Source organism: Corvus moneduloides, chromosome 10 (genome assembly GCF_009650955.1).
Source record: "Corvus moneduloides isolate bCorMon1 chromosome 10, bCorMon1.pri, whole genome shotgun sequence".
NCBI classification, from domain to species: domain Eukaryota; kingdom Metazoa; phylum Chordata; class Aves; order Passeriformes; family Corvidae; genus Corvus; species Corvus moneduloides.
In genome coordinates, this window is record NC_045485.1 from 13,557,734 (window position 1) to 13,701,912 (window position 144,179).

At 38.0% G+C, this 144,179-nt stretch overlaps 3 long non-coding RNA genes across 6 annotated transcripts; 1 reads left to right on the forward strand and 2 right to left on the reverse strand.

Moving 5' to 3' along the window:
* Positions 1-19,626: 19,626 nt before the first annotated feature.
* Positions 19,627-105,919, reverse strand: LOC116448977. Of its 3 annotated transcripts, XR_004242179.1 has the most exons (6): positions 96,898-105,919; positions 95,481-96,597; positions 92,045-92,128; positions 40,606-40,686; positions 31,293-31,322; positions 19,627-22,875 (listed from the first exon to the last, which is right to left on the reverse strand). It is a non-coding gene; the product is annotated as an uncharacterized LOC116448977 (long non-coding RNA). The 3 variants fall into 3 exon arrangements; XR_004242178.1 differs by lacking the exons at positions 19,627-22,875; positions 31,293-31,322 and adding an exon at positions 31,414-34,535 and having other exon boundaries at positions 95,481-105,919; XR_004242180.1 differs by lacking the exons at positions 19,627-22,875; positions 31,293-31,322; positions 40,606-40,686 and adding an exon at positions 80,537-86,162 and having other exon boundaries at positions 95,481-105,919.
* On the forward strand, positions 93,222-97,827 carry LOC116448978. Of its 2 annotated transcripts, none has more exons than XR_004242181.1 (2): positions 93,222-93,330; positions 94,251-97,827. It is a non-coding gene; the product is annotated as an uncharacterized LOC116448978 (long non-coding RNA). The 2 variants fall into 2 exon arrangements; XR_004242182.1 differs by lacking the exon at positions 93,222-93,330 and adding an exon at positions 93,852-93,982.
* Positions 105,920-125,766: 19,847 nt separating the features above from the next.
* Positions 125,767-135,042, reverse strand: LOC116449111. Its single transcript, XR_004242238.1, has 3 exons — positions 134,876-135,042; positions 127,833-127,991; positions 125,767-125,852 (listed from the first exon to the last, which is right to left on the reverse strand). It is a non-coding gene; the product is annotated as an uncharacterized LOC116449111 (long non-coding RNA).
* Positions 135,043-144,179: the final 9,137 nt, after the last annotated feature.

The following is a 144,179-nucleotide window of genomic DNA, read 5'->3' on the forward strand; positions in this document are numbered from 1 at the left end:
TAACATGAGGTTTCTTTTTAAAGAAAATGCTGAAAGTTTTGGACAGGTCAAAACCAATCTAGGATGTATGCCAGCAAAGAAATACAGATATGAAGTTGCCAGCAATACAAACATACCATTTTATTGCATTTTGACTTGACAATCAAACAGAGAGAAAAACAATGGCTTTATTATGGAAAAATATTAGAGCATAGAGAACTTCTAAAGAAGGGGATAAAAGGATGCAGATGTGCATCCTGAACACGGAGGAACACTTGGTCACTCTTCCTACCTATAGGGATTGCTAACATCATGTTCATCAAGAAAAAGCAGATCCTTCTCAGAGAACCTGAAACTTCTGGGAAGCAGACTGCCCTGCCAGGGGTGCAGGCAGTGTCCTTGCATAAGCCTTTCTAGAAATGAGTTCTTCTGAATGGCAAAACTTAACCAGATGATCAGGGTGAGGAGAGACTTTTCAGAAGCATCTTTTTTTGTGTTCTGGGCTGCCATTTAGCTCAGGTTTGGATTTATGACTTTCTTCTGACACCCTATTCTGTCTGACCTCTAAGATTATCCCAAAGCATGATGTGCCCTGTATGTAGGTGTTCCTCTGGCTGTTTAGAACAGCTCTTTTGGACAGGGCCCTGAAAAGATTGTGCAGAAAAGAGGACACTTAAAATGACTGGCTTACTTTTGGCTTTCTTGCAGAAAGGGGATAGTAGGAAGCCAAGGTCTTCAATTACCAGGTGTTTATCGTCTGTGAAGCCATTGAGTCAGTTCTGCTTTTCGATTGTGACTTAATTTTATCAAACAGTAAGGGCAGGAGCAACCCATTCAAAAGAAGGAAAAAATGTGCTGGGATAGAAATGCTGACAGTAAAACTCTAGGAGCATTAAAGATGTTAACCTGGAGTTTATATTTAGCTTTTAATATTATATTTAGCTGTTAGTTTTCAACTGTTGCTGAAGACTCTCTTCCGCACCCTGTTCAGCCCTCTGGAAAAGGATATGAGTTAGAAGTACAGGCTGTGCATTTGCCATTCAGACCAGGGTGGGAACTCCACCTGCTCACAGCCTTGCTCTGTTAAAAGCTACTAATCCTCATAAAACTAACCTTTCTGCTTTTTTCCACCTCCCTCCCCCATCTCTAATTTCCTGCATTCCTCACACTCTATTCTCTCTTTGTGTAGAAACTCATCTTGTTCTCTTTTGAACATACTGATTCATAAACATATGTTCTAAGTTACCTCTCTTGTCTTTGGTAATGTATTCCACATGTTTACATGCCATTTTATGAAATAGTTTTCTTTAACCTTTTTATTTGCCTCAATTTCCTAATGTTCAAAATATATTCTTTTCTTTCATGTTTTTTCTTCATAAATATATTGTACAGCTAAACAATGATGATTTTAATCAAAACCAAAACCACAGAAGACCTAATCCTTCTTTGACACATGAGGCTAAATTCTGTCCTTAGTTACATTTGCACAACACCAAAGTAGAAAAAGCTCTCCATTTTCACAGGATTTTAATGTTGGCAAATCACCTTTATGGCTAAATTTTGATTTATAAAGTATCCAGGGGAAGCTCAGAGATATATTAAAAGCAATTTAGAAATTTATTGCTAAAATGGCAAATTTGAAAATTATGTTCTGGTATAGTCCAGTGGGTATTGTGTCTGTGTGTGAAAGTGTGCATGTGGATGTGAACGTGTTGTTATATCTAAGTATAACCATGCAAGTTGAATATCCCAAACACAAAGTACCCTGCAGCTGAATTCTTGTCTTTTTTCATTAGTAAGTTTTTCAACTTTAATAATAAATGTACTTGAAATTGCAATAGGCAGAAAAATGTACAATATAGAATTTCATAAAAGCTTCATTAAAAAATAAATAAAAAGCAGCAGCAAACAACCCAAATGAAATAGATGCAGTTTTTAAAATCCCTGAGCAGATATGCTGCAGAGGGAGGGACACGCAAAGGGAAAACAGAAAAAGGTCACTCCACATCCCAGTTACTAACAGGAGATGGTAGAGTTCTATGAATGTCATTGAAGGTGGCATCTGGTGTTTTTATTTTCTGGTAAAACAGGAGTTAAATTGATCTTGCAAAGAGAGACACTCTCTAACTCCAAGGGCTAAACACCTTTGACTTAGAAGATTCAAGGACTACCAGATGATTAAATAAGATTGTTAAGGTTCAGTTAGCCTGTTTTGCTCAACTTTGCTGAGGGTGGTAGTCCAGTGCCTTTATAGCCTATGGTCTGCATACTCCAGTAACAGGGACGCTAATAATCTAAACTGGTCCTGTTGTCAAAGGCAACACTCACGCAGATAAATTGCACAGCAGTAATTGTGTATTAAATGTCAACTGAAGTAACTTACATGAGTTTCTGCTAAGGAACACATAGGTTGCAACCTATGCTTCCATTTATCCAAATCCTATGTGAAACCAGTCTGAAATCCAATTAAATGAACATCTGATAAGAGAATGAAGTTATTAGATGCATAAAAAACTGCCAATGTGCAATGATTGCATTACCAGTGAAATAAAATGCACTGAAAGGATAAACTTGTGGTAAACCAATTCATGGCATGTACAGAACATGTTGCGGAACCCTCACAAATGAATATGTGACAAAGGAATAAACATGAAAGAAATACACTGATTGTACACTGAGGCTGTGCATTTCAGAGAGATTCGCCGTATTATCTTCCTTATTCATGTGGATAACAGGCTTACTTATGTCTTCAAAAATAATTCTTTCTATCACGCTGCAACAATTCTAAGCATAGTGATAAATAGGAAGTATGAAAATGCTAATATATAAGAGGCAGTGGAATTTTAAAGGATCAGGACTGAGCCAAATTTTTAGATGAGATTTCTTGACACAGGAAAACCTCACTGAAGAAAAAAAATGAGCACAATAATATGTGTATTGCATATTTATAGTTCAGTAATTTGACTCTGAGATTAACAAAAATCCATTTCAGAGGTTTTATTCCTGTAGTACAGCTTACATGGTTTTGGCATTCTTATGAGCAACGATATCTAACAGATTTATGTTTTGCAGGTGTTTTTTTTACAATTTAATGTAACTTAAATTTAAAAATGAAAGCTGAAAATTCAGCTAGAACAACCTGTGTTCTGTCAGTCAAGTGCAATGTATGAAGAAAATAGTACTCTAAATTTTTATTTTTAAAAGGGACACTGTTTTTCTTAAAATTAAGATGAAAAGGATCAGGTGACTAATATTCTCAAATTCTGGGTAGCACAAAATGAGACTATGCAAAAATCGTTTGCAGAAATATCTGTATAGCCACTTCCCCCTTCTGGCACCCTCCAGCTCATACTTCTAATGCCTCACTCTTCCACGATGAACATGAAATCTGTGGGACTCCACAAGACTTAAGGGGTAAATCTGCTGGTTTCGACTGTGTGGAGCTGGACTCCAGCAGGATACTGATGGGCAAAAGCCTCATTGACAGACTCTCAGCCTTCATTCTTCATGTTTTGGTGTCATCAAATGTATGAAACAGTGAGGTTCATGATCAGGTATTTTGAATTTAGATTGCAGAAAACCATAATTCCATATCTGTAGGCTTCCTGCCTTATCCAAAAGATACACTCAGTACTCACATTATATTCTGGATTTTGTGGCATCCATGAACCAGAAAATCTGTATCTCATGGTATGTTTTTACAGCTCCCATACTGCATTCCAGTTGGAGCTCTGACAGACATCCTCCTCAAGAAACCATGCAGGAGGAACTGCACTGTAAAAATAGGGAATGTCAGGTGGAGTGCCAGGGGATTCTGCTGCAGTTTGGAAGGACCAGAGTAGGCAAATGTTCCTGGAGGCATGAGTAGATCGCAGGATGACTATGAACCACAAATATGACACAGGCAATTGCTTTCTTGTGAGTCAAGAAAGGTATTTCCATAGGAAAAGAAAGCATTGTGCAAAACCATGGGGAGAACTCACCTATGTACACTTGTCATTCCTCAGGTTTAAAAAAGATAAATTCCATTTTGATGAGGGCAAACAAAGACTAAGCAGTTGATTAGGGGCATGGAGGGCCAATAAAAGAAGATGACTAGAAGGACTAAAGGAAGGCTGAGAGGGCAATCATCATTTTCAAGAAAGATAGCAAGGATGAACACTAAAGGAGGAAAATAGCTGTTGAATTGCCAGGAAAAAGATGGTCAAGAACATAAACCAATTCCATGGTTTTTTCCAAGAGGAAGTCCTCACCATTAACAGTGTAGTAGCAAATGTCACTTGGTGCATTGGTAAGAAATGGTGAGGAAATCTTGCCTGCTCTCTACATCTCTGCAAAGTTCACATAGAGAGAAGCAAACCTTTTCTTGCACCTGTGGTATCCCCACAACCTAACGAATATCTGTGGTATAAATGACCTTATATGCCCAGCCTGAACACAGGGATGAATTTACAGGGATACCCAGCAGCTGTGTCCACTGCCTGGCCACCAAGGGCCAAGGCTGGAAGCTGCATGAAGCTCTTGGAAATGAGAAGAACCACCAACACCTGGAGGTGCCTGAGTCTATGAGGCGTTTTCAGCTGGATGGCGGTGGCAAGACCAAGGGAATGTGAGGATCACTGCAGAGCTTGCCCTGCCCACAACATGTGGAATCAGGAGAATCAGCCATAAGAAACAGGACACAGACATGTTGCCAGGGGTTCCAGTGCTTTGGAACACTCACTGGTGTCCCGTCAAGCACGGGAAGAACCTCCCTTTAGACTTCCCCTGCTCAGGAAGCTGTAGAGAGCAATGAGGTCACCATTCAGCCTCCCCCAAACTAGAGCAACACAGCGGCTTTAGCTGCTCCCTATAGGACCTGCCTACAAGCCCCTTCACCAGCTTTGGTGCCTTTTTCTGGGCCTTAATATCCTTTGGAAAATGTGGGGCCCTATCTACAGGATCGCATTCCTGTACTCTGTGTCCCCTCCCAATATGGGAATTAGTAGCAATTAGTGCAGCTACAGCATATTATTTCAGGGTGTGCTAATCAGCATGCTACCAGTTTGCTTGCATGTGTAACTCAAAACATAGACTTTAGCTTATAAACTCTTTTGAAATCCTTGCTCCTTAAAATCTCTCCCACTTTACGGCTGAGAGAATTCTGAAGTTCTGAAAAATCATCAAAACCTGAAATTATCCTTATTCATATTCTCACTGTGTGCATTTTATAGCCTAGTCACACACACATAATAAACAATTTTTATTCTTGCCTGTGTTGCTGAAAAAAAATATGCCAAATAATCTTTGTTTCAGTATTTCTGATTACTCCTTTAAATCACAAAGCCATCATTCAATTCCTTCTGGCTAGCACTGGCTGCTGAAAAGAGGCACAAAAATGGAGAAAAGTGTGGTAACCCAGAGCTGCTCTGTGAAGGATTGGCAAGGCTGTATGGAAAGGCTTGCAAAGCATCTGCTCTCACACTATGCTTGGCTTCAGTTAATATTCCCACTATTAATCCTTTAGCTTCATGAGAATAAAAAATAAATAACACTCTAAATAGAAAACAAACAAACAAATAAGCTAAGGTTCCTGGGTTTCTTCTTCCTATCTGATCAGATCAGAAAATCTGTCCTGATCTTTTTATTCTAACAGCCTGTTCTGCACCCTCTCAGACCCAGTAAATCTGTCATCAGTAGGCCTAGGTAAGAGCCTGCTCCATCTCTTCGATGGAAGTGAGAAGCTTTTTAAACATGAAAGCTGCAGGACCTGCTCCTGAAGACAGTAGACATTCTTCATAATGCTGACCAAGAAAAAAAGGGAAAGGAAATGATTCAGGCTGGAATTCAGGAAAATGGTGACTCTTTTGAAGTGACATTGTTTTTAATTTTGAACTTGATATAGTTACAGAAAGGCAAATCCTGGCTAATGCCAGTGCTGTGTTACTGGGATAGCTTTATTAGTCAAACTTGTTACCATATGACTTTGCTATGGCTGGATGAAATCTGCCCAGTTTTGAGCTCATGGCCTGCTAAAGCTGCTGTTTCAGGGCAGAGGCAGAGCTGACTCAGGCAGAGCTGACCCAGGCTACAATAATGCTAGACAGGTCACTCAAAAAAGCGAGGACTTTGAGGGTCCCAAAGGAATCCAGGAGTCACTGCCTAGGCAGAATAATTCAAAGTAAATGGCATGCCAAAAGGATTGATATTTTAGCAGAAATCACCAGGGGCTTACATTGCTGTGTGTGAAGTGAGGCTTCTCAAGCAACAAAATGAGCTAGAGGGTTTATTTATATTTATTTATATTTGATAGTTCAGGAATGGCACTGACTAGTATTTAAATTGGTTTAAACTGTTGCTAGTCCTACAGATTGATGTCCTCATACTGATGTTCACCATGACCTGAGTGAAAGATGATATAAACGTTCAGTTTCATGCAGGTGCAGAAATGTTTGGCTTTTAAATTGAGATCCCTTTCTTAACACAGAAAGTGGATGCATTTTGAAAACAAGCACAGCACATAAGAGAATTGGGTTTGCTAAATTATCCTCCTGTTTCTCCCATCGTCTCCCATCCTGTGACTCAGCTCTAGAGCACTGACTTTCATCTTAGAGCTGAAACCTGTGCTAAGCTCTACTCAGTCTGGCTGAGCTGTTTGTCAGGCAAGATGAGGGGGAACTGCCTCCATATCAGACTGGCACAGAAGTACTCACAACCATTGCTGTCTCTCTTCACTCAGGTGCAGCTACAAAGCCCTGGGCTGGTCAAAACTCATGGCTTTTCCTTGCCGGGGTGGACATGAGGATGGGCTCCCTCTGCTCAGCATCTGCTTAAATTGTTATGACTGTGGACTACTGTGTAGCCTGGGGAGACTGTCATTGGTACTGCTAAATCCAGTAGATGAGAGACCCTCCTGCAAAACTTGCCTGTTAGCTGTCAGATTTGGCTGGATGTAGACGATGTGATCCAGTGGAGCACCATGGCAGGGTCATCAGGATAGGAACTGTACAGATAGCACAAATTAATGATGATAGTTGTTTTCCCACTGCTCACCCTGACACTTACAAATATTTGGCAACAGCTATGGATTACTTCTCAAAATGCACTAAAGATAAACCTCTACAGGATAAACTACCCAAAAGTGTTGAAGGTCTCTGATTGAATTCATCAGACATTCATGTGTATCCGCACAAATCAATGGCCAAGGCAGAGAATTTGTCAATCAGGTAAGTGAGGAAATACATTAACAGGTGACAGACAACAATTTGCCAGGGTACATAACCCTAGAGTCAGCAAGCTTGTGAAATGGCAGAATTGAACTGTGAAAGACAAATCACTGAAGGTGGAGAGAGTGTCTTCGTTATGTCTTGCTCTCACCTGCAACTGCAGAACAAAGTCCAGAGAATTTTTTTCCTCTCATCCTCTGCTGCATTAAAAAATGTGAACAACCTGTTATTATACATTACAAATTCTGTTACTGTCTCACTTTAATAGCGAGATAACAATCGTGTGCCATTTACATATTTTGCATTTTATTGCTCTTGCATAATTCATCATAAGTAACATAACATTATTGTCAGGAGAAGTTCTGCAAAATTTAAGAAAATGGAAGGCAAGCTGTAATGCAATCAGAAATAGCAAATAGTATTGATGTGTTTAGGTAAAACAAAAGGAAATTAAGTAAGAAGTAAGAAGCATGAATGGAAGAGAAAAAAATGAGCTGATTAGAGTGAGGCACAAAATGAAAGTTCGGACTAGAGAGTGACATCCTGCAAAAAATGGGAATGCTTGGCTCACACACTGTAGGCAAGATGGGTTTAATGATGACTAAAATGGATATACTGCAAAAGAGCAATTGTTATGGAAGAACACATGTTTCAGGGAACAATAGCAGCGCTGAATCAGTTAGTAAAGTCTGTAGAAACCTGGAGCCATGACTGAGCAGACTATAAGTTTTTGAAAGAACTGTAATTTTTGAGAGCTCTAAAATTGTTCCATCTCACATTAGTATAGCTGCAAACAATAGTCTGCAGTAGGATAAAAGAGAAGGATTTTATAAAATTTTCTACATTACAATCACCTTCATTTGTCCTGTTAATTTTGGCATGAAAACACTCAGAAAATGACATTTAAATTCTCTTCTTTGGATCAAAATTTGATCTCATTTCACATCTGGGCAAACTAAACTAAAAGCACACATACACATAAAATCTTTTATTATCTAGTAACTAGAACTGTTAGACAGGGAGAAGAATGTAGTTAGCTGGTTTCAATTCCCTTCTGCTTTAAACCTGAGCCAGGTTTGAGGAGATTGCAGTCCTGGTAAGGGAACCCTGAATGTCCCATAGGGAAAACACAAGTTTAGACTGGATGTGTTCTAACTCTGAAGAGTCCAAAGGGGTTTATGGTTGTAGCTGAAACCAGTTAAATCTCAGTAATTTTGGCTCTGGAGAGGATGACATTTTTAGGTTTGTCATTCCCTTTGATTTCGACTCCTATACAACCATAAATATCACATTGAACCATGGGAGGGACCTGGTCATGAGCAAATCGCAAACTGTCTGGACTGGCAGAAAATCAAGCACCACACATATTTCACCAGTGGAGGAACTCTTCTCTCCAGGGATTCGTGACTTGTGGGTCACATCCCGTTGCATTTGTGGTCACATATGTCCCCCTGGCAACTCAGTGAATGACATACCGTGTAGCAGTATTAAGAAAGGATTGGTTATAGCTTTCTTCTAACGTCATTTAATGGCTAAAGATGAAGAACTGCATACTAGCACATATGCATGAATCAGAGTCTGGAAACTCTATTTTGATTGGTAGAGGGAAATACAGAGATGTTGGATACCTCTGAATGATGATAACTGATGGCAAATCTGACATCTAAGAGCCATTCACAATACATTGATACATAACACCGTGTTTAGAGACACCCTTCCTCCCACCCCCACCCCCAAAACAATCTGAATAATGAATCAAATGGTCTCAGCAGTAATTGGATCTTTTTCTGTGTAATTAGCAATTTTTCCCCTTGCATTATAATTTAAAGTACTGTGGTTGAATTGAGCAACTCATGTAATGAGTCATTAGACCGAGGCTTTTAAGGAAGTTATTTCTGAAGGTCTGTGGAGGCTAAAATATGTCTAAATTAAAAGAGTGACAGGCTGCAATCATGGCTGTAAAATAAAGGTGCTCAGTAAGCAGTCCTATTACAATCAGAAAGAAAAAGAAGCAGATCTCTGTCTTGTGCATGGAAGCAGAGGAAATGATGAATACCTTAGGTAACTCATTCTGTGCAAAATCAATCTTTCACTGTCAATTTTAAATGAACTAATTTGTTCACAAATCTGCTCAGTCAGTTTGGAAGCATACTCAGTTCATCCATATTAGCAAATCCTTTAATCTTGACTAGTCCACTGAGTAAGAAATCTAGAAATGTGTTAATATGACTGGACATATGTAGTAGGATAAGAATTGATTCTTTTAATTAGTGTCTATTCAAGTTATAGTTCCTTCTTTTACTGAACTATTGACCCACTGATATATAAAGAGATTACTGTTATGACTAAAATACCTTCCAAAGTTATATTTAACTCTTTCTTTATTGGTGAATGTGAGACAGAAAAATAATCTTTGAGTTATCCAAAAATAAACAATGTAATCTAATTTAAGGTTTCTTTCAGACATGTTCCCATTAATTCTGGAGATTCAAACTGATATTTGAAATTTAAAAAGCATAAACCCCAAGTTATTGCTAAAGGAATTTTATAATCCTTTCTTCCAATTTAGATAAAACGATAATACGTTATTTGTAATTCTAGTTTGATATCAAGACAGTTAGAATTTTACCCATCACAGTTCAACCACTGAGCTTGGTGGCAAATCCCCACTGAAATTCATTGATGACAAAAGTATATTCTTAACAAAAAAAGTTAAATAAAAAAGACAGAAAGAGATGACTCCTGTTCCTCTCATTCCTACTCTGTCCACACAGAGTAAGTTAAACTCCGGAAAGCAGCTGTGTATAAACTCACTGCACTTTGCAAACAAACAAGATTATGCTTGCTCTTGCTCACTCATGGGGATGGGACAAACACTAGAAACAATCCCAAATAACAGTCCATTGACAATGGGAAACAGTTTTGTAATGATCCCATCATGGTCTTTGGTACAAAAAAATGAAATCTGACATTTACTTGTTGCTCTTGACTTTACATTGTGAAAGAGCCTCTGCAGCCGGGTGGTCCTAGGCAGGGACCTATATTGGTACATATTGTCCCAATACTGAACATGTACACCTTGCTTGGGGAGCAAATGCATTATTAGCACTAACAATATGGCTGTGAGCAACATGGGTTTAGATGGTCTTTATTAATCTTATTAATAATTTGAGCTACAGCAATAGAAGAATGCCCTAGCATCCTCCCTGGGTGAAAAATCACTTTTACTAGCTTTGAGATCTTCACGCAGGACTAGACTTTTAATATTTTCAGTGAATTATTTAAGTGGAACTTGAATATGGAAGAAAAAGTGAGCAGGTTGCTGGCTAACTGTGGAAAAATGACATTTAATGAAGCATTCTTACTGTAAAGCAGCAAGGCAGATACCTCTGTTTTTTTCTGAGCCTGGATAATCTTAATCCTGCTGCCTTTGTCAGATCTATTTGCTCACTAAGGTATGGTCTTGACCTGGGGTTTTCCACATACCTGTCTCTTGAAACAGCACTTTTTGCTAGCTACAGTCTTTAATTAAGTAAATATAAGTAAACAAAAAGAGAGAAAACTTCACTTAAGCCTTCTAGTGTTTCTCTGTTTCATCAAATCTTCACTTGAAGGGCATTCCCAGGCAATGCATGACAGGAAAAAGATAGCTGTTGTATTTTGAATTCAGAATGTGTGGAGCTTTCTGAGCATCCATCTGCTTCATTTCAGGCTGTGTCGCTCCTCAGTTTTCAATGTGATGGTTGTTTTGCTCACCTACTTTTTCAGTAGGCTGAGCTGCTGGGGCCTGGCTGGTGGGAACCAGCAGATTCCTGTCTCTGAAGGCAGCAAATTAACAGGGGCTTTTCCCAGTCTGCTTCCCTACTGCATTAAGGTTGGCCTTCGCCATCTGAACTGTTGATGTGTATGAGCTCAGACTTCCTTAACTGGGTCTGTAACCAGTCTGAGAGGGATTAGGACAACACAACACCATAACCAGCCATCTCACGCGCTCTTGTTCTCTCATGTTAGTGTAACAGTGAGTGTTATGGTCTCCCCAGTTATTGTTTAAAGTTTTGGCCAAAAGTGTCCCTATAAACACTCCGCATTCATTTATGTCTTTATGGTTTGACATTTTTCCTCTTAATTTGCCTCAGTAGCACCCATTTTCTAGACTTTGGCTCACTAACAGCCACCCTTGCAGTGCTCCCCGGTGTCCACCCACTTCCTATTCTTAAGGTCTTTGAAAAAAAGATTAGAAAAACATACACATCAACAGATGCCCCTTGATCTAGCAGACTACCACAAACACATGAAAGGTGAAAATGTTCTCTTTGCCCAGTTCTGCTTAGTCAGCAATCCAGTTTCAGTTATGTTCACAATGGGGGCCTGTGATGTGTGTGAAGCATAGCAAGAACAGGGCAGGGTGTGCCCAACACCCTCCTGATGGTGGTAGTTCCTCCTATGAGTCCCACTGGTTTGAATGGGAGCTGGTGTTGAGTACTGGATTTTTGTTCTCTGATGAAAGAGGTGTGGAAAATTCTTCATTTACTTTAATGATTATTGCGACTTCACAGAGAAGTAGCTGATTCTGCAAATAGTTCTATGAAATGATTAGCCTTTGCAAATGCCAGGATACTTAAAGATAACTATGTTGATGTTATATATCTCCATCTCCCTATGTGCAATTCTCTGTATATGTTTATGTGTGGGCTATTTTTGCATGATCTTGGTGGAGGACAGAACAGTAGCTTGGTTTGGCTCATTTAAAATACTAATAATGATGGTCTTAGATGTGAAAAAAAAATAATACTAATGACATTTTTAATGTCTAAATTAGTGCAGAACCTAAAAACACTCCTCTTGCTTCCAAGGCACATGTAGGTTTGAACAGAAGATAAATGGCACATCTCTATCAGCCAGTGCATTTTGGTAATTGATCAAATTTCCATATTAATTAGAAAACATGCACCCAAAGTGGGTGGGATCACAAGATTCTATCAGCTTAGTTTTTCTTAATCCTCTTGCGTGAATGAAAAATGAAGTGCGTGGCCTTTTGCTAACTGTATTCAAGAGATTGCCTTGACCACTGCTTGCTTCAATTTATCTGGGAATGTCTTTTGTGCTGTATGCTCTCTGATTGTCTGAAAATGCCTTTTAATTTCCTGAATACATATATGTATACAATGAATATTAATCAAGAGCTGATTAGTATCTCTTCTGCCATCACACAAAAATATTTTATCAGACACAGATTGTATCTGCAATTGCATATTTAAAGTCTGCACTGGAATGGTTCATGAGCTTGACTGAGTGTGGACTGAAGTCCTCCACTAAAATTTTGTATTTTCTCATCTATAAAAAAATTTTGCTAACCAGGAAAATTGAATTTAAAAACCCCTCAAAACACTCATGAATTTTTCCTCAGTAAAATTGTTATTTACTTACTTTCAGATATTCTAGCCATGGGTATTGCTGGTGTTATATTTGGCTAAAATCTTACCACCAATATCAGCTTCTGGCATGGAAGGAAAGAACCCCTTTCCCAAGCAGCACAGAAAGGATACAGAGCTACAAACCTGAAGGCAAGATCCAACCCTTGCAACCTTTGTGTGAGGTGAAGAAAATGAAGGAAGTGAATAAACTGCCCACCTGCTAAAATTTATGCTGAAAACTGCCCCCAGGAGAACTGCCAAGGAATTCAGCCTCATATTGCCTGGGGAATGCAAGACCTCTGTAGCTCTTCAAACTCTGCTCCCATCCTTGCCCTTCTGCCCAGGAAATGCCATTTGCTGCACACGCCCAGTTACTGTGACAACTTTGAAGAAAGGGAGAATAAGGTTTGCGGTTTTGTTTCTTCATAATAATCTCAAACTTTTAGTCTGCTTTCCTCAAAATACTTTCTGTTTTTTATCCTCTGGTGGCTGTGGCTCTGCCTTGCATGAAGGATGACAGACTGAGTGCTAATTCTACCACCTGTAGACCTTGTTTATTTCAAAATGTCACTTGTTTTTTATATCCGAAGTGCCAAGAGAGATGTTCTCCCAGGACACCAAAAATTAGCCATTATTATAACACAGATATTAAGCCACCCATGTCTCAAACACATCAATCAAAGACGTCTGTCCTGCAACTGTAGAGCAGAAAGGGCAGCATGTTATTAGAGAGAAAGAGAGAGAGCGATACCAGGGGAGCCAAAATCATTATCTGAATATATCACTGAGGCTGTCTGAATGCTGTAGGACCCATGGCAGAGCCCACATATTGTAAAGGAAATTTCTGTCCTCTGTGATCATGTAATTGCTTCACAGTAATTCCTTCTAGCAACTTCTAAGGCTCTGAAACCTTCCACATTTGGAGTTGAGTCATTGCAAAAATTCTATTTTTCCAGAAGATTGAGGAGGGAAAAGCTCTTCCATAAGCCAAATTCCTGACCTGCAGGCTTTTTGCAAGTTCTAGAAAATGCATCTAGCCCCCGTTAAGCACATCCTAACATTTAGTTCAGAGTCCAACGGTGAACAGCATAGGAGCAAGAAAGGCAAGAAGAGAAAACTTTCCGAGGGCATCTGCTAGGCCCATGTTGGCTGTCTTGGCAAGACATGTCAGGATGCATTGGTAGTGCGCAGTGAGGCTGAAGATTCCCTACTGGCTGGAACCGAGTCATTTGCCAGGCTTTCCTTGTCAGGGAGAGTTAAACCAGTCACTGATCCTAATTCTAACACTGTTGTTGCAGCATTCCAATTTTTAATCGCTACATGACTTGTCAGGTTGAATATGAGCCACAAGAATAAAATTTAAAAACCTCCTAATAATGAGGGTGTCAAAGATGACTAACACTTGGTGTTTCTTCCATTACCTTTCCATTTCTTAAAAATGGAACTAAGGTGCAAGTGCCCTCATTTCCAAATGCCCTTTATCTTCTCATTCCCCTCACCAACAGATCTTTTCCTGAAATCCACTAAGATAGTCAGTGTAAGTAGCACAGTCCTGCACCCCTTGTACAGTGTTGGGGGAGCTTCCTTCAGGCTTAAGAGCGTAATTTGAAAAGGGGTTCCCCTTCTTCCACAGTTATGGGACAATATGGTGGACAATTAGTTAAAAAAATGAATGTGCTGTATGCCTTCATCCTAGGGTGGCAGCCTCTTTTTCTAGCTGCTTTTCTCCCCTGGTTTTGAAACCTAAGAGAAGTGCACTTCCTGCCTTCAATGAGCAAGAATGAGCTGTCTTTGGTATGTCACAGTTTTGCATATTGCCAATTTGTCTGTAAATGTTTTAAATTTGCAGTAATTGTAGACAATTGAGGCAAGCAAAGTGGAAGACACCCAGAAGTAAAGGGCATTTTTCAGGCCAGTGAACTGACACACACATCCCAGTATTCCTTTCCCCATGACAGAAGATGGCTGGGAGAGATGTGCTTCATGCTGTAAGTTCCTGGATGCTGACAAACAAATCAGCTTCCAGTAGGCTCTGAGTTCTCATCTGCAATTGAACTAATTTACCGTCTTCATGTGCTGTGGGAATGAAATACAAGAATTGATTTCAAAAGACACCAGCATGCTAACAAGTATGGGTTGCTGAATGCCAGTCTTTTTCAAAAATTAGCTTACCCCTAGCAGTGTTTCAGTTCACTGATTTCTTCTTGTTTGATTATTTTGTTATAGAATGCTTAAATTCACAGTACTTTCCACAAAAGAAAATCTGCACTGTAATCTCTAATCACTGCAAAAAATGCAGGATCAGTTGACTTCATCTTGGATTGACATTAGAAGTAAATTTACAGCACACATAAAGCTACATGCAGGAAGAATTAAATGCAGTTATGACTTTAATATGGATACCAAAAACTAGAACAATTCAATATTTAAAAGTTTAATAATATGCGGAAATTAAGTTCAGCATTAGAGCTGAGTCAAGAAAATAGAATCATCCAATTAAAAATGAAAAGACCTGGTGAATTTGTCAGTATTTGAGATGCTGGGGTTTATTTAAAATGCTTTTGTATGTTGCGTATTTTGGATTCAGCTCAATGACTATTGCAAAATGTCATGTTTTCATGCAAAAAAAAAGTTTATCTGGGACTACAAAGGCAAGATGTAGCAGGCGAAATTGTGGTGCCGAAGCAGTGTGCGCCTCACCTCCAGACAAGGCAGCTGCTGTGGTAGGCCTGTGAATCCATCAGTGCAACTTCTGCAGCCAACACAACTTCTGAAATCCATCCCCATCTTCTCTGCAGTGGGACAGGAACAGGGACTCTAACTCTCCCAGGTGCATTTTGTATTTGGGGAAATATCCATGGAGCCTCTTCAGCCCTATCAGTGTTTTTCCTGGAAGCACATTGCTGCTCCAAAGAGCTCTTCATGGCTCCAAGAAAAAGCTTTGGTGGAAGCTGTCCTTTTATTAATAGAACAGAGAAATTTGCACGGAGTAACGTTCCTGGGTGCTTCTTTGGTCCTTCTATTTTAGTCAGCTGTTATTAAAATCTCTTTTCACCTCAGAAGTTAATCAGTGCTATGCTGTCCCTTCCTTTTGGAAGCTGAAAGGTGCATCATTGAAGAGAGAACACAACAATGGTGTGATTTTACACAAAAGTAAAATTCATGGGCACTTACATGTTTTGCTGCTTCACTGATGAATTATCTAGTGCAATGGCTATTGTGCTGTTCACCATCCCTGTTGCTATCTCTCCTTCCTGTAAATATGAACTGAACTAATAAGGCTTTTAAAGTGTAAATAAAATCTTTCACCAAGGAGCATTTTTGGTTCTATGTCCCAGTTTCAGAAATACACACAACTAGGATTCAACAAAACTTTCCTAACCACAAAAAGTACCAGGAAAGGGGCAGAAAAGCCACATTTTCTTTTTTAAAACTCAGAATATGGGTAGTTTGAGTCTTTGTTCGCTTTTATTCTGATCATCAGAGGTCGAGGAAAATCACACTTTTTCCTGAGTTCAGAAAAAGGTTTTATTTTTGTCATTTCTATTATGAGAAAACTGGGATGAATATGATTTTGAGTTGGGCTTGGAAATAGCTTATAAGTTAAGTTTTGGTTTTGTAGAACAAAATGTGATATTATCTTGGATAAAACATGCTTCTTATTATCAAAATAATGAACTTGTATAGACCTGTATAAAAATAAGATTTAGCCTTTTTAATCATTCCTGAAAACCCAGGGTACCAGAACTGTTGCCTTGTCTCTGTACTACAGCTTGGTTGAGATTTTCAAAAGAGGGAAAAAGTATTAAATTTGATTAAAGGTTGCAGTGGTTCAATGTAGGGTATTTTTATCCATCCTGATTTGACTTTGTATGAGAAACTGTGCTGAGCTTGTACTTTAGCTAGCCATGCTTTACAACAGTGACTCTCTATAGAAAATTTATACATATGACATGAAACTCTCCTTTATCAACTATTCAGTAAATTATTATAAAACATTTCCGGTGTTTATCTTTGACCTCAACTTCTGTTGAATATATTGGAGTAAAGTATAAGTCGAAATTAACCCTACAATTTTCTGCCATTATGCAGCCAAAACTTGCCCAGCAAACCCTCTGTGCATCTCTTAGTTTCCTTCAATTTAAATTGATTATGTCTTTACACTGGGGAGAGGGCCTTCCTGATAAAAGAATGGCTTAATCTTTATTTGCCTAGAGCAGTTAGAAAAATAAGTGAAGCAAGCAGCCTCCTGTGACTGATTTCTGCTCACTTAAGGCAATTCACCCTTGAAACAGAGAATAATTGTTCTCCATCCTTTTCCAGATATTGTCTTCCCTTTCATGTATTATATCCAAATAATCTTTAAGATTTGAACATTAAAGGAATACAGAGTGAATCAAAACCATGCACCAGGCTAAATTTTGCCTACAGAGGCCTATCCAGAGTTTTCATAAAAGGCAATGGAATCCCTGCACATATCTAGGAGCAAAATTTGGTCCATACTCTCCCTAAATTCTGAATTAAAAAGAAAAAGCAAAAAAAAAAAAAAGAAAGAGAAAGAAAAAAAAGAGGTAACCTCTGTTTCAAGCAACAGATAATAATGTGTGGGCTTTGATCGAACTACTGGGTGTCAACAGTATGATAATATTTAGAATTGTACACTATAAAGGAATTTAATTCCTATATAGTACTCTTCTGGACAAAAAATATGGGTCTGCTGTGAAAATTCCCTACTTGAGGTACCTTTTGCTTCTGTGCCTCAATTTTGTGTGGATAAGGTAACAAATGATTTCCTTCAGCACTGAGAAGGTGGACCATGCCATCTTCTCTTTTATTTAGCTCTATCTCTAAAAACAACATTGCATTCTTTCCTGCAGCTGGTCAAGTGATTGGCAATGACCAACAAGTTATATGACTTGTCTTATTCTGAAGGAACCTAGGAAACCTTTTTTTATCTGGATTAGGTCTAGCCATAATGTTCTTGTCAGGCTGAGCTTTAAACTGAAAAAACTCCTAGAAATCCCAAGTTTACTAATCCCTATTGTAAATATTTCTCTATAATTAATTTTTACATTAAATTATTGTTACTCCAGTAACAAAACTGTACCAAGGGTGGGTACAGTAATTCACCCTGAAACTTTCTCTTTTAGTGGCTTCTTCCTCAGAGCTGCATCTTACAAATTCTTTTCTATCAGTGGAACTGAGGACACAGAGTGTGATGCTACAATCTTAGTCTTAAGAACTGCTTTTGAACTGCAAAATTCATGAAGTTCATCAAGCACTAATTCTTAATTTTAGGGTTGAAGGATGATACAAAGAAAAACTAAACTTTCCTGTAAGCAAATTAAAAAAAAAAAATCAGTTACAATCTAAAATTTGGAGAGTAATGTTTTTAAAGAGCTCTCCTTAGCAAGTGAAGGCTGAATGCCTGGAAATGTATTTGTTGGAAATGCATAATTGAAACTACAAGCAACAAAATGTTCAAAAGTATTTGGTTGTGTTCCTTCAAGAGCTGTAATTATATATCCTGCAACTGACTCTTTGCTGTTGCTTCATAGTTCAGTTCTTTGTACTCTATCTGAAAATACAGCACTTATGCTTTTCACAGGAAGGGTCTTCCAGTGCCTCCACTGGCAGGGAGAGCAGGAAGAGATCTATTTCCACAAGCCATATAGCTGGGGACTGACCCAAAGCTGTAAACTGTAAATACCAAAATGGAGCACAGATAAACTGCTGATTTTATAAAAATCATGGATGTTTTAATAGGATAAGGATTTCAATTGTGCTCTTCCTTTATTTCATCATACCCACTGTGTTGGACAAATTTGTGCTGGACAAATTTGTGTCAGCTAATACAGTTCTCTGCAGGTGATTTGCAATGTGTGTGTGTTTGCTAAAAATTTTTGCTGGAAACTTCTTATAGCTGAATGTTGCTTCATCTTGCAAGGTTCTTTCAAATGCTCACTACCAGTGTCTAAGGGTGGACAATTCTTCACAAGCTGACCCTGAAGAGGTGTTTGCAAGAGAAATCTTTCATGCACCTAGGTATGATATCAAGGATACACTGAGTTATTGTATAATAATGAGAGAAAATATGAAGATAAATAATTATCTCTCCATGAGTCTAGACCTGTAAAAGAGTGCATTTATGCATAAAACTCTGAGCAGATTAGAAATGGGTGTCATTAATCAAATTATAACATAAATTCAATTTCTGGATTTTTTTTAAGAGTCATGAATCAACTACTTTTGACTTTTCAGTCCCACTGCAACAAAACCTATGATATTTCTATAAGGGATGGTTGGTTGAGGGCATCACCTGCTAAACTCCCAAGTGGCACCAGTTCTTGCAACTGTGCTATTTCTGATTCTTCATTTTGCCAGTATTTCCTTGACATTGACTTTCTAAAATATTATGTCCTGTTTTAAAAGTAATGATTTAATAATGAATGGGTGTGCAGTTCAAAAATCCAGCTTGCTAGCACTTCATCCTTTCTTAGCTTCTGCAGTTAGAACTGAGACGTAGTTTTACTGTGACACACTGTGAGAATCTGTATCTCATTGTTGCTTAGATCATGGATGGGCAACAATGGCTTTTTTCAGAGTTTCACAGACTAGCAAACTTAAAGTAGCTCCTTTTAATTGAAACCCAGACATACTTTTAGGTAAAAACAAAACTGAGCTGGCTTGAGTTTTTCCCAAGCCAAACAAAAGAGATTGGAACTTTCCATTGTTTTTGTCTGCCAACCATGCATTGTTAAAGGAATCGAAATAAAGAGGGAAAGGGGTCAAGGGTTATAGAGCTCATATTTCCACTCTACATGACCCCATCTCAGCAATAGTGGGACCCTCGTGATCAGTTCCTGTTGGTCTAACGGAACAGCCATTTCTTAAGAAAAGGAATTACTGCGTACAGTACCTTTGTGACTAACAGAAGAATACCCCAGCTCTTCAAAGGTCCTTTCATTACAGCCTCTGAAGAGGACTCTGACATTACTTTCTTGAGATTATAATGAAAACAGCTGTACTTGTACCAATTCCCCTTTTTATTATTTTTTGTAACAAAACAAGATTGATGCTATGCCACTTTCTGTTCTGTCATGAGAATAAGGTATCACAAATGCTAATAACTACCACAGCAGCAATATGCACTACTTTGATCTTTTCACTATTCTTTAATTTGGGCAGCTGGCCACTGAATTCCTTCCTAAAAATCTGTGCTGCCTAAAAACAAAGGGAAAAATGGCCAACAAAATCAAATGTGCACATTTAAAACCATTCATCTGACTAGTCCAATTCAAAGCCTACATGAGTAATGCAAATACGATACTTTGATTTTGTGATTCTAGGCACCGAAATCTTAATACACATTCTTCTGACGATAGATTGTGGCAGAACAAGAAACACCACAAACAACCAATTCTCATTAAAACCTAAAGTTTGTAATCCCTTCATTCTTATTGGTTGCTTTGCCAAAGACTTCTTAAGAGATTATTGAGCTTATTAATGAAAACCCAAAAGTAATTTTAAGTGATTTTTTCTACTTACAAGACAGTAAAATTAAACATGCTGTGGTTGTTAATTTTTCCAGCATCAAAGGCAATGCAAGAAGGCAGGATCTGGCAACAGCAGCTGTCAAGATTCCAAACCCAAGAAATGCAAACACCTACTGTCCAAATTATTGTTGTACTGGTAGAAACAGGATTATAGTCTTTGGTGTTTCTGGTAATAAGCCAGAACAGAACTGTGTATTGCTAGTTGAATTTCTTTTCCAGTGACTCAACTTTTCACAGTGAATCAGATGTACAATTTTTCTATTCTCTGCATTTCAGTCCAGTCCCAGCTCTATCTTCACGACAAGCGTTGATAGCCTCTTGTTGAAATGAATACCACAATGAAAATGATAGTGACTGGTGGTGCTCAGAATTTGCAAGTAAAGCTCTCCAAATGAGAATTTTGGATCCTCATTTCCAACCAACAGCAAGGATTTACATACTTAAGTTCTTTCCTGGAAGCCACAAGACAACGTTTCCAAAAGCTGAAAGAAGTGCCCCATGGAAAATTCAGAATCAGCTGAAGACATAATTTTATTCCATAAATGCTTTTGAAAATATGAATATTCTGTTCATTAGTAAATGAAATGTAATAATTTTAGAAAATTTAAGATGTAGTAAAATTTGCATGAAATGGAGTGACGGGAAAAAAGTTCTACAAATACAGTCCCAAAAGCGAAAGCATCATGAGAGAACATCTACATGTCCAAGTTAATTCACTGTTTGGAGTGTTTTTATTCTTGGTTTCACTTCAAACAGAAACATTAAAATGATAAGTAAGGAAGCAACAGAGAAATCTGAATTGTTATTTTTGTGAGTTACTGGGAGACAAGATACTGCTTAGAGAAAAAGGAGCCTCCTGAAGTGTTCAAAAAGACAAGAACATTGTATATGCTATAAAATGAGATTATAAAGTGGAATAAAAATTTTAGGAAGCATAAAATGAGAGGCATGAAACGGAGAGATATTTTTATATATTTCTGATATTTCTAGAGAAAAAACCATTCAGGGCAGGGGATGTATTGCAATACATTGCAACTGATTTGATTGCATATCTGCTTATGCCTATGCTTATGTTCAGACTCACAAAACCAAGTGCATCTTGCATGTTTGTGAACAGGCTGGGGCAATTTTGTTTACACTGATGTAGTAGCAACTGTGGTCATTCTGCAGCTGTGTTTTCTGAATGCAGCTTCAGTTTGGAAGGGGAAGGAGGGAATGCAGCAGGGTGAATGGAGCCTTGCAAACAAGCTGTTACTGGAATTGATTTGTGTTGCATTACAGGGCTATTCATGACTCCTGTGCAATTTCTCTGCACATGATGTAGTTTTTGTCTACAAATATAGCTTTGAGTATGCCTAGTTACCTTTGTCCGAGCATTTTTTTGTGCTTTAGGCCTGGTTTTGCTGCATAAACAGTTCCTGACAGTGGTTTGGTCATGCAGCACAGTAGCTGCCTGGCTAGGTATGTTTGACATACAGAGCAGATGGTTATGACTGTGAAAGCCTTCCAGAGGCCACACACCACTGGGCATCTATATCGAATGGTGCAGCTGTTTTCCAGGGCTTGTAGTGCAAGAAAACCTGAAAAATGAGGAGGGAACATGATTGTACAGACTGGAAATCACAATAATTCTACAGATTCAACCTAATGAATTAGGTGTGGTGCTCCTTGCCATTCCAGCATCAGTAAATTCAATTCAAGGAGCTATTCTCATTAACAAATTCATTGAAATTGTCATCTGGAGGCCTCCAACCTCACATTTTGCATCAGTGATTTAAGCTCAGGAACATGTTTATCAACTTCAGAGATCAGTATACCAGTACAGACTTATTACTGCAAACTCTTTGGAGTCAGCAACCTCTTTTTGGGAGAGAATATAAATGTGTGACATATGTCCCAAAATATGCTTCTAAATCTGCAACAGGCTGTTCATTATACTCTGTAGCTGTGTCTGTATCGATACAGGCACTGGAGCAATGGCAGCTGGCAAAAACTAGGTATAGTAATAGACAAAACAAGGGCTGCAATAGAAGCAGAGAATCATGCTGCATGACTAAGGAATATTGCACAGAATGGGACAGATATGGGGCAATAATTCAAAAATTAAACAGGATAAGAGAGATCCTGTACAGAGTAGTATCTGCGTAGTGTGCCCAAGAGTAGAAGAAAGCCAGCTGGGGTAGAGAGCTTCAAATTTGAACTCAGAAGATGTTATAAGGTAGTAGACAGTAGGGAAAAGGATGTAATATAGAAAAAGGGCATTAGTGAGACCACTCTCAAAGCCAATGATTGACTGAAAGGGACAGATATAATGACAGCAGAGCATTAAAGACAAGAACTGTAGAGTATCAGAAAATTCTTAGTTACCTTAGACTGTAAAGTAAAAAGACACATGCAGGACCTGCCTGATCATTCCAGCATTTGAGAATATGTTTCATACGAACTCTTTTTTTTTTTTTTTTTCTCCCTCCAAACTAATGGCTTTTTCTTACAACAGTTTATTTATTCCTGCTGAGATATGTACACATACACACGTACACACTGCCTCACACTCCTCTACAGCTAAGCATGACCCAGAGTACAATTTTATCTTCTGCATTTGTTCAGATTCCTGGAAAAATGCTCAAGGGAGGCAGTGCAGATCTGATATATGGATGCCAATTTGTCCCTCTGTCTTAACAACACAGCCAAGGTCTGACCTTCCCCAGCTTCCAGGGGTTTCTGAGTAGAGGAAGGAAAAAAAAAAGATCATCAGATGATTATAGATGAAAAAAGCCCTGAAAATGGAAAAATGTTAATTAATATGTCATATATCTGTAAACCATTTGGATTTTTACTTACCTTTGTAAGCTTAAGATATTTGGATGAGGCACTGGGACTACACAGGTTTTAAAGAAAGGTGTATACGTAGCTGTAAAGGAAGGTGCAGTATCTTTTTCCTAATAAGAGATTTAAGTGATTTTTTAATATCTTTTGTGAATCACCACTAAAGGAAGTGGCAACTTCTCAAGCTTTTGGAAAAAAAGAAGGAAACAAAAGAAAAGCCTTTAGATGCCCACAGTAGGTGGCATCAGCTACTGACCTACCTACTAATAAGGCAAATGAAAGGAAAACAGCCTGAGAGGAACTAAATAGCAGAGAGCCAAAGTCTTGAGGGGAGAACAGGCAAAAGAGGCATACAGTGCTTAATTCACCCTGACTAGAAAGCTCTGTCAAACCACAAGTTGAAGATGCTACCATTACAACAGGAAAAAATAGTTAATTGCATTATACTGCTTTGACTGGAGTACTGCTGCTTCTGAATTGCTGAACATGGCTCAAAACAGAAAGACTAATAAGAGTCTTTAAGAAAATAACATATAGCCTGGGACCAAGCACTAGGTCTAGTCAGGCTTCTGCTTGCTCTTACACAAGCTCAGTCCTAGTGGATGATCTATGTAAAGTAGCTCTGAAATCAAATTAACTGAGATGGTCTGGCTTCAAACCCAGCACCTTGTGCAGTAAATAGAAACATGGGACAGAATAAATTAAACAGAAAAGTCAGAATCATAAATGCCTTCCTTTGCTGCTTTGGAAATGTGCGATGCTTATTAGAGTTTCTAAACCTGTTCCTGTCCCTTAAAGCCTCACTGGAATATATCGAAAACAGATTTCCTTAGAACCCGATTACTTTTCCTGCACTCCCTTCTAAGCAAATAGAGGCTTTTAATTTGTCTTTAAAAATCATAAACTTTGCTCTTAAGCAGTTCATTGTTCCATTTTTTACATTTACTGTAATATCAACATTAAGGGTTTGATTAATTTATGTATATATTTAATACTTGGGTTGATGTATTTTTGATAATTCTATATTATTAAATTTATAGATATATATTTAATATATAGGTAATATCTGGTGAAAACAGTGTCCTGAAAAGCCTTTTTAGGAAGTTTTTTAGACATGGGGCAGTTCTGCTACTACTGGTATAACCCCACATTATTTTTGGTTATTTATTTTCCACTGTTACTTTGGCATTTGACTCATTTTACATTTATAACATGCATCATTTGGTTTGCTGCTTAACTCTGATATAGTACAGAAGACACAATGAAAATATTTTTAAAAAAGTGTGTAGTTTTTAACCTATCATCCTTAGGGGACAAGAGGGTTGAAGCATCTAGGTCTTCTTGCAAGTTTCCCAGTTAAAAAAAAAAAAAAAATAAAAGAACAGAAACATCTATGTAGAATTCTTGCCTTTTTGTTTGGACAGATTCTTGCAATTTCTTCCCATGGCTTTAGTGACTTGTGGAAATTTCTCATATAGTCCGTACCATCAGCAGGATTCTTTCCCAGATTTCTCACCCTTTTTAATTTGTATCCCCTAGTTACCTGCTCTATCCTTTCCTTCCCCCTCCCTTCTCCAACACTAATAGGCCTGCTGGAATCCACCTTCTAAATGAAATCAGTCAAGTCACCTCAGCTTTGATTGCCTTATTCCCATGCTGTAGAATGAAAGGACTTTGTTGAATCAAAAATGTTCTATATTCAGTTGTCATAAATAACAATGCACAGCAAAGAACTTAAGCTATCAACATAAAAAATACAATATGAAAGTGTGCTACAAACCAGATGCTTCTTTATTTCTGCCCAAACAGTTTGAAGAGCCTGTTAAAATGCTTCAAGTTGCTGTTTACAAAGGGTCAAACGAACATTTTTCAATGCAATGTGTCCCTTCTGGTTCCTTAATGATTAAATACAGTGGAACAATAGCCATTTAAAATAGCAAAAGAATATCTGATGATTTTTTCTTGTTAGGATTGCTAAAATAGGAGGAGTTGAAAAGCTTTGTGTGAGGTGAGAGAATAATGCTCTGACAGCATCAGAGCCACCTCAGAGATTTTGACAATTTGTCAAAAATCATTGCACTTTTCAAGTATCCTTTTGCAGGACACTTGGGAAAATAAGCAGCATCTTTCCTTTGCTAAGATTGGCAAACACTTTTTCCCACTATACCCCCAAAATGTTGCATCCTGTGTCTGCTCCGCCTCCCTTCCCCTCCTCCCCCCAAATGAGCAATCTCAAACACAGATCTTCCTTCCTGGAGGAAACAACCAATCCAATTAAAATCTGTCTACTTGTGCTGTTGAAAAAGGGTTCTCTGTAGCCCCAAGACTCCAGATTTGCCTCCCGGATTCTGCTCCTGCCGTCCTGCTCACCTATGCCAGGATTCAGCCTAGTGGAGGTATTTCATTTGGCTGAATATCATTAAATTGCTGCTCTTCTGAGTTTTGCTGGGAGAGCTTCAACCTTTAGAATCCACTTTCACCTGTTAAATAGAGCTGAACTTCACTGAAAAATACCCTGCATTTAAGCAAAGACACCCATGCAACTGGAATGTCAAATGTGACCTAAGATTGAAGCTGATCTTGTTTGCTAAGAAAGCCAAAATTAAAAAGAAAAAAAAGGGGAAAAATGGTAAACAATGCCTTGGTTCTACATGGTCTGGAATAAAATTGTATTTCTTTTCACACTTTATCAAAGCCTTGTCAGGATCTAGAAAAACAGAGCTATCAGGCCACTGTATTTCTGTTGCAGCTCCATGTAGTATTGGTAATTGTGACTTCATTCTTACCAACAACTCATACTTAAACCTTGCAGAGCAGTATTTTGCTGTACAATAAAAATGATACCAGCAACATTTCTGTTAAATTCACATCATCATGTAGGAGACACTGACTTTTTGTGTAAATATACACAGCATGCAAACATCAAAATAGTCAAGGAACAGCAATAACAGGTAATAAGTTTTTGCTGTATGAACTTCCTTACTTAGTTACTCAACTTCCTCACGTGCCAGGAGCTTTATAAAGCATATAAATAATAAATGAGATTCTTATTAAATGGAATCAATTTAGGTCAGGTAAATAATTGTTTTTCTTAAGAAATTGCCAGTTTATGATGATTTATATGATAGGTTTCACATTACTTCTAAGTTGAATGCTTTTTTCAAGAGAGAAATTCTTAAAACTCCTTGCCTCCATAGAGGTAAGTTTATACTCCTGCCTTTGTATGTGGGGCAGGAAAATACAGGGAACCTTCTTTCCTACTTTAAAGCCTTCTCAGACAGGACAGAGGCCTGGGAGTCCCTAATTCTGGTAAGAGCAAAATCTTCTTTCCTATGCTTGGTGTCCTAAAAGGGCCATGAAGTTGCTGGGGGTTATCAACTATAAACCAGTCTGCAAAACTGGCAGGACATAAAGTGGTTGGTGGTGCACTGGTGGGGTTATTCTCATTTGGATTTGACTGCAGGACTTTTTCAGTACCTGTGGGACTGCTGTGAGACAGAGTGGAAAAGGGTTTTCAGTCTGTGTGGTGTAGAGCAGCGTTCAAAGGTCTCTGCTAGCCTGTTAGAAGATTTACAGGAGTTTCTGGTTATTTGGGAGAGAAATAAGAAAAGTGTAGAAGGAGCTGCATGTACATATGGATACATAGATGTATGAAAGTTATATAAAAGTATTATAAAAATGTGGATGCAGGTCAGGTGCACAGGTCTTCCAGCGGCTTCCCTCTGTCTGCAGCCCCAGATTTATTTTGTAGACTCCCCCTCTTCTCCCTCCTTCTCACTAAACCCTCACCGATGGGCTCGGACTGCAAAATTTGGGGCTGGGATGCCCAGTCAGATGATGGCGCAATTTTTTGATAAAAATTAAGCAAAACAAGTAAGAAAAGGTCACGAGCATGTTGCGAATCCCACTAGCTATCACAGATAGGTACAATAGCCAGGCTGCCTCTCAGACTCCATTTCCACAGATAACAACTGCTGCCCATTAGGCCCAGCTCAGCTGCAGACATTAAGCTCTTTGCACTGCATGAACCCATGCTAAGTAAAGTGCATCACTGTAACTGACTTTCTACATCTCTACCTTAGCTTCCCCCAAGAACTATTGTAAAAATAATGGCATTTGTTCATTATTGTTCCTGCTTTAGCTCTCTTTAATTACGTATTTGTCCATCCCAGCCTTTCTGCCTTCAAGAGCAAGTTCTGAAAGTACACAGGAGAGAAAAATCTGTAGGTTTTACATCCCAGCAAAAGAGTTTCCTGTCCTTAGGTACTGTATTCCAGCTTTGTTGGAAATGTGGAATAAAATATTGGCCTTCCAAGGATTTATGCCAAATATACATTGTTAAAGTGAACAGAAATTTTGGCCAGGATCCTTTGATATATAGGGTACAAGCCATTTAAGTTTGGTTAGGCTTCTTTCCAAGCTTCAGAGAGGATCTAGTGAAAAATGAAACATATTAAGACTGTGGCAGACCCCTAATATTCGGCCTACATTAATTCTAATATAATGATGTCATTCAGGTTGCAGAAATAGTAGCTAAGCACCAAGTGGTTTGCTTAGAGGATAGTAACAGGTACTACTAATATTAAAAATCATTTTATAATTAAACAAATAGAATGACAGGAGATTATCAGAATTTCCTTAGCTGAAATCAATCCTGCCTTCAGGCAAAATGATGGGCTAGATGATCCCCCTTTCTGACTGTTATAGTGTGATTAATTCTATGATTTTCTGATCCACTTTCCTCAATTTCTTTTGGGAAATCATGTGTCTATCTGTGAATATGTACAGGGCACTAAAGAAGTTTTCTCACAGCTTTCTGAACCTTCCAGGAAGAGAAGTTTTAGACCATCTCCTCCTTGCACAGAGGACGTACAAGTAGGGAACGGAGAAAATGAGGTATTAGCTTCTTTCATTCATCCTCCTTTTGACCCTTTGCCACCCTGTGCAGACCTGCCAGCCAGCACTAGCTCAAAGCGGAGACTTGGTGGAAGAGAAGGGGATGGTATATTTTGCTTCCTTTTAGGAAGGTTACAGTACAGTCCTTGCATGCACACTCACCTTTCTCCACTTAAGTTGAAAGTCAGTCCTTTATGACTTCACATCCAGGAACATTTCATAAGATCATTTTTCTCCTTGATGTTATTTGGGCTTACGAACATTTTTTTAAAGGTACCTTTAGTTTACAGAACCGGTAATTACCTCTCCCTGGGTAGCTTTCCAGAGGGTTTTTACTTTTCTCTGCTGTGTGTATCTCTGTTATAAAATTACTTTATTTTTCCCTATGTTTCATAGAAGAGTTAGTAAGATCATAAGTGGTGGCCTTTTGCCTCAGAGGTTAGAAAACACTGTCATCTGTTGAGTTTTGGACTGCATTACCTTAATTTGAGAGTCATGAGTTTCTGCTGCCAGCAGACAGTTACTGTCTTCAGGATGTTCACTTAAGAACATCCCAAAGATAGACGAAAATTCAACCCCCCAAACTGCCAATATTAAGTAATAATTTCATAGCTGACCTTTTGAGATATTTGTGTAAGAATGGTTGGCCCCGCCCACACATGTACAGAAAAAACTGCACCCATCACTCCCTCTGCCTGAATTGGCAGAGCTTTTGAATGAGCTACAGAGATATGTACTCAAAGGATTTTCTGTATATGCAAACTGGTGTCTCTGGCAGCTCCAGTGGAGGCTGGAATAGAGGCCTGAACTGAAAAACTTCTATATACAAGGGGATATTCAGTTCTGCTTTGCTAACACAGATGTAAATCAGGAATATGCCTTTGACAGCCAGTGGTGGTATACTGCACAGGAAGGGAATTGGGGCCAGAACAGAGATCTGGAATAGTGCCAAGCTGAAGCAGTACCTGCTCTGAAATCCTATAGAAACCATCATCTCCAAGTTTATCAAACCACAACTACAGATGCTTAAATAAAAATGAAAAAACCCCTGTGTGTTTGTGAAATCTGGCCTTTATTTTATATCACTCTCATGACAAAAAGTGTTAGAAAAATGTCTTAAACCACTACTTGGGGATTTCCTCCAAGCACTATGCCAGCTGCTCTCAGCCTCCATTGTGAAATGATGGGCTGCTGGCATAGCCAAAGTACTTTACACTCCAGCAACCACTGGATGCATAGCAGCCCTTTGGGAGTCATTACCAACTGGTGTAATTTAGGGCAGCCCTGAGGCAGCTCTAAGTCACAGTCTCTAGGAACTGGAGGCTATAAAGGTGGCATAACACCTCTCCTCTAGGTCTATAATCTGCAATAACATTTACAATACAGACTGCATCGTATTATTTCCATGTTTAATTAGAGTACAGAATATCAAACATTTTGCTTTAACACTACCCCGTGTGCTGTTACTGGCTCTGTATGTGATTTAATGGGTGATCAATCATTCACATATCAGTGGTGATGTAAACCTGATGTTCATTTGCTCTTTTTCACTTCATGCATGGATCTCATGTAACAAGAAAAGAAATATCTATGAGGAATGCGGTAGTTCTGCATTGCCATTAAATCTCAGCAAGCCCTCTTAGAATTCAAGAAATAAGGTAGCATCAGTTTACAGACCAACTTTTCAGTGGCATCATTCCAAGTCTGTGCTATTGGCCAGCACGGCTTTTGCTTTGCTTTCATAGCCAAATATGCGATGCTTGACATGTAAAGTCAGCTGCTGGCTTTTTTTTTTAAGAGAGTGGATATTGTTGATACAGCTGTGAAAGAGTCCTTTCTCCTTTCGAAAGAATTATCACTAAATTGCATTAACCAGAGAGAGACCCTCTTCACTGGATCAGAACTTTATAAAAAGTGCCCTGTCATCATTTTTTTTCAGTCTCTTCTCACTACCCATCTGATCTGATGCTGCTGTCCACTTATAATTCAAATGGGTATTATTCTGCCATTCGTCTTCAGATATCAACAGGAAAATCACCTTCATGAAATCTGAACGGGTAGATCTCATAAAGGAAAAATTTTGAGATTTATGTTTTAGGCCAGTGAACTGAGTCCAGCTGAGCTCAGGAAGAGATAGGGCCAAGGACAGCTAGGGTTGGTGGTGTCCCATGCCAGGGAAGGAGAGACGTAGGAGGTGGGTGCCTTGCAGGCTCATGCTGGGGGAGCAGAGCTGCAGGAGCTGGCAGAGTTTGAGTGTCTGTGTGCCCAGGGCATGAGGAGGAGGCTGGGAAGACCCAAGTGTGCCAGGCACAGAGGACACATGGATTCCATTCCTCTGTGCTGCTCTGCAGGTACATCCATGCAGCTCTAAAGGACAGCTCCAAATGTTCCTCTCCAGGAGCAAAAGCAGGAGAGCAACCTGAAACCTGCCAGGGAAAAGGAAGTAGCTATTTTGCCAAGGGATAGCAATGCTACTTTGTTGTAATCATAGTAATAAAGCAGAGCTGACAAGTGATGACTTCTCTGAGGTGCTTTTAACCTTAATAAGAGCTCCATTAATTTTTCATATTATTGATAAAGCAAATTAATACATATCTCCAAACAAGCAAAACATAAAAAGGCATCAAAACCAAACTGAAATAATTGAATATTATTTGTAGAGAATGCCATTAAAATAATGTAAATCTTCTTTTGTAAATTAACTTCATGCATAACTAGAAATGATTAGCATGCATATATACCAACCTTTGTGTTTGTAATTTTGACACACATCCTAATAGACCTGGGGTGTCTTATTACACTCGGAAAGTATTATTCTGTATGAATGCACAGTAACTCCGAGAGAGAACTAGTGGGAAGACATGAAGCTGGTGGAAGTGCTGTCACTGAGCCTCCCAGGCCATAAGGGAGGATGTCCCTCCCATGGCAAGGACAAGTGGGAAGACACCAGCCAAATATTAACTCTGCCACATGACTGGGAGCATCTGGGCGCTCCTGAAATTACTGGCAGTGGATATTTTAGTGCAAGCACAAATAGTGCTTTTAGACACCTACAGCATGAGTTCATACCCCATGGATGTGGGGAATTGTCCTAATTTCAGAGAAGGAATAAGGAAACTTTTAATGAGTGTTTTGGCAGATGTACAGGCTCCATTACAAAAATCATGGTCTTCTTTAGCTTCACTTTGCAAGGGACAGTGTGGAGGAATCATTGCAACAAATATCACTAAATAAACATATATTTTCTTGGGCCAATTTTCAAGATTGTTCAAGCAGTTATCTAAAATCTGCATGTGGATGGTTGGTGGGAGGTTGATAAGAAAGTAATGGTAATCTAGTTCAAATTTTCAGAATTTTAGAGTAGATTCTCAAGGAAATGAAATAAAAATATCTCCAGTTTGTGTAACAGCTCTTACCTGAATCCACAAGTATATGTTACCTGCTTCCTGGAAAAAAGACAAACAAAAGTCTGATTTTTTTTAACATATAAGTCCCAACAGCCCCCAAAAGAATTAAACTTTAACAAAATATTTGATATTAATTACTTAATTAAAATAATTTATTTGGTGTTTTACACTTAGAACCTTAGAAGGTCATAAATGCATATCTGAATGATGAGTGGCTAGGGAATACTTGAAAAAGTCACAGGAGAAACCAAGATCTCTTTCACCAATATCTTCTATTGCTGTGCAGACTTCAGAAAGTCACAGGAGATGTGAACTCAGCCTTAAGCACAGGCCTGCCATGTGCTGGGTAATTTGGAAAGCACTATGTACATACTTGTTTCAAAACTGGGGCTAAAAGGCATTGCTGAAAACCTCTGCCAAGCTCTTGGTATCTTGAAAGCCTGAAAGAATTAAATCCTCTCTCATATGTTTTTTGTGACAGACTTTGTTTTAGTTCTTGTTCTTTTACCCTATGTAAACAATAACGCTTGTGAGCTAGCAACGGCCACTTGGGAATAAAAGGATAAACAAACAGGAATATTAAATAATGTAGTTTTTTAATTTCTGAGGTACAGATATAAAGCCTTATTTTAATTAAGCATTTTCTACTTCTGCCTGCATCAGTATTAAAGTTGCAAATTTATCCAAGGCAATTTAGTGTTTGAGCACAGAGATAATAATCCACATTTAGTGAAATTACCCAGGAGGGTAGGCTCCTGCCTAGAATTATTTACATTCGTTGACCCTTCAGGCTCAACTCTTTATCCAATCAAATTTTTCTAGCAGAACTTGTAGCCTGACTTGTTTGTGTCATACACATTTGGCATTAAGGCTGCAGCAGAATTTTGCAAGTATCTGGCATATTCTTGATAGCACATCTGGTGAGTATGGACTGTGTTCATTAGAATAGCTTTGCAAACTGATAACATGCCAAAGCTTTGACAAAAGTACTTATGGTAGATGTCAATCATCTTTCTTTGCCAGTTTAAACATGCACCCTTCTGTGAATAATTTTTATCCATTCTGGCACATAAAACATAATGAACAATATCTTCAGGCTTTGCAAATGAATGCAGGTCCCTCTATTATGTATACTGCATGTGGATCACTAAACAAATGTAATAAGAAGGAAGGATGGTATTTATATATTATCAGCAAAAATCTGTGAGAAACACCAGGCAGAGTGAGTAAATCTCTGGCAAGTAAGGACTATATGAAGCACTAGAGGACTGTGGACATACAGTACAGCTACAGCAGTCACTAGCACACTCCTAGTGCGAATGACAGAGCCTGAAATGGGCCCTCCAAGAGGGATGAGACACCTTTCTGATCTGAACTTCTGTTGCACTGGGGATTACACGTGGCATACACTTAATATAGATTCTCCTGCCTTCATTCCTGTTATTTGCACATAGATTTTCATTTGTGAACTTCCTAAACTACATTTCAATATTGAATCCATGTTAATAATGAAGTGGGAAAACCCCCAGAATTAAAAAAGAGCTATAAATTTTCAGGAAGTTGCACAAAAAAAGTACAGAATATTGTAGTCTTCACATGAACACATTGAGTTTCTTTTAACTATGTACTGGTAGAATATTTCAGATTTGCTGAATACAGTAGGTATTTATGCTTTTATTTTAAATGGGGATTACAAATTATTCGCCTTTTGTCATGCACAATATGCATATTATGGTGTGGATATTGTGTTACCAATTCACTGTAACTAAGTACTTTGGCACTTTAAAAAAAACTATTTTTGACCTAAAAAACCATAATGGAGCCTTTCAAACTTGTTTAAGGCAGCTGCCATGAACTGAAAAAGTCATACAAAACAAGCTGTATGGAAAGCAATTTAATACGTAGAAACGTGCATTTTCAGTAAAATACGATGGCTGGCTCAGATTATTTTAAATTAAAAAAGTACTGGATGTCATTATCTTATGATGATAAGGAAGGCTGCAGATTAGTCCTGTCAATAGCTACTAACAAGCAGGTGAATTTACCAAATTACTTTGCCTCCTTAGTGATGAGGGTGGTACCATATATGCACAATGTGAGCTTTTATGGGTGTGTGAAAGCAGCCCTTAGCACTGAGAAACACTAAAAGAACCAGACAATTCAATCAAAAATGTATTTTAAAGTATTTTTAGTGGTTTAAATAAAAACACATTCTTGTTTTTTTAATGTGGTTTTCAGTATGTTCCATCGTTTTAAATTTAGCTTATTGCGTCAATATTTTATATGTCATCATGAATGCTGTCCTCTTGTTAATGAAATAATGATTCAAGCCACAAAATTCAAACCAGATGGTTTGTCAAATTCTGAGCTTAAAAACAGTTCTGTAGAATGATTATGGAGAAAATACACGGAATTTAGATAATGTGTTGTTGGTAATTAACTGCTGAGGCTAAGGGCTGCCTTCAGGTTGCCCCAAACCAGGACCCTGATGCCATCTGGCAAGGCCTGGGGGTGTCACCAGCCTCCTATTGCCAATTCAGAGGAAAATAGGGCTCTACAGACTCTCTGATGCATTTGCCAGTGGGTGTTGCAGATACCCTGGATATCACTGGACTCTCCCGTGTGTCAGTACCTTGAATTCTTAGTATGATTTGTATGACTATGAAGGCTCTGTGTGTGTGTTAGTATGTACTATGGAAGCATTTATGAATCCCCATAAATGTTCATAAATGTGTATGTGTTGATGATTATGTGTGTTAAATAGCTAACTTAAATGTGCTATACAAATTATAATTTTCCCCCTAAAAGATTCTTTCCTTATAATTTTATTTTTAGCAAGAGTACTTCAGCACCAAAAGCTCACAGTATTGCCTCTTCCACTAAATAATCATTAGAAGTTCTAAACAAAGAATCAAGTGATTGAGCCAAAGCACATTGAAATCAATAGGAGTCTTTTCATTAACTTCAATGGGCTTTGAATCAGCATCCAAACCCTAACTGTTGCTGAACATTTTTACAACCACAACATTTTGTGTGGCACTCTGTGGGCACAATGGTGCAATTTATTTGGGAAAACAAATGGAAACATATTCTTAGATGGTGTGACCAGTACTACAACACACAAGAACTAGGCCTTGTGAATCTCAGTTATATCACTAAAAAACAATTGATTCAGCTGTGCATGTGAGGACATATAGCTAGACAATGTCTGTCCAGGCCAGAAAACGACTCATGCTGATGCTTCTGAAAACACTGCCAAAGAAGAAGAAATGTTGTTAGAGTCAGTGTATTCACATATCAAAATTAGAATCAGTATTATTTTAAGAATGTTCTCATAAATCATTCCTGCTGCAAAATTTCTAAACAGAGATAGTTGGTGTTTGTTGTTTCCAACACTAATTAATCAGTGGTAGTCACACTGCACTTACACAGAGCATGCTTGTATCAGTATGTCTGATTTCAATTGTAGACACTACTGTGAACTTATAAAGTAACTTGCCATTTCATAGTACAGCATATCTAAGTAATATACAGAGTGTTTCCAACTAAAAGCTGTCTGATGTCTGCTGTAGGTAAGCTGGGGAGGTCTTTTCTCATTCCCTACCTCAGATACGTAATACAATAACAGACATTGCACATTACAATGACATTCCATTATGTTGCACAGCATCATAAATTCTTAGCTCCTGAGGGAAAGAATGACCAGTGCAAATTGAAGCTGGACCGTGGACTTAGCCAATAATTCACTGGATCTCAGCCACATAAATTCATAGGTACATATGCTGACATAATCATGACTTTAAGTGTTTTTTAGTAATTACCATCCAATTAAAAATACTTTTAGTTTTAGTTTTGATCCTGTTGCAATACTGTAACAAAAATATTTAAGTAGCACACATTGCTAAGGAGACTAATTTCAATGTGCCCCCTTGAAACCTTTGAAGGCATTAGCAGCTCTCCAAGCATGTTGACTATCTGGACAATGAATTATTATATCCTTGTCAAATTTTAAATATCCTGCTGTTAAAAATATTAGTCACAGGAACTGTTTGACAACAGTGTCGCAGTAAATTTTTTAGTCTGTAATGAACATGGATAACCTGATGCATAAAATCATGTCTCGGTGTCTAATATTCAGTGGTAAAAGCTGAGCACTGAAAGTTTCCTTGGAGCATTGGCAATACCCTGCCAATAGATATACTGTACGTGCCATTTAAACCAGCTGAGTACTGCTTTTCCTCTCCCTCCCTCCAGTTTTTCCATTCCCCAAGGGGCAATCCTTTGGCGAACAACCCATTTAAGTCAAACAGCTATCATGTAAAAGTGAAGATGAGCAACAAAGCACATCCAAGGGAAGCAAGTTAAGATCTAGGCCCTGAGGTTCGAAGGGGGGGGCTAAAGAAACCGAGCCAAAGAAATTCTAAAAAGGCACTTTTTTAGCTTAAAAAAATAAGATTAGAAACTGGCTTGTATGAGCCCAACTGTGATTAAAAAAATAAACCTTTTATAGTTAAGACAGAATTTTTTTTCTTTTTGTTCTTTGACTTTTCCTTGCAGAGAAAGAGGCTATCTTCACTTAATCAGAGCAAAGAAAGAGTGGCTGAGGCAGAAGCAGCATCATGTGGGTGAAGGTCAGGCCAATTTTCACCCATGTGATGCTGCTTTATCACTCATGGAACAAAGATTAAGGCCTTTCTTTTCTTTATCCTTTTGTGCTTTCCCCCATTACTTTAACAGATCTGAACAAATCCCAGGCAGTTCATCCAAAAGTTCCTTTTAGCTACATTTAGTTCAGATCCTCTAAATTCCACATAAGACTTCATGCTATACCAACATGAAGAGGATATAAAACCCACATGTGTAGGGAGAAAAATGTTATAGAAAAACACAGAAATCATTGCAGAATGTGATGACAGCAAAGGCCTTTTCAGTTTCAAGAAACTAGGCACATCCAGGAATCAGAATTATCACTATTTTTATTCCCTTATTTTTAAAGGAATATGTTTTACTGCTACACTGAAAGGCTGCATAAATATTGATGTTTGTTGAAGATGAATTTGACTTCATAAACATCTAGTTGAGCTCCAAGGTTCTGAAACACCCCCCACACTAGAAATGCCAGTTTATTGCTGCCTGTGAGTAACTGTAAAAATGTTATATCACAAAAATTAGCTTACATTGCATGTGTTTACACATCTTGTCAGTAGCCATCTTAATCAAACATATTATTCCAGAATTGCATCAACTGCAGAAATAGGCCAGGATGTAATTTTTTACACAAAATACCAGGGGACTGATTGAAAGGGCAGTGGTTGGATTTGACTGTGCTTTTCAGCCCTTTGGTTTTATCCAGATGGGGGAAGCAGCCCTTCCTAGCTCGCTGTTTATCTCTGTTTCAAACAAGCTTCAGGAATGCGTGTTTCTTTTATTTAATTTATCAATCTCTTTATATCTTAAAACAATCAGTACAGTACATTGAGTCAAATACCAGCAATCAGTTATGTAATCATAATGACTAGAAGGTATATTTATGTCACATGTCCCAGCTACCCATAACATTTACAGTTTTACATACACTGATTCCACAACATTTAACAGATTAAAAGGTATGGAAGATAAAGCAGTTAAGCATTTAATAGGTGAGACAGGTATCTTAATGTGATTCCTAGCATTATGCCAGTGGTGTTTGTACCCCCGCAGTGATCAGTGTGTTTCCAGATTTCAGAGTCCCTGTTTCTATGCAATCAGGGTAAATGCTGCTCTTCCCCTAATGTGGTTTTAGGGGAGTGGGGAGAGCCCTGAACAAAGCATCAGCTGAAGCATGGAACCACTGCAGCTTTTCAAATGAGGCACTAAAAACATTGGCTTATCCTCCTGTACCATATGTTATCATGTACCAGACTGTCTCCCAAATTTTGTATCGTTTTATACTCTTCATGTCTGCAGGACTAAAATCTTGGCCTTAATACTGAAGTCAACAGAAATGTTATCTTTGACTCCAATGAGTCCTCATTTCATCCAATGAGTCCAAGAGAAATATTTCAGAGGTGGGTCCCTTTTACTTTGAGAATTTTGAAACATGTAAACCACTAATATAGGTGTGAGAAGTCAGTATCTGAAAACTAGTTGGATAGGATAATATACAAATGTGCTCTTACTGAGGCTGACAGGAGGCTAATAACTATTGTTATCCATACATTTCTTAAGAGCATTGTATTCATATTGCTTATACCTGAAAATATACTCCTATACATTGTCCAGATTTCTGATGCAACTCAAAGCGTTCTAATTGTCTTATCAAAAAAGAAGATAACAGGAGGTTTTCAGACTCTTTTAAACAGAAAATACCAGGAAGTTTCTGTCATGAATACTGATAAAAATTATGGGTTAAAAAAAGCTGCAAGAACCTCTCCTGTACCAACATAAATCCCACCTCCATTCTTCAGAAAAGAGCTTTGAAATGTGTTTCCTCTGGCTGTTTTGGTAGGCTTTCATCAGGTAATGATTTAACAGTTTTGCTGAGATTCCTTGGCTGGATATTTGTAACAAAGTTTAAATATCTTTCAGAGTAGTTAAATCCAGATGGGAAATACTAGATACTTCTTAATCTCTCAAATTCTGATTTTCAAGCAATGTATTTTGTCTCAATGCAAGTGAAGGGCTGAGAGCAGTGACTACAACCAGTAAGACACAACAAACTCTGGGACTGAGGCTTTGCTGCTCTGAAGATTCTTCTGCACTCAAATCCACCCTATGGGTTGTATTGTGTGCTTTTCATCCTCTATTGGAGGAATATGAATTTGAGTGAATGCCATGTGACAGTGTGGCTGCTGTGGAATTTATTCATTTTTCTTGAGTAGGAGATCAATTAGTAATTACTTAAGGGCAGTCCTTATAGGCCATCTAGGTTGGCCCTTAATTAACCAACAAGACATGACAGGCAATGTATTTCTGGGCAATTTAGCACATCTCTTAGGGAGTTTTTAAGGCATGAGGCCGAAGGTCAAGTGACTTTAACCACCTGAGAAGTGCAGAAATCCCTTAGAAATACACTGTCTAGAGTGACTTATTGCTGTTATTAAATGGAATTTGTGAATAAAAATAAGAAAGACTGTCAGCCCCAGGCATGAATAGGGCATTATTAACATGGATATGACATTGTTGACAGCTAATCTAAAGCTCCATTTGTGTCTTGAGCTCTAGACCTATTTCTTTATACTGTATATTAATACAAGGAAGATATGTTACATTCTTCATACACTTTTACCATAGCTCCAATGAGACCAAGGGACATAGTTTTTTTTTTTTAAATTTTCATTGCACGTATCTTTTTTTCGAGGACTGAAATACAGCAATTAAACCTTCTATGCCTAACATCCCATTTTTGGACTATATCATAAAAGTCTCCTGAAAGAACAAAATAGCCTTCCTAGGATGTAAAATCACTGTTCCTGACGTACTCTCCCCTGCCATCCTGAGATCTGCCCCGAATTTGTCTCCTCCCTGGCTCAGCTGCTTCCCCTGTCCCCTGCTGCTGGGCTCAATGTGCCTGATTGTCTGTACATGTCAGTGCGTTCTGGTTGAAGAAGTGCACCAGCAACATTCACATGTAGAGATTAATAAACAGAGTCAATTCTAGCACCTTCATCTTATCTATGTTTTTCTCTTTCTTTCCTCTTTTCTTTCTCTTTTAAATTTTTTTTTTTCCAGAACATGAATGTAAACTTTTTAAAGTGCATACATGCTTTCTTAATACCTTGAATTAAACACATACAATAAAATTGCCAAAGTAGAGCTTGTCTCCTGAAATCTGGAATTGCAGAAAATGCACAAGTAACTGAACCTCTGTTGTAAATATTATCTTCCTCCATATTGCTTATGTTTAGATGTAGACATTTTGGCTTTTCTTGTTTCCACTGGCTTAAATTGTTCTTGGGTTTCTTGATGTGCCTGCTATTATCCTTATGCTAAAATGTGTTCTTTTGGTTGGTTCTGTTTGTTGATCTACAGCAACAGCCATTTCCAAAGACCAGTGTCTTCTCTTGAGAGAAAAAGTGGCAGAATCACATCCTAACCTTGCTCTGACCAGCACAGCTCCATCATTTCTATGGGAACTGCTGTAAGGCTGCACACTTGTGATCTTGCATTGTCAGGGGGCTTCCAGCTGCCCAGGGGTTTTCCTGCTGCTGCTCTTCAGCCCTGCAATGCAGTGTGCGGTGGTGGAGGAGATGTTCTCTGTCCTAAGCATACGGCAGTGTAAGAGTGCTGGGAAGAGCAGCTTCACTGACCTCTGTGACAGTGTTGCTGTCTTAAGTCTGATGACTCCAGAAAGTGCTGGATTGCGCTGCCAGGAGGTTCTGACATGCACAGTATATCTCTATTTTCCAGGAGGCATAACGGCTACTTAGCATGTGGTGTCCAGTTCTTCTGCACATTCACAAGTATGTCTGACATGTTATGAAATTAGTGGATTTATTGTGCATACCTCAAATATTTTAAGGGTATGTGAACACATATTTTTGTCTGGGAAATCCTGGGCAAAAATATGGAAGTACTGATGTGGATTCTTTGTTTAGGCTGACAGGAACTAAAGTAAAGATCTCCATGGATGCAGATAATTTGGGGGAATTGTTATAGGATTAAAATGCAGAAATATTGTGTATATTCCCTGAACCAAATCTAACTAAAGGGGAATATATCAGTTTGTCTTGTATTCTTAGTGCAAGGAAAGGTAAAACAGGTTTAAGAAATAAGAGGGCTTTAAAGGCATACTTTGAAAATTGTTTTTAACAGCAGTGATCCATAAATCTGGATTAAATCAGCATTTTTAACAGGCTGAGTGCACTGTAGTTTGTGAAAAGTTCCACATACTTCCAACCAGTACCTGAATGAAAGTAATCTGAAGTCTAAAAGTAGTCTGTGCTAGCCTAGTACCACTGCACGAAGAGAAAATTTCTTATAACCGCTAATAGCAAAAAATGCTGATATCGTCTAGGCACAAGGCTACCCTATTAAGTTTGAGCTGAAAAATCCTTTCTTTGGAGAAACTTTGAAAACAAATTTTCCTGAAATTCTGACTGTCCTGAAACTGGTGATTTAAAGTAAAACAGCAAGAGACATTACGACCTTATAAAGCAGGTAATTCTGTGTTATAGGAAAAATGAAATAGCAACAAAAAATAAAAATGCACACATGTTCTGGTATCAGTGAAGAAGATATTTTGCTTTTTTTGCACTTGATGAAACAAGTAATAAAACAGTTTAAAAATAATATAAAAAGGCTTAATTCTAAAGAAAAAAAGGAAAGATAATTATTGACTCACACTTGTGGTTTGGATCTTGCTGAAGGTGATATTGAGCCACCAGGAACAACTAATGAAAAGTGGTCCACAATCCAAGATTTCCTGGGAAAAAAAAGTAAAACATTAGTCCTTATGGCAGCAAAACTACTTCCACAAATTTCTGTACCTAGAGCAACCCTTATCATCCCACAGGTTCTAAGACATGTAAGGAACTGCTGCCGTTTGTCTAGATTCAGCATTAACTGGCAGTTCTCAACTATTTTAAAAATGATCAAAAACATGCAAAAAAAAAAAAAAAAAGGGGTCAAGAGGAGAACACATACTTCAGAGCTCCCCACAATCTACTGTGCATTGCCTCCCTGCTGTGTGATTTCTCTGTTTTAGCTTCAGTACTGCTGTGGCTGCTATCTGTCTTAATGTAAAGGTCCATAGGTTTGACTGATCCTGTATCCAAACCTCCTTCTGCCCACATTTGATCAACCCCACCTGAGACTGAGATGTATAAGAGCCCTCAGCAGGCATAATGGCTGCTTGATCAAGCAGATGTATCCAAATAATTTTTATATCCAAATTGTTCCTTTTGCATCTAAATGTTTGCTTTAATGGGGCTCACAGGTTCTCTTGAGCACTTGCCCTGCAATCTCAGCTGTTGGCTCCTCCTCTTGAGTCTTTTGGCACCAGGCACAATCAGCACCCAAGCTCAGGTCTGGCAGCTTGGCAACTGCCAACATAGGCAAGCCAGATGACTTTCTGCTATCTTTCACAATGAAAAGGAGTGTTAACATAATACACATGTACTCATTACAGGGCATAACTCGTAGGTGCTTATTTAAAAAAGTCTTAGTGTGTGGTTGAAGGATTTTAGATCATGGCACTTGTAGTCAAGCTTAATTCTTGTATTTAATATGAACTCTAATGTAAATTCACTCGCTTCATTTGTACAATCCTCTATTCTTTTAAAAAGTAAATTACAGATTTATTGTGGGCTGACCTAATGAAAAAGATGAAAACCCATGTGCTAAATGAAAACCCATTACAATAAGGAAACATATTATAGTCACGGGTTGAAAGTGATAAATGAATTAAGAAATGCTATGGAAAACAAAATCAAGAAAAAATACAACAGAAAAACAGTGAGAGGAAGGGAGTTTTAGAGCAATGAAGAGAACATTTTGAAAAATCATAATTCTGAAATATTTGAAGTGAAAACATAGTGATTATTTTTACTGCATGACAAAAGGAGACCTTCTTTCAATTTGGTTGTGCAAAATTAGACTATGAGGGTAGATATTCAGCATGAATTATCTGCTATGCATTTCAGTATTGACACATCTACATCTTATTTGCAATGCATCCAGTCTAGGATCCAAATAATTATAGAAGAGGCTTAACACACTTCTTAATCCTGGTTTATGTTAATTTCCTTAGGAAAATCTTATCCTTTTCTGAGAACAAAACCAGAACTACTTACAAACTTAGAGGTAGGACCAGGTAAAACGCGAGCTAAACACCAACACCCTATGGGGTAAAGAAACTCTTGTTGGTAGCTTGATGCAAGGGCTTGATAAGGCGCACACACACACACGTATACTTCTTTTACATAATCTATATATATTACCCAAGGTAGTATTGGCATATCTACCATAGCATAGCAATTTTTCTGTGAAAATAGTTCCATTTAAGTAACATTGCATGTACTGCTGACTGTAGAAGTTACTTCAATACTTTCATTACATGCTATAGCCAGTTCGTTGGATACTGGATATACTTGCAGGAAGGCAAGGGTATGTGACAGGAACACGCATGTGAGCACTGTCATGAAGGTTAGGGTGGTTGTACAACTGAAATTAAAGGCCACTTATTACATTAATTTCGTTATCCATTACTTATTTGAGTTAATATTATGGCCACATCACTAGGTTTTTTTCCTTGCACTGGATTAAGGTGTTAGAGAAAAATCTGTTCGTTACTGTGGGAAGAGAGAAAAAAAACAAACCAACAATCAAAGACAGTTGTTGCAATGATTTTTTGCTAAATAATGTGAAAGACTTAACTCTTTGAACTTGTATTTAGCTACAGAGGGTTTAGACAGCTTTTAAAGACTTTTTTTTTAATGAAACAAGTCATGCTTCCATAGCTTCAAGACACACCAATTATTTGTACTAACTCTATTTCTCCTTTAAACACGAGCTGTGCTCAGAAAAGATTTCCTGTGTCTAAAAATGGCTTGTTAAAAAACAATAGAAATTCACTGAAATTAATTATTTGACACTTCTTTTCCTGATATCTTGCAGAGTTTAATATCCATATGTGCTCTTAACACATTCCTGAAACAATTTTTCACAAAATGAGGTAGTGTTGTATACTAATAACTATGTATTTTGAGGAAACAATTGTTATCAGTAAGGGTGTACATTTTTTAGAGAGCATTTGGGTATCTTGGCCTTTATTTCATTTTGAATTTCCAAAGACTGTCCATTGAAGTAACATTTACTTTTGAGGTGTGTAATTGGAACTCAGCATGCTCCATGCTGTACTCTTTGATGTTCACCAGTGCTGTTAAAGAAATGAGTTACAACTGGGAGTCTTGTATCTGCTAGGGCAATTCTTAAACCCACAGGATGACTGTGTATTCATCCCTTCTCTTTCTGTAGGTATTTATAGCCCTTTTCTTTAGGCTTCCTCAACTGTCATGATACAAGAAGAGTCCCAATTAGCCAGATAAGCAAGTCAGTTTTTTTTCATAGGATTAAAAAACATAATAAACCCAGGCAACTAGTTGGTTAAATTCATACTCAAAGGAACTGTGGTGTTTTTGGTTTGGGGGTTTGTGGTTGTTTTTTGGCTTCCCCCCTCTCCCTCCGCCAACTCCTTTTTGTCTTGTTGCTTAACTCAAAAAAATGTGTCTGATGAGATATCAATACCTCGGGGAATAGTACCATGTTATTTTTTCTGCCTCTGGTATAATCATTTGTCTCTTTAAATTGACATCAGCTGAGGCCACTAAGATCCTCACACCAAAAAACACTTGTGACCCCCTGCACTGCCTTCAAAGCTTATTTTATACTCCCGGTCTGCTTGGTTTTGATCTTAGGCACAGTACATATTTTGGGGGCAATTTCACATATTATAGCAAACTAGTCATCTCTGTCCCTTCTGCTGGACTCCTTCACAGTGTTAGAACAAGTGCTTTTTGGACAATAAATTTTGCTCAAAGTCTTTCATTACCATAGGAGAAGAAAGTGATGCAGTCCAGAAGCAGTAGTTGACAATGGTTTTCAGTAAGGCTTCTTAGCTGCTGTTTTCAGTCTGAAAGAGGTTTCTTAGATGGTTTTTCTGTATTGAGTTCCCTTTTATCTCATCCCAAGATTGTGTGAACCATATAGCCTGAACTGTTCTTCGGGGAATCATCTGGTTTTGTCTCACTTAGCTTCTACTCAGGACTACTGTGCATCATAGGTTATCCTGCAAGATCTACATTGTTCCTCTGCAAAACATGTGCTTTTGCTCCTGCATCAAAATCACAGGTCTGGGGCCCCTGAGAGGTACATCTTTTCAGAATACTCAGAAAACAATGGAGGGAAACTGCAGATGAAGATCACCTTATCCATCTGTTTTACACAGATGTTCTCACAAGGGATGGAGGCCCAATACTACAGGAACACAGCAGTGGACTTGGCACAAAGTGCCCCTAGGAGATTTTTTAGGAAGCAACTTATCTAGAGAGTGCTATTTCTCAGGGTAAAGTTGCAATCACACATTAAATGGGAGATGGCCATTATTGAGGTGGGGTTTTCATGCCTATGCTTGGGCAGAAAAAGGAAACACAGCTCGTCTAATCTTTTTTCCCATGATAACTCAGCTAATCTAATTAAGACAGTCTCTCCATCACCATAAACAGTTATCACAGTCCAAGGAGCAAAGATCCTTTGTACCATTTTCCCTTGAAACGATGATATACTGGCACACATGAATTTTAACAGTTAAATATGACAGTTGCTGTGTTTATGAAACAATATAGAAATTTTGGCATTCACTAAAGGGGCAGAAAGTCTCCCAGGTAATATTCACAGCCCACTGGTCAGTGGTATGAAAGTGGTATTTCCCCATGCAAAACTATGGGAGACCTGCTTACACAAGGGAATAGATTCAGGCTATAGAATAGGCTCTGCTTGGTGTTTTCTGTACATCCACATGGTGTCTGAACATGTCTTTGCACCCTTGTTCTTTCCAAGCAGTGAACACATGCTCACCACTCTCACAGTCTTCAACAAAGGGGGAGCACCTCACTCTTCTCTTAGTCATCACAAGGATTGTTTTTCATTAAATTAAATTTAATTAAAATTTAAAATTATTCAAGAATGTTCCCATCACTTTCTGGGAATGGTTAGACAGAACTGGCTCCTGACAGGTAGATTACTCTCCCTGGTCTACTCTACCTTATAATTTATTTTGAATTTTGGAAACATTTATAAAGCAATTTATATAGTATTTAGCACAATGTTCTGTATAACAGTTAGTGTTGTATCAGTTCTGTCATACAGGTAATAGCATTTGCCATGGTGCCGTGCATTTGAGACAAAATGATCTACTGGAGTGTACTGGCTGCACTGTGTAGGGACAGTCCCTCAGCACATAAAATCTGAAAGGAGTTTCCGTTTTAAAAAAGAGGGTTTTAAATAGCCATAACTTTCTAAAATGTTCTGCATTTTTCGTTGTAGGTGTGGCCTGCCCAGCTGGGGATATTTTTGAAAGTTTGAACAAAAACAGCTTAGAAAATATAAGTAAAAACATACTTCCTGCTTCCTTAAAAAATGAAGCTTTTGGTAAAAATAGAAATTTAGCTGATGTGACTTGGGGACGAAAGCTGTGTTTGGAAAGGAAATAGTCTTCACCAAGGGGTGTGAACAGTCTCATTCCAAAGGAAATGGTTTTGATTTATCTGAGGTTTTTAAAAAATTGCTCAGAACCTGATCTGAAGCCCATTGACGTCAAAGGAAAGATTCACAGTGCCTTCAATGGGCTTGGGATCAAGTGTGAACTGAGCATGGGCAGCTGTTCGAGGCCTTTACATCACCACCATCAATTTAGCATCTGATTCTTAGAATGTGTTTTAACTTGGCCTCTGGTTTTGGGATAGTGGGTATAATTGCATTTCCAAAAGTAACTGCAGGTATAAATCAGTGATGAATTCTTTTTGTACCTAGATCAAAAAGTTTGACCTCAAAATGAAGCCTTGGTGATGAATTCTGTTATGCAGACAGCAGAGAATGAGGCTTAGGGGTTGTTTCAGGCTCTTATTGATGCCCTGGGTAATTCTACATTATTAATTTTCATAGGAACTGCTGGTCCATGAGTCACCTCAGATCTCATTTGGGTAAAAGCTTTGACAAGACAAGGGATGCTGAACTGGGCTTTAAGTTGCTGCATTCTGTAGTTGAAGAGTTTGTTTAGATGAGCTGAAGAGAGAACATTCTTACAGGATGAGTGAAGGATGTTGCACTTCAGATGACTATGAATGTTTGACATAGTAGCTGGGATAAATAGAGATGCTTTCTCCTGATAAAGACAGACAGATGTAAACACATACTTTTACTGCCTATTAATAAGTACTCAATCCCCAGTCTAAAGTCATGTCAGTGTAAATTAATAAAATTACAGATACACTCTGCTGGCCAAACGTGAGTAGAAGGGACTGCAGAAATATTTGTAAATGTTTTTCAGGTGCAGTGTGTAAAAACACTGGAATCTCCACCTGGGATAAAGCTGTGTCTTCAAGTGCAGGAATTTCCAAAGAAAAGAGACTATGTTAACTGGCTGGGAGAGAACAGACAGACAGGGAAGAGACTGTTGACTGAGATCCAGGATGAATTTTTCCATGCTCTAATGTGGTCTGAGGGTGATAGCCAGCTGTCCTAACTTTGATCAGCCAGTTAGCTGCTCTCCTTGACTAGTGAGGCTGGGTGCTGGAATGAGAGTGAGGCAAGTTGAGAAACCAAGATTTTCTCCAAGACAGAAAAATGCATAACACAAGAAAGACATAGAAAAAAAGTCTTCCCAACATCCCATTGGGATTACTACACTTTTTTTTTCAATTGACTGTCTAAACTATTTAGCTTCCTTTAAAATCTCTACAGTGCATTGGCACCAACAATGAGCACACTTAACTGGCTGCTGAAAAAAATGTGCTAAATTTCTCTTAAACAAAATAAATATTATCCAGCTTACCAGAAAAACAAATAAAAAATTGTCACTTATTTCCAATCAAGCTTTGATGCATTAAAAGAGCAGTTAAAATTCTGAATAAATTACTGGTGATGTTGAAGCATAAAATTTATATAATTAAATAGTACCTCATTCTGAGACTGTTAAGGATTTAAGTTATTTGGATTTCTAGTACTGAAATATGGGACTGAACTGAGGATAAAAAATGTATCTGCTGAGTACTACAAAGCTAAGCTATGAAAAGTTGCTAAGCATATATTTCTTACATTGTTAGACTTGCCAATCTCATTGTTCAAATAAATACTTCTTGCAAAGCTTACTTTTATAACATTTTCTTAATCCTGCCTGCTTATTTTGTTTTACTTTATACAAATGTAAAATCTCTACAAAGGACCCTGGTTTTGCACTTTTTCCAGATCAAATATACATAACTAAATGTTGTTTCTTCTACAGTAATAGTGAACAGCTTATGAAACAAACACTTGCTGGTAAGAAAAGAACTCTCAAAAGCTGAATTTTAAAGAAAATTCATTCTATTCTTTATTTTTGCCAGCTCTTAATAATTGACCTGCTTTCTCTTGGGACCAACAATGACAATGACTTACCAAAAATTTTCTGCATGATTAAAAAATTTCCCTTTTAGACATTCTTTGGTAACAGTTTCCTCTAAGTGGATGAAATCTACAAATCTGTGTTGAATTGTGGACTGAGAGTGACACTGTTTTCAGGTTGCTGATTAAGATAGTCTAAAGCACTATGTGTACTCACACTTTGCTGTAATGCTATGCAGATTTAGGTCACAAGCCCTACTTAAACTGCATCATCTAATGTACAGTTGTTCCAGATCCAAGAACCAATTTAAAATTGAAAGTTAATACATGACATTAATAATATCATACTGCCTATGGGATCATTTGTCAATGTTACCATGAAAGACTGATGATTTGATAACTGAAGAGTATTTATTACAGGGGCAATTTGTACTATTGTACTATAAATAAGAATGTCTTGGCATTTCTATAATAAATCCTATTTTCAGTGGTCTATTACTTGGTTATAAAAAAATCACCCTGGGCTGAATTAGATCTATTGGATGTACAATAGCAATAATATATTACCAAAATGTACATTTAATCCAGTGAGTAATAAAGCCTTGAAACCCCCTTAAATGTGTATTAAATTGATCACAGATATTATTTACATAGAGATTGGAATAAATCTTTTGTATACTGTCAATATTCTAAACCAAAGGTTAGGTTTGATGCTGATCTTATTTGTACAGGAGTAAATCATATATCTAAAACTACACTGGTGTTAAGAGAGCTGCCCCAGGGAAAAATGATCCCTGATGAAAAATATGAGGGAGAACAAAATCAGACACTGGATATAGAATTATTCAAAATTAGCTATATAGGACTGGCTTAGATAAAATGTGAGAAGCTATCAAACATCATTCACGCTGTCAGACTTTTAAAAGACCTGACACTGAGTAAAAAGAGAAATTATGTCTTGAGAATGACACTTGGCAATTTCTGTTTATCCTTGGCCAGGTTGTATCCAGCCTGAATAGTTACCAGCAACGTAAAGGATGTCAGCACCACCTCTCCCTTGGCGTGCAGGAATTGGACACCAGTGCCAGGACTGTCTCTTCCCAGTGCCCCCTGGGTGTGAACCCCAGAAAAGTGGATGAGGGGGTTTGGGAAGGAAATGGGCCCAGAGAGGTGCTGAGCAACAGCAATGTGGGTGGTGCACAGCATGTGCATTTTACTTACATGCTGTGCTGCACTGGAGGTATAATCCCTTCCAGAGTTCTCCTCAGAGTGGTATGAATCCACATCACCCTTTAATTAACACTGTGCCTAGGAGGCACAACTGAGCCTTTAGTATAGCCACAGGCTTTACATACACCTTAACTTGCAAATTGCTGATAAATGTACTTAATTCAAGTATAAACTACCTCTTTTTTTTTTTTTTTTAAGAAAGACCTTGATTTACACGTGGAAGAGAAAGTAATTACATTTAACAGATGTCACAGCTCTTAAAGAATATTCCACAATAATTAATCACTAAGAAAAAAAAAAAGAAAAAGAAAATTCAATTCATTTCAGAGCTGCAGTCAAAACTCCAACCTCTGAAAGGAAAATTTACTCTGTTTTGTATTACTCAACTATATCCTATCCTATTCTATTCTTTCCCAGATTTTATGCTACACATATAATTTTAACATTGAAGCATCTTTCCAGAATACTACATTCAACAATATGATTGCATTCCATCATCTGTTCCATCAACTATATTCCATGAAGTCAATCAAAGCTGTGACACCTCAGTGTCATGCAGGACTGCCAGGCATCTTTCACAATTCTCTAGCCACTGGGTATATTTTTTAATGTAGACTTCATCAGAGTTTATTCTCATCATAGCGTTGAGAAAGTGAATGCTAAGTGAGTCTAATCCTGATGTGCCTCTACCCCTCTCTCCACCATCAGCATGTCAGAGCACTGGGCTTCCGTGTTTATAAATGGCATTTATCCTCCTATCTATCCATTTTTAACTACTCTCTCAGCAGAGTGCAGAGAAGCAGAATCAGGATGCTCACAAGACCTAATGCAAAAAGTAATCTAGCTTTAAAGAAGCTCCTTGGAGCAGGTAATGTTCTCACTGGATAGTCAAACCAGGTGTTCCTTCCTATAACAGCCTACCCAGAAGACCAGTCATGGTATTAGTCCAAACAGTCATCAGCATCCAGGAAAAACTTGCCCTCTGCCTCTCAGAAGGCATGCTCTCTTGGGATATATCAGAATCAGCAGTCATAGTCTTCCTGCAAATACCTGTAATGGTCTAAAGCACAGGTTGTCCCACCCTAATGAAAGGGAGGCTCAAGGTGAACTTGTATCTAATAGGCCTGCAGGTTAATGCACCATTGCCTGAGGGTAGCCCATGGAGTTGAATTGGTCATTAATAGCTTAGAAACCACAACCAAGCAAACAAGGACTAAATGAGCATAGGAACAAAGAACAGAAAATTGAGCTATTGAAAGCAGGACTTTCTGAAGTTCATGGGCCACTGATCTGACACGTTTTCCATCTCCAGTCCCAAATGACTGGGTAAGATTGTTCAAAACCACGAGGGTCACACATTCATTCAAAACGGGGTAGAAAAAATGAAATCAGATTATTTCACTGATGCCCCTGACTAGGGAGACTCCATGTATTTGTGAGGGGAATATTTTAATCTTCCATCGAAAAAAGAAATGATCTCTCATATCATGCCTGATAATTTAGGGTCTTCTCAGGTTTTTGAATTTTGCTACTGTATGTAGCTGAAAATTGTTTGATAAGCATCACTAAGTGGCCTGGCTCTAAACCAAGCCTGTCATCTAGTGGAGTGCTATGCTATTCCAACTTTAATCTAGATAACTGGCACACATAAAATAAGGAAATACAAATGTGTCACAGCTGCAGCTAGTCTGGTGGAGCTAAAATGCTTATCAGTGTTTTGTGCCTGTAATATAAGACTACTTACTGACGGGAGAATCCTATGTGCAAAAGAGTGACAATCAGATTGCTTTGATATAATTGGTTCTAAAAATGTTGTAGATTTAGAATTTATGATGCCTTCAGTTTACAATAAAATGCTTCTTGTGTTATGACTTCAGTAGACATTGAAAATGCTGCAGAACTATGGCCAAACTTCACAAGTTACTGCCCAACATGTGTAGCAAGCAAGGTAAAGAATAGGTTAATGATAACAGCCTAAAGCAAGGCCCCTGACATAACTTAGAGTGGTTTGCTAAGCAATCCATGTGCCCTTTCTGAATAATGTATCGGAATGTGCCAGGAAAACACAGTGTATGAGTTAAATTTACTAAATGAGAGTTGGTGTAGTAAATTAAATAAATAGTGTGTGATCCAAGTGCTTTTGTCAATAGTGCATTGATTATAATGCCACATACTGTACTAAAAATCTAATAAATACAGAAAGTCAGCTGGGTAACTAGAGCATAAGTATGTTAAGTTCTGGCACTTGAGGCAGATATAAGCAACCTTATTTGTGCTGTAGGAGTAAAGAAAAAAAAATATACTATCTCTTACTGTACATTTCAAAATAGGAAACAGGTGCTCAGAAAAGAAATAGGGATCCACTCCTTTAATTTTCGACCTAGAGACAGTAGGGGGAAAATCAATTCTGGTAGTAGAAGAGACAGATGAACAGAAATGTAAACCAGAAATTCTTTGCTTAACCATGCTGTATTGTACACCTGAAGCTGTTATTAGGTCCATACTATATACTTTGTTTCTCAAGAAGTATCTCTACAAAGGTGTAACATGCTGTTGTGATTAAAATACTGCTCGAAAAAATCTGAAAGAGCTGCCAGATTTAACAGAATGTCACTGGGATGCTGAAAAACCATGGCTTTGGCTCCTTGCTTTGCACCAAACTAAAGAATATTGTACACAGTTGAGTAAATACCTATGCACAGGCTTGCTCTCCTGGGACAGTACTGTCCTGTCATCCATGAAATGCTGTTAGAGGCTTTCTGAGACTAATGGTCCAATGTGGAGGCTGATGTAACCTCTACAGCTCACATCAGAACTGCTCAGGGTGGGTAGATCTGATACCACCAGCAGATGAGAAAGAATTTTCTCTGTCTATGCAAATCAAAGCTGCATGATTTACTCAAGATACTAATAGCTGTCACAAAGCTGTGAGCTAGCAAAGACAAAACAAGGCAAAAATATTGAGGGTGGCTACTGGAAATGACAGCAGATTCCAGAGCTGGAGGTCATCTAACTGGCTTGTTTTTGAAAAGATTGTAACTTTACATAGCAATTCTCCCTGATTTCTCTTGGCTGTTAGGCACTGTCACCAGATATATTCAAAGCTGCCATGTTTGGGTTTTTTTTATTGGGTCTCCAAGATAGCCTTCATAAAAACTTTTATGTTTTCAAACTACATCAGGATTTTAGGGTTCAGCTGATAAGCATTTGTGACTAATCTGATTTAGGGGAGGATGACATGCAATTAGGCTGATGATCAGCTTGCAGTTTGCGACTGCTAAGTCCCTACAAAGACGGCATTCTCATTTTTATGACCTGATCACACCCCTCCCCAAAAAAATAGTCCAAGAAGCTTCAGGCCCAATTATTCACAAGAGTCTGATCCAGAAAAGTAAACATTTGAGAAAGTGTGAAATTTTAAGCATTTGGGTAGTTCTACCAGCCTCAACCTACTCATATTATGCTGGATCAGTCTCAGACTAGAGCGAGATATCTGTGAGAATGTAACTACCCAGTGTTCTGCATATACCCCTTCAGCTGGGTTGTGCAATGGTTTCTTTTGCACTGGAGTGTAGTGAGTTGAGCATCTGTTTGGAAGCTTGGATGCTAGTGAAGACTGGCATTTTCCCTTAATTAGATATGTGTAGTAAATGGATGTTGGATGTTTCTAAAGGTAAAACATTATTCCTCTATAGTATGCATGTTTGCTCAGAAAAGATGCATTCACTCTCTGGAATGAGGGACAGGGCACAGAGTTTGGTGAATGTGTCTCTTTACACGCACATACATGAATGTCTTTTATGTTTAAACTAAGTACATGTTGTAAAACACAGACCAAAAACTGATTACTTGCAAGGATGGGTATCAGTATGTGGCTAAATTTTAGGCAAGCACATAATTGTGTAATGAAATCACTTAAATGCATTGGAAAATTCATTTTCCTTTCACCCTTGAAAAAACTGATCCGCATGGGAAGAACTGGAATTTTATGCTGAGGTTTTAACTTCTGTTCCCTCAGCCTTCTCACATACCCTCTCGCCCTTTCTGCTGGGCCTGCAGCTTTTACATGTCTCTCCATGACTCTCTTCCTTTTGTCTGCTTCCTCAATGGCTCCAGAGTCCTAAAGAAATGTTCAGCTTTGAAGACTGGCCTAAAAAAATGGTAATTTTCCAGACAAAGGCCAGGTGTTACTTCCAATTCATTCAGTATGCATCCCTATTATCCTGCAGGTCAGCTCCTGCTGAGCGTGCTCCATGGGTGTTCCAACTGCGTCGGGCCTGTGAGATTTGCCCCGTGTGACTGAACTGCAAGATGGAACTTTCATATCTCTTATTTTAGCAGCAGTCAATTTGCTAAACTTTCTTAATAGCTAGCTAGAAGGTGATTTCTGTGTCACAGCCTCACAGCTTTCTCATACCAACCAGAGGAGGAGACGTAGTGTCTGTCATCAGAAGAGGGTTGGACACGAGCTCCAGCCCGCAGGCAGGGTGACCGTCAGCAAGCTCCCACTGAGGCTGTGCCATTACAGGGGGCACGAATTTTGGCTCATTGTGCCTTTCCCTGCTCCCCTTGGAGAGGGAATATCAGTTCCCCTCACAAGCAGTTCAATAGGAGGCGATGTGGGCCAGGCTGTGTAGAGCAGATTTCCCTGGCCACACCAGGGCTGTGCATCTTCTGGATCAGAGGTGAACGGAGCCTTGGCACTGCTCACACAGGCATTGAGTCACTTGCCAGGATTCCATAACTCCTTCTGGAGGCACCATCATCTGTGTGGATACATCTCCCTAGCAAGGTCAGCCATTTCAAGCAAACAAAGGGTTTGGATCATTGTTTACTCTCAAGGACAGATTATTTTTTCTCTATCTCCACAACCAGGGTTAGATGAAAAGAAGGAACAACCCACCCTTTGTCAATATACTGTATCCAAATCAAACTAACACATTTGGTTTCTGCAAGAAAACAAAGTCAAGCTTCAGTTTCTAAATAAACCATTTATGGAGTCATCACTCTGGAATTTTGCCTTTCTTTCCTGTGTCTCCTTTCAGATGGAGAGAAGAATCATCCTAGATAAGTAATGCTATCTGCAGCTGCTTATCTCCAGTAAAATCCAAATTTCTTTTAAAGAAATGCTAAATGCTGCTGAAATTCCCAGAAGTTAGAAGCTGAGATGTCATTCAAAACCTTCCTTTTGAATTCTCATTGCCTAAGACTCAGCCATTCATTGTGATTCCCCTTACATTTTATTACTAAAAAACCTTGCATCAGATTCAGTGATGGCTTGATCAGGCTCAGGATATTTTACTGCATTTTCTTAGTCAAATCAAATGTCTTGTTACACAGTGGATTAAATGAAACCACCATGTCATTATGGGACCACTAGAATACTTGACTTTACTAGTTTCATACTTTACATAAATTTCTAGAATAATTGTTCACTAATAATTTCTTATTTTTGAGCGAGTTTATTTATCACCTTCGTTATATTTTTTTATTATGTGCTTTTATTGCTCAGACACAGCAAGACATGTACCGTACCACCTAAATGCTGAAGGAAAAAGAAGGAAAAAGAAGGAAAAAGAAGGAAAAAGAAGGAAAAAGAGTAAAAAAGATATTTAAACAAGATTGGACATAATAAATAAATGGCTCATTGCATTAGAAAGGAAAAAAAAAAAAAAAAATTTCTGCAAGGCGCCCTAAACCAGCCAATGCTTACACAGACTCTGTGAGAGCAAATGTGACTGGGCTCAGTGATTAAACAGAAGCAAAGGGTTATGATTAAGCACAAACCCAAAAAACTCATGTTTTGACTGGGAGACAGATGACTTGAATGCAGCTACTCATGGTTTTTGCTGAAGAGGGTGAGAGGAGATGATCAGCTGAGCCCAGGATGGCAAAGCACAAGTTCACCTCAAAGTGATGAAAGACACTTTGGAACGTGGATCTTTAAGTGTGTGTTCAGATTTTGTTACAGCCATGGAAGCTGGCAGGTGTCTCTGCAGGAAAGTGTTTAGCAGAAGAGAAATGGACTTAATCACGGGCTTGGATGCTCTTCTGTGTTTCAGGTTGATAGTGCTGAAAATGAAAGTGATGTGAGGCCTGCAGTTACAAGGTTTTTGAATATCTAAACACTATTTCACAACTTCTTTTTTCTCTGTCCAGGGTGAGTTTTTATAGTTTAGCCTTTAATGTTGTGAAGCAGAAATTTAACATGTCAGTGTTGACAGACTGTTAACTATAGCAGCAATGATGAAGCTTCTATAATATTAACCTTTCAAAAAATAAAACTGCAATAATGATGTTGTTTCCATTAGACCTTTCAGATCACTTACAAATTATCTGGAACTCCCACTGTTTATTTGTTTTTACTTTAGATTGTTGCCCCAAGCACTTAAATAATTGTAATAAAATAATAATAGAATTAAGATTAGATAAATTAAGTGGAAATGAAACTGAATACATTTTCCATGACAGCTGGCAAGTCCCATTCTGTGACTGCTCAGAAAGAGAACTGGAATTTTTATGACAGTAGACAATAAGGCGATCGTGTACAGGATGTAACCCAATGCTCAAGAGGAGCAGTGTGCAAGTGACACATCAACAAAAACAAACTTGTTTCATTTATGTACTATTAATTACCATAACTTACATAATCATGGACATCTGTTCTCCCTTTCTCATACATGTACCTATGCACAGATAATTACCACTATCTACTGGTCAGAAGAGCAAGTAGCGTAATATAGAGATAAATAGATTATAGAATATAATTATATATGAGTAGAAATGGATTTTTATATATATATGTATACAGATAAGACCACCTCTGTCTTATTTATTCCTGCATCAATTTACAAGAAATTTTAGTTCTTAAACTTCACATGGACACTGTAATAACTTGTTCCATATAATAACTTGCATACTTGGAAGAGTATTAGAGAGAAAAAAAGAGCAAATAATTTTAACTAATCAAAAATTAAGTCTGACAATATCAGTTTAGTATTTTTTGTCATGATTGTTGCAAAACACTGTTTCAAAAGATCAAAAGATTTTTTTTTCAGCCAGACTGTAAAGGTTCATCAGCTTTAAAATCGTTGTATTCCTCCAAGAGAAATAGCCCCTGCGTTATTTTTATTGCATTATTCAGATAAAAGAGAAATGCAACGGATGCACAAATTACAATCCTTAGGAAACAAGCTTCTTTTCCACATTGAGTCTTGAGTATTTAAGGGTGATTTGTTCCATGAAATATTTTATGATTGTCCCTTTTCAATAAGGGATAAGTACTTTTGGAACGTTACAAAAGGAGCCCAGAAAGCTCTTTTCCTTGAATGTCACATCATAGAATCATGGAACAGTTTACACTGGGAGGGTCCTTAAAGTTCCAACCCCCTACCATGGACAGGGACACTTTATTTTTGTGCCTAAAGTTTTGTAGCCACATATCTTGTATATACAAATTAAGAGTTAGTCGAAAGCACAGCTCTGTTCAAAGTGACATTTTATAACAAAGAAGTGGAAATACCCACATACATAAGGTTAATAAACATACTTTATATTGATAAATGTAAAGCTGATATCTCAATAATAATATTGATACCTCAATACTGTGAGATTGGTAAAAGCAAAAATTTGCTTTAAAATACATTTTTAAAAGCTATGAGACCTTCAAAGGCTGCTGATATTTAATGGGTTTTATTAACTTTTATAAATTTTAAAATTAATATGGAATTGTACATATTAATGTAGTTTTAAATTTCATCTTACCTAGTCAATGGGCCTGACTTTTCTTGCATTTCTGTTAACTGCTGTTGGATGACAAGTAAAAAAATGGTTATGATATTTTTCTACAAGTGTCCTGGAAAACACATCCTGAATTAAATAACCCTCAACAGCAGGTACTGAATTACTGCTCCCACTTTTGAGAAGGATAACTAATCAAATCAATGTAGATGTGCCCTTGGTTAGAGGAATTCCTGCATGTGACAGAGAATTGCTGCTCCATGTTCAGTTATTTCTGGAAACACTATTAATTGTAGATTTGGATAACTAACAACACCACCACGTAGCACTGTATATTACAAAAGAAAAGAAATAAATTTGTACCGTGCAGCCATATGAAAACCCACTGGACATTTCTTCCCTATTAGCCAGTTGAGCAGAAGAATAGTCTGTATCCTGAGTCCTAGGATTTAGATAACTTCCACTCTTTTTTTTCCTTTTCTTTTGGCAAATAGTATCTGTTTTCAGTCTCTAGTGTAATAACTTAATAACATATTTGTTTCAATCCTGTGAAGCTATTTACATACTGTGCTTCTGTTGTACTTCTTTGGAGAGAAGAAAACTCAAAGGACCACCAGTGAGAAAGTCAAGTCATCAGTCCATGGTCCCACTGGGACTGTGGAATTAAGGGATGAAATCTCTGCTGTTGTACAATGGTCCATGAGGAGGCTGATGATAACAGGGAAGGAGAGAAAGATGGGAAATAATTATTTACTGTATCAGTTTATGACTTCTGAGGAACTGCTCCACTGTTCTAAACCAGTAAATTTTTGTTCTGCCTTCACACCTTCACATCATGAGTTTGATATACACTGGAAACAGATTGAAGACAGTATTAGAGGTGATCCTGTGGTTTCTAAAAGCTAAAGGGGGTGAACAGAGATTGATATATAGATATAGCAATAGATACAGATAAGTCAAGCAAAGGAGGCTGAACTTGGTTTGTACTAATCCATGTTGGGGTGGGGGGACCAGAGGGGTTTTTTTTTTAATGTTTGAATTGTCTTGCCCACTACTGCAAAGGAAAAAAATCTGAAGTCAATTTACTGAACCATGAAGCTTCCCTCCTTCTCCTAACTGTAAGTGTGCTAAAATAAGGTCTGGTAGAACAAGGAAGAAGCTGTGACTGGATATGACTGGCCTCTTTGACCTGGTTAAAACTAATGTTCTGATATATCCTGTATGCTGCCCACTTTACACCCATTAAAATCCAGACTAACTCCAGGGAAATAAATGTCATTTTAGGGTGACTGAAACAGATTTTCTATTTTGTTTTCCTAATAAAACTTGTGCCAAGTAACATTGGTACTAATGGTGTAATCTCATTCCTTTAAAAAATGCCTCCTATGAACATTTTTTTTTCTGAATAAAAATGTTTTATCTTTTCCTTAAAAATTGCTGTATTTGAAAGAACATTTTTTCCCTAGCACCTGCTTAATCTTTTGTTCCACAGATAATTTCCCATTACCCAGGTGTCCTCTTACAGACCCACAGAAAGATTGGGCCTAGTTTAAGTGTGAAATAATCCTGTTCCTTCTATCTGAGAATGAATGAGCCCAGGATTAGATGAGATAAAACACACTTGAGATAAAGTGCACAAGGTGGATTATATGAGAAAAGAGGATTTAGTGAAGAACATATCCACAACTTTTTGTTAACATAGAGAATGGTAGCTTTTGTAAGCAACATTTATGGAAAATCAACTGGAGGTTTAAAAGCCATGTCTTTTGTTGTACATTTCTCTGCATACATTTGCTTTGTAGCTGGTAGCTTTAACTTTGGAAGCCATGCTGGGCCTTGACTCATGCTCATTTTGCTTAATGAAAAGCTAAGGATGTACTTTTACTCATAGATTCTTGTTTTGTTTTCTTTGAAGTTTATTAAGCTATCTAGTAAGATGGGAGGTTCATTAGGTTGTTATTATCACGGCCGCAAATTAAGCATCTGTTCCCTGGGGAGTTATAACCTTCAAGTGGATGTCAGAGCCATACTTATTACAATATTTACTTAATTACCAAGTTAGTGCTCTTGTCATATAAAATACAAACATGGACTCTGCTGTCCACGTTAGCCATATACTCTCCACCTGCTGCATTTTTACAAAACATTCATTTCATTTAAGTGCTCTTTTAAAACGTACCAAATTTTTTGGTAAACAATTATTGGAAAAGGTAAAGCAAGAATGATGAAGCACAGTCGTGAATTTACGGTATCATCAAGAATATTCAGAAATGTTATGTTATCTGACATTGCAACTGACTTTGATTTCACATCTTGAGACAAATGTAGTCAGTACCAACAAATGCATCAAAACATTAGCAAGTCATGATTTGCCAAAGCACCTCAAAAGTCAGCATCTAGATGTGTTTTGTCAAGTAGCTGGTTGGACATCACTGGACTTGAGAGCACCACTCTATAATGAAATCAGGCTTTACAAGGCTGGAGCACATATCTTTTATGAAAACTCTCGGAATTTCACCTAAGAGGTAAATTGCCACCACAAATATCTGAAAGTCATTCTTCATTGTAATTTTGTGTCTTTTTCCCCTCCTCATAAGTGCTTTAATTAACTAATGTTGTAAATTACAGAGTTACCAGATCTTCTTGCATAGTTTTCTGACACTGTCAAGCCATATAAGCCCGAAAATATTATTCCCTCTTTTCAGACGTGACGTGTGGAGAGATATGACTCTTGGGAGGATGTCAACACCACAAAACAATGTCTCTATGTTTGGAAAATTCATGTCCATTTTTACTTCAGAAATTGCATTTGGAATATATAGGGTTGCTTTGTTTTTAATCTGACAAACTCATCATTGTCTTGCCATCTACCATATAACTAATATTAAAAGATCTTCATATTATTCATATCTTACACAAATAACTATTGGTCTATTAGTAAGGTACTGTTTGACATGGTCCAATCTCACAGTCCTTTCCCCTGTAAAGAAACCCTGTAATTAAACTGTGGTGAGTCTTTTTCCTGAAGATATTTGTGTCTCCCCCAGCTATAGAAGGAATGAAGGCTTCGAAATCCAGGTCCCTTCAAATCATGGCATGGGAACAACTTCTATTGCTTCTATAAATTCTAGTTAATATAAGCACACTCCTTAAATGAAGGTTTGTAAAATCCCCAATTTTAAAGAAATAATGGTTACATCCAAATCTTGAGTTTCTTCTGGTTCTCCCATAAGAAAGAAAGGTCACCTTAACCAAGAAGTCTTAGTCATTGGTTCTTAACTAAGAACCAATGAACATGAATTCTGAAATACAAAATATTCCTGGCTTGCTTTGAAATTTTCAACAAACATGTTAAACATTTCAGCTCAATAAAAAAGTGATTTTCCAGCCTAAGTACTTCAAGAAAACTCTCAATTGTTTTTTGGTAGTTCCATATAAACCCTTTTCAAGTAAAATACTGAGACTTTGAGGTCCAGTATAAATGAAAGAGGAAAAACTGGTAGTGTCTCTCTTTAGTAGAAAATATCATAGAAATAAATCTTTTCCTAAGAAACTCTGTATACTAAATACAAACTCAAATGCTAAAGTGTTTGCTGTGCATTTTTGGTAAGTTTATAGTAATTAGCAAAGAATTTTGAAAGCTTTTCCTAAAAAAATATAAAAAACAATATCAGTGCCTGAAAATATGATGATATAACATTTTGGTGACCACTGAATCTCAGCTATTAGATGTGAGTGTCAAATTCAAACTATCATCCAACAAAATCCCAACCCAGCCTTTACATATCTTAAGTTTGTTCTTTTTTATTTAACTTGACTTCTTAAAAACTCATAGCTCATACCCTTTGCAAAGATTGACTTTATTTGTTTTTCATTCAGCTCTGTTAAAAAAGGTCACAGAACATTTAAAACAAATCTTGCAAAGCATTAAAAAAATTGTTAATAATTTGATTCTTTTTTGCAAAGATGAAATAATTTGAAAAGTTTAAATAAACTGACTAGTTTCCGTCTTGTCATCTAACAATAATTAAAATGAGAAAACCCAGAAATATCAGTTATAACTTCATCCATCATGGACTCCTTTACAATTTTGCAGAGGGCAGACATGACTAAAGTTATTTATAGTTATATAAATGTCAACAGAATATGGCTCTTACTCTGAACTGAGTTTCTCAAATGTACTCAAATACTGGAAAAATAGAATAACATTTTACATAAAAAAGTAGTAACTATGGTAAAATAATATTGAGAATATTCTTTGGTGAATTTTATTCTATATTTTCTTAAAAATAGATTTAAAAAATTAAAATTAAAAATAATCCTCTGTAGTTCTATCCACAGAGCTGTTTAAGCTTTTTTATCGCTGTTAATGAAAATATGGTTATACCGTCTATGAAAAGTATATTTCTCAATATGATGTGCTGTAAACAACATGTCTTTAGGCTATTTTTGACCTTTAACCAATGGGAAAGGTCTGTCTAGTTGATCTCATCTAACTACACAGCAGGTACAAGGAATTAAACCAATTTAGGTTGAGTCCTGGTACAATATCAAGTATCAGACAATGTTTTCCAAAAGGAAATACTTAACAAGTTTGTAATCCATTATTATATTTATCTAATGAAAGAGGTAAAAGAAAAAAAAACTGAGCTTGTTCAACAGTGTGGAATCCCAAGTAAAAATCTATGATATCATTGTTGTTTGTAAAAGTTGGCAAAGAAGATTGTTACAAGCAAATTAAAATTAAACAATCTCCTCTGGGATCCACACTGTGTCAGACCGCCTGTAAGGTCATACGAAAAAAGCAAAACATTAAATATGTGGCTCCAACAGCTTTAAGGTATTTGCCAGACTTTCAAACTGATCTGTGTTTTTCAGTGGGAGAGCACAGAACATAAGAGCTTAATAGTAAAGACTTTTTTTTTAACAAAATGGGTTTTTTTTACACTAATTAAGTCCTTAACAGCACATACATAATCTAAGGGGAGATCTTTGCTTTTGGTAACTATACAGGCCCCAAAGTCACAATTCAGGCTCTACTTCTTTGCTGAGATGGAGCCTGACCCCTCTCCAAGGATTGGGAACTTGCGATAAAAACGTTACTTTGTTAGCAAGCTGGAAAACCAACAAAATTTTTCAGGAAGATATGGTGTCATTATGTGAGGAACAGATGTTCCAGAGGTTTTGTGAGAATAAAGCAGTTATTTGCCCTAAATCCTTGCAAAGCCTGTTCTGCTAGATATTGTCAGAAACAAGGGGACAGTCCAGAGGGGATGTGATCCGGAGGGACCATCAATCCAGTGACAAAAGCTAGTCTACATACATATTCAACTACAATTCATTAAAAAGGTACAAGGCCAAATTCTTTAAAATGTGCAATTACAGATGAAAGTTTTCAGACACCTTAGATCCTCTTCCTGGCATGATGTGGGAGAACCATGACCTCATACATACCCAGTTCTCATCAAATGACCAAAAATGAAATAGAGCTTAAATTTTGCATAGTTTTGAACAATTTTGCTCATCAAAAATAACTCCTGAAATTTTTCCCTCTTGCCTCTAACCATTTTCTTCTTCCGATGTTTTTCTTGGATAAGAATGGCCTTAGGCAGCCTAAACATTTATTTGAAACTTTTTTATAAGGATATAACTTATAGCGTCATTATTTATTGGTGTACCTCCTTAGAGAATATTCAAATGTTTAAAACTGGAAATGGAGCATAATGCAAGGCACTATAGAGCAGATGCTAAGCTTGAAGTGCTCTTAGGAATACATATACCACATTTTAATTTCAATTCCTATTATTATACTAACTAGTCACAAAATGGCTTCCTATTTATGCAATATGTTATCTGTAATGTCACTTAAATTGAATAGATGAGTGCCTTCTAATAATGTATGTTTACTTCATGAACTTGTGGGCAATTACATTGTAATTATGTCTTTTGTAGGTCCTTTTTTTGCTGACACATAGTGCACCAGCGCATTTAAGTGTAATTGCAGTTCTCCCTACCATTTAGGAAAGCTGAACATTGTTAAAGGTTTGTAAATTACCTACACTTAGACCATAGGCAAGTAGGCAAATTAAATGGCAGTGTCAGTAATATTACAATGTAAATTGGCGCCAAGCATAATCCAAGGTAGAGGCATTTTTACTGAATAATGTTTACATAGCACCTCAAATGCAACAGAAAACACAGATACTCCCAAACTTGTGAAAATACATAATTTTTATACCTGAAAAAAGACATAGAGCATACAATTCACATAGCTATCAACTAGAAGCAAATATGTATTTACACACACATATTTTATTCAACTGGGCTACACGGACATCTTACAGAAGAGAAAGGTATGCCCAAATGCCAGTATGTCAGAATGCCATTCTTCCTCCCCTCAGGAATAGTGCTTCACCAGAGAAGCAAGAAAATATATTCCAAGCAGCCTGTAAAGCTCAGGAGAGAAGGAGGGAAGGAGGGAAGAAGAGAAGGAGACCCTCCTTGCAATGAAAACTGGATCTTTCCTACTCCATTCTCACTAGACCTTGAACTCACCAGAAGGAAGCAACCAACCTCATTGACCATGCGTGTTCCTCCTTTTTTCCTTAGGGCAAAGGTGTATACAGGAACATGGGGCAGTGTGTCCTCATCATGCTTTTAGCTTCTCAACAAATCCATGGAGTAAATCCCAAGGTGAACTCAAGTTTGGAATCCCATAGCTGATCATGATTTTTGCAGAAGGAGGAAACTTTAAAGCCAAGCAAAGAGAGGAATCCTTTATCCTTCTCCTTATTCCTGCTGAGCAGTGAGCTGAATCTCCCAGGTGACTTGAAGAGCAGAGGTTGAAAAAAACCTGTCTCTTTTCGATGGCACAAGGCCTTATCTTCTATAGCTGGGTCTCCAGGACTGTTTGATTGGGGCTTAGAATTGCAAAATCAGGTTAATACATTTTCAGTCTGATGCTTTAAACCTGTTGTTTGTGTACTGTATTATTAGTCACCTCAACATCTGGATCACAAGATTGCATTTCACTTTCATTTTTTAACGACTTTGAGGGTCAAACAGAAATTTCGAAGCAGAGAATATTTTTATTTGCCTGACTTTTTCAATGCTCATGAGGCACAGCTACAAAAGTACAACTTTTTTTACTGCAGACTTGATATATTGGTGTTTTTTTCAAGAAGCGAAACTTGGAGGGTTGTTGGTGCTTTTACTATAGGAGTTTAAACTATCCTTTGCATGGACATGTCACTACAGAATTTTTTTAAAGTAGATTTATGTCGCCCTATGGGGCTTAAGGGGATAGTGATTATTATACACTGAGAAATGTGCATTTAGCTTACAAAACCAATGTCCCACAGAGGTGACCACTCTAGAAAGACCACCAACATCACTTAAGTAAATTAAATTTGAAGTACTGTCCTGTCACTTCATGCCTCTAGGCCAATCACTCACTGGTGGAGACATCCTGGTTTTGGATTAAAACAGCTCAACCATGCGAACTGTAGCTACTGCATGGGAATGAGCATCTGGGATTGACAGATCACAGATCATGGCAATAGAGGCCACAAGTCCAATGACATAATTTTTATTTAGAGCAAAATCCTAGTGGCATTTTGGTAGAATTCAATCTTCAGTAAATATTTATCAGAATAAACCCAGGGGGATGAACGCTGATCTCATTTGCCTTCCTTGCAACTTGGAAGTAGCAATGGAATTCTACTGGTGCAAATCAGAATAATTTCCTACGGCTGAATGCAAAAATTGGTATGATAAAATGAAAACAATCACATTGCCAGGCCCACCAAACATAGGCATAGTCAGCTCTCAAATTTTGTCTATTCAGAGATCCCAGAGGTTTAGAATTTCTCTTCTGTTTGTGTTTCTAACTAAAAGTGAGGAGTGGAAAATACACAATATGAAACAAACCCATTAAGTGGCTGGTGGTCATTTCTCCATGATTAGTGAGAAGGAGAGAGGTTTGCAGAACACTGGCACAACATAGACACAGAGATGTTAATTTTGCCTGGCTTTACAAGGAGTAGCATGGAAGAGGCACAACATCCAGTCACTTTGAGTGACCATACGGCTTTTCTCTTCTTTTTAGTTTTCTAAATGCCTGAAAATCAGCAGGACACTGCTTAAATCGAAGGCTCCTTAATATAGCCTTACTAGGAGCTTTTTTGTGACCAGCTCAGATGGTTCAACCAGCTCTAGCCGCATCTCTAGTAACTTCTGTTTGTTTGGAATCTACCAACTTGTGCTATAATTTAAACAAGTCAATTACTAATAGTTTGAAGTCTGACAGTTTGCACAGGCACGATAGTAATCTCATGCTCACAGGCCTCCCTGGACTTCTACACCAGTTTTGTTCTTACCTTTTTACACTAAACACAAAAAGATTTTCAGTAAACGTCAATGCTAAATGGTATTCTATTTAAATGGACATAAATTATTCAACTACCACAATTGTTGCAAAAATGTAACTTTTAATTTGGGGAGAAAAAACCCTTAATTGCTATATTAAGTAACTATTCTTCCATACTCACAATGGACTTAGAAGAGAACAGCAAAGAACTGAAGAATCTTGTTGCCAAACACAGCCCTTAAATTACCAGCTTATCTATGGAGCTTTTTACTTTAATGCACTTAAGGGGAATAGCTCATCACTAATGATTTGGAAACACAAATCACATAAATCCTCAACTCAAAGTTGAACAGTAACCTGAGTCTTAACACACAAGTTATGTCTCCTTCCTCTAACACATACACAGGTAAAAAAAAAATAATATTAATAACACCAAAATACCATGTCAAGTGCAATGGTTTCCCTACAAACTCTATCACCTGCTTATCTCTCACCCTCAGTACTAACACTAAATTGGGCATCATGAATTATTTATGAGGGCCCCTTTAATGGGATCATTTTTCCTGGCTAGCACTGACACTAATGCTAAGAAAAATCTCTTGACATTAATCTTGGGCAGAAGAAAGCCCCAAATACCTAGTTTTCTTCTGAATGTTCCCTTTCCTCCTATTTAACACATTGCAGAAACCAGCCATTCTACATCTCTGTTATGCATGAGTGTGGGCATGGGAGGGTAGAACGGACGATACGAGGTCAGAGAGGGAATTCGTAGCATTATGATTTTCACATTGAGAACTCTGGGGTCTGGTCCAGCTCACATTAAATTTAAATGAAAGTTTCCTTTTTTTTTTTTTTTTTTTTTTTGGTAGATGCATATTCTCTCTGAAGGAAAAGGGAATATCTGTTGAAAAGGACAAACAAACTACAAATCTCTAACTGCATTAGTTATCTAAACTGTCTAGAAATGATTAAAGCCCTTTTTTTCCACATTAGTTTATAGCTATTCTGATGATGAAGTGATTTAGGGTGTTTTTCAGGGCTGATTACAAGAGTAATGGGCTCTGGTCTTGAAATTGCAAATATGACCATTGTCAGAGCCATAAAAATCAAAAGCAGGTTTTGGCACATCCTAAAGACAGAGTTGTTTTTAGTTTATGCACGAAGAAGACTCCTGCAAAATATTATCCAAATTACAATCCCTCCTCTGAAGAAAAATCTCTTTATATGTCCTGTAGAACAGTGAATTAGAGTCTAAAATGCAGCTTGTTGGCAAGTGCTGTATAATAGGAATCCCTCCACACACATACTTTGGTCATTGTAATAAAACTACCTACTTGCCTCATTTTTCTAAACCAAAATACCTAAAAAGCAACACATTTATTTTTTTTTCAGTTGTAGCTTTCTGACATCTATAATGGTTTTGTGTCTAAATCTGACAACATTTGTAACAAACTGAAGTGACTGTTACTGCTGGAATGTCCTGGAGGCTTTTTCTGTCGGAGGAGATGACAGTAACTTTTCCCATGCAGATTAAGCTGGTGTTTACAGATTTGCCCTGGGTGTGCATTTTTATCCAGCTGTGATCAAGTAACACTGCCTGATGAGTGCCAGACAGATCTCCTGATATGAAGGGCTTACATGCCCATCACTTCTGCACAGAACAGGGTTCTAATCTGGACACCACAGCAAAGTTCAGTTATTGTTTGATTTTTATTTTCCCTTCATTTATACACTAAGGCAGAATACTCAGATGAGAGTCCAAAAAGCTTTTCCATTTGAAAATCTCCTTGCCATTTGACAGAAACTATCATTATGTGGATTTAAAATTATTTTTGTTCACCCTTTCAGTTCCCTACGCTGAGCTCTAACAGGATTTAAAAACAATTAGAAGTGGAATGTCTGGTTTAACAACTGAGAATTTAGGATTTCATTAATTCTTTCTTTTTTCTTTTTTTTTCCTCAGTGAATGTGTTTCTTTTGCATGCTGTAATAATCTGAAATATGGCAAAATATAGGCTCAATAACTTTTTCCCATCAATGAAACTGTAGGGTCAAGAGGTTGTTCGCCTTTGTGGGACCCAAAGCTATACACACATTATAGTGTGGTACTTTGACAGTAGCAGTGGTTGGATATTGCTTCCTCAGAACTCCTACTGAACCTGGAAGAAGTTCTGTTTCCTAATACCTAATTTCCTGTTTGGAACCTCTAATACATGAAAGGATAAGAGAAAAACCTATGCCATCCTTTGAATTTGAACTTAAAACATATTTCTAAACATTACCAATATTAACATTGCCTAAAGTACTAGTGACTTACTTTACATCTGTTGTGTGGTTTGAAGCTGTTGCTAAAAACACGTGGATATGCCAAAGTAACACCAGTGAAAGGAGTACTTAAACTTGTGGGGCAAATTCAGCTTTTTTATCAGAATTTCCACTGCTTTCTGAGACCAATTTATACATATTCATATTGGGGTATGTGAAAACAATATTTGCAATTCAGTTTCCTCTTTACTTCAAAATGCCACACAATTTGTAGATCTCTCCTGCTCTAATACTAATTCCAGTACAAGAAAGTATTAAGAAACTGATCCCTCACCCCATCCATAGCCAGTTCTGTATAAATTTATTATCCTTACAAATTGCAAGGCAGCTTTTTCCAGAAGCCAGCATAAGGAGGTACACATTAAAAGATAATAAAAAATAAAATAATAATAATAAAAAAAATCAATGGTTTCTACCAAGAGCTGGTGTAGAGCATCTTTGTATTTGCTATACAACTTATATTTGTGCCGAGGGCACCAAAGGTGCAGCAAACACAGTTGAAAAAGTGATTTCAGAATCTGTTTCATAAAATCAGTACTGCCTGAGGAGTGTTATTCTTTTCTGACTGTGAAATGGTCAGGTGCTGGTGACCAGGGGAAGGCTGAGTTATAGAAAACCTTTCACCTCTGGGTTACAGATTCAAATCTGGACATGTTCTTGGTGATTGGAAGTCATTACTATGTGATGTTTTTCTGGTGACTTACGTGGAACATATTGGTGGGCTGCTCCAGATCCAGTGGGCAGATGTTCACATCACAAAAGACACCACCTCAGTTTGGTCTCTTGGCAACTGTACCAGAGAAACCAAGGAATAAATGGGCACAACCCTCCTCTCTCCCAGCCCTTACTTTCATTAAACTGGCAGGCTATTACAGAGGAACCTGCACTTGGAAACTGCAAGAATAGAGAAGACACAACAATTTTACTCACCACTGAGTTAAAAAATTACAATATAAGCAGTTTGCCATGCCAGTTTCAGGTTGTTCTTTAGAAGGCACAGTTTGAAGCCAGACCATCCTGGGGTGGGGGGGGGGGGGGGGGGGTGAGAAGAGGTGTGCAGCCTCCCAGATTACTTTCCTGTACAGAGGAAAAGTGCTTGCAGTACTTCTGTAAATGCAAGCAGCCAGCTCTGAAGGCCCCTAGCTAAGGATGAAGTCCATGGCTCTTCTCCCATCGCTAACTCATCCCTGGGGTGCCTCCTCTGCTTTGCAGAGCGCAGAACAAGCAGGGCACAAGAATGGAGAGGTTCACTGCAGTGCATCTGCATCGATGTAATAGGATGGGATTACAGGTATAGCTCCAGAAACCTCTTGGTTTCTCCATAACCAGCTAAACTTAGCCTACATTACACACACAATCTGTGCAAACTGAATGCATTACATATGTTCATATACATATGTTTATATGTATATATGTGGTATCTCATTGGCTGACAATAATTTGGCTATTTTATAAAACTTGAAACTAAGTTCTTGTATTTTTAAAAGAGTTTATTAATTAATGTATCAGCCAACCACTAGCTCATGGAAAGCCTATCAATTTTTGATACTCAGCTTTAACTTGCCAAGTTCTAATAGTCATTAGACTTTAAGGAAAAGAAAATAATTGTAGCCAGATTTTGAAAAACATCGAATTGTTCTTTGACTACAGTTAAAGGATATGGAAAGCTGGAAGACTGCTTTTCTGGGGCTTGTTTTTCTGAGTGTATTGAAATTCAGTATCATGCAATCACAACTGTAATTCTTTAAACAGACAATAACTTACAGGCCAGATTTTAAATTAGCTGTGGCTAGTTACATCAGTACATTAAAAGTTGGCTTTAAATCACATCAGTATCAAATTTTATTCTACCTAAGAGCAAAAAATTCAAGACAGTTGCTCAAGCAGCCTTAAGTTTATTACACAACTTTTTTTTCCTACTGCAACATTACCAATTTGGATCCCAATTCATGTTAAAATGTAGTTGAACACTTCTGAGCCACTTTCTCAACTGATGTAATGCACAAAGTTCAAATGGCAGATTTAGCTCTGAAAAATAGTTATATAGTTATATATTGCTATCTGATTTACACAAAATCCAGCTATTGGAGCTAATAGATGTGCCATTCAGCTAAGGATCTTCTTCAGAATCATTATGTTTTTTAAAAGTGTCAGGAGCATGACAGAAGACCCTATATTTAATTCATTTATTTCTTCGTCCATTTCAATGAACATCTGATTTTATCCTTTTGTGCACAAAAATAAATCTCCACTGAGATTTTTACAGCACTTATTGATTTAGATGGATTTGCTATACTATTTAATTTTGATTTGCCAGGGAAAGCGTGTTTTTAGCAGTCACCTGTCTATTATTTGCTTAGCTAGGTGCCTGTATGAGATGTGCACTTTTAAAAATCCCTTTGAGGAGACTTAATTTTCCCCTGCACATGCACTGGTTGACTGTTCTTCACTGTCCTCACAATAAACCAAGAATCCCTGTACTCATTTCATTATAAACATTTTTTAAACGTCCCATAAAGATTGCTTCTGAACACAACAGTCAGGGCTAGATATGAGCTGCTTTTCCTTGCGATGAAAGGCCAGTGTCTGATCAAATGAGCCATCCAGGCCCTAAAATGGCTTTAAAAAAAATAGTTTTAATCTCTTCATTGTCTGACTTCACGGCATGGTAGTGCTGCCCTTAAATAAAACTTACATAAAAATGGTTAGTACAGCTGGTCAGAAAATGTGCTTGAAGTTTAGAATCACATATCATTGTTTATACAGATGACTATTTGGGATAGACTTCAATAGAATCTGACTTTACTAGCAAAGGAGAAGGCTTTGGCAATAGCATAGGGTGATCAGCAACAGCAACTCATATTTTCCAACTGAGATCAATGTGGACTTTAATCCATTAATGCAGACCTAAATATCACCAGACAGATATGAATAGATGACAGTGAAAATGTGAGAAAGAAAAGTCTGGAGTAGTCAGATTTAAGAGAGTTGTTTCATATTCCAATTCATTTTAGTACTCTACAGGAAAGCAGCCTGTTTCTAGATTTTTAATTAACATACCTAAATGTGAACTGAAAACACTTCTTTTCTGCTAACACTGATGCTTTTTTGTTCACCCATTTTGAGTCTGTGTTACAGAATTGGATTTTTACAAAATCCTTGGAAACATGTTAGCAATACATTTTTTTGAAATGTCAAGGAACGGACTTGTTTGGAATGGAAAGCTGCCGACAAACATGCCAAGCCACTCAGACACAAATTTAGATATTTAGATACTCATAGCAGGCTGGGGAAAGGGGAAAAGAAAACCCCAAAACTACAAAAACACCACCCAAATTGAAAAAGCTCACATCTCTGTGCTATTAAATTAAACTAAAAATAAAGATGATGGCAGTATCTGCAAGCAATTTGGGTGGTCACAAAACAATGTTGCCCTCTGGTTTGAAAACAGTGTTTAGTGTTTTCACTGTTCTTACTTGTCACAATAAATTTGGATAGGGTTCTTATTTACTGAATTGACTGAAGCTTTTCATTCTTTAAATTTCTAATGTGTTATGTCACATCTTATTGTATTTCATGGTATCACTTTGCATTATTTTGCATCATCTCTGAAGTTGATGAAACACAACACAACAGCACATGACAAAAAGAAATAAGCTGTTGGTTACACAGACTATGTGTTATAACTCAATATTTGTCAGATGCAGCAGTCATTACAAATAATCTCAAACTTTCAATAGCTGTAACTCCCTAGTCAGTGAGAAACCTGTTCAATTTACTAGTTTATCATAAAGGAAGGATCCTTTCCTGGGAATCACAGGATTGTCAGTATTTACTCAGTATCAGAGTGTGCTGCTGCTGCTTCTTAATCCCTGCATTGCTAATTTGTAATATTAGAATGAGATTTGAGATGTACTAGGGAGAGAATTTCTCAGGATGAAATAAGAGTATCCATTTGAGACAGCATTAATGGTGCAATGTGACTGTTTTGATTTTATACCAAGAATACAGTACAGAACCTTGGGACTATTTCCATTCATTATGACTGTATCATGTCACTCAACAGAGAGAGAACTGAGGGCTCCCTCCTCCCCCAGTTATTCTTGTTGATAGCAATGGCATAAAATTGAGGAATTATAACCTCACAATTGTGACCTGGTTAAAATAAGAAAATAGGTATATTCTGAGAAATGAACCAACTTGTTATGAAATATTAGATTCTGTAGTCCTGACAAAAGAAGATTACTATCAAAATTACAAGTATAATTCTTCTCTGAGAAGGAAATACATGAATATAAGAACCTAGTAACAGTAGTATTAAGTCATGTTAAAAATCGTTTGGTTGATGTATTGAGCTTTAAATTTGAAACGTACTTGAAGAACTTACAAAAATGTGTGCAAATATATTGAATGGGAACAAAAAGACAAAAATTAGAGACTGTCTTTCAGTGGAGTTCTTCTGAAGGTCTTTTTTTGAGTGGATGCGACTCAAGTGCTTACTTTCTGTACTACTATATTCTTATTTTAGATTTTTGCTGCAATACAATAAATTTTTTGTAAAGAAGCAGCAGCTTTATTTCTGCTTCATTCCATTGTTCTGGTCATTGCAAAACATGGGCTGTTGTTGCTGTTTGCCTCTCAGGAAAGAAGATAATAGATAGCTAAAGATATAATCTAATATTTGCGTTATATCAAGGAGGTTATGTTGTAAAATATATACCCACAAGTACAACCAAGAATGTTTCAGAAAATATAATCAGCCAAGGAAAGGACTGTAAGCAAGGCTGCCTGAAAAATAGGGCACAGGGCTGGTCAGGAGTCATCAGGTTCAAGCATGTGCCAGGACATGAATCACATCACATAAGCCCAGCAAATAAATTTGTCTCACTCTGTGTTTTCTCCCACACTCCTTTCCTCCATTTCTTGTCCAAATGTATCCATAGCCACTTTAAGTCCATTTTTTTCATGTCAAAATTATTGTGTGAATTCAAGAGCTTTTGTTTCTCCCCGGTGTTTACCTCTTTGTATACTTAGAGATAGCAATTTTTACCCCTCCAAACTCTGTTTTGCTGGGCACAGCTTCTTTTCAGACAGGCCATCCTTTCCTCTGATCATCATAGTAGTCAGCATACCTTCACAGCTGTTAAAATACCGAGAACATTTGCACCTTAACCACAGGGATTTGGAATTTGAGGTGATGTCTAACAAGCACCTTGGTCACCGGCATAAATACTCTCCTTGCTTCATTAAAAATATTTTACTCAATATATCTCCAAACTGTATTTTCCCTGTCTGTGGTCTAAGTGCACTGCTAGTTCATAGTAATTCTGTGATTGACTGTTACAACTAGGTGGTTTTTCTTTCTGTCACTTCCCACTGATGAGCCTACAGTTCATAGAGGTTCTTTTCATTAGTCCTTAAGTGCATGACCTTGCAGCGCATGACCTTAAATTCCATCCCATTTCTTCTAACCCAGTCTTCAAGGTCGTTTAATTCTTCCTGTATAATATTCCAATCCTCCTCTGTATTCATGACATCTCCCAGTTTTGTATCATCAGCAAATTAATTAGTACACTCCTACTTTTTCTGCCTAGGCCATTAAGGAAAATATTAAATAAAATTAATCCCCAGACCAATCCTAAAGGAACTTTACTAGTAACTTTCCTCCAGGGAAAGAGAGAAATCCTTTCAACATAACTCACTCTTGTCTCTTGTTCAGTCACTTCTTTACTTATCTTACGGTCCTGATACTTGCTCTTATCTTTTTCAATTTAACTAATAATTCCCCATGTAGTAATGCATCAAATGCTTTACTGAAGAGCAAAAAGGTTGAATCTATTGCATTGGCTTTATCTCAACAATCAAGTTGTCATTAAAATAAAAGGCATGAGATAACAAGTTTATCTGAATGACTTCTAAAAAAAAATAAATTCTTGTTTTACTTAATCTCATTTTCCCATTTTGATTTTTTTTTATTATCAAAATCTGAATTTAGATTTTGGGTCACACCTAGATTACATTTAATTTCTATTCAGTCCTCAGTGCACAGTGATTCTCTTGGTTATTTTTTCCTCATATGTCTGAGAAAGCTTTTGCCATCTCTTTAATTTGGTTTGCAAGGTCTGATTCTGCTAAGGCGCACCTTTTATAGCTAAACTGTTCTTACCCTGCCTCCATTTCTTGTCAGGCTTCTATTATTTCTCATACACTGTCTGAAATTGTTATTTATCTGCTAAGACATATGGTTGGTCTCATGTGTTAGTCCCCTTGGTTTGAGATGCATTCCTCTTTTCTTATCCAGATTCCAGAAATGAATGTCCTAGGACACTGCCATATCAAATATAAGGAGCCTGCTTTATCCTATTACTTGTTTGTGGTTCAGATCAGGATTTTGGCTGTAACCATTATATTACCTTAAGCTGTAACAATTTCTAAGTTGAACACTGCTCATGTGTATTCTGTGCATAAAGCAGAGCTATCTCTCTAAACACTGTCAATTGATGTCACTTGTCCTTGCAAAGAGAAACATATCTACCTGGACAGGGAAAAGCTCAGAACAATTCCAGATGGCAGGAAACATCTAGCAGGCGTGTCAGAGAAAAATGACTCCTCATAAAGTCTTCCTAGTGGCATTTGATTTGACATAAACCCTGTAGAGCTCACTCAGTGAGCCACATTACAAAGATGCTTCCTCCAGCACATTCTGGAATGTACCAGAATTGGGCATAGCTGCTTTATACAAGTATGAATAAGCTCTAGGTGCCTTTTCTTGGGAGTAAAAGGCTGCGAACCATCTATAAGAGGTGCAAGCCAAATAGAATCAACCACTAGTAGCTCTGGTCATTAAAATCCATGAAGATTTTGACCTTTGGAATTGTTTTTCCTGTGTTTCTGTTTCTTCCCATAGTAGTACTGTCCCTAATCTCTTAACTAACTCATGCATGTCTGAATTCAGCATGTGCACCTACCATTCTCCAGGATTTCCCTTACACTGCTGCTGTCCTGACTGGTTATGTAAAGTTACTGTAACTGCTCAAAGGCTGTTCTCTTCCAGCATCTAACTCAGTGATGATTTCAGGCTGTTTCTGTAGTCAGAACTGTCAGCATAAGGAGCATTATGAATGTTCTATGACTCAGAGTTAATACAGCCAAATATGAGACAATAATTTTTTTTTTTTTTGAAGGATCCTCCTGAAGGGTTCTTTTGTTTCTCTTAGCATATTCTGATTTTTAAAAATTTATCCTTGGCTTTCAATGGTATACATATTGGAGAAGATACCCTGCCTATTTACTCCACTTCTTATGCTATAGAGAAGCCAGTGCACTACAGGTCAAGGGGAGGGATCTCATAATAAAAGTACAGAATCAGTCATGCTGGTTAGACTAAATTTTCCATAGTTGCTCCTTGGGTCCAGCACTGGTCATTGGCTAGAGAAAAGCAGATTGTGGCATGCATAAAGCCTTATTTCCTCCTGCATTCTAAAAATGCAGGACTTGAAAAGTTTTTAAGCTTAGTGTTGGCTCCAGGTCATCTTTTTTAAGAACCACGGATGGACCAAAACTACATGATTTTGCCTTATTGTTTTTTTCAGTCCATCTATACTTTTAACCTCCCTAGTTTTCTATAGAAATGAAGTCCACGACTGGCAGCATTTTCTCCATTTTAAACCTTAAAAGCTCATTTGCTCTGGGAGCCTTGCATCTCATACTGTGAGAAATAGTGTATGATGATTCCCTGTTCACATTCTGACATAATTCATGGTTTTTTCATAGTTTTCTGTCATATCTCTCTTCTGACATGGCTTTTGCAAGATGAAGAGTCCTAATGTACTCTAACTTGTATGAAAGCAGTTACATTCTTCCCATCTCCCTTGTAATCCTTTCCCAGCTCTCCTATATATTTTTAGAGATTCAAAGATCAATACTGAACACAGTGTTCAGTTTTATGCAGGATCATACCTATTTTTTTTTTTTTTCTAATAATGCTTAACAATCAATTTTCAATTTTGGCCATTACTGATGTCTTCAGAGAATCATACACATTGCCTTCAAAACCTCTTACCTGAATATTTTGCAAGCCACTTTTACATAGGCCTAAGACTATTTTTCTCCCTAAGTTAGAATATATCAGTTTCCCAAACATAGACATGTAATATCACATCCAAGGACTCGCTCTGTGTGTGGCTTCTGCCATCATCATATGGACATGTCCCCCCTCAGATGACTCTAGGTGTTTATTTTCAAGCAACTGGAACACATACTGAATGTCCTATACTATTTTATTCCCCATTTGGCTAGAAAATACTATTCCAAACCTTCACAGTCAGCTGTAGATCCATCAACCTTAAATAATTTTGTATCATTTGTAAACAGTGGCAGCTTCTGAATCATCCCTCTCCCTCAATAAATGTTATTTATGAATATAAGGAGTGCACAAATCCTCCGTGCTTTCTGAGCAACCATTCATTGTTGTGAAAAAAATTATTTTATTTCTACCTGTTGTCCCCTATTTTTATTTGGTTATTAATCCAAGCTGTTTTCTCTTATTAGGTTAGGGTTAGGGATCCTTTATAAGGCCTTTAGGAAACCCAGATGTAGTATCTTGATCACACAAACTTATCTCACATTTTTCATTGAGCTACTACAAAATTATATCTGTTCTCACAGAAACTGTATTCATACTTAAGTAACTTACCTGCTGTCAAAGTTAAAATTCAGCAATTTCCCTGCTGAATTCTATCTGGAGATATATAATTTGATCCTTATAATTAGATCCTGTTTAGTTTCTCTTATTTGTTGCAAAATCTCTTCCATTGACTCTCCAGTCCAAAATAGCTTCTTATATTCATGTCCTGTGAGAGTAAACCTGGAAGAGTCTCCTGATAGCCAAGAGCTGAAGGCTGCTTCTAAAGTTTAATTTTTCTTTCCCGCTGTGACCTGACATTACTTAAATGCTCCATTTACACTTTCAACATTGAGCTCCAGGAACTCCTTTCAGGACTTTCAGCAGACTTTGCTGCACCCACTGTATTGATTCTGAAGATGAACAGATAATAAACCACATTTAATGCATCTACCCAAAACCACACTCAGGTCACAACCCATCAGACAGATCTTTCTTCTTTGCAAACCACTCCCAGCACACACATACTATTGGTACTAAATTTGCTTCAAGAAAAATGAAATCAAAACAGATCAGTGAATAACAAGGGAACATTTTTTTATGGATAGAGAAGCCTTAATATGAGACAGAAGTATATACTGATTTTGAGTATGTCACCAACCTTATTGTCTTTGATCTAACTCTGTAAATGATCTTTTTTCTTACACATGTAGCACTATCATTTTTATAGATACTCAGTGCCAGTGATCCACTGCCTGTATCACAAATTTAAAAAAACCCAAAAGACTGATGTACATATTTCTGCTCTTCAGAAGGATGCAAAATGCCTATTAATTATGTATCAACCATGCATAGGCAACCACAGACATAGAGTTAAATAGGAGTTTCATGATAGACATGCCACTTACTGAACTGAATGGATATTTAAATCCCAGTTGTCTGAAGAAGGGGGAATTGAATGTCTAGTCTCTGTCTGTAATATCTTATTGAAATGAACAATACTGTGCACTTACAGAAGGAAGAAGAAAATTGCTTGGACAGGTAATACAAATTTCAGACATGTCAGTGATTGCTTTGCTTTGCCATTTCTGAAGTGTCAAGTTTTCAAATCAGTATTATTCACCTCTAATTAAGATCAATACCCCGAACCCAAATCTTTCTGTAATTGCTTTTTCATGTGTATTTTCCATATGTTCTCACCCTAAGATAGTATGTAGGCTTGAGAGGCCTAAACCATTTATAGTTCAGCAAAGACCTTAAGCTGTGCTTTTCAAGTTTTATTAACAACAAGTTCCAGTTCCATACTGATTTCCCTGCTGTGCATACAAAAATGCCATGAGCATTTTTGGTGCATATTAACAAATGTCAACAGTACAAAACCAATCCTACATTTTGCAGATAATTAGACCATCTGAAATAATTTTGAAAAGATGGTTTCATTTGTGATCTGTGAGTAATTCACTTTCACGGACACATATTCCTTCTTAGAACTGGCTAGGGTAATTTACACATTACAAGGCTTCTAGAAATAGTTGGCCACTTATTCAGTGCTAATAAATTGAAAATGCGTGTGCATGATTTAACAGAAAAAGGAAGATGTGAATGTAATGCAGGTAATTGCTGAACTACAGTTGTACTTCTGACAGCTAAAGAATACATTAATAGAAATATCTGGAGAACACAAGTTATTTTGCATCATCTTTTAAAATGTTGACTTTTCTTCTAACTATTTGAAAACAATTATATGACTATTTTTGAGAAAATGCTTATTGTCAAAACACTGGAATCCAGGCAAAGTGATTCTAGAGGTTAAAGTGTGAATTTGCAGGTGGAGAGGAATTGCAGGACCACATTCTTCCTTCAGCATCCCAACTGGACATTAGAGGAAAAGCAAGTTTCCCGTTTAAAAAAAGAAGGAAAAAGTCTTTGTTCCAAAGTATTTATCTTTCAATGAAATACTGATTTATTTTAAAAACAATTTATGCTGTAGCTCCTTTCTGCCAGGCTTTTCATGTCACCTGCCACTGGCTAAATTGGTCTATCCCTTCCAATGTCTGACTTTACAAAATTAACCTTCCATATTTGGGTTCTGGTTACTGGAAATGGACCTCTGCAGATTTACAAAGATCTTCAGTTTTGAAGAGGTGTCTACTTCCAAGGATAAACCTTTTCTTTATCAAGGTCCTTTTCCTACCTATGCCAGCACCAGGCATTTTGCAAGGTTTGTTACAAAGTCTATGGGAAATAAAAAAACCTGAGAGCTCTTAAAAGAGGTGGAGTTTTGTGAGATAAAAAAGAAATGTGGTTGAAGAATACAGGAGTGCTGTATGTCCTGGCATATTAATGATGCAGCAACGTTTCCTCTTTTTTTCATAAGAATTTTTTCTTTGCTCTTAAAACCCCTCTGTTTGGCTTTTTTTGAGGTTTTTTTTTGGTTGGTTGGTTTTGGGGTTCTTTTTAACTGTTTGATGTTGGATTTCTTCCATCCCAATGAGATTTTAAACAGACATGTACGAAAAATAAAAACTCAGACTTAAAACTCTTAAGCAGGAAAACAGAAAGAAATTGAACTGTGCAGGGCAAATGTCAATTTGCCCTTTTAATTGTAAATTTGTCAATTTAAAATTAAAGTAGTAAAATCTGTAATAGTGAAATCCGCTTGAAATGGTGCCACAGCACAGAAATTAAGTTGTAATTACTGAAAGGCTCAGCAAATACAAGAATTGCAGTTCTTATTAAAACAAGCAATGTTAGCCACAGTAAAGAGAAATAGGCAAAACAAAAAAAAAATAGCCACAGTGTATAGACATTCTTATCTCTACAGGTATTTTTTAGATATTCCTTTTAATATGAGCCCAGGATTCAGTGTCTTCTCAAACTATAGACATCAGGAGAAGCATCCATGAGGCTGGGTCATGTTACAAAGGCATGAAACAGGTGTAAAGAGACTTAGTAGATTATATATTCCCATTGAAAGGGAAATACTTATCAGAAAGAACATTTTTCATGGCTTTGTTTGCTGGCCAAACCCACTCTTGCTAAGATTTGTAAAACTAAAATTTTTTTTAGTAGTTCATTTTCATTTTTGAGGCACTAGTAGCTGAAACTATCTACAATTACTTGTAACTGAGCTGACAAAGTATTTCAAACACAGCTCAGCCTCTCCTGCCTTCCTTCTTAATTCAGACATTCTGGAAATGGTGTCACTCTTACCACTCCTCCTATTATTTCTGCTCCGCATCTCTGGTGGCTTCAGATCTTCCTGCCGCCCATCCAACATGGTTTTTTAATATCCCTCAACGACTCACACCAGCCACTGGCATCAGAATCAGCCCTCAGCAGCCCAGCACTACCTTGCAAAGTGAATGTCATTATTGCCATTGATCGCCAATGGAGCAGGGGATCTGTGTCAGCTGAAAAGGCGCTTAACTCTTCAGTATTGCCTCAGTTCACGGCGGTTCCTTTTCTATCTCCTGATATTTTATTACAGCAGAATCATTTTAATTGGCACATGCTGGTGGAAACAAAACTGTATCTGTTGAGGGCCAGATTCTAGCACTCTTGCTCAGGTGGTACAAGTCCCTTGTTCTGGAGTGTGTCCATTGAAATCAAGAAATCTGCCCAATTGTTAGAGGTTCAGAGGAACACATTGTTCTGATAGGTATTCACTTTTATTCCATAATGTGCTTTAAAAATACACACTGTACAAACCATTAAAAAAAACTCCTATTAAAGTAAGTTTTGCCATAATAGAGCAGGGAAGCAGCAGGAAGGGAACAAAGGGCTACCCAGCACGACACTTATGCTAGCAAACACCAATTCACACCTGTTAACTACTGTGAATAAAATCTTTGGAATCAGTTCCTCAAAAAAGTCAAAGAAAGAAAGAAAAACTGTTCACCATGAAAGAAAACGGGAACCTCAGGTGTGCTGCTGAAAGCTTACAGAGTCAGATCAGCATTTATAATCAGTGACTTCTGAGACTACCTGAAGGAATGGAAGGAGAGGACTTGGCAGGTATACAAAGTATACACAAGCACAGAAGAATCCGTCCTCGTAATTTTGAAGTGAAATGGAGGATAACCCCACCAGGTCCCAGCAAAGACACAATGTTCTGAACTAAAAGTTCAGCCAGAGCTTTGGTCCTGGGAGATAATTATAAGGCTGCCTGACCTAACTGACCCAACTTAATGAAATGAGTATGTCTGAACTGAGGAGAAAAGAAAAATAGGCACTGAGTATCAAAATAAGGTTCCTGATCTGTCACTGCTATTCAGATTCTTACGAAAAGAGACGTGTCATTGTCAAAGGCTTTTCCATTAATAGATGTCAGCCTTGGAGGCTACACACAACCAAGCAGAGTACAGAAATTCTGATCTCATTTCTATCTCCACAAATATGGTGACAGTTGCCTGAAAACTGTTGCTAGGGTCTGAAGTGATTGAATTCAGGACATCTGCTTAAGATGGGCGTTTAATCATTAGTGTTGTCAATCTAAAATTCAATTACACATCCTTACCTTTATGAGGACTTGGGCAACATTTCATCAACATGAAAAATCAGGAAAAATCTGTCCTCTCATTATTAATAATAATATTTCATTATACGGAATAGAATGCTCTTGCAGAGAGACCTAAGATTACTGAAGAACCTATGGGCTTACATCTTATGTATTTAAAATTAGCTTTACATTAGCCCTGGTTCCAACGTAAGCTTAAACTAGAAAAATCCAGCTGTGTGGAAGTCTGGCTTGGTGAATCTTCTAGTGGCATGGCTGTCTTCCACTGCATACCACTGAGAATGGATGATATGGCTTGTGTATGCGCAACCCAGCAATTCTTGGCTCGCCCTGTAACCCAAGCCTCTTCATAGATGACACAGCATAAATCCTGAGGTTGTATCCCATTTTCCTTTGTTTATACACACATGTAGTGTTAAGGGATGCTTCAGCAAGCAAGAGCAAGGTACAGTACTTAATGTGCAAATTCAGTTCAGCAGAACTCCAACTAAAGCACGTCTGTCTCAAGGGCTTTTCTCTTAAAGAGTGATCCTAAGTTCTCCACAGAAGGAAACTTGCTGAACTACATTTTTCTGAACTTTAAAGAAAAAATGTCCTGATTCTAAACTGAATGAGGGAGTAAATGAATGAGCAACTTCACTGAAAGCAGGAGTGGCCCTGGTCTATTCTAGGAGAGCTGTAGAGAATCCAGACAACGAAGTCATGACAAGAAAATGTTCCCACTTTTTTTTGACTCTTTTATTGTAAGAACATTACCCATCTCAGTGGCTTTATTCTCAGCAGCAAACCTTCGACTGGTCTTTGAGGACTCTTAAATAACCTCCAGTATGGATGTAAAAAGGAAGAAAACCAGAACAATCAAACCTAAGGTTTACTTTTTACCATATTTCTAAGCTACCTTTTTGATTCTCAGGCTCCTGCCTTCAGCCTTTCCCAAGTCAGTTCCATTCCCATCTTTTTCTCTCTGGATGATTCCTTCACAGCAGGCAGAGAGGCACCACTTCCAGGCAATTCCTGCTGTGCATCAGTTGTTCCACTGTAGTCTTTTTCTTGAGGCTCCTTTGCATGGATCAGTCTCCCCAGCTACTTTGGCCTCAATTTCCATGCTTCTGTGTCTTTTAATGGTTGGCTGCAGTGAAATCTCATTTGGCTGGAAGCTGACTTGCTTCCTATTCTGAATAATAGATTTAGTCCTGGGATGTGACTGAGGTTTGTGTTTTAAAAGTCTTTCCTTTCTTTCCTGAGGATTAATGAACCTTTTCAAGTCGCCTTATGTGGTATAACATCACAAAGTGCTTTGTTTTGTCAAAAAATATCCAAAATATTTAGTATTTAGCTCTTAAATGTCTCCTGTTTTCCTTGTTCTTTGAAACTATGACCATTTGGAAAATTATGGTGTTCCCATTGCGGCATAGCAGACCCCTGATGGAGAGACTCATGTAATCTTACAGACTTGGGCCCAGCCTTATGTTCAAATTGGAAACTCATGGCCCCAACAAATAAATAAAAATTGCTGTGGAAAACTCCTGGTCATTTTAGAACTTCTCTGTCACTACACATATCTGTAGATGACTTAGAGAACTGCAGATGAGTAAAGAAATGAAGTTCAGAGGAGACTCACCAGGCTCACAGCTGTTTTGTACTGGATATCCTAGACTAGAAGATTTGTCATGGATTAGTTCCAAGTCAGTTCCTTCAAGACTACGTAATTTTTAATCTCTGCCTCATCCAGCTCCTCATCCCCCCTGGCTATATCCACATGCTTTTCTCTTGTTCAGACCTTTGCTGGGGGAGAAATAAAGTTACACTTGAAGGTTCTTGGAAGAAAATCTGGGATAATGTGGGACAGTAGAGGAGTAGAAGTCTGAATGGGGCCAAAAGAATTATTAGTCATTCATTTTTGACTTGACCATGCAGCAGAGGAGGGTATCCAGTACTGGTGGTGGAAACTGGATGGAGTTTTCCTACGTACTACTTGGATGTAGTGCACAGATTTGTTTCCCTAAGACAAGGGTCCAGCTCAACACGTTCATGGTGCTGCTGCGAGACAGAATTGCACTGTTGTCTTTGTGTGGCATTTAAGCAAAACCGTATAAAATGAAGGCCTTGTTGCCTTTGTAAAATCATGGCTCAGGCCTGTTACTTTGGCTAGAGAAGGACTGTGAGAAAAGTCCGTGAGAAGAAAAACAATTAGTTTTTACCCATGAGAATGTAGTATCAACAGAAGCAAGAAAGTTAAACAGTAGAAGGAGAAAACAGCAACATATCTGCACCTGTTATTTTTCTGAGTGTTTAAATGCTTATGCCACAGGTAGCCAATGGTAGTATGTTGTTGTTAGTAACAGCCAATGAGTCTATTGTAGTAGTTTAGCAGCCAATGAATATGTAACATGAATGATAACATACAAAAGGTGTATAAAAGAGGCTCCTTTGTTTAATAAACGGCGTTTTTGGCCCTTGAAAGAGGCACTGTCCATGGGTGTCATGACCGCCACAACAGCGACATTTTTGACCTTAAGGTAATCAGGATTTTGAGGTAAGATCTAGCAACATCACCTTCTTTCATTTGCCAGGCCCCAATTCCTCCTAATATCCATGGAGAACATTTTTGTCTTACCCAACTCCCTTTACATGACTCTGCTTAAACATATAAGGGCAGAATCATACAATGTTTCTAGGCAGGCTGCTTTTTCTTTGGTCTTCACAACACTTCTTTTACAGGTGTTAACTTTTTTTTGTCAGGAAATATAAAAAAAACAGGTACTAAATTGTATAAAATAAATGAATTGGAACAACTAAGATAAAGTTATTTAAGAATAAAAAAAAGATCTCCAAGAACAATTTCAAAAATATTTCTTTTCTAAATATCTGAGAAAAATGCCGGTATTTCCTTTTTGTACTGGAAGATTCAAAAGACAAACATAACCATAGTAAACTTTGATAGTATACACAGTACAGCTGAATATCCTGCTTCGTTGTCTCTATTAATGGTATCTTGTGATATTAATTTAAGAAAGAGAGAAAATTAACTTTACATATTTATTAGCAGATTACTCAAATGATTTATAATCTCAGAGGTCCCTGTAAGTACTGCTGAAAATTTTTCCATTCATTTCACTGGGCACAACAACATAAAATGACACAAAGTGCTTCTCTTATTTACTTATACTTCTCACCAGGTTATGCAATCTCTTCATTCTGCCACTAGCTATATCTCCTTTATTTTTGTCCTTAGGATTCTTCTACACAATTTCAATATGCTTGTCTGAGGGAAAAAAAAGGGAAAAAATATCTATATTCAGTTCAAATTTAAAAAATATCTTATGCTTACACCTCTTTCCTTTCACATTAAAGAATATTGGTTTTTGGAATTTTTTTTCAGTAAGGTCTCAAAAAGAAGACCTTCCAGGCTCGAGGACTAAAGACAAGACACCCTCACAGTGCAAAGATTCAGCTGAAAATTTTAATCAGGACTGGAAGTGGAGTTGGCAGATTGATTTAAATTAGGCAGGCCTGGCTCTATATTGGGAAGTCTATGCTTGCATATCCATTTTTTTTTACACCAGTGCTTCTTTTGGATTCTTAGATAAAAGAGAATAAAGTGGGCATTCTCCACTTGATGCAATTTCACTATACAGTGATTCCCATCAATGTATAATTAAAAGTGGATTTCCTTTTCCCTGAGATGGGGGAGGGTCTGCATAAACCTGGTTGATGTGAAGTGAACAAAGAGAACTTTCATGAGTTCTCCTGCAAACAGTCTATCAGTTACAATTCCTAGTGTTCACACTGCTGCACTGTTCAAAAGGAGCTCTAAAAAAAAAGTCAAGCAGGGGGTCCAAGAAGAATTCAACCCGCATGCCAACTAAGGGAAAGAAAGAGAAGGCAGGAAAAAAAACCTAGCTTTTGTTGTAAAAAGAACTAATGAAGCTGCTCTTAGAACTGTCCACGGTGACACAACAAGCCTGCGCACCCACACACATTGTGAGAATGCCAGTCACCCACGGTAATGAGAAAAGGAAACACTGTGGGCAAAGGAAATATATGAATACATTGCTTTTATGGTTTAACTGTAGGAAATCACAACGCTGGCCCACAATATCTTGTGCCAACTGCCGAAAGTGGTAAAGTAATACATAAGGTTGTCTACTTATATTTTTCTTACAGACAAGATTGACTAGTGGGGGGTAAAATCCCATTATCATTATAAATTGCTAATTAAATAATTATCAATTAGATGGGCAGACAGAACTCATTCCAATGAATTCCTTAGAGGGCTTTCAGTAAAGAAAAACAGTAATTTTGATTATTTTTTTTATCCATACTTCCTGCCTAGGGGCTCTAAATAGAGATGATATATGGTGTATCCCATGTTAGACTTTCACACAGTATATCTTGTGTTAGAGCTCAGGGACAAACACTGAACTTTGGTGCATATATAGATCTTTTTTCAGTTTTTCAGATAAATGGCCTTAATTTCATGATATTAATTAGATACCCAGGGTTATTTCCTAAGGAATAAAAAGAATACTTTCCAGGCTTTTACATGGCTTTGAGAAATCACTTTTTCCCAAGTAACGGATAATATTTTCTAATATGCCATTGCATTTTCTTTCCCCTTTTTTGCAGAATCCAGAGTTTTCTTTGAAATAAAATATTAAAATATGTAATACAACTATGTATACAGAGGACAGGCAGGATTGAACATAGTGCAAGGAGTATCTTTAATGAACTTTGCTCTGTTCATTAACACCAAAACCAATGCAAAATTAAACCCTTTGCTTGCAAGTTTTAGCTGTCAAGATCTCAGATCAGACCCTTGAGCAAAATCAAAGTTGTAGCAGTACTGAGCAACAGAAATGATCCTGTCCTATCCTGTACCCCTTACTCATGTAAATAATTTTTCTGAGAAGGGTCCCTCTGGCCCCTTTAAAAAACTTATTCAGCTATAATCAGTCATTACTCACATGTGCACAGAGTGGTTTCACCCACACTTTTCTTGTCCTAAATCGGTTTTGCAAGATAATTATAAGCTATAATGATTTGCAAGTGCTGTATAAGAAATCGTCAGTTGTCTGTGACAAGGACTATTTTCTAAGAATAGAAGTTTTGCAGACTGAACTGAAGAGTCACATTAATGTTTGGGACAGAGTTTTCATTGCCAGCAAACACCAACAAAAAGCGAGGAACGGAAATGGTAACATGAAAGATGGACTTTTAATTCCAAAGCCAGGAACATTTAAATATGAATGGGGCTTGCTGCCGTCCTCTATCTTTTGCCAGGAAATATGAAGCTCTGGAAGTCCTTTTGTTGCCTTCTTTGTTAACTGTATGAGGCTGAAAGGAATTATATGGCTTGTTTCATTTTCAAACCCTGTCACAATGAGGGTCTCAAAAATGAATGCTGATAAATACGTGAAAATGCTGAAGAGTTCATAAAGGATAGAAAACTTTCTTTTTCATAATCATCTGTCATCAGATGACTTACCAGGGACAAACATAATGAAAAACAAACAGCAAGGAAAAATTTTTAAGGTTTAGAAAGGGGGACAGAGTTGTAAAATAAAATTAAAATATCATGATAGAAAGATAGACATTTGAGAACAAGATTGAGAGATATGTTTAGCAATATGCAATCTTTTGCCTTCCTATTTTGCTATTTTCCCTGTTAGTTTCTGGGAGATCATGGAATCCCAAGGTAAGTTACTCACAGTGATGTTCTCTAATGTGATTTACTTTGAGGAATACTTAATGGAGAAAGGTGCCTACCACATTTAGTTATTGAGTTTTTGTTCACGGTTCAGGATTGATCCACTTGAGTCTTTCAGCAGGGAGTAGTTTTCCAGTGAGGCACAGCGTGACTCCAAATCAATAAGGTTAATAGATGTGGTGGCCACACAGTCAGAGGTGATGTGCCTGGCATTTTCCATGCCAATGAAGAAAATTTCTGATGACGAGATGTCATTTTTGTGCCGGCAGTAATGTCACCCTGATTACCTAGAGCACATAGCCAGTTAGTAAGTTAGCAAGACTGTAAATGGCCCATTAATCTGAATTATCTTTACAGGAACTGCTTCAAAAAATTTTGCTTGCACCCAAATTACTGGCGTCTCTGTGATTCTTGAAATGCCAACAGCATACTTGCTATATAAAAACAATACTGCTGTGTAAAACTGACTAAATGGGAATTGCTAGCCTGGGACTTCACTCTATATTTCTAACTCTCCACAGCATACTATAAAACGTGCAATGGCAGCCTTAAAAAAAGAAAAGAAGTTGCATGTTGTTTTAAACAATAAACACATGTGCAAAGAGGAAAAAAATGCAATGCAAGATACTATTGGAAAAAAAGAAATAATGTAGATGACAAATCTGATGTAATGAGAATGTGATACGTTGGTGTTCCTGCAGTTCTAATTTTCTCTGACTTTTAAAATATGCAAACTCTTAACAGTGCCTCCCAGATCATTAATGGGTACACATTCCCAGATGGCCTGCATTGTGAACAAAGTGTTGGACCGGACTGGAAAGAGAAATCTGTTTAATATTCCAATATCTAAATGTCAGGAAGGTGTAATTCAGAGTGCCACTGAAAGATGAGCTGAACAGAATACAATTTATGGTGACTTTAGTTAACAAATGGCATTAAGGGAAGAATTTCCATAATTAAATCATTAACTAATATGAAATATTGATTTCCTCTCTGATGTTGCTGTATTATCACTTGTCAGACTTGCAGATAAGCGAAGAGCACTCAGTGCAGTCCCGACCAGGAACAACAATAATTTGCATTATGATAACACTGTCGAGCACTATCAAGCACAGAAAACAGAGCAAGGTGCCATGTGTGCCAAGCCATCCTTGCCCCAAAGAACTCATAGATAAGGCTTTGATGCAAAATAATAGGATGGTTGTAAGGGATGTCTGTGCAGACAGACTAGATAAAATGATGATCTTTACTAGGAAGCTGCTCCCACAGTGGCTTCCTCATGCTCTCTACTGCGTGGTAACTGATTCAGAGCTTCTCCTGGCCATCTCTTCAAGGCTTCTAGACAACTGCTTATCTGAAGAGATAAATTCTATTGCAGTTAATATCAAGAACTTCCATTTTCTAACCATGAAATTTCAGGGTTTTTTTGGCTGCTCTTTATATATTCCTGTTGCCCAAGGGAAGTTGAGTACGTACTGTGGAAGCAGTGCAGCACATTAAATAACGATTTTACTTATATTCCAGTATGCTCATTAAACATGTTAAATAGTGGAACATATTAAGTTAACTTGAAAATGCAGAAGGACTAGAAGAGGCAAGATTAAAAAAAATTTACACTGAAAAGATCCTCCTTAATTGAGTTGTAATCAGTTAGTATTGATCATTAGTCCTTTTATCAGCATGATGAAGATAATGATGATAATGATGACGATGATGCAATGTGCAGCACTTGGATCATAAAGAGAGGATGGAAAATTGTTTAAATATTTGATGATAATTCTTTCTTGAAGGTGATACAGACTGCACAACCTTGTCTATTACTCTCGAATTCATGACAAAGCTTGAAAAGAAGTTGAATAAGCAATTTTTTAAAATATACTTTCCTTGACCTCGTTTTAAAGAAATGGTCCACTCTGTTCTAAAATGGAAAGAGGCTATATTTTTGAGAAATGCTTTCAAAAAAAAAATTATTTTCTACCTCAGTCTTTCAGCAGGAAAGCAGTTCTTTTGCCAGTCAAACATTCAAAAATCATGTCTCATTTGAATAAATTAACATATTTTGTGGCAAAAATTAATTCCAAGGAAGGAACAATAAATACGAAAGCAATTTAAATTGTGTATTTTACAGGGGAGGGGGGGAAAAAAGAAAACCCAACATTGTCATGCATATGACAGCTCAGCTAATTTGATGGGCTTTGATGTTAATTTAGGGTTTACTTTAATTTCAAAACATATTTTTTCACTTAATAAGGGAAACAAAAGAAACTTTCAACCAGTTTGTTATCTGGGAATGTTTTGGCTTCTCAAATGTGAGAACATGATTGTTTTTATTTCCAGGAGGAGATAATAACACTGAAGCAATAAAAAAGAGTCAAGGCAGCTTGCACAGCACAGGAAGTTCACAGCCAGAGACTTAATTTCCCACACAATGTACTGTGCAATGGGCCCATTAACATAGATGAATAGGCTCTTTAAAGGTTTTTTTTTTTTCCAGATATGCAGCTGCCGCTGAATGGTGCTATGTTAATAAGGTACTCACTTGCCTATTCTTCAGGTACTCTAGCATTCTCTACCTAGGTAATCTCCATATAGGAAAAGCTGTTAGGGGTTGTATCTCCTACCACACCTTCAATTATTTTAACACCTGCACTGATAATCCAGGCAAGGTAAACTGGTAGGGGGCCAAGGGTCTAAGTCCATCCTCTTCTCCCCCCAGAAGTCACATCTCACGGGGAGGGGCTGAAGGAGAGGGGGGAACGAAAAAAAGTAAAGTCACTTTTATTACACATCAGTGGGAACATTCTGAAAAAGCTTTCATGCCTAGGAAATTGTTATTTCTTCAAACAACTGACAGCCTGCAGAGGAAACTCTAATGGAAATCCAGCTCATGCATTGTTATGCATGGCCCTCATGTAGATACATGGGGGTGGATTAAGTTAGCTTCCAAAGGGTCTATTGTGTGCAGCATTAATTTGCAGTGCTCTTGATATTTGAGTTTGACGGTTTTACAACCTTTGTGTTTACTTAGATGCACTATATCCTACGTTTGTTTATTTCCTTCCACAATCTCTTATTACCCAGTAAATGTTACATTTATCCTTATTAACTTTCAATATGTTGCTGCAAGTTACAGAGAAGGAAATAATTACAACCTCCTTCATATGTATTAGTTTTAGAGAAGAGTTTTGGCTTTATTTTTTTTTCTTCCTGGTCAGTTCTGACTTTTCCATCTGTTAAAACAGTGGCCTTCTTTATTAAGACAGTGGAGTAATAGCATAAAAATTGTGTCATTTATTATTATTATATGAATATTAGCCTATAACAAAATATATTTCCCTTATAATATATGTTAAATAAATAAATAAACAGGCAAACCAACCAATAGTCTTCAAAGAGAATCTGACACTGGTGCAATTGCTTCTTACTACACAGAGATATAAGAAGAAAAAATTCCCATACCACTCTCCATTATCACAACCTTCCATTGTTTTCTCAGCATCCATTATAAATTTGTTGCTATAACCTATTGGTCTTCTTCTCCCAATATTAAGAGGCAAAATACAAACAAGACTTTTCCCCTGCTACTTTAGCTTGTTTCCTTATTTTTCTGTAAAGATTAATATACAATGCAGACAGGCACTTTTGTAAGTTCAACTTTTCAGTGAGGTTTATATTCAGAAGTTCCTAATGGATTTTTATTTGGACATGTCAGGATATCTAGGAGTGTTAGTTTTTCAACACTGAACTAAGAACTCAAAGTAACTTGTACATTCAAAGGAAGCTATGATCCTAATCTGAACTAAAGGTCTCAATTGAATAAAAATAGCTTATGCTCGAGTAACTCAAGTTATGTGCGGCTGCTTCCCCTCCCCCTTTATATGGAAGTCAGTCAGTTAGGCATTTTTGTATTTTAGTGACACAAAAGGGTTTCTTGTGGAAAGAAATAAATGCCTGACTTACAGTAATTAGGGTCTGAGTAGTATCAGGGGCACAGTTTACTCAGAAAAAACCCCTGACACTGAGGGAAGACCTCTTAAAACTGCAGAAAGTTTTGAATTCAGGTTTTGATGCTACATAATGGATAAGAGAAAAGAAATTATCTTCTTTAGGGCTCAGTCATTCACTCATTAGGGCACAACAGCAAAACCAGCTGCCTCTGGACCTGCCTGCTTGTTAGGATGGGGGCAATTATTTGTAACCTGTCCCAGACTGAGCAAGAACTGCAAAACAAATGAGAGAAAGACAGCGAACACAGATGTTGGAGAAGTGGAGATCTTAATCCAACTTTTTGGGCTCAGGATCTTTTCTAATGTCCTAGGTAATTGTAAGAGCAGGGATAGAAGGAATTGCATTTCACAGATCTGTTTGAAGTGCTGTAGTAATACTGGCATTGTATAAAACAATAGCACAGCTTCCTCTAGAATGTGATAAAAAGTATGTGAAACCATGGCTGGTCCAGAGAATATAGATCCAGTGCTTCTGTTCTCCTTGTTTTAATAACACAAGGACAAGAAGTGATAATAGAGAGATGCAAATTCAAAACCAATAAAAAGGGAACCCTTTTTTTCCTCACTTTGGATATTTAGGCTGTCAGTATGCAATATCACATTATTTCACCAAATTCAGGTTAAATCCAACAGAATAGACAGAAATCTGATGCTTGTGATGCCTTTTCCTGATCTTAAAATCAAGAGTCATACACGGTTAGAAGAGGAAAAGGGATTTTACCTTGGTATTTATTTTAAGGATCCTTAGGTGCACGCGTCCAGGTCGTGTGCATCGAGATGCACCCCGCCGAGTCTATCTCTGTCTCTGTCTCCCCAACATTGGGTATAACATTATAGATTTTACTAATTAGCAGATCTATCAAAGATTCCCCAATGAAAGGCTCAAGTGAGCCCCCCTCGCCAGGGAACCTTCCCCTGGATGGTTCTATCTTGGTTTACAGAATGTGTTCTGGAGAGGACCTTGGGGTCTGGGGCACACTGATCCCTAGCTACAAAGCTTCTAAAATGTTTAGTCTCTTAGCTTGACAAACAAGTCCAAGAATGTAGGCAAAAAGCACTAGGAATACAGAAGTTGTAAAAAGGTATAACAGGGGTATAAAAGAAAAGGCAAAAATCTTCATGGCATCATTTGTATGCTACAAGGATCTCCATCATTACAACAGTTTGAATTACTGGAACATAAGGGACCTGGGTCTAAAGCAGTGTAGTCCTCATTTGCTATCACAAAATTCTGTGTCTTCAACTGAATATTTAGACCCTGGCTCCTGCCAGGGATATGGTGCTGCAATATATAGACTACTTCCTTGATACAATAAAACAATTCTCACCTTGGGTTGGATTCAGAGATTTTTTTAAAATGAAACTACAAGAACTAGAAAGCAGAAAGTATTTGTGGTTTTCTTTTTTTTTCCCCTTTTCCTTTGGTTGTTTGTGTGTGGTGTGTCTTTGTGTCGATTTTTTTTTTTTTTATTTTAAGACAGATAACCCCAAAGTTTTTCAGAGTGAAGAACTGAGTAAATATCATACAGCCTATTTTGCTCTTATGAAAGCTGGTAAAGGCCTTGTGGTCAGGTACACTTCTCCAGCAGAGCTGTTTATTTAGTATATGAGGTATGAGCACACTTACTGCATGTTAATTCATTGTAGTTTTGTACGTCCTCCACCTATTCCATGAGAGGAGTCATATACAAAGAATGCATCATACTCCTTCATTTTTTACCTGTGCCTTCTTTAAGCAATCATTCCAAGGAACATGAGCCCCGAAATTTGGTAATGAATGCTCAGTGTACTAAGGAAGGGTCTGATTAGCCTTTGGTTTTGGAACGCTCACAGTACTTTGACTTGGTCTCCACCAAGCCTTTGACAAGCCAGGGAAGGAAATCTGCTCCGGTGCTCACAGTAACTCAGATATTCACAGCCCTCAGTGCATCATGGAGAGGTGCAGGACAGACCAGAGCAATGCTTTCTCATTACTGGAACCTTCCAAGTAGGTATGGAACTGTCTGCATCTCCACTTTCCCATCTCTTTAGAGCCAATCAGGAGTAAGCAAAATGAAGAGCTTTTACCGTTTTTTGCACCTTTTAAACACAAGAAGCAATCTATCTCATAATCTCCTTCTGACTCATACAATATTGAATATCGAATGAATATCTGGAGTTACCTGTGGTAGTGAGGAGATGAAAGCCAACAGTTTCCTGTTCAGGAAATGAGCAGGTACCAGGGTCTCTGAACATGATCAGTTGACCTGGGGAAACCAGGTGTGGTTAAAGGAACTATACTGTATGGTGGAAGAAGATGAAGATAAATTAAGCTACACAATTTGTACATCTGAGATAGTAAAAGACACTCTTCTCAAAGCATAAAAACAATCAGAAAGGAGTCAGCCAAGTGGAAGAAAAAGTTTAATGAGAAGCATTGTAAGGAAAAAGTAAACATGAAGAAAAGGAAACAGAGAAAATCAGATCTCAAAGTAGTGGAAACAACTGGAGAATAGTAAATACCTGTGCAAAGTAAAGCACAGATTGTGGGAAAATGGTGCATGGGTGACAATGAAAAGCCAATGGAGGGCAATAAAAGGATGCCTGCCTCATTTGGATAATGATATTACTCTGTCAAAAAAAAAAAAGAAAAAAACCCAAACTAATTTCTTTAGACTTATATGAACTATAAAAACCATGTAATTTTCTCTCTGATTACTACCTTATGTTTTCATATACCCGTTGCTCAGGGTCCTGAGCACCTTGTTAACCAGGAGACATCACCATGGAAGGCTATCAGACATGGACTCGCTGAGCACAAGCTTCTACTGGGTGCATATTCTGCAGTCACAACATCTTGCAGACTGGGGCTCCTTGAGATTCCACCCAAAAAAACCCAAAGGAAAATGACAACAATAACAGCCAAGCAAGGGGAATGCTGGAAAAGACTGTCTGCAAGGACACCAACCAAGGCTGCCTCAGTTCTGCTTTGGGGTCTGCATATTACAATACACCCACAGAAAGGACCAGACTCTCTTCCCTTTTCTTTTCCCTGTATGCCTGGCATGAACACCTCTAGGCTTAACTTTGGTCCTGCCTTCTCCAAGCTTTAGAACAGCATGCTCTGAAGCACAACTTATTATTAGATGGGAAAGAGATGGGACCAGCTTCCCTAATTATTTTTAATGGCCTTTCCCTGCACCCCTCCATGAGGGGTGGGCTGTCACGAGGCTCATGTTATATAGCATGGGACTGATAAACCACTCCTATTTTAGATTCTTTATTGTTTGTTTAATGGAAAGCTGTCAAGCTGTCTTTTTAGATAATATTGAAGCTAATTAACTATCAAACTACACACATTTTTAAAAATTTTAAACAGAAAGTGTTTTCTGGTGTTTTACAGGGCAAAAATGCATCTCAGACTTGGAGCACTAGCAGTTTTCGGGATATATTCTGATAGGAAAACTCAGTAAGTCACTGCTAATTTTTGCACCCCAAAAATTTGGTGTCTGTAAGTGCAAAATGGGCCTGTGTTTCTTTCCAGTCAGGACTGCCTCCACACACAGGCCAGGACCAGTAACTTTCAGATAAAAGCTCATTTCCTTATCACTTTGCTTCATATAATGGAATATTGACCCCAATTAGCCTTGGTTTGTAATTGTACCTGACACAGCAAAGGCCCCTGGTGAGGGACAGTCCCAGCACCATGCACTTTAAAATGCAATATGGGGAAAAATCATACAAAATCCCTGCATAGGAAGAGGAAGCGTAGATAACTAATTTTCTTCTCTTCCAAAGAGTACTTCAATAATTTCATTTCTTGGGGACTAATGAAAATTACAGGACCATGGGTGGGGTTTTTTTTACTTTATTCCTCTGTAAATACAGACTCAGTCATTAACAGGAGAAGGAACAGAGTGATCCCAACAGTCTGCCTCTTTAACACTGGAGTCTGTATCTATCTCTCTGCTACTCCTGGAGGCAGCTCTTAACAGCCACCTCCAGGATGATGTGGCTCTGAGACAACCAGCCTTGTTGCTGAGCACTGTGATTTTTTTTCAGCAACCAGGCAACTTGTTTAAACCACCAAAGAGCAGAGGCAGAGCCTGCAAGAAGCTGAGGTAATCATTTTTACATTAACTATCTGGCAAAGATGTGGGCTGCAGACAGGGAGAAGGGATACAGAGGAAGGGAGGAGCTGCAGAAAATGACAGTGGAAAAGGAAGAAACAGTCTTTTAAAAGAAATCCAGTGTTCTTGTACTTGGTAAGGTATGACACTGCAGGAAGACTGAAGGTAGAGAAGGGAAGGCAGAAAGGCTGCACATCGGCATTCTGCACATTTAGTTCTAATGTACTCTTTTGCCTTTATCTTTTTTGTTGTTTTTCAGGCCAGCTGCAAAGTTTTGCAGAAGACTCCCACTTCCAAAGCAAACCAAAAAGTCAGGGTACAGTGATGGTGCATCTATGGATTTTTTTTTCTATTTTTTTTTTTGAGATCAGCTGCTGAGGAAATAAAACCCCATGCAATTTCCAGCAATGAAAAGTGAATCAGTTCTTTTGCTTAAAAAACCCCCAAAACCTCATTTTCATATTTCCATATTTAATTTTTGCACTTGCATGTAAATTTCTGTTATCTTCCAGCCACATGTTGCTATTTGTCTCTGTAGTGAAGGATTTTTTTTCCTTTTTTTTTTTTTTTTTTTTTGACTGTTGACTATGTGAAGCCTGACTTGCATGTAAAAGATCCACAGGGAAAAAAATCCTCCAGTCCTCACTGAATTAAAGAGAGCTGGCATGCCACAGGATTGTGGGAGCACCCCACACTCAACACCACCTTGGATGGCACATGGAGCAGGCACGGAGGATCACACACCTACAGACCAATATTTCGTAGCCAGTGCAAAGTCCCACAGCAGATCAACAGACATAGGCAATGGGAGGCTGAAAAAAATTACCAGCCACTTTCTCTTCCAAAAATCAGCCAGTTTTGGCCAACTAAACACTGTTTAGCACTCAGCTGGTAACTCTGCAGCTTCTACAGAGTACAACTACCTAAACTCTGGCAAAATGAGAGCTCTGAGATTTATGAGACCATTCCAGGCAATTTCACTGCATTTAGGTTGTTGTTTATGTTAGTCAGCCCTCAGCTATCTGCCTTTCAATGAGATTCAGGCTTGCAAGATATTTGGGTGCTTTTGAAAAGGTTACATGCAGTCAAAAGCAGGCAGCCAGACTCCTGAACTCAGCCAGAGCTAGTGAGGCAGCTCAGCCTTACAATATGTCTTAACCCAGCGGCAGCAGTGCTTGGACAGACATCATTTCTGTTGTGCTTGTTGGCAGACAAGATTTCAGACAGACTCTGGTTATGATTTAGTTTTGGTCTACATGTTCAGTGCCCAGTCAAAATCCTTGTGCAGCCAACACAGCGACTGCCTTCAATAGGAGAGAGAGTAAATGCAATGTTTTCAGTTTGAACAATATTTCAGTTGCTGTTTTGTCAGTGGACCACAGCCACTCTTTAACTGCTCCAATCTGCTCCCGGGCTGCAGACAGCTCTGGTTTGTCCACATAAAGTATGTTCAGTGAACTAGTCCTGCAAGTTTGCAGAGGGGACATACCTCCAGCTCCACTGTGCCAGTGTTTCTTCTGGTGCCATCACAGGACTGCCAAACCCACCAGTGTTCCCGCTCTCTGCACCTGCAGCAGGAAAAAAGGTTTAACAAGGGTTCTTCCAGCCCTGATGACAAAGCTGGAACTCAAAAAACACAACAGTGCACATTGTGTATCACCTGGTATTGATCTCCTTCCCTTCTTGTTCTTTGTTTTCTGTATCTCTATATTTATAAGTCTTCCCTCCATGGCACCCAGGTGCCAGCTAAGCCATGCAACTGCAATTCCCGAGGTTTGAGAAGCAACTATTGATAATGTATGAAGACTACGATATTTTTTATGGGAATTGACAGGTTTTGAACTTAAAGAGGCTATGAGTAAAACCAGTGTGAAAGTGAGACTCTGAAAAATTAAGGACAAAGTAATGGGCTTTTATGCAGTTTTTTCAACTTCCAAATGTACCTGCAACTAATATTAAATTATCACTATAAATATTACACATTATAAAGACACTAGATTACTATTTCTAGTGTAAGGGGCAAAAAAGCATGGGTTTCTTTTTTCTTCTGAGCTGGGGAGTGTTTGTGTGTCATTTGGCACTTTAAAGGTTAGCCTGTTCCTACGAAAATCTTGAAATTCAGCCAAAGACATCCTGGTATTACACACTTTTCTCCTGAATCCCTATTCATGTAGCATTTTCCTTCTGGAGCAGTTAACATAAAAGGTCTTGGTTAAAAGAAGCTTTCCTCTTGGAAAAGATAATCTGCCTTCAAAGTTATAAGTTAAACAACTGAGTGGTCTAATTGATTGAACATTTACAAATTATAATTGAATTTGTGCCAAACTATGTGAAAAAGATTTATGTTCCGCTTCCCATTCTGTTTACCCCTCATTTTTTTGTGTGTGTGTGCATGTGTGAACTGAATCTTTGGGAACTCCTTTCACTTGATGCATCATTGAGGTGGTTAAACACATTGCATTATGGCAGTCTGTCACATCAGTGTTTCACACTGAAATACTGGACTTGACACATCCCTGGAAAAGGAAGCCAGACCATCCAAAATCCAGAGTTATGCTGCTTTTGAAACTTGAGATTCTGAAGACAGAATTTTCACTTAGCTCCAACTGCAAGGGAAGAAAAAAGGAGGGGAAAAAAAAGGTTTAAGTAAATATAATGCAGCTTTTTAAGCATAAAAAAGAATTTTCATGAAAATAATAGTGTCTTGATTGTCCTGCTTATGAGTGGAGACAGCCAACTCTCCGTAAATACTCATATTTATTTTGGTGATCCTCTGTGAAGTAATTATGGAAGGACAATAAGGGGGACAGAATCTGAGTCTCCAGCAAACAAAATGCAATGCATTGCCATATTTCTATGCAACAATTTCTTGAATATGAGGAGTTCAAAAGCACGTGAACTCTTACCTGAGCCCTTGATGATGATGATGAAAATTTAGCCAATGAACAACATTCTTGAGAGAATGTTTCTTTCAGCAGGATGTGATCTAATATTCAGATGAAGACCTGTAGTAGTTTCAGGGCTGTATCTTGTATTTGCAAAGGAAGAATTGCAAGTCCATTGAAATGCAAAGCTTTAAATCTTGTTTTCCTATGCATGAACCCAAAAATAATTTTAAAATCTTCTACCACATTCTTCAGTTTAGCCCATTCTCACACTATAACACTGCCCAGACAAGTCCACTGATCATACACAAGACTGAATATGATCACCTTCTTCTCCAATCAGAGAGTATCAAAATTTCTTTTTGCTGATTTCATCACAAAAAAAAAAAAAAAAAAGAAAAGCATTTAAAAAATCCTCAAGATTATGAGCAGCAGAATATTACAATATTTCATTATTGTAATGCAAAAGAGTAGAAATAGGACCGGGAAATTCTAGTTTTCTGACTTTAATCAGCACACTATAGTGTGGATGAGTAATTAGTATGGAAACAAGAGTGAAGATGGATTGCCAGATTTGAAGGAAAAATACTGCCTTCTGGACAATATTGCCATATTAAGATTATATGCAAGTCTCAGTTATTTAGTCTTTTTCTGTTACAATAGAGGATATACAATATATTAAGTCTAAAAATAAAAAGACAAGGTATATAACTCTTAATAATATCAGAGACTGCTTGAAAATATGCCACATTATCACTAACATGTATTGCATGTATTGTTTCTATTATTTTAAATTTCTAAAGCTTTTTTTGAAATTGAATTCATTACTTTTAAGCACTTTGGGGTTAACAATAACATTTGTTGAAATTTCCAAAATATTCTACTGTTTGGCATGCTTAACAAAGCTCTTGAGCAAGGAATGAGAAATATTAAAATAATCTTAAATCTTCAGTGGATTCTAAAGGATATCTGTTACTTGAATATCCCATGGCATGTAAGATCCAAATTGCATGGCAGTTTATGCTCTCCTTCCTTCCATCTCAGAATCATTTGTAAATGACTCTCCCTTTCCATCAGCAGTTTTCTTGTGATAAAGTCCTGCCTCTTACAATGCCCACCTCAGAGCTCCTGAGTTTATAATATGTGTTCAAGGCCTCATGGGATTCTCTAACATTTACACAGCTGTGGCAAACACTTCAAAATTAACCACCTGACCTTCCCCAAAATGCTCAAAGAGCTCAAATTCCTTATTGCACACAAAAGAATCAAACACATTTGGAGACCCTAGGGCCATGATGTTTTTTTAGCTATCAGACGTAAAAACCCCTCCATCCACTTTTTCAGAGGACTCTGTTTCACCAGTGCCTTTTTAATCTGCTCTCCACATTCTACCCTACCTTCTGTCTCCACAAAGAATCCATCTCTACCACAGGAGCAATAAATTACCATTGAAGAAAGAATGGTCACTTTTATCCAGAAGCAAAAGAGGTGCTAAATCAATACCAAATTCACAGCTGACACCTAGTCTTAGACTTTGCAGACTACAGACTACAGCCTTTACTGAGCTCCCATGAAGGGGCTCATACCTCTTGTGTCCTTCTAACTTCAGTCTGATTTCAGACTCACTACAGATAAGGCCTAAACCTTCACAATTTTTTTTCTATTTTGATTTATAATTAATTATTACAGTGAATATCTTCCTTTACTTTCTATCTCATCTCAGGATTCATCTTGCATGAATGAAGCTCCTGTGAAAAAAGCAGTTTTTACTGAAAGCAGAAATTTACTCCTGAGATGGTTGTTGAACTGAAGAGCAGAAGGACAAACACTCTTGGCACTAACTGAGGAGCAGCTCTAGGCCTGTTCTGGATACACTCCTCACCCAAGAAGGGGAGAGGCTGTGGGGCACTCAGGTTAGATCCTCGTCACCTTGGACATGTTCCACATAGGTTAAAATACAGCAAATTGATACAGTGGGGCTTTGTCCCTTAGCAGGGATGCAGTCATTGTCCGGCTCGCATCGTATCAGTAAAATAGCACTGATTTCTTTGCCAAATTGCCTGGTAAGGCCACAGCAGGCTCTGGATTTACCCATTACCACAGGGTTTAATGACCTTAAGCACAACACTGAATTGCACCTCCAATTGCTATTTCCATCTGATTAACACTGAAAAATGCAGAAGGCTGGGTATGTGTATACAACACTGGTAAATGGACTAACACATTGAGCTGTAACATGCAGCATTTAATCCTCATTCAACGCTTAACTCACGATTATTTACTGAGCCTTTCAGAAAGGGATGTGATAGTACAAAATACAGAGCAGAAAAAGTTGGTCTGCTTAAAAAAAAAGAATAAATATTTGAAGCACTTGGCAATAAACTTTTAGGAAATATGTCACTGAAGGGATCTCATGTAGCCACTGCTCCCAATACCCATATAAAAGGTTCACCAAAGTAATGATTTTGCAAATAACTACTCAGGAATAGGAGAAACGAGTTCAAAGCTTTGCTCTTGGCCATAATCTAAAGCAAAATAAATGTAAACTTCACACAGATCATTTTGAAAAATAATTGTCAGTTTTACCATTGTGGCACAACTGCCTGCAGTTCATCCAAATACTCATCAGCCAGTCTAGAAGTTTATCTAAACTGGGCATCACAGTCATTAAGAAACTCGGTTAAAGGTAGGTTATGGATGTAGAACAATACTACCATTTTTAAATTACTAAAATAGAGCTTTGAGTTATAATAAGAACCAGAGCTAGAAGTTGAATGCCAGCTTTTTTTTTTTTGTTTTGTTTTAAGCTTTCATGTTGACCTCTGCTCTATGCAAACTTAAATCTGTTTTACATCAGAAGCTGCAGGGACGGAAGAGTACATGGGAAAAGAACATGTCTGGGAGTTTAGAGAGGACCAGCTAAATTTTTTGAGCTCCAGTGGGAATGGTGACATAACTAAAAAGCAGCAAACAGCAGGTGAGAGGAAGGATTTAAATATAAATAAGGACACTTTGAAGCCATAAGTTTTTATTGATCACATTCACATTTACAAATCAAAGTCTCTGCTCTTAGAAAAATATTTAACTAAGAAAGAATCCAAAAGTCATAAAATAACAAGCAGGGAGAGAAAAAATATTAGAGAAAAGTAAAGGCATGGAATCATGTTGATAAATATTCCCCAGACTAAAAAAATCAACTAAATACCCTATTTTCTTTAATTAAAAATCACTGAATTATTTAAGGATATCTGCCTGAATTAATTATTGAAGATACATCAAGATCTGCCTAGTGGTGTGATTAGTGGTTTACATGCTTATTAAGATCTCCCAATTTGCACCATTGAATTCAACCTCCAATTAAAAAAGTTATTAGAAATTCAATCCCACAAACAACTTAGCACATCCACACTCCATGCTTTAAAATGGTTAAATATTTTAATTCACAAAATTCATCCATTAGTAAAAAACTATAGCTTATTTTCTTTTTTCAGTGGTCATTGTATACAAAGAAACAATTCCCATTTTATGGCCGTGGTTTAGCAGCACAGCATTTGCCATCCTACTAAAGGCACTGCTCACAGTCTATCCATGGGATCAGAGTTCAAATAGCAGCACATTCAATCTGGAAAAAAGTGGTGGTTACAATAGCATAGTAATAACAGTTGCAGATAACAATCTGAAAAGCTGAGACCACTGAAACACAATGGTTTGCAGTTAGAAAATATTTGTGTGTTTTACCAGGATGTAGCTCAATACATCCACGACTGGGAGAAATAAAAATCTGGTGGCAAGACGAAAAATTAGATCAGAGTCCTCTCAAATGAAAAGAAATCCAGTCTTGCTGATCTGAAATGTGACCATCCAGATAGCATTTCTATCAGCTCATTCATTTCAAATTCAATTTAATGCTGTATTAGAAACTTTAACCAGTGCTAATGCATAGGTGCAACTTGGCTGCCAGAGCGGACCCATGAGTAAGTCTGAACAGCCCTTCCTCCACATGGACCCCATAACCACACTTTGTGAACAGACACATATTCCCTCCACCTAGCAAATGCAGACAGCTGAGGTACTGAATATCAGAAAAGAGGTCTTACAATGTCTTGTGCAAGATGTGTGTTCAGTCCTGCTGGCCTTAACAGTGACCAAGGGGATGACTGGGAGTTAGTACAAGCAAGGAAGAAACATTTAGCGATATTTACCCAGAAAACTTTGCCAGCCTCCAAAAATTTGCAGCTTAGAGACTTCCCACTAGCAGGCCTTGGTGAATTTCTCTTCCACAAACTTCTCCAGCTGCCTACTGACCTGCTCCATAAAGGATCAGTACTCAGAGCATGCAGGCTTGCACTGTGGAGAACCATCTTGGTCCCCTCTGAGGCTGTGCATGTTGCCTTCATTTAATCCCCACACTTCTGGTATCAGAAAAAATAGTGGACGCTTGTTCATCTCCATGGCAGTCATGATCTTCGGTCCCTTTTTCTTATTTTCTCAGCATTACCTTTTTGGCAGGCTGAAGAATATGGCATATGTGGATGTTCCTTCTGAAAAAGATGTGAAGTCAGGAATCCAGGGGTCTGTGGCTGCTCCTCATGCTTCATGTTCACATAACTTCATCTTGTATTTAATGATTTGCCTCATATAGGCTGAATTATTTTCCAAATATTTCTGTTTTTCCCTAAAGGAAAGAGACTTGATGATAATTCTAATCTAAGACCTAATTTAGATACCAGGCTGGTGTTTTGAAGAAGATAGTGTTAGATCAAATTGCACTAAATTTATCAGGTGATGATCTAAGTGTTTCTGTTTAGTGAGATGCAGAAATTTGTGCCATTAATGTTTGCTATTTGACAGTGGTTTCTTTTCATTACATGAAATGAGAAAACAGAGCCGGTTCATTATGAAGATGGTGAAAGTTTTAATAAGGCCAATACAGGCTGAATCCTACAAGTGCATGTAGGGAAAGTAATGTATAAAAATGCAACATCAAAGAAAGATGAGCAGGGAATGGAAACCAGAGAAACATGTAATGAGCCGAGTCAGACTGAAGTCTAAGATAATTGCTTAAAGATTACAACACTTGGGAAATACTATCCTACAACAGGAGTAGAAAATGGATTGAAATGAATGGGACCCAGTAAATCTGTAACCACATTGTGAGGGTCAAGATAATTTCCCCCATTTTTCAGGTGTAGAAGCTGAGGCTCTGAATAGAGCTAGCAGGGAGGGTCTCACCTGGAACAGATCGGCTCCATCTGGGGTCAGATGTGACCCAACTTGCTCTTTGCCCAAGAATCTCTTCTAAATATTTTTTGTATTAACTCTGGGGCTAGAGGGAACTTAATAACCTGTCAGTGTGAAATAATTAACTTTCCTAATGGCAAAGAGTGGGGCTTGTGGCCCAGTTTAAGTTCTTGCTGTTTGTACAGTGTTAAATAAGCCAGTTGATCAATGCAGCTCTGATGATTTATTAACATCATGCTGCCAATGAGAACTCATGCTGAAACTTAGGATGGCTCAAACCTAATTTTAAAATACTGAAGGGAATCTCAAATCTTTCAAGGACTTACAGAACTGGTTGTATATTTGTCATATATTAACACAGAAAGTAAAATACCTCTGAATAATAAGGAACGCATCTTTCACCAGTTCAAAGTACTGCCAACAACAGTAATAGCAAATTGTATTTTATCATGCTTTCTTGCAATTCCACAAAAATGGATTGATATCCCAGTGTATTAAGCAATTCCTATGTTGTGTACTAAGTACCTCTGTTTTTTCAAAAAGAGGAAAAACCCCACCTAAATATATTTTCATTTGGATATTTATTTATTTATTTATTTATTTTCTCAATTCAATGGAAACAATCCAATTGACCTGAAGTCCTCACTGAAAAAAAATTGAGCATTATTAAAACAGCTGAAACAAAAGACAAAACATTGTGGTTTTGTTTTCTCACGAAACATTCACAGCACCAATCTTCCCGAGTTAAGATCATTATTTCTAAAATTTGATGCATTATTTATGCCCCATTTAGGGTGACAGTGCACCTACTTAGTAGAAATTTATTTAGCAACTGTCTGCTACCCCAAGAGAAGCTTCTGTTCTCCTTCACCTTTCTAAATACACAAATAAGGAGTATTTCAGTGGAAACTGATCCATAAACAATTACCAGGCACTAAAAATCATATGGGAAACCAAGCAGAGCTTATATTAAGAGGATTTGGTTATGTGCACTGCCATCAACTTTGGTGTATTTTTACCGTTCAGATAAGCAACTTTAAAAAATATATATATATTAAAGAGAATTGTATGAGGATCCTGGAGATGTAGTAACAGCTAAAATATTACTACACTTTGGACTTGCTTGGGCTTTCATCTGTGTACTGTTTGATAAAGATGGTTAAGTATTATATTCTTCATTTCACACTTTAAGAACATGAACCACAGATAGACTGAACAATTTCTGAAGCCATCAGAAAGATCTTTTTACACTGGAAAAAAAAGCTCAGCTGAACCTTAAGGCTACATCCACATTGGCAAACAGTGCAGACTAGAGGAAGAAGATTTTCAGAGCAAAACAGTTGACAGTGAGGACCAGAAATCTACCTTACAAGAAATTTTAATTAATTTATTTATTTTCACTTTGGACTATCCTTTGTTTAATCCCACAGACCAAGTACCTATTTCTATTTTGAGCATATCAGATCTAGTTGGTGTACTTTTATTCAAAATTAATTCCAGTTCATGCACTTGAGACAGTTCCTCAACATGAGCAAAAGCATAAATGATGGAGATGATCACAAGACCTACTTTAAAAGTTCCCATCTGATCCAAGCTAAAAATCAAAGGCAGACTCAGCCTTTGCAATGTCAGCTGGACAGAGCTTGTTTCAAAGCAGTGTGGAGCCGGCAGTGAGGTGAGGATAAGGGGCATTTGCAGAAGCTCCAGTGGAACCAGGTTTTGGGGCACCAGGACGCAATATTTTGTTACTCCTTAGCTATTTCTGCACAGATATGCTCTGCAGCTCTTGGGTTTGCATTCTTACTGAAAACATGCAAAACTTGCTACATACCACACATCATATTGTGTGTGAAACCTATCCACATGCCAGGCAGTCTTCCAGAGATTACAATAACCTTCAGGTGATGCCAATAATTTTAACTGACTGTGTGTGGTGCTCTGCTGAGCTCAGCCACTCAACACAGTCTGCTGAGCAACGAGAAAAAGTCTCCAGCCTTGCTATGCTCTGTCAGTTTTCCTTACTGCTTCCATAAATTAATTCTGGGGACTTTGCTGATACATTTACATGAAAAGACAACATACTCTTTATCTCCTTGATACCCATATTCGATTATATTCACATATCATGTTCCATGAGAGTCCATGCACATCTCAGGCATCAGGAACTTTTCCATGCTTCCAGAATACAGAATTCTATGAAGGCAGCAATGTGTAGACTTCCCCAAGTCAGCTTCAGTGGATTTTCATACATGTGTAATGAAAATGAACACTGAGATATTGCTTGTCATCAGAGACCTGCTGGATCTGTGATGCTAATAATAATAATTATTGGATAATTGTTCCTTTGATAGTTTTGCTTTGAATAGATAGAGAAGGAGAAAAGAAATTTAAAGGTAGAGAAAGAGAGGACAAAACATACCAGAAAAATTCTAGAAAAGTTTCTGGAAGAATGTAGCTTTTATATGAAAGATTTGAGGGAGCAGATTAGTTTGTTTACACTCACTTAAACACTTGAGGGATTGTCCATCATGTGAAGCATGCCCCCGTTGAGGACTTGGGACCCAGCTAACTTTTAAGTGTAACGTAGACCATGAGAATTCTGGCCCTGAGCACTGTCCCAATATCCTAGAATTCCTGAGGTCCAGAAAATGCTGAGTGATCTACAGAGATTTGCATGTGGATACATGGCTTTTTATATAGAGATCCATTCCAAAGCAGGTTAAGGTACACACTTACTATGTAGACATAGCTGTTGAGGCATTTTTTAAAAATCAAAGAATACAGAAGTAGTATTTAAAAGTTGAAGAGGATTTAGTACCAAATCTTTAGTCCCTTATGAAACCAATTGCTATCTTGTACTTCATAAAATATAGTAGAGCAGTTGAACTGCAGGCACTATAACTTGTACTTCGAATCTACCTAAATGTAAAAAGTAATAAATTACAGTGAGTGATTCTAGCTTTTTAACTGGCATTCCAAGTCCATTTGCCTTTCTAATGCATTTTGAAAAAGATAAATGCCAAACACTTTAGCTGCACATAAGCTTCTTGCTTCTTTATATTATTTCCTATAAATAAAAATATAAATGCTTGTGGTCATGCAATTTGATCTTTGAGCACATGGTACTATAAATCTAGTCATGATACATTTCCCCTGAAAATAAATATGATCTTTTCTTTTAAGATGCAGGACAAAAAGGTTCTTTCTTAAGGACATAAACACCTAATAATCCAAATAGCCACTTAGCCCAGAAAGTAAAAGACATTGCTCCTGGGCATGGTACTCACTGGATACACGGTCTCCATGCCAAGCAAAAAACAAGCTCTTAGTCAGAATTTTTTTGGGACAGAACTGTGCTATTGTCCTCCCTTTTCTCATATGAGAAAGATTTTTTATGAACAGGATTAAATAGATATTATATAAAGGAATGTCTGTATTCTGTGTCAGGTACTTGCTCTACTTTGAACTTACGTTGTCTGCTTCGCAATTGAAACTATTCTTTTCCTTTAACTGAAGTTGCCAAAATATAGTCTTCATCAACATTGATTCAAGACATCATCATCTAAAACAAGGTGATAAAGCTGATATTTATATCTGTCAGGGGACTGATTACAGATGATGGCAATGACCATCTCAAAAGGTATAATTCTCTGCCACAGTGTATATCAGTATTTTTCTTAATTATTTCTGACATTTTACCTATTACTCCAAGGACTTTCTCAGAGGGCGGAAATAAAGGGGAAAAATGGGTTTTGTGCCACAGATGAAAAAATACATCTTCTGTAAGTAATTCCCAGAAGAAATCTTGGAAATCTTATGGGGTCAGGAAAGAGGCAAGAAAGTAGCATTTGTCACCCTTGCTGAATTGGTCATCTAAACTTACAGTAGCACTAAAGCTGAATGACTTATCTGCCACCCCTTAGGGAGGAAGAAAAGTGAGGATAAAGAAGTATAGGGAAGGAAAAAAGCACACTGGGAAAGTATCATCTAAAAAACTGCCTAAAGATTTTGATCTTTCAGCCACTTAGCTCCTATTTCCCTACAGCAGATGTGCACATCACTTCTGTTATTAGATATCACATGTAGAAAAAAAGAAGAAAAGTACAGCTGAGGTTATGGCAAGAATAAAAGTTCACCAAGTTTAGGACAAGCAAATAGTGTCTGAGAATGGCTCAGAGAAAAACATCCAGCTAAAGGGGTGTACAGATGCAAGAGAAATGGACAATGATCATCATCTACAGGGACTATTAAGGTAGGATGAGTGACAGGTAACCCACAAAACCAAAAGAAACCTTGAAAAAAGCACATGAAAAAGCTTGTTGCAAGTCACTGCTTTTGACATGAGTTTGATGCAAGATGGACAACAGTGCTACAAAAAGCAACTTGTCATATACCTCTAGAAAAATTTCAAGCACAGTTGGCTGCTCAGTTTAATGACACCATTATTAAACTCAAGATAGGTAAAATGGCTGTAATAGACACAAGCTTTCTGTTTTTATCTTAAAAACCTATGAACACTGAAGCCATCCCAGAGTAATACACAACTCATCACTTGGCACTTGGTTTCCAGCCTTAGAGCTATCTTCTGTTCAAAGAGTCTTCCCTCATGCTCTGAATCTTCCAACATCCCATGTTGATGACCCACCAGCATGAACATGGTTAGCAAAACAGGAGTTTTACATAGCTATTGGGCCTATTTTATCTTGCATTACACAAATACAAATAAAACTAACAGCACTCCATGGAAGCTCCTACATGTGTAAATGGATTGTTGGGGTATTACAGGGTTGCTAACGTGGGCCACTTAAGCCATAGCAGGATATGAATTATTCCATATTTAACAGAAAGAAACATCCATCTTTCAGATATTTACTAGTTATGTTAAGGTGGTTTGTCCTTAATTTAGTCTCCATCAGAAATGAAAATGCCTTTTTTCCTCTACATCTAGTGTTGGCTGCATGGTGGCCTGCCTTTAAGAAGGCATTTACTGCCTACCTCTAAGAGATAGTAGAGGAAGGGTGAGTGATTTTCATGCTCTGGCACTCATTGTAGGCTGTTTAATTTGTCAGGACTACTAGGCCATGGTTTTGTGCTTTGACAGGTTTTTGTTATTCCTGCTAATCCCATTTCTGTTGTGTAATGTGCGTGGCAGCATCTGGTGACAACAGAATAGAACACCTAATTGTGAATGAATACAGAGAGCCCTGTTCTGTCACATTGCCTGTTGCACTATTTTTGCATTTTTATGGCTGAGGGTGGGCTTCCAGGAGCTGCAAAGCAGACAGCCCATCGTTGTAATCAAATTTGCCATTTGCATGTGTGTGTTCTCAGCAGCCTTCCTGTTTCTACAGCCCCCAGGATTCTCTGAATTTGGCTTTCTGGCTTCATCTTCTGAATGGAGAGATGATCTTAAGTATTTATTAAACAACTTCTCTTTAACTCTTAAGTAACAACGTGAAACTGATAATTTTAAGTGCATTTGGGTGTCACTAAAAGGAGCAGTATGTGAGGAGAGCCAATTCAGTACTAGCACAGCTATCACTGCATTCACCCCTTGCATGGCTTGATTCGCTTGCTGGACACAAGGACCCAGCACTGTCCTAGTGCTTGGGATTATTATTCTCCATGTGCAGGACCCTGCATTTGCCTTTGTTCAGTTTCAGATGCTTCCTCTCTGCCCATCTCTCCAGCCTCTCAAGCTCTCTCTGAAGGGCTACACAGCCCTTTGGGGTATTGGCCACTCCTCCCAGGTTTGTGTCATCAGCAGACTTGCCGAGGAGGCATCTGGCCCTTCATCCAAGTCATTGATGGAAAAGGTAAACAGTACTGGGCCCATTATTGAACCTTGGGGGACACCACTATTGACAGGCATCCAACTAGACCCTGTGGCAGTGATTAAAATCCTCTGGGATCTGCCATTCAGCCAAGTCTCAATCCACCTCACTGTCCACTCATCCTGTCCCCACTTCCATTGAGTTTGCCTACAATGACACTGTGAGAGACAGTGTCTAAAGCCCTGCTGAATTCAAGGTAGAAAATATCCTCTACTCTCACCTCACCCATCCAGGAAATTGTTCTATTGTAGAAGGCAATGAAGTTGCACAAGCATGATTTACCTTTAGTGAATCCATGCTGACTACCCCCCATCACCTTCTTGTCATCCATGTGGATAGAGATGGCCTCCAGAATGAGACACTCCATAAACTTTCCAGAAATTGATGTGAAGGTGACTGGACAGTAGTTCCCTGGGTCCTCCTTCTTGCCCCTTTGAACTCCAGGTTGACATTTGCTTTCTTCCAGTCCTCAGGCACCTCTTCTGATTACCATAACCTTTCAAAGATGATTGTAAGTGGCCTTGCTATGCATGGATACAGCCTGTCAGGGCCTGTGGGCTTTTGGATCTCAAGTCTGCCTAGATGTTCTCTAACCCAATCCTCCTAGACCAAAGAACATCACACATTTTCAGCTTAGGTCCTTCTCAGCCACAAGCATTAGTATTGCAAAACAAGACTGACAAAAATCACTGCCCACATCAATCTTGCAAGAACTTTCAAAAGATTAATTAAAACAAAGCTCTAAAACCCAAGAGATCTGAAGTATATGAATCACAACATCAAAAAGAAAAACTTTAAGGAGAGTGTTTCAGAATTTTAAAAGTGCAAGCATCAATTTTCTCCTGGTAACACTTGGTACAATTTTCCTCCCAGTAAACAACACAGCTCTTCTGTATTTACCACAACAATATGGAATCAAACCACAAAATCTGTTGGATGCAGAAACCAAGAAAAGACCTAAAGCTGGTATAAAATGTAACACATTACTCACACATTTTTCTAACTCCTCTGTATTATAGGATGTTGAATTTACTAAGTTTTAAAAAGGTGGTCAAGCAATACAGTAAATATGGAAGCAGTTTCAGGATTGAAGCATGACGCAGCCTACCATCCACACATGAAAATAAGATCTTGTCTTATGCTTCCTCTTATCAGCTACAGTTCAATTCTAAACCAAGTTCTAAGAAATGTAAGCTAGTGTGAAAGCAAAAATATTTATGTACGCTATGCATACAAAATAGACAACCAAGAGAGAAATGTTCCTCCTTATCAAAGACTTGTATTAGATGTATCCTTTTTCTAAGCATCTGTGGACAAGTTTCCCAGAAAAGATGCCTTTCATCAACTATGGTAGCTGTTATTCGTTATCATCATCTGTTTATAATCAATGAGAACAGTTGGATGCTCAGCAGTCTTGAAAATTGAACCAATTATTTAGGTCAGTAGTTTTTAACCTTTTTCTATTTGTGGACTCTTAAGCATTTTCCAGTGGATGTGAGGCACTGTTAGAAATTTTGCTCATGTAGATAGCTGTCACTTTCTTTGGCACTTACAACAAACTGTCTAGAATCTATCCCTTCCCTTTCATCTTCTTACGAATATATCCTCAGACTCTGAGCTGAAACAAAACCCCAAACCACATTAGTTAATTGGCTAATTAAAAAAAATAATTTAAAAAAAGTGACCTGAATCCACATGTTTTTAAGCACCTTGAAAATCTATGCAAACAAAACTTTTGAACTTTTGAACAGATTCTTTTGAATCTGTTGTTTTGATTACAACCCAGGAAAAGTGTAGTTCTGCAGATGTTATTCTCCACTGGCACAAGCAGTTACTGCTCAGCCTCAGCCCTATGAGATGCTCCTTTTCCCTGGCTGCCAGGCCCTGGCCTCCATCATGTGCCAGCACACCTTTCTTTTCTGATCAATGAGCTGTGCTGTGAGACCAAGAGTGATCAGGTAGGGACAAGCATCTTTGACTCAGAACTGCTACCAAAAGTACTTAAGTGACACTGTACCCCAATAGCTTTTTTTGTGCTATAATCCTCAAGAAAATTGTGAGCATAGTTTTGAACAGAGAGTGAGGGAGAAGAGCAGACACAAGCAAGGGATGGCACGAACACCCTAATTTGACCATAGCAGTACAAATTAAAATGTCCCAGGTTTGACTTTACATTCCTAAGCATGCATTATGGCCAAGCAGAAAGGCCTGGGACTGCCTTGGGAAGGAGCTCTGACTGAGATCTAACCACAGGTAGCTTCTGGAGTCCCATCTGAAGGTACTTCCACCATGTCTGGTGACCAGTCACAGCAGAAACTGCTTCTGGCACTCACACCACTCGTGAGTATTGTTCTGCCCACTCATATCACTGTGTCAAAGGAGAGTCACTACTGCAAATCCAGCCAAATCCAACAATCACACACTGACCAGAGTCTTCTTTGTAAAATATTTCTAATGTCATTTTGCTATTTATTGTAAGCATTATAGTTACGGGTATACACAGCAATTACATATATTTGATCTGATTTCTATTAGACTACTGTTCTGCAGATAAATGTGTACAGCCAGTGAGAACATAGAAAGAGCCACGTTAAACAGAACAGGCTCTTAAGGTTCCAAAGCAACTCAACTTCTACCCTCAGCTTAGGCAGAACCCTGCGGAGTCTTTGGTAATGCCTAATGCAAACGCTCTGGGAAATGCTCTGAACCAACAGATGACAAAATACTTAAAAAACAGTAACTGCTGAAAAGTTGCCTAAAATAAAGAAGGTTTGGGAGGAGGTGAGACCCTTCCTGGTTTTAATGAAAAAAACCTTTAGTCCTGACTACTGTATTTAAATAAAATCTATTTGCTTTTTGCACAGTTCGAATAGATGCTTTTTAATTATTGCTAATTGTTTAAGATATTGTTGTATCCCCCTGAAGATTTAAACTGAATAAATTTAATTCCTTTAAAATATCCTTCAGCTACAGGCAATAAAGTAAGAAGCCCCATAGGTATGGCAGTAAAAATAACCATAAAGGCATAAGCATTTAAATGAGGAGAGCATGGAATACTTCCCACTAGACTGGAAAAAAAAAAAAGTGAGAGAGAGTAAAGAGACAGAAAAGAAAAGAAAGAAAGAGGGAGAGAAAAAAAAAGCTATGTGTTTTGGAGACACAAGAACCAAACCATGAAACACACAGTTGAAACATTTAGGATGACTATGAAAAAGGTCTATGTTCACTTGTTAAGGAATGCGCTAAGGCAGACTAAAGCATATGAATGGCCCTTTCACAGGTCACAGATTCTATTCAGTTCTTGGACATTGTTATTATCCGACAGAAATAGATGGGCCTAATTAATATTCTGGACATACCTGAGAGAACATTCTTAAGGAAATCATCCTCTGGTGGTTTGGGTTTGTTGTGTTTTGGGGGTTTTGTTTTCTGTTGGGTTTTCTTGGGCGCTATATGCTTTTTGGTTTTGTTTTTAACAAACAGGAAATGTTACAAGTAGCATCTGGTTAAAAAACTATGAGCATAATTTTGGTGTTAAAAGTTTAATAAAGAGTATACTTCTGAATATACTTGTTTATGCAAAGACTTGGTATTTTATTTTTATTTTAGTAAACAATTTTGCCATGTAGATTAGAGCTGAACTGCACAGTCATTTTGCAAGCAATATATTCTTGGCACTTTTTCTGAACGTAATATAACAATTACCACAGCAACTGCATTTTATCAGAGCACTCCAAGCATGCAGCAGGTTAATATAAGTGTTCAGCAACTTCAGATAATATTTCTAAGATGCTAATGTTTAGCCAGTTTCAAATGAGCAAACAGCTTCTGATATGAACTGAGCTCTGGTCTTTTAAGATAATGTGGTTATATAGGCCCTGATCTCATATGAAGTGGGACTACTGTCCCCCCCACAAAATACTGTTAAACTTGATGGGAGCCTGTGCAAACAAATACAAATGCAGGGCCAGTTTCATGGCAAGAAAGACAGACTGCTTGGAAAGTTAACTTTCCAAATAATACAGTGTGCTGCAGAGCTGGGTTGGGATCTCCGTGCTCCCACTGCCTGATGTGGGACAAGCTTCTCCCCCTTGTACAGCGTCCCCCATTTACATCATAATCTTTGTGAGCATCTGCTACTCACTGAGTGTCTTCCTGATACTAACCACTGCCCTAAAATGATTTTTTTATTAGTCCAATCTACACTGAATTTTAAAGATATGTGGTTTGATTTCAGCAGTTTGACTCCTGCTGAACAATCCCCAAAAGAATAACCTCATTTTTGTGTCTCCGTTCCTCTCACTGCTGACCCTTGTGAGAGTTTTGCTGTTGACTTCACAGAAAGGAAAAGTAGGCCCCAAAAATGTATAATCTTCTAAAGTCATCCAAACTGTATCACTGTATTTTGAATTCAGGACACCGCTTCAATACAGTCACTTCTTGTTCTCATCTTACATGTCTGGATGGCATACAAATATAGATAAAAGTAGATGACTAATTATCACATCTATTCTCAAGGCATGCATGGAGGGAGGCAATAAAGAGGAGGGGAAGTTTGTGGGTTACTCCCACACATAAATCCTCTATGTGTCAATGGGTGAATAGACACTACTTTAGTCTATTGTGCAAAGCTGTTTTATAACAACAATAAGCTGAAACAGAGAAGAAACTATATTAGAAAGGCAAATATCAAAATACACCACTACTAAAATGCCTGCAGGTAATCAAGTAATTCAGTTCTGTAGTACACCCAGAAACAGGAGTCAAACCCTAATATAGGATATGTGGAAAAAAAATCCCATTGAAATAAATAGATCTATTCATTTCAGAGACACTGAAAAAGAGACGAACTTTCTTTGTCTTGCCACTTTAGAGCCCCTTGACAGCATTTTCCTTTTTTATTGTCTTTTAGATATAGATGCCCCTCTGCTTAAGTATCACCAAAGCTACTAGTAACAAATACCTAAATATATAACAGATGCATAAGTGCATCTTGGGATAAATACATTATGGACAATTAACTGTCATCATACCCCTCAATTACATTTTCACCCGCTCCTGTAGTGTACACCTGTGGCTTGTTAGTACTGCAATAAGTGTTGGAAAGCAACTCTAAGGTTCAAAGGTAGCACCACTAAAATCTGTTTTCCTCTTTTTTCTTAAATGTGTGTTACATAAATGTGAAAGCAGAGAAACAAACACAAGAAAAAAGAACAGTACCTTTTCTTTTACTGGCTGACACTGTTGATCTAGTGAAAATTCTTCCCTTTCCTGTTACATCACATAGGAAAGATAATTTGCATGGAATATTGGGCCTGATTCTGAATTCAGAATAACATAGAAATCTAGTAATCCCTGTAGTAATCTCTGATGTAGAAATTAATCCAGAGAAACAGCAATCACAACTCCCTGCACATTTTGCAACATTATTTTAAAGGCCACTGTCTCATCTGTGAGGGGATAATATAAGGACCGCAAAAACAATTTGAGACTATTTTGTAATGCACATAGTTTTTAGTAAAAAGTAAAAGAACTTGTTAGAAGCACGACTAAAACTGATCTATAGCTAGGCTACATTATAATTAAGTCTGCAAGTTTGCAAAATGGATATTTGTATAAGTCAAAGTAGCTATTGAATAGCCTTACTATAACCACATTTAGATCCATAATAGTTCCTGGAAAGATTACTTGTCATTAAATATGTAAGTGGCATAATTCAGTAAGCTTTGTATATGGCATTGATAGAGTTCCTGTAAAGAAAAATATTGAACAAAAATATACTGTACAAATGGTCTTATAATTGTAGCTGAAGGCAAACCCAACATAGAAATACCTCTTCCAGTTCATATCACCATGTAATTAACAAATTTCTGTGGCTGCTATGTTTGCTTATGTATTATTCTTATATGGTCAACATTAGAAATTTTTATTCTGATTCTGTACTTTTCCAATCATATTTACTATCTCCCTCTGTTAACTTCTCTGGACTACTGCACTACTTGTTTAGGGAGGGAACTTGGAAAACCAGAGGCTTTCCTGAGCTTCAGGATGAACACAATGGGGTGATCTTGAAAAAGTGACCTTGGCTGCTCCACTGATCTCCATGCATTGTTTGGCTCAACTAGCAAGAAATCTCCCCAAAATCTCACATGCTGGAGTCCAGGTGGCCCACTGCAGGATCAGGCTGGCTGAAGCAGCAGCTGGCACAGGCTGGGATACCTGTCCTGGTGTTGCAGACTCTACCTCACACCCACTGCTGCATCCCTTCTGGATGATGCATCCAGCAAGTCCCAGCCATGGTCCCCTGAGCAAAGCTACTCCCACAGAATTACCCCATGGACCAGGAGAAAGAAATATCATAATTCTTTTTGGTTCAAAACCTTCTGTGTAGACAGGACATAACTGGTAATACCTCTGGTGCTGATCCAAGACAAAACAGGCTGTTAGGACTTGCCAGCTGCATTGTCACTGCTTTTCATCTGTCCTTGGTACTGATAAGGTAAATCAGCTGAGAAAAGCTAACCTTGCCCCCTCTGACTCAGGTACAGTTGTTTACCTACTCACCAAAAAAATTCAGCAGAGGTTCTTAATACTTTTTTTTCCTTTTTCCTTTTGGCACTAGAAAGCCTTTTTTTCAAGTCTTCACAGTTTTATCTCAGATCATTTGTATATGTAAAAGTCAATATATTTTTCTGTATAATGAACAGTGGTGCCAGATGACACTTCTACAGCTTTTTGCCAGCTCCCTTTAATCGTGTTGGTTTTTTTTTTTTTTTTTGCTTGTCTTTTAAAAATTCTGTGAACCTGAGCTGAAGGACATGACACCCAGGTATTCACAGATAACATTCAAGAGCTGCATTTTGTTCTACGTCCCCTGTGACTTACCTGAGAGACACTGAGAGACTGAGAGGCTGGAAGTTGGCCTGCAGAATTAATGAAGAATATTGCAAGTGCTTATTTATAGGCAAGAATCAAATATGCCTGGTTTGACCAACAGTGACTCAGGGATTATCAAACAGCAGCATTTTAACATGTTCAAGCAGCCCTGTGAAGAACTGGGTTAGCTCACTAAATGATAACAGCAACTGGCCAGTCAGTTTAAGCTGTGATGAGTTATATCATCTTACTTTGCTAAATCCATGGTCTCAAAAGAGTTTAATCACTGTTGCATGACACAAAACCAAATAAAAATTTCATTGCTTAGCAATGACTGTCAGCTAACTTGCCTTTTTGCAGCTACATCTGAAAAAAATACCATTAAGTGGGTCCTAGAAAGAGCAAAAGAAGAGACATAAACTCAAATATTTGATAACTGTGGGCATTAGCTACTGGGAAAATATTTACGAAAACAGGAGAGGAAATACTTGTTAAATTGAGATAAACCTTTCTGATACATGCTGTGTGCAGATCCTCTGATGTTTGGGTGCTTCATTGCACGTCTGAAAAATCTAGAGACAACCAAACAGCACAAAAATGCATCACAAAGAATAATACTGCATGATCCAGGAACTGGACAGGATGACCTAATAGGACACTCATTTCTAGAAATTTTTTTCCTTGGAAGTATTACTACTTTTGCTTAAAAGCTGGCACCATTGAAAACAATAATAAAAAATCTTTCTGTCTTTCCTGTGTCATGTTTGGGTTTTTTTTATAATTAGGAACTTCATCAAAAAGCATCCTTAGGATTTTAAATTCTTAATTGATGATAGGAAACACCCTAATGTCTATTGTCTAAGCATTTTCATTGACAAAGCAGGGCAAAATTGGTATCAGTAGCATTTATATTTTTCTATAAATGGCCTGAGCAAAATCTCATAGCAAATCCACAATGTAGTCGGAACTCATCTGTTCTTTGCACTTTCTACTTTGCAGATGAGATGGTCTCAAAAGACTGGGTAGGCTGAAGACTGGTTGGACAACTCTATAAGTGAAGTCTCAAGACTCTTGTCATTCTAGCTGTCTAAATTACTTAAACAGGACTCAGAGGGATTTAAAGGGGAGAAACGACATGACAAACAATTATATTCTAACACACTATTTATAACAATGCCCTTTCAGATTATTGTTCCACTCAGACTGACACATTACTGTAATCCCAGGGATGAATCAAGGGACTTAGAGTTAGATCGTGCACAGCTTGTAGGCATAAAAAAAATACGGATAAAGAACTGACATTCAGGAAATATAGAGCGACTCAAGGATAAATTCTGCTGGGATGAGCTTAATTTATCAATGTCAATAACAACGGTGAACACATCGCAAGAATACATGCATATTAATTGAAAATAACTCAGATTAAATCACTGCAGTTTGACATTTTGAGATAGGCACTTTATCTTTCCAAGAAAGAGAGCACTATAAAATCTTTAATCTGAAAACACATCTTAATTGCGTGTTATCACCTCCTAATTGCTTCTATATTATATTAAACATTTTGCTAATTACTAGCCTGATCATGGTGTAAATAGCTTGAGGCTAGAGCTCATAACCAGCTGAAGACAACTGGGCACAATGAGGGCCACAAAGAAGTTTATCACTTCGGTGTATTATCACGGACTTCCATCATTATCAGTGTCTATCACTCTTTATCTCTGCTTCCCCTGTGAGATAAAGAAGAGAGACAATAATGTAGATCAGAGGTTGGGTTGCATTTCAGTTAATCCATCTATTTCTAGCTCTAGATTTCTAATATTCCCCGGGGACAAAAGTTGTCTGCCTACTGCTGTCACTAATCTACTGCTGGAAGACTGAGGCCAGAATGTTATTTGCTCTACCGCAAGGCTGGGTAATGGAGGTGCTCCCGGACAGCTGGAAGTGGGCGCTGCATCTGAAACCAAAGGACATGGATGAAATACGTTGCTGTGAGCTACCCACTTAGCTTCAGACACCGGGTAATACACAGATGATACACAGGGAGACTCCGCGGCAGCAGCTTGTGAATTCATCAGGAAGGAAAACTATTTATGTATGGGCAATGAAAATACTCCTACAAAACCTCCAAGTGACCCAGCAATGCAGGCATTCACTGGGGCAGTAACTCATCATTTAGGTACAGCACTTGTTAAAACAATTACTGTTATCTGTAATGAGCTGACCAAAACACAATTGTTAGGAGTTTTTTTGAAAGATAAAAACCTGTTCAAAATCACATTCAAGAATTAAGAGGCTTTTTGGGTTCCAAACTGCAGTTAAAACACATCTTTGTAAAAAATTACTTGCACTTCCCAAAGAAACCAACCGTAAATAGGAATAAATCATCACACTGGTAAACAGCTTCTCTCACTGTCCCCTTGGCAGAACATAATTCTAGCCAGTGCAAAGAGGATGTGACGATGTGCAGCCTATGAATTTTGCTCTCTGTTTTAAAAATTAGATTTTGACTACATCTACTTTGTCAGGGCCTGCTGTAAGATGTCAGAGGCCTAAGTTCATCTCTGTTAATAAAAGCTTTTACTCTTTTGTCTGTCTTTGCACTGTGGCTACAACAAAGACTTTATGGCTCAAGCTTCATTTACTAGATGGATAAACCTCACAGCTTTTACTGAGTAGAAAGTTTACAAGTCAGGCAGGAAGAAAGCAGACTGTGAATGAATATGAAATATGGATGAATTAAGGCCTGAGTTATGAGGTGCAAAAGCAAAGCTTTCTCAGCTCCAAACTGTTTTTGTACTGGAAGACCATATTTAATGAAATTGTAAATAATTAGTTAATCAGAAAGTAATGCTCAAATCTGAAGAATCCACCCTCCCCACAGAACGAGATGCTTCACTGATGGGATAAGTGACTCTTTCTCCATTAACACAAGAGATACTGTCCCTGCTTCACCCTTTGCCTTCCAGATTCCCCCACTCACACCTGCTGGACTCAGCTCTGGGGTTTTTTTCCCTCCCCAAGGACTATATCACTTTCTCTTTACCTAGATTCCTATTTTCCAGGAGCAACATAAGTTAGAGAAGTGGATAGTGTCCCTGTCCCTGGCTAAGGGGTTGGAACAAGATGATCTTTAAGATTCTTTCTAAACGAAACTATTTTATGATTCTATGAAATAGGAAGTGCTAACACCAGCCCTTTTCACTACCTGTGTTCCCCTCGTACTTGCTGCTACAGGTGCTGCCCACCTCCCAGGGTCTGCCCCTCTCCCCCCCTGTGCCTCCTGCATCTCCTTGGCCATCCCATCTCTGCACCACTCTCCTGTGGCAGCACGATGGATCACTTCAGTGACTTGAGCTTCAGCATGACATTGACAAGGATCCAGGGCTCTGAAAGACTTTATGTCAAAGCTTGAGAAACTGGGCTCCTTGTTAAAAAAAAGAGCAATGAAATATAGCACAGCTATCCTGAAGGAAGCAATGATGCACAGCTGTTTTATTGCCTGGTACAGGTAAGACATTTTAGGGAATATATTCTGTCTTTTAATGAGCCCACAGCAGAAGGCCCTGGATTTCTCTCAGCTGCCAGGATCCTCTCACTCTTTCAGGTTTCCATTATCTTTCTCTATTTCCATCTTTCTTTGTTTCTAGACTGTGTCTATTCAAAGTGCCTCAGCCTTTCTCTTCAGCTCCTAAGCAGTTTTTATAGGTGTCTGTGTTCTCCCCAAGAATTCCTTAATTTGCCATCTCCACTTCCTCTTACGGCTAAGGGAAAGCCATGCTGGATTCTTGTCTTCCTTTGCATCCCCAGTGAGGGGAGGGAGACATTTCCCAGTAAAATAAATATTCTGCCATGACAGGTTGGTGCAAGGCTGGGCCCACTGTGTGGGGGTAAGTGGTTCAAGAGTACCTTATACGTACACACAGGCATGCACACAGCTCAAAGGAAAGGCTGTACCACACAACACACAACTCTTCCAAGGGCTCATTTCTGCAGTTGTACTTTAAGCCCATGCTACAGATGAATTTTATGATATTTGCTTGTTTGTGTTTTCTCCTCTGTGTTAGCGTATATTATCTCCACAGACACTAATTCTTGATATAAATGATGCTAAGCAGTAAAGTATGGTCCATTAACTTGATTTTTAAAAGTATCTAAAATTTACGCAGTGATTTAAATAATAATATAAATTATATTAAGTATGTGCAGCAGCAGAGGGTACGGCCTCCTAAACAGAATGAATTTCTCCTTGGAGAGCACTGATTAGTTCATTTTTCCTAATGAATCTTTCGTTATAGTCAGAAGTTCCTTTTTTTCCCCCTCACTGTCTCACTTATGAAGCATGCATATGTATATATGTATGTTCCATTTATATATTTGATAGCTAGATTAAGTAATATCCTACTTCACCTCTAGAAAGGGCACAGCACTTCTCAAGGAGGCAGCTGCATTTCTTAGGTGGGGGAAACTGAGGCGAGGGCATCTCACCCACAGGTCTTTGACCTGTTTAATCTATGGGCCAGCTGCTTCAAAGCATGAAAGTCATGGCTAAAATCCACTCTGCAGAAAAGTGGATGAATACTGCTGCTTCTCTCAGCGAAATTTATTGTTGAGGCCAATTAGAAAGCGTCACCTGTTAAGACTGATGGAGTTATTACTTCTCCTGCCCTGTCAAAAAAGTGCAGCAGATGGTTTTGCACTGCCTCCTCCAGTGTCTAGCAATGCCCCCCTGCTTCGGCTCTCCCCTCACTCTGCATATTCACACTGCTCTTCCCCAGGGCAGGGTGAAGGAGAAAGAAGTCCCCCCATTCCCTCAGAAGTGCTTTACGTGCTCCTAGAAGACAGGCTGCCATCTGGCCTAATGAGCTTTGAAACAAACTGCTTTTAAGACAACTTTCCTTTACCTGCGGCGACATTCCTTTGGTGGTTGTTTACCGGCACCCTGGTCATTTAAACTACATGCTGTAGTTTAAGATGCATCACAGTTGTTGGTTTTTTCCCCTAGAAATATCAGTGTAGGTAGTGCTTTCCAATAAGTGGACATTAATTCATGCTGAATTACAGTGGGATTCCCAAGAAACTACATATGAATACTGAAAGAAATCATTATGATTAATGATATAATTTATATGTGCATGTTGATGAAAGAATCATAATCTAGGCTAAATTAGTAAAGATTTATGTACTAATAATTTTGTTGTGCTCTAAGGTCCAGATGAAAACCAACTAAGTGATGTTGTATTGACAGCAGTTCATATTAGCATATCTTAAAGGGATAGTAGAACAGTACCAGATAAACAGTTTCTAATGCCTGTTAACTCCATTTCACTTCACCTCCCTACTCAATCTATATTTTTGGCATTGGTAGGAATAAGGTTTCATCCCTTTCATCTTCACCTAAGCACCAAAGAGTCAATGTGGATGAGATGACTGAAAATATTTTAAAAGAAATAACAGACTTTTAAGAGAGAAAAGTAAATGAACTGACCTGATCCATCCATGTGCTCCTGAATGTGTGAAGACCATATGGCTGCACTGAAGGAAGAGGAATGCCATGCCTTCCAGGACAGCTGGTGCAGCTCTCCCCAGAGCCCCTGGCGCCCCAGGTCAGTAGCACCCCACACACGCCCGGTCACCCCAAGTGCTGCAGACTTGGCACCTCCCCATGCACAGTACAACCTTCATTGTCCTAAATGCAGCCTTTATTGCTCACCGCACGTAATGCAGCCGTGGCACTGGGGACAACAGAGGCCAGGGAATGAATTCGTATTTGGTTTCCACACAGCAAAACACCAGGAGAAGCATCTTCTTGGCAATATTTTTTCAAGTGCTTATTGCATAAGCTGGAGCACAAGTGAAGCTCAGGGTAGAGTGGGCCTTTTCAAAACTCTGCATGGCAGAGGCCATGCACCAATGTCACAGAGTCACCTTGTGGAGTTTGAAATGCCAGCTGATAGTAAACATGGAAAGTAAAGTGCATTACTTAACAATCTAAAGAGATGGTTGGGAATTGTTGTACATTAATCACTAAAGCAAATGTTTATAAAACGCATCCCTGAATAATTACTAACTGATCTTGACTCTGAAATTCTCATGGAAAATAGGAACTGAAATGTGGGTGAAATTGTCTATTCCAATTTATTTTTAAAAACAAGGATAAATTGCTGACCTAGCAAAATTAGCAATATTTTTTTCTAGGGTGCTCTTAGTACTTAATAATACTTTTCAAATTTTTTTTAGAGAACTGGTTTAATCTAGTCAAAAACAGTCATATGTTTTTGCAATAAGCTACTTTATCAATCTATAGCAACTCAGATAGAACTACTCTCCAAGCAGTTTAGAGCCTAAACTGTTTGCAATTTCCAAAAGGAAAGCATCCCCTGAGCTATGTGTCCACAACTGTAGTGATGTGATCTGACAGCAGCACTACTACTGTACCATAGTAATTTAAACAAGATCCAGAATGTTTCCTCCTGTATCTTCCCTTTTAAGTTAGGTACTTTAACTTTTTGCTGCTGGGGACATATTTTTTGTAGTACAAAACTGAATACCAGGGGCAATGTTTAAATTTTATAAAAACTTGGATATATGTCGTTACAAAGCCTGTTGGAGTAATTAATTCTCTTCTACAGGGAAGCAATGTCAATTTACAAAGAAGAAACTATTAACAGCAATATTTCTAATGAAAACCAGACTCTGTCTATGCATTTTACCTAGCTAGTATTTATGGAACCTGTAGCCACCACCAGACACTATGCAGAATACCTAACTAATTTTCAAAATCCTCAAGCCTTAGTTCAAGGAAAAGACCTCTTGATCTTACAAAAGGCATTATTGCTGGAGATTAAACTGCTTGATGCTCTGTATTGTTCTAGCTGTAGTCAAGAGGGAATATTAATTGAGATGTTCCATGGATTACAGTGTGTATTCCACAGTGGTTCACATGTTTCCTGGTGGTCTTTCCAACAGGCATAGCACAAATGAAGGGAATAAGACAGATCATTTTGAACCTTAGTTGTTAAGCCATTGTTCTGTTGTGCACAAAAGGTAATGCTTGGTTGATTTGCTTTATTTCTGAGCTGTTCTGATTTTTTCCCTGTGCACCTAATCTCTGCCACTTCCTCTGTGAGTCATCAGCAGCTGGACCCAGTGAAACCACAGGAACTAGCTCCTGGTAAAGAGCTCTAATGGTGCTATTACTCAAGTTCAATTCTCTTTAAGCCTAGTAAAGAAGCATCATGAGTCATATGGTACAGACAAGAGTTCTTTTGCATTTGCTTCTTTAGGAAAATCAAAACCCATGCCTTGCTTTTTCAGAGTGATTACAATGGGTTTCTCTTATACCTATGTCACTCTGCCTGTCCTTCGCAGCAAGGATGAAGTGTCATTTTCCTTTCAAGTCCTCATTATTTTTTCTTGTACTTACCAGTTGCACTGCCTATAATTTAAAAGCAAGTTCTTAAAAATAAAACAAAACAAAAATTCCCCACCATTTAGCTCTGTCCTTTCTGCTCATTCTCACTGCACAGAAGTGCTGTGTGGTTCACACCTCCAATTCAGCTGATTTGATTAGTTGTTGCTGCCATACACCTGCTGCTGTCACTGCAGTAGTCTGTATTTGTGGCATACATTCCTGCTGTCTGACAGAACAGGTGGATATTGTATGGGAGATTGAAAAGAATGGATGAATGGTAATTGTTCTGCATCCCTGCTTACATGAACTCAGCAAAAGTTGGGTATATAAAATGAGCCTCATGATTTACCTTCAGTAAATAGAGTGGTCAGGTATCTCATTTTAAACTAAAGCCAAATTTTTAACTGTAGAAGAGAATAACCTCCTCAGATAGAGTGGTCAGGTATCTCATTTTAAACTAAAGCCAAATTTTTAACTGTAGAAGAGAATAACCTCCTCAGATAAACTTTACAGTGAGATGAATGGAAATTTTTTATAACCTCTGTTCATTTCTGATAGGCATTTCTATACAAGACAATTTGAAGACTTCAGAGAGCTCTGGGGGATCTCTTTGACTCTTGACAGGAGTTCCTTTCCTCTCCTTCAATTAAAACAAGTCATTCTTAACATTTAAAAATGGTCCTTATTAAAAGAATGTCTCAGTTATTATCCTCTCAGACTAGCGTTTTGCCTTCTGATGAAGCCTTGCATGCTGGTTGAAGGAGGTTTACTTGAATTGTTATGCAATGCTGCTCAGGGATGGCTGGTCTGTGACAGTCTGTAACACTGGGCAGCAGGAAAAGAAATGGAGTTTATTGTTCTGCTTCTTGAACCGACTGCACTATACGGCAGACAACAAAGATCCTCTTGCAAAGTGAACAGGCACCTCTGAGCATACAGGTCTTTGAATTATCCTTTAAACATGCAATGGGGAAGACCCTAAAATCCCACATGCTTCCCAAGTCAAAAGTATTTCAGTGAAAAACCAAGAGACAGTACAAGTAGCATTTAATGGGTAGGAAGAAATGGAGAAACCAAATACAGAAAATATGAAACCTCCCAAAGAGAGGTAAAATGAAACTGTAGTCTCTAAATCAGATAGTTTGTTTATTAGCACGGTTGCATTTTAATGGATTAAGAGCTTCTATACAGCACTCCCAAGGTGCAATCCACATACCACAAGTGATATGCAAGAGTCTGCCCCCTGACATGTGAGCCCGTGCAGAGCTGCAGGCTGAGGCTGCTGTCACCACAGCTCTGGTGGCAGCATTTGGCAAGAAAAAGTTTGAAAATCATAGTCCTGGGGAATAAAAAGTTTTCCCTTTCATTCTAGATAATTTTTAGGCAAACAGCGTGCCTCATCTAAAGCACAAACATTATTCCTCCAGTTTGAACAAAACCAAATGTTTCGGTGTTTTCATACAATAAATGTCATCTAAATACCAGTCTGGCAGCAGTGCCAAGATTTAAAATTGATTACTTCTGCCTATTTCTCCAGCTAGCTATTACATTTGTAGCAGATTGTAAATCATGGTTCTGTAGAAGAAAAATCCAACAAATATTTGAAGACAATATTGTGTACATTTTTAATGTGCACTTTTTTCAAATATGCACATCTGAACTGCTGTGTGATGGAAGAATGCATTTTTCTAAAGGCAGGAAAAACATATAACAAGACAAAATTTTAGGCAGACTGTGAGTCAACATTTTGAAAGTTTCCACAAAGTTTTATGGCATCTATTTCAAATTAATATTTCTTTAAACTTCTTTCATGTGCTATCTTTAGAATGATTAACTTGATACTTTACATCAGGTTTTACGTTTTATCTATACAGCCCACATCAGTGTTTTGGAATCATGCTACTGATGATTTTTCAGCTCTCAGGTACATAAGAGGATAGGATGGAACCAAAGAGCTTTCAATTTTCATCCAGTTCTAGCAGATGTATTTGATTTATAGTAGAAGCTGGTTTCGTATTCTTAAAAATGTTGTAAACAATTTGCAGCTGCTTGATTTTTTGATGCCATCATAAATATTCATGATCATTTTCCAAGATCTATAAAGATAAGGTGACCTTAGACAAAAAAAATCAGACTTGGGTGGTACAGCGTGTTAAGTCATTGCTTTTTCACCTTTCTAAGAATTAGAGACAGCTGCAAACCCTGTACTCTACATCACATGCATGGCTTCTGGAAAATGTTTTTCAATGTATTTTAAGCAGAACTGATGAAAAGCCACTGCACTAAAGCTATGCTAGCAGAGTCTGATAACTGAGTTTGGCATAAATATAGTGACCTGGCAAGAAGTCACTGGGTGTGTAATCAGTAACTCTGAATGTGACTTTTAATCACCTTAGTAAACATTTTTCAGCATCTCAGAGCACAGTTCTCTGGCCATAAGAATGGAAGGGAAAGGGAAGGGAAAGGACTGCTGGAAAATGGTTGGAAGCATGAAAAAAAATAAGCAAAACTGGAAAGCTAACTATTCTGTTTACAAATCTAATAATTGTTCAGCAAATAAAAATGACACTAAAGCATAGAAAAATTATATTGTGTGATATTTTATTGCATAATAGGATACTGTATTATCATAACTGTGTGTAACTAACATTTTGCTCACCACTCAGCAAAGTTCTCTTTGTTTTACCCCTTGAGATTTTCTCCTTTAGCATTTTCACACACTATCTAAAACAGGTATTTTTGTGTTTCAGGTGAAATTTTTACATTTTTTAAGTCTAATAGTAGAGTGTATATAGGGAGAGTAACTGCATCAGTGCCACAAGCCAGTCAGATAAGCCAGGGATGGGAAGGTAGGGGGTCCTGACTAAAATGAGATATAAGAAACAACTTGAGAAGGTGAAATAATTCCACTCAGAAAAATGTAGGACTTTGAGGGGCTTGATCTTCAGTGGATAAATTGCTTAAAGTGGTGCTGAATTACACCAGCTTACCTTAAACACTTGGGTCATCCGATATGTAATTTAAGCACGGCCTACGTAACTCAGATTTCTAATGATACAGCTCAACAAGTAATGACTAAAAATGACACATTGGCGACAAAACCCCAAGATTTGTCCCAAAAGTCATAGCACACATTTTCTACTAACACACTGCATCCATAACACACCTTTTTCCTGGGGTATTCACATGGTTTAAATAAATTACAGGTAATATTTTCATAAATGCACACATGATTTATAAACCCATGCCCCATTTTTTAAGTTGAAGGAAAATGTTTAAAGTGATTTCAAAGGGATTGAGGTGATGAAACACTATAAAAAGAATCCTACTAGGCTCCTCTTACATTCAGTATCTGACCATAAATGCTTAGATGTCCCTTTGAAGGTCAGTGAGATCTAATGTACTAAGCATCCAAGATGCTTTCAGAACTGTGAATTAGAACCCTAAATAACATAAGTAATTTTGAAAATGAGATCTAGCAAAATCCTGGGGATATGTTTGGTTTAGTAAGGGTATCTGAAAGACTCACCTGGAAATCCTAACAGCTTTAGAAACCCTTGAAAAAAATCCCATATTCTTCATGTGTCAACATCCGAAGTAAACTGAGTACAGTCCTATAAACAGAAAGAACAAGTTACCTAGGTTTTAATATTTTTTCCCAAATTACCATGCAGTCTGAAAGAAAAGGTAAGAAAAATCCAAATAATTTCAGAACAATTCCCACATACTCAGAGATGTCAATGTCATATGGCTGGCTCAGAACTGAGCAGCACAGTGAAAACTGCACCACACCACCACAACCAATCCACAAACCTCATCACTACCGCTTTCAAGTTTCAGAAAACTTGTATTGAGAGTAATGCCAAAACTTTCACTCCAAAAAAGAGAAGGATAATCTACTAAGAAGAATTAAAATAAGATTATATTTTGATGCATTTCTATATTTTTTTCTGAGATGAAGTATTTTAAGAGAAGACAATTGTTGGGGTGGCTCAGCTCACTCATGAGCCGAGATCGTTAAATGCCACTCAAGTCAGGGCCATCCACTGGGTGGATTTCCCTGCCCAGGACAGTGGGTCGGAGGGCGGATCATGGACGGCTCAGAGGTCTAAGCTGCATCCCCCTGGGCTGTTCTCGGGTCCAAGTTACCTCCCCCTGTTCGAGAAAGTTCTCCTTTTCTCAGTTGTTCATTGGTTCCCTGTTGTGACTCCCACCTCCCTGTCTCCCTTATTGGTTCCTGTTTAATTGTATCCTCCCCCTTGGTTGTACCCCACTGGTTGTTTCTCTTTTCCCCACCTTGTTCCGCCCCCCCTATAAAAGGGGGTGCACAAGCCTTCTCGGGGCCCTTCTGGTCCCTGGACCCTCTGGCCGTAAACCTGTTGGAACCCACACCAGAGGCCCCTCTCTGTTCCTTTACCTCCGGGCTGATGCGAGCCCAGACATCGGCTGCCTGTCGTGCCTCCTCTGAGGAGTAAGCAACATGCACATCCAGCTTGCTCCCCGCTTTGCCACTGAAGGTGTTCCTTAGGATGTCATGGAAGTGATGCTGCGTTCCCTCTGACCGAGGGCGCACCAGAGGTCGACTTATTGAGCCAGACAATGACATATGTGTTATACATCCAACTGATTAATCATCTTTATAAAATACAATACCGCAATATGAAAAGTCTAAACTTCCTTTTTCTCTGTGTGATTTTAATACAAATTTTGCTATTCCTGTAAGGCCTGAAGAACTGCCGCAATAAATTAAGGAAAAATATTTTTCAAGTAAATTTTTTGACTGTGGATATGGGAATTTTTCATGATCGTGAATGCTGTCTAGACAACAGAATGATCTAAAGAAAGTATTCATTATTGGTAGAAAATCAAAGGAGCATCCTTTCTTGATGCAAATATTAGTCAGGTCATCCTTATCCATCTGAGGATGCTCTGGATGCATGGATATATTATTTGTTAATGCTTTACCAGGCAGCGCGAGGCGCTTGGGTAGATACGTGGTCACTATGAAACCATGCCTGAGTACCTTCATGATTAAGCATGATTACCCTTAAGCACCTAAACCATACTTCTACGAAAACTGCTTCTGGAGTACAGAGAGTGATTTCTTTTTAAAATTAAAAAAAAAAAAAATTCAAGCCTGTTTCTCAGCAAGTCACATCCTTGCTACATTTCACAGACATGACGTCATTAGGAAATGGTGCTGCTCTTGGTTACATTGGCATGTCATGTTATAGCACATTAGAAAACATGATTTGCTGACATAACCATGCATGACCCTTAACCAAATGACGAATTAAGCCCTGGCAGTTAAGAAAGAGGCACATTTAGATCTCAGTACACATATTCTGCATATATCATAATCTGCACAAAGTGTAAAAGATTGGAAAAAAACCCACAAAGGAAATAGTGCAATTCTGAAGTTAAATCATGCTTTATTCAGCGTTCATCCAAATTCACATCGCTGTCTGTCCTTATCATGTACATGCATAATAGTGGGCACAGTCCCTAATTGATGATGTATGCAAACCAAACCTCAAAAACCCATAAATTATTATCTTTAGATACTAGAAGAAAACAGAATCACTTTTTATTACCTCCATAGCTGTTACAGTTGATCTTTATATTTCATTCTTTCTCAACTTTTGGTGTGTGCTAACATCTGGGACTCATCATGCTGTCTGGCATTTCAACAAAGATGATGTCACTGGTGCCAAATACTTTGACAAACATGGCTACTGCATAAATCTGAAGATCTGAAAAACCAGACAAATTATGTTTATGATTAGATACAAAATGAGTTGTTTGTACCATGAGTTTAAGTACGCTAAACACAGACTTGCCTCCCAGAAGGTAGACATTGATTGAAAACTGTAAAAGCAAGCAATTCTTTTTTTCCTCTCTCTTTGAGAGTCTGGAGGAGCTTTTGATCTTCCAGTGTCTGTTACAACCTTGGGGAAGGTTAAGTTAACCCTTTGAACAAACATTCCTACCAGCGTCCAATTCACACAAAGTAACTTAATCACCAGCTAAATTGAATTCAAACTGCTCTAGAGAACATGAACTGACATAACTCAGCTCTGATGACAAAGAAATGAAAAGGGTTGACTTTGCTGCTGAGATGCACTGAGGGACTCAAACCCTTGATTCCAACTTTGGAGACACCAGGCACTGTGATTTCATTGCACGCAGATGTTGGTGCAGAGATGGCCAAGGTGCAAGTTTGTGCTGTGGTGCAGAGACCCATGATTGAGACCTTCTCTTGCGGTGCTGCTTGGAGGGCAGTGTAGGGCAGAGGACAGCTCTGGGAAAGTCTGTCCTTTCCCACCCTGCTGAAGGAGTAGAGGTGACAACTGCAGAAAGTGCTTCAAGTGCCGTCCCTTCTCCCTCCTTTGGAAGATGAATTTCTTTCTCATGCTTTTCTTCCTGTGCACCCATCTGAAACCTAGCGGACCTTTTCAAGAATTGTTTTGTTGAAGATATAATTCAAAAGGGAATTATTCAATTCAGTATTGACCACTCCCACCAAGAATCTATAAAAGCAGCCTGACTTTACCAGTCTGACAGGGCTGGGATGCAGGAGACTTCAAGGACGCAGGTTTATGAAGCAGAATTGCACCATAAGCTCTGCATTCCTCTGCTGCCAGTGTGTGCCTACTGTTACAGGAGTTGTGATCAGTGGCTTCTCCAAAAAGAGTGTAAACATAAGAGGATGATTAAAGGAGGCACAGAAGCACCAGTTCTTGTTATCAGGCCTAAACCTGGCACTGCAGCAGTTCCAAGGGGTGATAATTGCATGGGGAATTTCTGTGACATAGACACTAATTCACATTACAGCAAGCTTAATCATGTAACCTCCAAACAACTGCAAGCAATATGGGATGTACCTAGTGAGGTATGTTTATTACCTAAACGGACAGATAATGGTCTTAGCTGAGACTTATCAATCTCTAAATAGAACATAAGATATTCAACAGAAAGGTGTATTTCAGCTACCATACAAAAGGAAAGATGAGACTCTAGATTATGTATAAAATGGCAAATAACCAAATAAATCACAACACAGTGAAGATGTCAGATAAGGATTTGAGTCTTTTAATCACACTGCTAATAGAATTCAAATAAAATTAAGTCACCCATCATTTATTGTGCCAGACAGAGTGCAAGTTCAAATATTAAGCTGAAGTATTATTAACTCAGCTTTCAGCTGGCTCCAGAAGCTTTCATCTGCACTTGATATTGGTGAATACTTTCACACCAGCAACTATTACTTTCAGCCCTCGGGTATAACATCTTGCACACAGAAGTAGCAGGAACACATTGATATTTTTTCCCACACACAGGAATATTAGCCTTGATACAAGTACAATATCTCTTTATGCTTAACTGTGCCAGTATTTCCTTTTTGCTTTCTGCCACATGCCTTTGTGTAAAATCTCTGTGATAAAACCAAAAGGACAAGGAGCTTTATAAAAAAGCATAATCCTACTGGACATGCCATCAATTAACTGAAACATGGAGATGGATATTTTCTGAAAGCTCCTTACAGGGTCTAGACAAACACAGTGAGATAACAATGGAAAATTGTTTGGCTTACTAATTGTAACCAAATGTATGCCATTCTATCAAAACATTCTCAGGAGGATGTCAGAGACTTTTTAAAGTAAACATCTTGTGTCATCCTTTTACTGAAGTGGAACAAGGGACTCCAATAAAAATCCTACATATCAAGGACCCTCAAAGAAGTTTATATATATATTACTGATCTTTGAAAATGCAGCTTGAGAGGTACATTAATAATTTCACCCAGCTGGGCAATAAACATTCCTGCCAAAAGAATTATGTAAAATTACATAAACCCTTTTTAAAGAGAATAAAGTTTCAAGAAGATATAAAGTATAGGCTTACTTCACTTTTTTTTTTACATCTGTGTTTTACAGAAAACATTTTAGCATGTAAAATCTTTGTCCTTGTAAAATACTCCAAAGAGAAGCCAAAATTCAAACCTGTAAGTAATGCAGAATTTTAAAATGTTAGAAAAGTTTAGCAGCAAGAAATAAACAAACCTCAACCAAATAAAAAAGCTTTTCACAGCTGAAGCAATAGATAAAATAGCAATGAACAGCTAAAGGCAAACACTTTCATCAAGGCATACTTTAACCTTTAAATACAATACTTATCCAAGGAGAACTACCATATAGTTAAACCATTTGATCATTCTTAAAATGTGGATTACAGTGCTGGACTCTTATGCTGAAAAATTAAGACCAATTAAAATCTCACATTTTTCAAAAGAACCCAAACATTGTAGCAATGCATCCAATCCTGGAACTTACATTAACAAAACACTCAAGCACATTCTTATCCAAGCTTCACAGGAGGACATGGTGCTTAATCAAGCAAGCAAAAATTAAGAAATTCAAGGGTAAATAGAAGTATTTTGATAGATAATAAATAAATGAGTTTTTCAAGTTTGACCAAGGTGATTAAAGATAGTTAATTTCACTCAGATAAATAGCAAATTTTGCATTCATTTCAGTCACAGAGAAAAAACGTGTCTAGAAAAGCATGTGCTGCCGTGGGGTCTTAGCAAGTGCTAAACATAGAGCTACAGGGAATTTCAGCCTTGTACAATGCTGCAATAATTCTTGGCTGGGATTTCTGAGAATTCCCAGTACAAATACAACTTAAAAAAAGACTGCTCCTTTACAACTTCATTTTCAGAATCAGCAAGGAGCTCCCTCAAACAGATTTTTAATGGAAATTCTTTTAATGAAGTTACAAAATATTTTCCGTCTAACGTGCTTTAGAGAAACTGTCTTTTATGGGAAACTCACACAGAAGTTTAAAGATCCTGAAATAAATTATGAGAGATTGTTAGTTACCAAGTAATCTCCCATAGTTCTCTATCAGCTCTGACATCAGAGAGCCAAGCCTGCAGGAAATGTTCCTAAAGCTACGGGGAAAAATGAGCTATAAGAGGCTGACACTGCAACTGGCTGGATTACCAGTCTCAGGAAAGCAAGGATGCCATAATATTTGTTCTCCTCTTCATTTTTGTTCCTCCTTCTGGGCAGTGAAGAGACTGTAAACTGACAAGTAGAGAAGTGTGAAAAAAAAACCAGGGAACTTTCTTCTGGTCCTTTTATCTCAGTAATCTAACTATCTGCAAAATAGAGAAGAAAAATCAAAGCATAACATTTTAGCATAAGAACAACTGGATGAGAGCAAAGGTCTCTCGGGCAGTCCTACTTCTATCAGCAGCCAGTGGCAAAGGCGTGAGGAAGAGGTAAGGATCCAGGCTTATATGTTGAGATTCCTGTGCTTGGCTGTACTTTTCCAACCACCAGTTGCCAAAGCATTGTAATGCAGTTCAATTCATAAAAATTTTAGTTGTGATTTTTTAAAAAAAGTTTTATTATTTTTGTTAATATCACTTCTTTGAATCCAGATGTCTAGTGAGTTATTGGTCTTGAGGAAGCATAGACAGATGCAATTTCCATAGAAAACTTAGTCAAATGTACAATGGGCAGCTCAAAACATGTCACTAAAGCATAGAGATGAGAAATTAAACCATATTTAGGGTCATGACATTGTTAGAAAAAAGATAATAAACAGCATTTTTTTATCATTTCTTTATAATTTCATAAAAGAAAATTGGTAACAAATACAAGTCAGCCCTACAGTTTTTTGAGCTTCCCTGGAGCTATGGTATCAGTGATACAACCTAAAGAATGGAACAATATGAAATGGATAGCTGAAATATCAGAGGGAAGAGAAGCTGGTTGGTTTTTTTTCAATTGCTGCTAGCAGTATCCAGTAATAAATTTAATAGCTGACTGCCTTTGGTTCCTCACAGACATTTTCTCAGTATCTGCTCTTCACTATTACTTCTTAGAGGCCTGGTGTTTCCTTTTACATTTTCCATCTGCCTCAGAGCTCCACAAGACCCATTGGTTCAGATGGACTATGCAAACACTGATCTAAATTCCAGTCTAAGTGATTTTAAAAACTGGTGCTTCTGTGTGCATTTCAGGTTTTTAACCAACAGCAAAACTCAAGAGAAAATATCATCAGAACACATAAAATTATTGAAGTTTCTGAAACAAAACAAACTGGCTGTCCAATATTGTGAAAGGACAGGTTATGTCTGCTATATTTAAAGAATGAATTTGAAGCACTTTTCCACTCTTTTTAATGGATTTTTATTGCTGACATGACAAACCTGTTTATAAACATAAAATCCATGTACAGTTTTGTAGAAAATCAAAGTCCTTTGCTACAATATATATAACCAGATAGATTCACTTGAATTGTCTGTGGAAAACAAGTATTTATGGGCACACAGATGCCTAGATGTGTATGCACACTTGTACATTTCTATTTCCTACTAGCTCCTAACTTTAGCCTGTCACAGTGGAATCACTGCAACAGTTCTGCTATCAGACAGGGCTTGATTACCAAGCAAGGGCAGAATTTATAGCCCCTTGATTTTAAATTCCTACAGTCTGAGCACATATGTCAACTTTAGCTTAAAAAAGAAGAGTTACTGGTTACCAGAACATTGTTGTGTCTGATACCTAAACTTAGCAAGACACAGAGAAGGTGTCTGATACCTAAACTTAGCAAGACACAGAGAAGGTATATTAAAAAAAAATTATTTCAGTTAGAAAGGAGGTCCTAACAATGAACAACATGTAGATTTGTATAAAATATATATCTACTCTATAGGTTTAAAAGTAATCCAGAATGCGTAAACAAAAAAAACCCACGTATATATACACAGATAGTGAAACACAACCATGCTACAATTAAGACTCACAGCTACTGAGAACGAAAACCAATTTGATAAACTTTCAAGAGAGAGTTAAGATCACTTTCTACAAAATCTGAAATAAATACTTTTTGCAATGTTGTTCTGGATTGCTCCATGACAAAGAGAATTCATGGCCAAAATATTATTGAAAGCAGAAAGCAATATTATCCAAGTGGCATGAGAAGGAGTTTCAGAATGATCTTTTACCATAACTTGTTACACAAAACTGCTCAAGTCACTGTTTGGAATTTCAAGCCTTTGGTACTATACTCGAGCTGCTCTTTGGACAAGTTAAAACTTCACTACCTAAAAAAAAGAACTACCACATGATAAAATTAAGTATTTTGGCATGGGGAACTGATAAGTTAAGAAGAAACTGTGTTTTCATGACAAACCTATAGAAATGTAACTGGCAGTCAGAAAACCTATTTTATTTTAGGTGTCATTCTTCCATGCTTCCATATGACCATCCCAACCATTTTAGAATTTCTCAGGTAGATAGCAAGCAATATGAAATTATTAATTAAGACAAATTATGACAATCTTCTTCCTAAATTCATGCAAATTTAACTCCTTACTACAGAAATTATTCCACTACTTTCATTGCAATTGATTGGGGTTAGTTATCAGTCAGTGTGAGTGACAATGGCAGAATAAGGCCCCATGCACCTGACAGGAGAGAGAGATTTTTAATAGTTGCCATAAACATAGTTTAGTCCTCTCTACCAAATCTGGCAGCAACTTTTCAGTGTATTTAATTGAGATATTTTACATGAATGAGATACAGAATTTTCTGGCTCACAGTCTGAAATCTCCTCCACTAGATTTTGGAAGGAACTGACACAATAATTGATGGAAGTTTTACAGTTGCAGTTTATGCCCTTAAAACACCCTGCTGTAATGATACAATCTAGGGGTTCATTTTGAGTTTTATCTGGATGACAATATATATTCTAACTTCAGCAGTTCAGGCTATGCTTTCAAAATTTAAAGCTCAGGATTCAGACATTACCATTTTCTGTCTTTTCTCTTCTCTCTTCCTCCTCCACTTCATCCCCTATGTTTTGTTTTTCTTCTCAAAAGAGATTTTTTTTTTTGTTATTTTTCCTTTATGTGCAGCCCTTCATTCATCCTGAAGTTCAGAATAAAGTCCTCTCTTCACATTGAAATTAAAATACAATTGAATAAATTAAGTAAAATGAAAAGGCCCTCACAATATTTTCAGACATTTCTTTCTTTGTTAAGGAGAAAAGACATTGATGAGAATTCTACCCAGAAACTGCACTCTGCTGTTGCCATCAACTCTGTCCTCTCTCTGATTTATCAGGCTGTGTGTGTGAGCAGCTACTATGGCAGCTACTTTTGCTGCCTGTTGTATTTTGGATGAGGTGAAATATTTCAGCTACACTGTATGGCCAGATTGGAGTCAGCTGCCAAGACACAAAGGAGTGGCACAGCTCAGGAGTACCTTTCTCTAGGAATTTCATGGGGCACCCAGTGCAATTCTAAGTGGACACCCTCTCTTAACAAATCAGTGGCATGTTACATATGGGATATTCTGGATCTATTTTGCAGAGACTTCAGAAATGGCAAAGAGAAATGGTTTCAGCAGGAGATAATAGGCTTTATGACTTTTCCCAAATTATTCCCTTTTTAGTAGCCATCATCTTGTTGGGTGACATCTGGAATGATTAGAAGACGATATTTTAGAGTGACAACTGGGCTGTCATTCACACTGTCAGTCAGCAAACACCCAGGTTGCCCAGGGTTACAAAGCTGGTTTATGCCTTTGTCCTGTAGTATTTAGTGCTGCTGATTCTTTACCTTGATTCCAGCTGAAGCAGGTCTGACAGGCAGCGACAGAGGCAGGCAGAGCACTCATGTTGAGGGTGGGAGTCCCGTGGTGCCTTTGTGTGCAAGGGTTTTAGAGCTTTGGTGGCAGCCCATCAGGCAGGAGACAACCCCGGAGTATTAGGGTGGGTCCAGAAAGTTCATCTGCTTTCAAAAAATAGAAGGGCAATATTTATCTCTGCCCTAGGAACACATCTAATTTTTTTCGCCCTGTGTACCTGAATGGAAGCTTTTGTACACAACACAGCTGTCTGCAGAATTATTATCCTAAAACAGACCTCTAAACGAAACAGCCCAAAGCAGCCTTGTGCTCCAAGGATGAGCAGCACCTGTGCATTCCTCAGAAGGCAGAGAGCATCCACACCAAATTGGCATAAAGAATAAATGTGCTCCACAGCAACAACTTCACATTGCTCAGCCATTCCCTGATACACAGTCCAAACATCATTTCACTCACTCACTGTCAGCACACATCTCTGATCGAGACAAAGACTTGAGACTTTAAATGTTTCAGTCTGGGAACCCAGCTTTGGGTACCAAAATCCTGGTTTTCAAAGAGAAAAATCACCTTCAGTTGTCAGAAAACTCAAAGCAGTGTTGTGAGCCTGTACCAGCTCTGATACTCAAGACCTAGGACAGACTAATTGGGAACTCAAGAACCACAGCACCAAAGACAGCCTGCCTGCAGCGTCCCCTCATTTCCCTCTTCCTCAATGCATTCTTTTAACACAAAACTAACATTTCTTACAGACATAATGAGCAAATGGACTACTCACAAAACCTGATAATTTTAAACTAATAAACTTGTTGACAAATTGAGATAAGGAATGACTAATATCCACGTTGTTATCAGTGAGCAGGTAAGTAGCTCACTATTATTGTGGTTTCAGACATGTAATCATAAAAGCCATCCTATTGCAGTGTTTCACAGACCAGTTTAAGACCCACAACGTGTCTGTGACATTTGCCTTCTGCAAACAGGCTTGCAGCCTTGTCGTCAGAAAACATGGGATAAAAGACTGCTCAAAGCAAATTTGCTTAAAAAATCAATAAAAATGCCTTAAAACACTGGGACAAGTTGCATAGCCTGAAGGCAAGGAACTCCTTCAGTAATGTTTCTAGGTAATGCTTCTGAAGCATGCCAAAAAGTAACAAAATTTCGTAAACAAGTTGGAGAAAAAGATGACTGTTTTTGTGTGTTGGGTGCATTTGGGACCATAACACCTCTACTCAGGGCTGTATTCTGCCTCCTGTGTACCTCATTCCTGGTGCTCTACCAGAAGAGGCTCGCCAATTGCAGCAACAGAGAAGCTGAAACTAGAATTAAAGAAGCATGTAGAGATGTGTGGACACAGTGCTAAAACAAAAGGAGAAAAAAGCTGTTTGGAGCATGTTTAGGTAGCATTGCCCTGGAGCTCAAGCCAACAACTTTCTATAGAGCACCAGGAAAGCAAATAAATCACTATAATTTATTTATACTAACTTTTTAAATAGTTCACTCTGATTCTTTTTGAGTACCATCTCACAAACCTGGTTGTTAAGTATAAATTAAAAGTATTCAAGAGGTAATATTTGCAAAGCACTTTTGCATCTACAGATGAATGCTGCTGTATAATATGAACATTGACATATTTGACAAGGCAACAGAGTTAAGTGTGATACAGAGTCAGACTAAAGATTTTTTTTTCTTGTCTGAAAAGCCCTTGTTTTGTTACTAATATTAGAGCTGCAGAGGCCTATTTGACAAAAAGCACCTCCTAATTTGAGAGCTGTAGCTCTTAAGCTCCATAGTAGCAGCTATTTACCTGGTTGGCTCACTCTTCACAAAATGTGCCCATTAAGCTCAGGGGCTAAAGCAAAAAAAAAAAAAAAACAACCACTCTTCTGAGCATGACTGAACAAGCGACTGTGCTGGTATGTGTTTGATAAGAGGCAGCAGAGGAAAAGGAGATAAACCTTGGGGTGTAAGACAGGAGTTACATATTCCATTTAGAACAAAAGGGAATTGACTTTACTGGGAATAACTCATGGCCACACAAATTCTGGTTGCAGGTGTTTGGAGGATTTTCCCTGAGGGAAGGTTTGTGATATATATACATACATCCATATACAACTCCAGTTTACGTCAAGGGAATTTATGCATGCACTCTCAACCGAGAGTAAATTTTAGCCCTTTTCTTCTTCACTGATGTTGTACAAGCATTTTCCCAGCTTGGCAGGCTAAATTAAATTGGGCAACGTTCTCTGTGTGTTTGATGTCTGCTAAATGAAGTGAGCGTCCAATTCGTCATATTTACTCAAGCTCACTCAACTCTAGTAAAAATTAAAATGTTCCAGTTAATTTAACGAGATAATTCAGCTCTCTGAAATCTTTCTTGCTCAACATTTGCTGCTATTTAGAAGTTGAGGACTATGTGCTGCCATGTAATTCTTTGGACAGACCCTAAGACTTAGTAATAAACATTAGACTTTTAAGACACTGGACTGACATTGTATTTAATCTCAAGCAAGTTCCTGAACTGCCACTGGAGAGGGGAAGTCTAGGATCAGACCTTTTGGGTTCATTATGTAGAGAAAAGGGATCACACACAAAAAGCCATGGAATGCTTAGGCAAAAATCAGGGTGACTAAGGTAGCAGTTGAAATATGAAAATTAAAAGACTGCCATGTTGAGTAACTTGGATAAAAAATATAAAGTAGGCAAGGGCTCCAAGAACCAAGATAATCAAGTATCCACACAAAAAAATCCTCATGCTTGGTACTTGGAAACAACAGCTCTGCCTTGAGGTGAATGCATGTCTTGATCTTGCAACTCTATTTTATGTCGGTACAGACAAGGAAGCCAAAACATCATGCAATGTTAGTTGTACATATGTGATAAAGTCCACTGAAATTAATATTCAATGAAACAAATCAAAACTGAGAATTTACAATTGCTCATACCCTTAACACTGAGATTTACTCACAGGAACTTGCAGTATTGTCTCTCTGCAACCTGGCAGCACCTGAGCATTCCTTATGGAGGATGGGAAAACCAGAGAGATCAGCCTCCTGATAGCGCTGGGTGTCTAAAGCTAAGCAAAACAATTCTAAGCCTCCCATACGGGTGCCTTCAAACACCCTGCTTTCAGTCCTTCAACTTTCTATGAGACTATGAGGAAGAGTCAGAGGTGTTTAGGTAAGAATCCATTAAGCATCTTAGCAGCCTGGCAATGTTCACCTTGAAGAACATGCAGGTAGGTGAAATGTAAAATGCTAGTACACAAATGCAGAGCAATTAAAACGGTGCTGGGGATTTGAGTAAAATTACAGCTATGTGCTACTCTTGCTGCAGAATCAAAAGCAATGCAGAACTGACCTGGTTTCATTAGAAAAACCATGAGCAGCCAAAGATAGCTATCATTCACCCTTGGAGTGATGTAAGTTAGATGGGTGAAGCGGTACCATGATAATAAATTTATGGAGTTTTTTTCGGGGATTTTTTTTTTTCTTCTAGGGATTCTTAAAATATTTTCACTTTCCATTAGGAAGGACAAATCACACAAACATTATTAATGATAGTATTGAATTGCAGTGAAAAAACCAGCAAATATATTTGGAAAAATTAAAATATCATTAAATGACTTTACCAATAATAAAGCTCTCACAAAAATACATCATTATTTCTAATCACTTTTGAGCAAAAGGTATAATGCAGAGGTAAATGGGAAGCTGATAAAATATGATAATTAAGAATAGCCAAGAATCTAAAAAAAAACCCCAAACCAACCCTCACCTGAACAAAAGTTAAAAGCCCAGGGTTATTTACATTAGAAAGGAGACACATAAGAAGAACACAATCCAAGTATGAAAACTGAATAGCTGGGAAAGGTTAGAAACTTCACCTTAGAACAAGGGATTTACTGAAATGAAAAGATGGCAAATGCAATAATGATAAAAAGAAACCTATTATTTTCATTCCATAATTGAACTATGGTAGAGAGTCGAACAAAATATTTTTCAGTTTTCTGTTGTATGGTGCAATGTAGTAAAAATGGAAGAATTTTAAATAAAGTATCGATAGCAATATCTACAAATGTATAAATCTAACAAGCATTTTTCAGAGGAAGTAAAATATTGCATTTAAATTTTAATGTGTTGGTTCAGCTTCTTTCATTGTACCCTATATGAAATAAAAGTTCAAAAGAGACAATCAAATGCTATTGAAGTAAATTATCTCAGTGATCAGCAATTAATATTTTGCACCAATAATGAGTACTGGGAATTCTCAAGAATTTTTTCTTTTAATTTTTGTATTTTATATTTTGCAAAATGGAAATTCTCATTTCCAAATACTCTGCAGCTCACCAACACTGGATTTCTTTGAGAGCAAGAGTTTACCAGGGTTAAACTTTTAAACATGGAAGACTATCCACAGTGATTGGAGAGAATGGGAAATAATATTTTGTAAAGAACATTAAATCTCGAGACTTTCCTTACTTTCAGACGCTCTGACTTGGTTCCTGGGGTGGTTTACTGTGTTTGCCTATTAAAACTGTTTCTTCCGAAGCACCTGTAGGAGGAAGGACGTAGGGCTGGGAGGAGAATTGAATGTAATGGACTCATGACCCAGCTAGCACAGCTCCCCAGCCACGCAGCACTGATGGGAACTCATGAGTTCAAGGTCTTTTCTGTCAACAACAGAGAAACAGTTCCCTGGAATGCTGCTGCAGCCTTGCAACTCTCCTGGGAATGGAGGAGAGAGCTGATATCAACAGAATGTGGCCAAACACAGTGCTTCAGTACCCAAGAACTGAAATCTGGTAACAAAAATGAGAGAATGAAACTGGAGCAAGAATTGGAGATAGCAGAATGAAATACATTTTCAGTTCTTTAGAGATTGAATAAACCTGTTGTCCGCCCCCTGTGCTGAAGATGGAAAAAACACACATGTGCACTGAGTTCATAGGCTGAGCATTACTTGCAGCTCTTTCAGATGATAAAAAATGCAGATGAGGCTGATAAGACGACTCAGGGGTTTCTTCTGGGTGCTGCAGCATGAAGAGGTTGCCTCTCATGCAGGACAGAAAGCCAACTTAGGTCCATGTAACTGTTCAAAATTCATTAGAATGACCTTAGTTAAGCTTGCTTCCATGCACACTATGGTATATGACAACATAGCTTGGAGCAACAGCAGTAGTAGTGGTAACACTTTCTGAAATATTTCCACCACTTGAAAGCCGTTGGATTTGTTAAAATTTCTAAAAGGATTATAACAGGATGAACTGGGTTTTTTCCTTTTACTTTCTCAAAGCCAGTATAATAATATTACACAGAGCTTTTCGTCTTCAAAGATCTCTACAAATCTTAGCAATTCACAGTAACTGAACAGTTATAAAACTATAGTAAAACTCATTTTTGCTGTCTTGCTAATTTTTTTGTATTATTTTTAAGAATTAATTTTACATAGCAGTAACTTTGTTCATTGGACTTGTTCTGTAAATGTAACATGAAACTCATTACTAAGGGAAATTGAACAGTCACATCTCCCATATAATCATTAGTCATAATACTAACAAAAATAAAATATATTCTGACTCCGTGATATTCCAACAGAAGGTGACACATTTTCAGTGTAAATAGTTAATTCATTGCTCTTCTACTATTGAAACCAAAAGCAGGAATACCATTTAAACAAGTATTACTAAAAAATCATCTTACCAAGTATGACCATATATAATATCTGTGTCAGGTAAGAACACAAAGTAATTTTAATTACTTTCAATTTCTAAGCAGTTGCTATAATAATGTCTAACATGTTCCCACAATATTCAAGTCACTGGTGTACAACCAGACAATTTCACTACTTAACACTAAAGGTCTGAGCTTGCCAGCTGTGGGCAAACACCCTGTGCTCCTGCTCATGCCAGTGGATGCTGAAGGTACCCACCAAGTGACAGGACTGACTTGTCTGGGCTTTACTTCACATCAAAAAAATACATTGCAAACCATGATGCGCTTCGCAGTGCAGGGAGGGGAATCTGCGTCCAGGCCTCGATGAAGCAGTTTTGTGCACCTGAAGACTCGCAGGCACCTTTGCCCACTTACTCCCAACAGCACGTGGGAAGCAAAGGCTGCCAGCTTGCTCCTGGAGACCTTGCCCATGCAAAACACCAGTTGAAGCTGGAGAACTTTCTGCTCCTGGCACTATTATGGGTGTCCCCGTTTGAATACTCTAATAATACTTAGCAATAAATTCTTTGAAGCCAGAGAAGGGGTCAGGCTTTTGATGGCCCTAAACCATTTCCTAAATGAGGCCTAATTCTGCAGCCCTTTCTCACACTGAGTAGCACTTAACTGCCCAGTGATGCCAAGGTGCCAGCTTGCATGGAATTGTCACTGCAGAGGAGGAGAAAGGAAATGTAAAAACTAAATTTAAACTTAAAATAACTGGGCAAGGATCAAATACCTGAGCCTTAAGTGTCACTCACTCATTCCTTTGTCTTAGCTTGCTCCACAGTAAGAAGGCATTTCACATCATCAAACTGCCCCTTGCACAAGGGTGCAACAAGGTCCCACAAACATTTCATAAACCCTAGAACTGCCTTAGAGAGAAAGAAACTGAGACATCTCCTTCAAAGCAAGCAGAGCAGGAGGAAAGAGATGGGATCTCCTGACTTCTGGACCAAGTCTGGTCTTGTAGCTCAGTGCAGAATGTGGAGAGCAGCTGAATGAATAGCAGACTACATACCTAAAATAATAGAAAACAGAAGAGTGGCAGGTCATGATCATAAAAAAGTCTGCAAAGGAAAAAACATTCATTTTTTTTCTCACAACATCCGTGCAGTATGTTTTTTTTCTTGCCAATTGATTCCAATACTGAACAGTAAAGCCTGGGTTCTGGCTTCCTGATAATAAGTAATTTGGAAGAGCCTGGTCACAGAGAGGTCAGAAAACCATGTAAATTGCTTGGATGGGAAAGCCTCTTTCACAGGAGGGAGCTGTAGGTGGTAGAGAGTCTCCCTGCCACAGTTTTACATTTCCTGGACATAGTGATATAGAAAGAGACCACAGAGCAATGCTGATCTTCTGCCATCAGGCACCCTCCACCTGCCCTCTGCGGCAGCAATGGATGTCAGGCCTTGGTAAATAGTGAGGCTGGTTCCTGTCCTTTGTGGCAACAACTTCAACACAACTTTTAGAGGATGGGCAATAAACTATTTTAAACAGTGTCCAAAAGCTGCAAATGTTATAGTGAGTTTTACTATACACCTAGTGGCATATATTTAATTTTTACTGTCACGTACCCAGAGCAGGGGATTTACTTCCCATATTTGACAAGGTTTACTCCTAGAGGATTTACTGTGGTGTTTGCATTTAATTTCACTATGAATGCAGCCTTGTGATATGGGGAAAACAGAAGCTAGCAGAGCATGCCCTGGGAGCTCTTACTTCTTCAGCCAAAGTTATTCTCATCCACATGCAGAACCAAGCTGATGGCTTGATCTGGGGTAGCTGTTGAAGAGAAAGACCTAATTCATGGAAAAGCAGCATTCTGTCATGCTCTTCCCTTCTGGCCTACCTGAGAGGACCAGGACCCCTTCCCATGGGTTGTGTCTCCTCTCCCATGCCACGCTGTTTGCCTCCTCCATTCACTGTGCAGACCCTCAGGGAACATGGCTGGATCAATAGTGGGAAACACTTGAGTAAGGAGTGGATACCGCCACAATGCACAAACCCCACCACAGAGCAGGTTATGCAGCTTCCTTCCACGTCAAACAGACGTTTCACACTGAGCATACGGCAAAATGAGCACTCAGCTTTGCCAAATCCATTGTTCAGCTGCATCTCAAATCCTGTGTGTTTGGTGTTGGAACTATAGCAACCTTACCGAATGAGACTAAAATATTTTTACGTGTCAAGATACATGTCCTGAATATTCTCTTTTAGATCTCACTAAATACACAACAATCAGCATTATACATTGTATTACTACCCAAACACAAATGTCAGAATTAAATGTAATTGTAGTGCAATAAACACCATCACATCTTCGTTCTAGGGACATTTTTCAAGCAACCTTTGTGCTAATATCAACATGGCTAGTCTGTGTTATTTAATTATTGTCTAGGCTCAAAGATCACCCTTTTCTTTAATTTGAAAAAAGAAATGCCTTATTTTTTTTTGGATTAACAGAAATATTAAACTGCAAGACTGTGGAACATAAAGGCCATGGGTTGCATTTTGCACAGGATAGGTTCTGGTTGAATGAGATCTGGGATGTGTGCCAAATTAATAGAAAAAATCCTGTTCTTCCTCTCCAGTAGCCACAATGCTCATTATTAAGAAAAGCATATGAACTGCAGGATTTGATTTTAATAACACCAATGTCTTCATTAATCTGTACTTTCCATTTAGCTTCATTATTAAGTAAATGCTGAGTTAATGCAGCACCTATTGTTGTTGGATTTTCCATAAAAAACCTGCTTTCCCTCTTCTTTTTTTATTTATTCAAGGACTATCAGGTGTGTGTGTCATGTTTTTAAACAGGCCATCCTCTGTCAATGGCTGTTTTCTTCCCTCAGGTCTATGCACCTACTTCAGTAATGTGCGGTCTACAAAGCAGATAAGTAACAAAAAAAGCCAGCCCAAGAGAACAAAACCCTGATAAACCCACTCCTAACTCAAACCCATATTTGTTTTGGTGGTGTTTTAAATGCTGTCATGTCAAGGAGCCTCTTACTATCACCTGCAACTGAGCTGATCTTCCCTGGATGCTCCATGCAGCCTCCTTCTAAATCATGATTGCTGATGGCCAACACTGCTTTGAATCTGCCGAACAAATAGTGGCCTTTTGTCCAGCACAAGTTCCTAAACAAACTTAATCTCTCTAACACTGTGACAGATGACATTTAGATGTCCTTGTTACCCTTAAAATGAGTTTTATTGACAATCAGAGAACAAAAAGAAGTCCCAGATAAAGCCCAATGTTTTATAGGCCTGCTAACAACATCTTAGTTCTTAGTGCAGAGGGTGTAGAAAAAGCCTGGAGTTGCCCCCATTTTCCCCTGCTTTGCTATATCACCATGACAACAGATATAGAAATCACTTAGTGACTCCTAGAAAGAAAACACAGTGACATAGTACCCCTTGTATGGCGAATCAAACTAAAGCTTGCATTCAAATGGCTATTCAGCTTGGGCATTCATGTAGAGGATGGGGTGGATTTTACACAGGTAACAACAACAGAAAGGCCAGCAAGCACTCCAGCCACAGCATATGGTAAAGTCTCTGTTTA